The sequence below is a fragment of the Tachypleus tridentatus genome, chromosome 4 (genome assembly GCF_004210375.1).
Source record: "Tachypleus tridentatus isolate NWPU-2018 chromosome 4, ASM421037v1, whole genome shotgun sequence".
NCBI classification, from domain to species: domain Eukaryota; kingdom Metazoa; phylum Arthropoda; class Merostomata; order Xiphosura; family Limulidae; genus Tachypleus; species Tachypleus tridentatus.
The window spans coordinates 33947233-34091411 of NC_134828.1; the positions used below are offsets into that span (position 1 = coordinate 33947233).

Sequence of the window (144179 nt, forward strand, 5' to 3'; positions counted from 1 at the left end):
CAGTTGTTTCTACACATAAGAAACAGGTTGGCTGATTATGTTGAGAATCTAACATTAGGAAGGCCACATTCCAATTCCTACTGCACATGAGCAATAGGCTGATTGTATTTTGTTATTTGTAACTAACGTTGTTAAGGTCACATTACAGTTGCATTAGGTTGTATAAAGGTTTGTTATTAGGGGTCAGGTTGCAGTATCTACAGAAATATCTCAGCTGAATAATTTTGTAATTATTTTAATGTTAAGTGATACTATTCCCAAACGTTAGGTTAGTGAGTTGAAAATTAATAATGACACATCTACAACAATCTCCACAAGAGAATATAGATAAGTCTTAAGTATTTAACTAAAAATTCTTGTTTTCATACATTATTTACCTTCAGCAGTTTGCTAGAATTCTTCTGTAAACTAATTACAATCAGTTAAACCTACTGAAGCAATAACATATGTTTCACTGTTTAAATAGAATATTACGTATTCAACAAAGTGAAGTGTTTGTTTTACTACTTAAAACAGAATATTACGTATTCAACAAAGTGAAGTGTTTGTTTTACTACTTAAAACAGAATATTACGTATTCAACAAAGTGAAGTGTTTGTTTTACTACTTAAAACAGAATATTACGTATTCAACAAAGTGAAGTGTTTGTTTTACTACTTAAAACAGAATATTACGTATTCAACAAAGTGGATTGTATGTTTTACTATTTAAACAAAATATTACGTATTCAACAAAGTGGATTGTTTGTTTTACTATTTAAATAGAATATTACGTACTCAACAAATTGGATTGTTTGTTTTACAACTTAAATGATTAAAGTTTCCAGAAAAAGGAAACCATACAACGGCCTCTGAAGGTGGACGATCCAGAGGGAGTTTTATATTTTATTTTAATTGCTGCTGGTGGCTGAACTGGCTCGTAACAAAACTAAAAATAAATAGTGAATCACGAACAAATTGTAAAAATTATCCATCAGCACAAACAATATGTAAGACCAAATGAATGATAACACAGTTATGTTCAAATAAATTGAATAAACTATGAAACGTATAGTTGTTGCGAATGTGCTTTGTAGTCACTCCGAGAAAAACCTATATTTTAAATAGGTGAAATGAACAAAAAGTGTCATCGGCTACTATATGGTTCTTCACATTGCTTAATCTCGAAGTATTAGTGCAAGGGTTTGTTTGTTTGTTTTGAATTTCGCGCAAAGCTACTCGAAAGCTATCTGCGCTAGCCGTCCCTAATTTAGCAGTGTAAGATTAGAGGGAAGGCAGCTAGTCATCACCACCCACCGCCAACTCTTGGGCTACTATTTTACCAACGAATTGACCGTCACATTATAACGCCCCCACGGCTGAAAGGGCGAGCATGTTTGGTGGGACGGGATTAGGACCCGCGACCCTCGGATTAGGAATCGAACGCCTTAACACGCTTGGCCATGCCGGGCCATAGTGCAAGGGAGGTCCAGTTTAATGTACACCTTGGTTAATGTGTTTTATTGGGTTATACAAGTTTCGGAAAATTCCACTACTCATCAATAACCATTCAACAGTGTTCAGGTTTTCCTCATAGTGACTACAAAACACGTTCACGCGAACGGCATGTTTAATACTTTTTATTGCGATATAGGTGCATCGACTTTCTCACAATACTATACTTGTGATTCGACGAACATGAACTGGAAACAAGATCCACTTTTATGTCTTTGGTTCTCGGCGAGTCAGTAAATTAATCATATTTTTTTATTTGTCGGTGGGCAGATCCATAGCTTAATATTATGTTTTATCATAAAGTAGATCGTGGTGTATCTGTAATCTTAATCTAGTTACGAGATAATGATAGTCGTTGGATGTCACGTCACATTTGTGCTTGCACTGGTCTTCACCTGTATTTCTTTCCTAGACTTAGAAATACTGGACAAATTAAATAAATTAAAATCTAATATAACATGTATTAATCGAAATTACATAACCCGAAATGATGTATATATATATTTAATATTTAGTTCTGATCCATATGCAAGTGTAGCTTAATTTCAACAAAGTGTTAAACTAATAGCTCTCATGTGTTGTTTAAAACTCGCTTTGTTGACTCTGAATATTACACTTTTGTCGTACACGATTCTCACCCCACACCCCTGTGGCACAACGATATGTCTGCGGACTCACACTGCTAGAAATCGAGTTTCGATATCCGTGGTGAGCAAAGCACAGACTGTATGAGCTCTGTGCTTAATTCCAACCAAACGAAAACGTATTTCTCAAAGAAAAATGTTTAAGAACGATTATTCATTAAAATATTTTTCTTGGGCTGTTTTTTTTATTGCTAGCTCATGGAAATATTTATCTTCTTTGTCGTCTTCTTCGTTGTTTTAGCATTTCGGCAAAGTTCATGCAGATTCTCATGGCCCACAGGACTATTGATGTATTACACGTTTTTATTTACAAGTTTTTTATTAGTATTTTCTTACAATAATAATTTAATCATTTATTGTAATTTTAATGTATCATGGTTAATAGGCCTAAAGCTCAAAATACTAAAAACATTGACAGTTATGATAAACCATCACGAAGAACGAGGCCTTCGTCTCAATGATGAATAAACAAGTGTACTTAGTTCTACCGTTTCGATTCATCGAGTACTTAAGTAATTATCTCTGTCCATATGTCAGTTTTTCTATTACTACAACGAAACTGGGTCTGAACCTTGAGTAAGTACGTTCCAAGAGCGGTGTTATACTTGTGTAACTTACAGGTAAAACAACATTCTTTTTTTAATTATCAAATATTTATTAAGCCATTTCTATAATGTCCATGAACCTGTAATATACTTTCACGTTTCTGTAATGGCGGATAAATTTTAAACGAAAACAGGATTAGTAATTCAGGTCACAGCTAGTAAGAAATTTTCTGTAACACAAAACTATATATTTATCCTTCTAGGATTAGTGGATTAATACAAGATATATTTTTATATATAAAATCAATACTAGGAGCGTAAATAACAGTCATATATATTTTCAAGTGAATTACCTCATATTTAAATACTGTAAAATACTTTCTCAAATTCCCGAATGTATGAAATATCCATTTCTTTTTTTCTTTTAATATTGCAAGTTGAGTGAAAAGGTTAAAATCGGGCTTTCACGAGTTCATGACCTTGTCAATCCACGGTCTGAGTTTTGCCACGTGCGTGTAAAAACCGTACTGACCCCTATTCTTACAACCACGTCCCCAGCTGATAATTCCAACTTGAATCCAATAGTTCATGCCTGACTCGTCAAGTAGTGATTGCGCCAGTGGACCGCCACTGTCTCCTTGACAAGTGTCAGCAACACCTAACGAAAGAAGGAAAGTGATCGATGTTGATTGGATTATTTGAAAAAGTCAACTCCTTCCAACGTGTCTTCATATTATAATAGGCATATCCTAAACTAAAAGCACAGAATGACACACTTTTAGTTCATCATTCGAATTTACATTAAAATACAGAAATTGTTTAATACACGTCATAGTTACCTATACTCGATTTCTCTCGAGCTAAGATCGATCGAATTATTTATAAGTCCAAAATAACAAATTTCATGATATTATTAAAGTAAATTACCAAACTGTGCCTTCGAAAAGAACATTTGTACTGATTGATGGATTAATCTAGTATATCTGAAACAATATTTGGAAATTAAAATGTTAATTACCGATATAAAACAATCTCAGTAAAGTACCAGAAACATCACCCTACTGTCTGTGCTAGTAATTAATAATCGTAGAATTAGTACCCCATACATCACTGACAAAGAATGAACATTTACCAAAAAAAAATATTTCATCCTGGAAATACAAGGAAAAATGTCCGGATTGTGTTGTTTAGTCATACACAACTTACTGTATCAAAATGATTCAATGTACAAAGCTCAAACTTTTACTAATGTAAACTGTAACGGTTTTATATATTATAAGTGTTACTGTTTATTGAAAAAATAACAATTTTTTAAGAACTCCGGTTTCTCAGTTTTATATTTAAAATTACATCAGTCAAGATATAATCAAACCTAGTGAAAGTTGTGTTCGTCTCGTGAGGATGGTACTTTATTTAAAACTGTGTTCTGTTATAAAGAAGTGATTGTTGCACATACCACAGTTATTTTCTAATTGCCTGAATCTTGAATACCTAAAGTATGAATTTTTTTATGGATTTCTGTTTGTGGTGCCATTCAATAGATGGCACAGGTGTTTTGGTTGCATACATAGATACTGACGTACATGCTACATCCATTATAAAAATATTACCAAACTAAGCTTCATTTATTCGAAAGAGCCTAACGGACTGATAGATTAAAATGCTCTACAAGACAAATAATTCGGAATACGAAAATATTAATTACCTATCGTACAGAAAGTTATCAAAATAAGGAATTAGCTAATTACAGTATCCGATTAAAGTTATTTAACAAAAACTGCTCAAATTTGAGAAAAAATTTTGCTCACCCCTACGTGAGCTACCAGTCTAACATTTTTACTATAATTTTATTTAAAAGTAAAAGTTGACCGTTTTTACTTTTTATCATTTGGATTAAAGATGGGTGATGTATGGCACTAAAACAATAAGGTGAAAGGGCGTGCCGGTATATAAGTATTGGTTAGGCGAAGTAAACCAGATTAGCAGTTTCTGGCTTAAATTTTCAAAATAATCATATGAGTGGGCATTTGTGATTGATTATTCATTGCCAACCTTTTGGTGAAAGTTTACTAAGTTTTATAAAATTATCCTAATTAAAGATCTTAAGGAATTACCATAAATTATAATGCTTGATACGGTTGTAAGGACTGCACCAAGGTGGCGACATGAAACTGTTAATCTAAATTCCATGGCTTGACTATAAAGAAAACCATTATATTGTCATAGAGAAGAAAACTACCACCATATTTATTTTATAGAATCTGGTTGATTCTGTAAAGTAAAGATTTATTCTTAATCAGAGGGTTGTGATCCCAAAGCTAATGTTGGTTACTATCGAGTATCACTTTCTTACTTGTTGTAGTTTGTTGGCGTGCCTTGACAAACAGTTAAAAACATATATATACAATGAGAAATACCTACCATCATGCCCCAGGTTGAATGAAAACGTAGCCTGGCCAACTAATAAGTCAATATTTACTGTAAAATTTGTATAAATGTAAGTGTAGTTACCAGTATGGCCGACAATTTTGATAAGCTTTAATACGACAAATAAATGTTCAGCTGCTGATGTTCATCTCACAAACTGTAAAACTGGTCTATCTTAAAACCACATTATGTACTTTCTTAAACATGCAGATTAACATGACTTTGTAATTTACATTTTACCATCTCTTTCAGCAATAACAGATCGATAATTTGGATGAAATCCATGGCAGTGTGTGAAAAATGTTACAAGTATCATTGAACAGTGTCCACAACAGATAGTGTATGCAATGGTTACATTAACGTTCTGCTTAAAGCTAATTCTTTATGCTATTGAAACAATCTTATTGATTTTGTTTCTTGAAAATACCAAGTCTTCAGTGCTACAAACCTCGCCCGTCTCCAGCACATATCATAACGTCAGTCATTGGATCTTTAGTATTTTCTAAACTTTGCACGCATGTTTCCCGGCTCTGAATGGGCAAATGAATCTGTTTCAGCTGGTCTACACGTTTAAAAGGTACTATTTCATCTATTGCTACTCTTTGGTCATAGCCCCATCCGGTCGCGAAAGCACTCTGTCCTGGTTTGTATAGAATAGAATTCTCCGGGACATCTAATGGCAAAAATATAAAATAAGTACATGGTGTTAAGTATGCTTTGCATGAACTACGCTGTAATAATTCTCTATTAAAATGTTCTCTCTATTATGTAAATGTTTAAAGAGTACCACAAAATTTATATTTTGTTTACCAATATTTCAAATTTAAAATAGCCAAATAACAAAACAATAATTGTAACGGTATTACCTAAGATAAAGAAATTAAGTTACCTATTTTATGTAGAACACCATTTTACCTTCTGAGAATGTGTATTCAAAAATTGTCATCTTGATATTTAGGGGATTTTTGAAGTTACTAGTACGCTCAGGTGGTTAGGGCGCTTGGCTCGTAATCCAAGGGTTGCGAGTTCGAATCCCCGTCACACCTAATATACTCCCCCTCTGAGACATGACGGTCAACCCCACTATTCGTTGATAAAAGAGTATCCCAAAAATTGGTGGTGGGTGGTGATAATTACCTGTCTTACAATGCTAAATTAAAGTCGACTAGCGCACGTCGTTCTTGTGGAGCTTTATGCGAAATTCAAAAGAAACAAATAAATAAGTTGCTAATTTGGTATCACCTTACGCAATTCCATTTATTAGAGGTTGTTTTTTTTACCAATTAAACGTAAAATATCTCATGGAGATGAAATGATCTAATAATAATTTGAAAAACAATCTGAAGGCTGCTGCAGAGTCGTTTTAAAACATGTCACGAGAAATATAACTGTTGGTCTGATCCCTCACCTGCAGTTCAATCTATTCATATTACTAGCTGAAGTACCTGTTCTCTGGACTGAAGTTATGTAAGTTCATGATTAACGAAGGATTATCTTAGGTCATGAAAAAATTGCTTTATTTATATATAATTGTAAAAAACACACAAATACGCCCACAAAAACAGCAAAATAAAAATGTGGTACCGCAAATTTCCTGTATCTCCCCATAAACCCAATAAACCTTCCTGCCAAATTTGGTGAAGATCCATCAACAGGGGGCGAAGTAGTGGTTAAAAAAATCAAAGTTCCCATAAAAACCTCAATACAAATGTGCAAGTACACTATATTCTGGGAAAATCTATCCATAGAAGTTGAAGTAATGGCAATAATAACGCAAAACAAATTTTAAAATACCTATGTTTCCAACGATGGGCTTAATGAAGCTCCATGCTAGTTTTGTTGAACTCCAATTCACACCATATAAATCACATATTTGGATATAAAACAGACAACTATTACACTTTTATCGATGAACATAGCAAAGTCGTAAACTTTAAACTAATGAAGTTCGCAGAGATGTGGTCCGGCATGGCCAGGTGGGTTAAGGCGTTCGATTCATAATTCGGGGGTAGCGGGTTCGAATCCCCGTTGCACCAAACATGCTCGCCCTTTCAGCCGTAGGGGTGTTATAATGTTACGGTCAATCCCACTATTCGTTGGTAAAAGAGTAGCTCAACAGTTGGCGGTTGGTGGCGATGACTAGCTGCCTTCCCTCTTGTCTTACATTACTAAATTAGAGACGGCTAACGCAGAAAACCCTTGAGTAGCTTTGCGCGAAATTCAAAACAAATCTTAAGAATTTTATAGCAAAACGGCTGCGCGAAATTCAAAACAAATCTTAAGAATGTTTTTACTTCAAACTAATGGAGTGATAACAATATTTTTTTGCTCTGTCATTAATAATGAACACCATTTCCATTAATGTAGTTATTGTTGTTGCCAACATGAAAAAACTTTTTTTCCTATTAATCTGTCAAAGTTACGGTTTTAATCACTGATACCAATTAGTTTTATTGCATACAACAATAACAGATCCTATACTTTACTACTTTAAAGAACATACTTCGTACAGAACATAAATTGATATAATTACCAAGCAACTTAACTGTAGGATAAAGCATATTTAATATTATTTAAGTTACAACGTTGTATCTATCAGGTCTTTTATTAAGGATACATTTTTACCTCCTTCAGTCTTTTTTTTTTTTTTGACATCTTTTCTCATCATACCAGTTATATTCAACAATGTACAAAATGTAAAATAAATTCTCACTAAATGGCGGAAGACAAATAGGTCGAACGAAAGGTTTGTAGGTAACGGGACGATCCAACTTTAGTAGAGCAATATCATGGTCATAAGTAGTGAAGTTGTAGTTCTCGTTACGATGTATCTCTGCTACTTCGAACTCTTCCAGATCTGAACTGTTAAGTACGTTCAGTACACCTAGAGTAATACGCCACAGATATAAATACATTCAATCTTTAACTGCTAACATTCGCTCATTAGTGTTAAACAGTGGTGTGTATAAAGTAAGAAAAATAACGTTAAAATAACGTTTCTTTAAAAACTGAAACTTTAGTTATGTTTTATCTTGGAATATATAGACCGAATTTAAAACGAAACGCCTTACCTTTACAAGTTCAATCACTTGAATGAATAAATCCTGTTGATTGTTTTCAAGATAAAAGTTTCACTTTGTTCATAATAACATGGGCGATAAATGAAGAAAACGACTAGTTTCAAAAGGCTTTTATAAGGTACTTAATACACTCAACAGAACGATGTTACAGTAAGCCTAATTATATATTTCAAATTTAAGAAGATATAGAAACTAAAACCTAATAAACAGGAAATCATTCTTCCACGAGAACATCAGTTAATAACAGTTAACGTTTTATTTGACCCTTATTAGCTCAGTGTTTAGAAAAAATACACACACACATTAAAATTACGTTTTAACGTATTTAACTTGTACGAAACTGTCACGTATCTTAAAGAAAAATGGTAACCAATAATGCTTTGTGGTACATTAAGTCTCTGAAAAATGAAGTGTATATTAAGTGTTGAACCTTAAACATGATACTGTGTCCATATTGCAAAGAATCTAGCAGCAAGGAAAGAATAGAAGTGAACATAGATTAAACAAATTAAAGAAAAATAGCATAAAAGAATAAAAACCACAAGGAATTAAAGTCCAAAAGGATAACAGAAGATAAAAACAAGTTATTGTCGATGTTCAACTCGATGGTGGATGCCGTTCAATGACTTTTCCAAAAGAATGGACGCAGCCATCAGCTAGTTTTGAGAAAAGCCATTTTTCATTATTCCTATCTGTGTTGTTGTTTGTCTCGGACAGCAGTTTTAGGAAGGTTCAAGTTTTGCTGCTCTATCTCCACGCTGGGTAACCTCATGGAATTCCTTCAGTGTTTCATACAGGAATCAATCTGAATGATGTGTAGTTCGCAAAGAATCAGCATGGCAAAGAAAATAAGAAGGTACCAACACAGTGTGATATATATTAAAAAAGAATTAGCATATTCAACAACTATTTCAACAGCACAGAATAAGGGACAATTTATACACACTTTCAGTGTAGCTTGGGCCTTGTTTTCAAAATGCTGTTTTTGTAAAACAAGGATTTGTAATATACAGTAATCAACTATAAAAATGGCTGTGTATAATAAATTATTCCTTAAAAAAATTAAACTTTTTTAACATATGTACAAGTGCTATCTGTGTATCAGTGGTCACATTTGTTTAATGTGTGTGTATCTCTTTCTATTCTAACTTTGTCTCTACCAACATGGTCTCCAAAATAAGTTGTTTTCCTGTGAGATACTAATAATTAAGACTTATAAACATTTCGATTGCATCTGTCGTAGACATTACAATAACCAAACAATGAAACGTTGGCAATTAATTATTTCGCAAAATAGAATTATGCAGAACCTACCCAACTTCACGATGAATTATGCAGTACCTACCCAACTTCACGATAAATTATGCAGAACCAACCCAACTTCACGATGAATTATGCAGTACCTACCCAACTTCACGATGAATTATGCAGTACCTACCCAACTTCACGATAAATTATGCAGAACCAACCCAACTTCACGATGAATTATGCAGTACCTACCCAACTTCACGATAAATTATGCAGAACCAACCCAACTTCACGATGAATTATGCAGTACCTACCCAACTTCACGATGAATTATGCAGTACCTACCCAACTTCACGATGAATTATGCAGTACCTACCCAACTTCACGATGATATCAGCTGGTACGAGATTTTGATTTTTTTTCCTTTGTGGATCCTTGTTTTGTACACAGTGTGCAGCTGTAAGTATCCATTCTCTGTCTACTATCGATCCGCCACACCTGAACTAAAATGGAATAAACAACGGTACATCTTGTGTAGTTGCAGGTCCATCCAGGTCTTTACAGTTGAATTACTTGTAAAACAGAACTAATTTAGGAATACCTATTGTTCACTCTAACAGTAGACTTCATTTACAGTGATAAATGCGGAAGGTTGTACGAGTGAATAGGTCAGTTTACACGAATATTTCATAGTGCCATTTAAATACAGAAAGAATAAAAATTATTGTGAATAGATAATTCCTTATGTTATATAGATTTATAAAACCAGATCCCTTGCGAACCTGTAGGTTTGGTTAATGATATTTCACATGTTTAACTTCCTCTTCATTTGATACCAAGATGTCACTAATATATCTAATCACAATTAAGCAACCTGAATGCGTCCACTATCTCTAAAACTGTAATAAATAATTATAATAATTTTTACAACCAATGAAATTTATTTCTCTTGGTTACCTTAGCAAGATATGTAGTGAAAGTACCTAGGCATCAAAGGGTTCGTTCAATATTTTTTGGTTTAATAATAAATTTTAAAAAAGCTTAATTTCAATTTTTACACCATAACTCAGTTAAATATAGTTAGCACACCAACAAAAGAAAAAGGTTTTAAACTACACTCATATAATTATTGCAATATATCACTATTGTACTGTCAAAACTTACAAGTTACGTTGACAAAAAAGCTATAGTTGCGTGTTAAATGGTTCATTAACATTTTCAAATCATAAAAAAATACTAAAACTCAAAAACTAAAATTATTTCCTTCACAACCTTCCCTTAAACACGTTTTCATTTCCCATACATGAAGTTAGTGGGATTTCTCTGGGACGTTTCTAATATCACAAATAATATTATTGCATACAGTAGTTTTTAACTTTACATATTCACGTGAATTTGGAAGAAACTACAGGTTAATCTTATACTTAGATGAAATTTATGTAAGTAGTTTTATTTTTATGTTATGTCTGTTATTTAATAGGAATACTTTAACAAGAAACAATGATTTTCTTCCACTGTCCCATTGGTCTTTACCCTTTCGTTTTCTTTTAATCTATAATACACAGCAGCCATCCAAGGCCAAGGTTTTTCTGCCCTCGTTCCACCCGGTTTGTTTACTTCTTCTACCACTTCGTCCATGCCGTAACCACATATCGAATAGTCTAAACATCATAAAATATATTCTATTACATTTAGCATTCGTGTATCCCTAAAAATAATTAGTCAGTGAACACCAGATTTGGAACTAATATAAATTGTTTTCTATTTTAATTTTAATTTGTGTTAGTTATGTTTAGCAACTATAAATTTCAGGTGAATCAGCAGCAAGCTTTATGGCTTGTAATGATAAAATTCAGAGTTACATCCCTGCGATGGGCTAAGCATAAATAGGCCTCTGTACAGCTTTGTGTTTAAACAAAAAAAACACAGTGCATCACATTAATTACAACCACACTGGTAACGCTAAACGCAAAACAACATATAATTAAAATGTCAGAGGCTTATTAAGAGAATGATTAAAGCTAACCATAAACTGATGTGTCAGTATCGTGTTTCTGCTTGTGTTCTCCTTTCCCATTCAACCTAAAATAAACTGATAGTTGGCCTTTCAGATTATAAATTGTGAACTAATAATTGGCTGTTCAAATAACCAGTGGTATATGACAGCCAATTAGCCATTTGGACTGTCAACAATACACTCTGCAGTCAGTTTTGTGATGATTAATTATAGTCCACCATAATTTTCCGTTCTTGTCTGAATTTACATGATCTCTTGTAACTATTATTGCTGCAAATACAGATAAAGTTGTTCTTTTTTATATTCTAATGTACATTTAGACGCTATTTAAAACGCTTGTTACATGTTTTATTGCACCTTTGCACTCTCTTAATCTGTAACCACGTATTAATTTACCTACTCACACACACTGCCACACTAAACCTAATGATTAATCAGTAGTTTCCTTCTCCAATCTTACATTTAAAGACATGCCAGTTACTGGCCACTAACTTATATCGCTTTCCTTGAATTTATTTATTTCTGTCGCAAATATCATTATGTTTCATCCTTACAAAAGCTTTTAACCATTAAAATTTGCTACCTTCCTTTGGTGATCTACTTTATCCAATTCTTCACTCTTTGCATTCAAAGACATTAACAATAACCCTGTTCTCTTTTACACCATTAATCTTACTGCTCCAGTATAATGTATAACCTACAAACCAGTGATCTCATTGGCATATTGATCAGTTGAAAATCCATGACAGGATTACAGAAAAGGATTCAAGAAATACTAAACTGTTCGCAAATATATATGGTATGAGCATCTTAACCTGTTCAGTGCCGTAGACGAGATAGCTCGTCCAAGCCGATCGGTAACACGGTACCACGGACAAGTTAATACGTTCTCAATAATACCTAACTTCAACGCTAGATGTCAGCACCATACATCAATTTGACCTATATACAAATTGTTTCACTTTCGATCCAAAATGGTCGCACGAAAAAAGTTACAAAATGAAGAAGCATTATAGTTGTATTTTGATCTTGGTTCGGAGTTTGAAGATAGCAGTGGCGATTCAGAAGATTCGGATTTTGAAAATTCTTTGATAAATACGGAAATACAAGGCTCAGATGTTAGTGAAGATGACGATAACTGGCCATCAACCAGCACTGGTAAACGGGCGATAACACCAGGGAGTAAACGTAAAATTACAAGTCGTGGTAAGAACAGTTCCAAGAAAAAGTGCCCTCATGACAATGATTGGAATGCTGAATCCTTTGCTGTTCCAGTTATAAACCTTTTCTCAGGAAATCATGGTGTCCAGTACAACAATTTGAGCCAAGACTCAAAGCCCTTTCATTGTTTTCAAATGTTCTTCCCTCCCACAATTGTCAACTATATTGTAACAGAGACCAATAAATATGCAGAAACTTTTATAGCCCGCGCTGATTTGAAGGAACATTCTAGAGTAAAATCATGGAAGCCAACTAATGAGAAGGAAATTTATGAATTTATGGGTCTGATAATGCTAATGGGCATAGAAAGAAAACCAACTATTTCCATGTACTTCAGTACTGACCCTTTGCTTGCCACACCCATGTTTGATCAGTGCATGTCAAAAAAAACAGTTTCTTTTGCTGCTATCGATGCTACACTTTGCTGACAATACCCAGGAAAATATTGTTGACCAACGACAGCACAAGATACAGCCCATAATTGACCATTTACGGGAAAAATTCAGAACCTCATATGTACCAAACAAACATGTTTGTATTGACGAATCTTTGATACCATGGAAGGGTCGACTGGGATTTCGACAGTACATTCCATCTAAAAGAGCTAGGTTTGGAATCAAAAGTTATGAGCTATGTGAAAGTGTAACAGGCTATGTTTAGGATTTTTTCGTCTACACTGGTGCTACTACACAGTACAGCACTAAAGAGGGCGGACAGGGCGAACGTGTTGTACGCACATTGATGGAACCATTGTTTGGACAAAATTATAAGCTCTATTTGGATCGTTTTTTTTACAAGTCCCACTTTAGTGAAGTCATTGCTTGATCGTGACACCTATTTGTGTGGAACAGTAATGAAAAATCGAATTGGGATGCCGAAATGTTTGACAAATATCCAAAGGGGAGAAATGGAAGTGACACAAAAAGACAGTATTGGTGTTTTTCACTGAAAAGATAAGAGGGATATTTTCATGTTGAGTACAATACATGACAATACCATGCAAAACACTGGAAAGATCAACCGTGCTACTGGTGCAGCTATTGTAAAACCAAAATGTGTCATTGATTACAATCGTTATATGGGAGGGGTTGACTTATGTGACAGTGTGTTGAATGTTTATCCGAGTATACACAACGCTGTCAAGTGGTACAAAAAAGTATTTTTTTCACATGATGGATATAGCAGTGTACAATGCTTTGGTAGTTTACAAATCACTGGGAAACAACCTGTCATTCCTGGAGTTTAGACTCGGTGTCATCCGTACCCTGATTGAAGATTACCACACCCAGCGCCCAAAATCCACCGGAGGCCGGGCTTCCTTGGGAAACCCCCATCGCCTCACAGAACGTCACTTCCCAAACTTATTCCCCAAACAGAAAAAAAAAATACCCCACTAGAAAGTGCAAAGTGTACTCTGACAAATCCACGAGGAGGGAAAGCAGATATAAATGTACTAATTGCAAAGTGGCTCTTTGTGTTGACCCCTGCTTCAAAACATTTCACACGAAAGTGAATTACTAAATGTGTCATGTATTTCAATACCCAAAAATGACATTTTGTGCATTATTGTTTCATGTTTTGTACATATTTCTTCATTTTGTGTACTACTATAAGTTTGGCTTAGAGAAAAAATAGTATTTGTTGCTTATTTCCCTTGTTTTAAAAATTACTCAATTTTGCTGACAAAAAACCGGCATAGAAGCTGCCGTAGCAGCTGAAATACTTGGCAGTCAACAGGTTAATCTCTATGTTTGTCCCTTAAATGATGTTCAATCTGGTTATATTTTCAACTTAACTACGTCTGTACCTAATTGTAAAGGTATTTAAAGGGTAGCCCGGCATGGCCAGGTGGGTTAAGGCGTTCGACTCGTAATCCGAGGGTCGCAGGTTCGAATCCCCTTTACACCAAACATGCTCGCCATTTCAGCCGTGGGGGCGTTATAATGTGACGGTGAATCCCACTATTCGTTGGTGAAAGAATAGCCCGAGAGTTGGCGGTGGGTGGTGATGACTAGCTGCCTTCCCTCTAGTCTTACATTGCAAAATTAGGGACGGCTAGCGCAGATAGCCCTCGAATAGTTTTGCGCGAAATTCAATAAAAAATATAAAATAAATTTAAAGGGTATTTATGGCTCACTAAATCCTGCTTCTGCGATTTCTTCAATTGCACCCTCTATTAAAGTACATGGAATGTTTATATACTCATTTGTTTCCAGCAATTTTGAATAAATTAGGCCTAATATTATTAATATGCCTCGTTTTATAATTCCGGTAGTCTTTAAATGCTTTATTTTCTTTTATTGGGCAATTCCAATAATTTTTTTGAATTGATTTTATCCAATAAAAACTATGCCTCTCTTTCGTGACCTGAATATCCTGCACCTAATTTGTTGGTTTCCTATATTCACATTATTGCTTATGTTACCCAAACTCACGATAATTCTTATTTAATTTTAAAGGTTGTCTTTATCTACAACTTAAATATTTACTAACCTCTCTAGTTCTAAAAATACCTACCATTTTATAAATGTACCTATTTGCTTGATGTTAGCCAAGAATGCCCCAAAATATTTCTTCTATCTTGTATTGTGTGTTTTGTTCCTGAAGATGAAAATAACAGATGCAGTTTCAATGTTGTTGTATATCTTATGACAATACTAACCAGAGTGTATGCTAGACTCTGTATATAGGGATTACACGGACGCCAAAATTAAAGTAATGCATAAGTCATCGAGATTTTCTTCTCTACAAATCATCAACAGCTGTAAATGAAGAGATACCGGGTATAGTCGATACATCTTCAGTATATAGGCCGCTTTTCAGTTATCCAGAGCATCCGAAAGTTAAAAACCGGTGATATAGCAAATACACAGATTTATTATTTTCGCACATCATCACCTTTCTTCACAAGCTTAGCGCCTAACTAGTTAAACCAGTAACTATAATTTTATATATTTTAATATTACTGTACACAACTTAAAAATATAAAAATATCATAATTATAGTTTTAAAAAATGTTACAATTACCCCTTGAAGATAGCTTTCTTACAGAAACCCGATCTCCCTTTTAAAAAGCTTAATAGAGTGAAACAGAAATTACCAGCCAATAATACATGAACATTAAATTACCGTTACATACACTCAATGCTTCGTACACTATACAATGGGGTCTTTAGGAAGTCAACCCATATGTTATGTATAAAGTGAAGTGAAAAAGAAAGAAACATACAAGTGATCAGAAGCTAGATATGAAGAGCTACTACGTGACATAATCGCTCTATCTCCAGTGTGTGTGCCACTTTTCAGTTATCCAGAGCGTCCCAAAGTCGTAAACAGGTGAAGAGTCAAAATGGAGATTTATTATTTTCTTTCGTCATTATCTTTCTTCAACGAGCCTAATGCCCGCCTAGTCCTAGCAGTAACTATAGTTTTATCATAATTTCATAGAGCAAAACAGTCTTTACGATCTTTGACGACCTATTTTAATATTACTTTATGCAAAATTTATAAAGCTTTAGAATACACTCTACAACTCATGTACGCCATCCTGTATAAAATAAACAAACAAATATTAAGAAAAAAATAGATAAATAACAAGCTGTATAAGGTTGACTGCTAAATTTCAAAAAAAGGAACCACATAAGTGAGGGATGGAAGTGGACATATCACTTGATCCTTCTAAAGATCACATGACAGAGTCTAAGCCGTCTTGATTTTAACCAGCTTAAGTGATATGTCCACTTCTATCCTTACCTTGTTTGGTTCATTTTTTTTCACGTTCAATGACTAACCCTTTCTCATTTAACAATACTTTTTTCCTGATACTTGTGATAATAAAAGTAAGGGAAGAATAAGAGGTTCTCTCACTTGTTATTTTTAACTTGACTTGTGTGTCTTGGTTCTCAGCTTCATGTGGCTGAGTTCTTTTTATAATTTGTAGTTTCTCACAACAGCATATAAGGTACAAAACTGACATAAAACGATCCCTTTCGGAAATGGTGTGTATTACTGCTCTGACTCTGTATTTTAACTCTGTATATGTTAGAAGCATTTCATAGCTGTATATAAACATATGCAGATGACTACGACATCCTAATTTTATGTATCCTTTACAATGTTATATTACAGATGAAGTACAGTATTTACCTATAGTTCCATTTACGACGGCATTAACTAACCAATCAAGTGTTTCGTAGTCCTTCAGGATATACACGTGATCTTTCTTGGACGAAGCAACCTCTCTTAATTTATTGATATCATAGTCCCCTGTCAGTGCAATACTGTAAATTTCAGCTTTAACGTCTGCTTTCAATTCTTTTGCCACCTGCTTTGGATCACCTCTCATATTCGCCTTCCCTGAAATAAAAAGTATACGTTCAAAATTCCTCTTATTATAAAACTGGTGAAGGACTTTTTCCTTATTACAAAGATCACCATGTCATTCAATAGCCTACTGGTTAAAGTGTCGAATGCACATTCCAGACACACTAGCCACATACAACATAAGCCTAATTTGATTCACAAGAATAAGTAATTGTCACTGATTGTATAAGTTTACTCTGGACCAGTAGGCTTAAAATTTTTGTTCATGAATTGGATCAATATAATTTCAGGCTTCTTCTTAAAATCCTACGGTATATTGGGAAATACTGAGAACTTATTAATAATTGTTCGAATATTACAACTGATATTAACATTATGGTACAAACTAAAGAATTGAAGTAAAGTACACAGAAGGTGAAGAAAGATGGATTACCTGATAAAGACACAGAGTTATTTTCAACGTGATTTAAAGTTTGTTTTAAGATGAAGTATTTGCCACAACGTCAGGAGGGCCTGGCAATGCCAGGTGGTAAGGGCGATTTACTCATACTCTGACGGTCGCGGGTTCGAATCCCCTTCGAACCAAACAAGCTTGCACTTTTAGCCGTGGTAGCGTTATAATGTTACGATCAATCCCACTATTTGTTGGTAAAAGTGTACCTCAAGAGTTGGCGGTGATGACTAGCTGCCTTCCCTCTAGTTTTACACTGCTAAATTAGGGACGGCTAGTTCTGATAGCCCTCGTGCAGCTTTGCGCGAAATTCAAAACAAACAAACAAACAACATCAGAAAACTTATTTGTATATATGTAACTCGAAATGTTATGTAAAATGTTCCAATCAAGCGGATATAATTGAGACTAATCAATCTCTTAAATGTAATGATTAACTTCGTTTAATAAACATCTTTGAGTTTTGACAGTCTGAAAAGTTTTTCGTTTTTTTAAAATACATCATAAACGAATACGATGAAGTTGTGTGTGCGAAAATGAAGCCTGTGGAAGGTTTTAAAGTAATTACTGGGTTTAGCGTATATTTCAAGTCCTATACATATCAAACAAATAGAAATATTCAGTTCATTTTTAAACAAGTAAAGTAAAACTATTCTTATGAAAACCTACATTTACTTATACTGGCATTAATTTTGCTTTATTCATGTTTCAACAAGAAACTGTAGTTTGAGAATACAGTTGTAGAAAATTTTATTTACATTTTTTTGTCAAGATTGGCAACCAGTGAGAAAAAAAATGAGATATAAAATAAGGATACTTCCAGGAAATGAATTTTGTTTTAAAAAAGCTGTTCGTCAGTAAGCATGTCGGTGTATAACGCTTAAAACTGGGTTTCGATGTTCGTTGCAAGCACAGCACATATTCTCCATTGTGTAGCTCTGTGCTTAACAATAAAGCAAACAAAAAATTGTTCACTATTTCCAAGGGTATAAATAGCGTAAGTTTTTGTGACTCCTTCCCCTCCATGGAAACGACACATATATAAAATGGCGATGTTCTTTCTAAAGATTTGGTTTGAATTTCGCGCAAACTACACGAGGGCTATCTGTGCTAGCCGTCCCTAATTTAGTAGTGTAAGACTAGAGGGAAGGCAGCTAGTCATCACCACCCTCCGCCAACTCTCGGGGTACTCTTTTACCAACGAATAGTAGGATTGACCGTAACAGTATAACGCCCCCACGGCTGGGAGGGCGAGCATGTTTGGTTTGACGAGGATTCGAACCCGCGACCATCAGATTGCGAGTGCAGTGCCTTACCCATCTGGCTATGCCGGGCTTGCTTTTCGAAGAAATAACATCTAACAATATTGGTACACTTCTTTACTGATAGCACAAACGACCACCACCCACTCTGTGCATACACATGGTGTGAATATGTCAGATATGTTCAGGGCAGGACAAGTTTTTTTAATAGGATTGCGTTATTTCATTATAAACTGACGAAAGCGAAAGAAGAAATATGAGCCAAAAACTTTTCAAATTATAACTTCTGCTTGTGTTATTACATGATCAACAACCGTTTTAAGTATACTGGAGAAACAGAAATAATTATTATTATCTTTAAGTGGATGTAAGATTACAAAATATAGAACCAACTTACCATCTGTCAGAAGGAATATGATGGTTTTCATTGGTCGGTCAGCAAAGGTATGCTTCGAGAGCGGAATCATCTGAGTCTTAACAAAATCTAGAGCTGAGCTTATAGCTGTCCCGCCCTCTACAGGTAAAACAAAACATTTGTCATTCTTTAAAAAACTCAGGTTACTTGAATTAGGTAGATCATAGCTTATAACCCTGAATGTGTTGTTTATTCAATAATATGGTTAGTAATCAGATAATTTTTTAGATCTTTCACAATAACTCAGTGGAATTTTTTTCTCAGTAAAAGCTGTGAGTGTGTAACATAATACAAGTAATTATGAAAACATCAAGTGATACATATTAGAAATCACAAACAACCAGTAAAGGTAACTAGATGGTAAATTTGTTAATGGTAAAGACCATAGTCAAAGAAAATATAAAAGTGATTAAACTGTGCAATGTGCTAATGTTCTGTATGTGAGCTCTCTTTACACAGACCATTACGACGTACTTTCATGCTGCCGTTTCGTTTACAAACGTATTAATGAAAATATTGTTTCAAAGGTCCATTATTACACCCCACAATTTCTGCCTTTAACCCTCCCAGTTTTTAGGTACGTCCATACAGTTTCAACAGTATTCATATCGAAACTTTATGCATACCAAATCAGAGCTGTAAGCATTTCATTGGTCCTTTTACTGTGAAAACACTATTTCGCCCTGTTTGAAAATCACTGTGCTGCTAGAGGATGATTCCTCTAGAGGATGATAAGTTTCTCATAGAATTATATAACGGAATAGAATACGTCAGTGCTTTCAGTAGTCACGAGTACTATCAATTCACCAACACTTCTTGATTAAGTTTCAACCCTAAAATTGTACTGATCCTTCAACATACTTCGCTGTACATGTCGTATATTAACCACGATACCGTCCTGCTCTTTGCGAACAATCGGACAAACTGTCACTGACTGCTGTTAAATTATTTGAACTTGGATTCATCCTGCTTCTGTAGCTTTGGTTATTGCAATGTGTGTGGTCCTATACTCATTCCAAGGTATTATTTTGCCTACCTCTTCTCAGCGGCAGTTTTCGAGCATTTACACACTCACCGAGAACATTATATTAATGTGCAACTTAATATTCTCGGGATAAAAATTCACACCTACATTTATAGCAAGATAGTTGGTAAAATCTGCACTTGTCTCTCATCTACTTTTAAAGAACGTCACAAGATAACAAGCATCATATCCGGAGAATTTCCGTTTTCTTTCTCTATCACTTCTATTACTGAGGCATTTATGTTCAGGAAACCTTGATTAGTTCAAATTACCACTACTGGTATACCTACCTATACTTTTATTGACTTCATACTCGTGATAGAACACTTTCTAATTGGTTATATTACAACCAATCATAATGTATTCTATCATCAAAGAATTATTATCTACAGTAGTCACTTCTTATAGGGTAAAATATTAATAAACGATTACAATATTGCGCAGTTAAAGAGGTAGGATGCCCTTCATATCCCTTTTCCTTGCCGTAAATCACAGTAACGATACCATCAAGATACCACGAATATTTTTATTTTTTTTTGCGTTACATGAGACATTATGGAAGAAGTATGAATCAGTTGTACTCTTCACATCTCTGATCCCCGATTTGACGGCAATAATTCTACGGACTCAGGACGCTTACATCTGGAATTCGATTCTCCGCTGTAGACATACCAAACAGACCAATGTGGTTTTGCTCTAGAACAAACAAACAGCCTTTACGTTTACCTAAGTAACGACATGAAACTTTTATTAAAACAAAAAATGCTACACATTAGTTGAACTGAAAGTTCCAAAATGTCTTATCTGGAATACTTTTCTTTAAATACGATGACTAACAAAATCTATCAATCAGTGAATCGAATTAGAATATCTGTAATAAACTGTTATGATAAATATGGTAAAGGCATGTCGTGTGCCAAAATTCAGTATTTCTACAACTAGGGTTCTACAGACGTTGAAAAATTCAAATAGTCTTGTTTTATATAAATACACACAAAGGAAAGAGTTAGGAATATGTAAAAGGCATACCTTTAATAGTTAAACTGGTATTCTAATATACGCAAAATTAATACGTAAGTTGATACTAGGACCTGAACATGTTTAGAGTTTATATACCAATGACAGCGTTTCTTATTAGATAAACAAATATCCCTGTAACAGTAATTTTTACTTGATTAAATTAACCAAGGAAACGTAAAAACGTATTCTGTATATTCTTAATTTAAGAAAAAAACTGTTCTTTTACACGTTTATTTTCTCGACTTCGGTATTTTTCTCCATCAAACTGTTGACTTCAAATACCTCCTAAACTTGATTGATACGGCCTGGTTAAAACACCAAGTCGATTTCTCTGGCATTTCTCTCCTGAATATCTAAGTTTTCATTATTATAACTTTCGTAGCTCTTGTCCACCATATATTCCTTGCTTCACTAAGGTATTTTAATAGATTCTGGTGAGACACCGAAGCTTTCTAATCAATTTTCAATACATGTTTTTCAAAGTGTTCTTTGACAAATGATAACGTTCTCCTAACGGTAAGAAAACAAAATATGACAAATATTGTACCATCTTTTTTATCAATTATGTTTACTGATTAAAATATGCGCATAAACTATGCATTCCATATAAACAAAAGTCAAGAAGTGAATAGGTTATCGTCAAAACCATTATTTAACACGTACACCTTAACCCACAAACGGTAGGGTGGAGTCAGGATGACCCAGGTCGATTAAGTTTCAACCCATATATTCCTTGTTCTTCACCCGGTACTTTCTGTACCACATCCTCAATAAGTTTTTCAGTCAATTATTAGGTGTTGAGAGGAACAGATGCGCTGTCTCATTTCTCTTTTTCACTGGTATAATCATTTGTTTTTCGTCTGAAGTTAATTTATACACGGGTCATTCTGGCCCATCCTATCACTTATATCACTTATCAATTCAAGGTTAACTACGTGCTGTTTTAGAATTAGTATGTTCAGCAAAACTTCATAATTTTCTATACTTCCCAATTACAATAGGTTTTGTAAGCGATGGGTGACAACAAGCATGCTTTAACAATAAAACGAAACCCATGGTAGGCTTCTAAAACGTTATGATATAAATACTGTACAATTAGCCATAGATACAACTCCAAAATAACCAAACTCCTGTAATAGGATTTTGTAATGATAAAGATTTAGTGCGCAAGACAAGTGATGCTACTGGATTGTAAAGCTGGGGACGTGAGTGCATTATAAAAGTAACAGTTAATTTTCACTACTCGTTTGACAAAAATTAGAGGTGCGTCCTGTTGATTGGCTTCCTTCTAGATTGTCACTACAAAATTAACATGGGCTGGTGCCGATAACCCTCGTGTAGCTTCACGCAAAGTCCAAACAAATAAAACATACCATAATGATAATGTACAATATACGTATAAGAGTTTAAACCTGGTGTTATCGGAGTTTTTCTTCGTGCTATAACTTTCACCAACAAACCATAACGATAATGTATAGTATACGTATAATAGTTTAAACCTGGTGTTATCGGAGTTTTTCTTCCTGCTATAAGTTTTCACCTACCCGTAAATCAAACTGATCCAAAGCATTCAGCACTTCTTCCTCAGTGGTGTAATCTTGTGGAAGAAAAGATGCTGACACGGTTGAACTAAAGCTAACTGCTCCAAATCTTGTTCCAAACTCCTTGACACCCATCTACCAAAAAATATTTGTTCATTTTTTTATTATTATTATTCATTACTGACCAAAGTACGGAATATAAGACCTGAAGTACTTATTATATTGTACTGATTAAAGTACGAGATAAAATAAGACAGGTGGCAGCACTGTGTAGGTAGGAATGGCTCGGATTGGTCAACTAAATGACATTTTAAATATACTTCTCAATAGGTCATCAGGACTTTATAGTATTATAATATTATTTCCTTTTACAACGATGTCTATGTAACGACTGAAGAACAAGTTCTGGTTATATCTGTAAATATCACAGTTTGAATTTATTGAAGTTAGTTTCCTCACATCAATTTAGTGTTCCTTCAAAAAGCTCAAGTAGAGTGAAACGGGAATTAACAAGCAATAACAGATACAATAATACATATTACAATTAGAACCTCATTCTATTTATCAATACAACCTTTCTATCTCTGTTGAAATGCTGCATTAAAAAACAAGCAAAGAAGATAAATTTTGCAAAAAAATAGTACACATAAGGATGGCTAATATCAATGCAAATGAGGTATTAGGGATGGCAAGAATTAACATACAGTAATATATATGTATATCTTCCATCACAATCGAGTTCAATTTATCCTGCTTCTGTCTGTTAACGTTCTACTATACAGTGTGCCTGTAAGTACGAATGGTGCCAATACCGTCCCTACTACCTCGTTTGTATTGTCTTTGAAGGATTGATACCAGCCGTCCTTACATCTACTCTCTTTTTTAAAAGTTTTCTTCACTTATACCTGAAGCACTTGTTAGATTGCTTTACGAAAGTATTACACCTAAGATGCTAGATAGCGCTAACGGATAATACGAGATATTATCACACCTACGGTGCTAGATGGCGCTAACGGATAATATGATATTATAATACCTAAAGTACTCGCGAGGTTGTACTGACAAAAATACGGGATATTACAATAACCAAGGCACATACTAGACGGTGCTGACGATAATACGAGATATTACAATACCCAAGGTAATTACTAGACGGTGCTAACGATAATACGAGATATTATAACACCTCAGGTACTTGCCACATGATACTGATAGCATGTGATATTATAACGCCTAAGGTACTTGTACATGGTACTGATGATAGTATATGATATTACAGCACCTAAGGTACTTGCCAGATAGTATTAACGAAAGTTCGGGATATAACACCTAAGGTATTTGTTGAATCGCATCGAAAGTAAAGGATATTAGCCTAGAACACAAGCTGGACTATTATTGTTTAAAACAAAATAATTGGTGACGAAAGATCGAAGTTTACATAAGTTGTAAATTTCATGAAATTATTCAATAAGTTATGTATGGAAGAGAAGGTTAACTCTAATTTTAAGCCTAAGTAGGCCTAGGCAATCGAAATGAGGATTATAAAAAAAACAACACTAAAAACAAAAACATCTGAATAAGGAACGAATGTCAAACTAAACTACTTTCTGCATCGCTTTGTAAAACCATTTACATCCTCTAACTGAAAAACAAACGTACAGTAAATACGTTCGGTAATTTTACGCTACATACAAAGTTGTTTCCAAAGTACACTTATTTGATTCCCCATCGTAAAATTACTTAGCAGCTAAAGCTCCGTCAAATGGCGATTACTTATATAATGAATAAACACAATATGTGAAAAAAAAGGGCTTTTCAAAATTGTCCTATAACGCAAGAAAATACATCGCAATAAGTGAGTGCTTCAGATACTTAAAATAATTATATGCCACGAATCTGGAAGATTATAACCTGTATTTTATGTATTTAATGCAATAAATATAAACAGCTAGAGACAATTATCTTTTCTGCTAACAGATTGCTTTTTTCTAAGTTTTAAATTCAATAAAACAAACTCACACACTGGTAAATAATATATGACTAAGTGCATATATAATATGTAATAACATAATACATAAAATATAATAATATAATATATAAAATATAATAACATGTGAAATATATAAAATACTATAATATCGTATGTAAACTTTAGAAAAAAAACTTACACGTGTTACTAGGCCCTTCGCAAACTTTATAGCTGAGTTAAAGTACTTCCTTCCAATACTTCCGGAAGCATCAAAGACGAAATAAATTACCAAACGTCCAGGAAAGTTCAGATCAATTCTTCGTCTTCTAGGTTCTATTCGGGGCGACATCTGGAAGATCCTTCTGCTTGACATTTCGAATGCCTTGTTGGCCAACATTTTGGATACCTTATTGGTCGACATTCCAAAATTATTGTTGGATGACGTTTTGAAGATATGCCAAAGTGAGATTTTGGATATCGGCTTTTGTTCGCTTTCTTTTTCGTCCAACACGTTATTCAAACGAGTAAGGGCATCTGTAGGACTGTCACTGTAGTAAGGCTCTGTAAAATCACAACAAATACCATTAAATGAAAAAATCCACTTGTGCATTTGAAAAGTACATTATAATCACAAAAATCGTCACATTCAATCAAAATGTGAACAAAGCAATATGACGTAACATTGGACATTAGTATTAGACCTATCTTCCAATAACACATCGTATATATAGTCCCTTAGAAATTTCCAAGAGTAAAAAGAATGTATAATAATAATGTTCGCCATTTCCACTGCGAACGATGAGTTTCGCTCAATCCAGAGCTAATTACACCGAACAGGCGCTACAAACAAAGCAGTGGTCGGAAAACTATTCATTTACGCTATATGTTACAACAACAACGGTAACGATGTGAACACTATTTTGTTTAAACTGGTAACACATGGTTATAATTAAGTTTCCAGTAAAGCGTGTGTATGCATATATATTTATATGTTTGTATAAATAAAATACCCATTCTCGTCAACACTACTCTCCAAATACCAATGGATTCCATGACTCTAGCAATCACCACAACTATTTTTTTTCAAAGCACCAAAGTTCCTTGAATCTATTGATCAGTATGTATGTGGTATCAAAATTAATAAAATTAAACACGAGATTATGCTAATCATTCAGAAATATTTAATACAACAATCAAATTTTATAAAAAAATTATTAAAAGCGTGAATAAATCATACGAAACGATGCAAAATCAAAACTGATAAAGCGAAACATAAAAACTAATCAAAACTACACAAAAAACAACAACTGGGGGAAAAATCAAAACGAAAGCAAACATAACGTTTGAAATTATCAGTACCTAGGTCAAATCCACCACCCACCGCCAACTTTTAGGATCGATTGTTACATTATAACGACCTCTAGGCTGAAAATGTGAGCATGTTTGGTGGGCGGGGAGGGGAGGCGGCCCCGAAACCCTCAAATTGCGAATCGAGGGCCCTAAACACCTGACCATGCCAACTTATAAAGAATGAAGATATTTTTGTGGCAACTATCAACTACCGAAACGTTTGGCTTTCCGGTTTAAAATTTGTAATTTATTATTAGAATATCCCAGAATTTACAAATGATATATTTGAAACATAATTATATTAAGTTAAAGACTGATGTTTAAAACCATCGTTGACTGATAAAATATCTTGTGTTAAAACTTATCTGTAATAATTAATAGAGCGTTTCTCAAATTGAGGACTAAAGGGCACTCCAGGGAGTATGCCAGTAACATTCGAAATTTTCTAACGATTTTTTAATATAACACGATTTACAGAATAAAAAATATTTTCATAAAATTAAATTTACATGAATAAAACATTAAATTTTGGAATACACCTTTCACTTACAAGGGACCTTTTTTCAAAACAAAAAAAAAACAATCGATAGCTTCGGAAGGTTCGCGAAAAAATATTAAATTGAAAGGGGTACTTGTTTTTTAGGTTTTTAATACTTGAATAAAATATAATATAAAGCAATTATTTAAATACGAATTATACATCAGGTAAGACAACATATGTCAGGATACCTGGTAGGTCCAGGCATGGCCATTAGTTAGGGTGTTCGACTCGTAACCTAAATGTCGCGAGTTCGAATCCCTGTAACACTAGACACGCTCGCCCTTTCAGCAGTGGAGGATGGTAGTGACTAGCTGTCTTACACTGCTAAAGTAGAAACGGCTAGTGCAGTTAGCCCTCGTATAACTTTACGCGAAATTCAACAAACAAGCAAACCAATATATGTTGTTCCACAGCATAGCATCACGTTTATGATTTATCTTAAATGATAAATAAAAGTCCTATTTTCATAATACACGAGATTTTGCTTTTTCACTAAAATGAGCTGTAAAGGCATCTGAGTAAACAAAACGTGTGAACCACCTAGAAATATTCTATAGCTTTCACCACCTTGGGAAAACACATAACATAAGAGAACGCAATAACAGGATTTATTACATCCCTAAACCGCATTTACAAACACGTGACTTAAAGGGAAAAAAGATCTCCGTTAATTAAAAATTGCTACAGAAACATAAATGTTACAACTCATGAAAAAATAGTTTAAGCATTCAAAAATAGTCATTGCATCTTCAGACACTGAGAAATATTAATGTTTTCAACCACATTTGGATCGCGTTGCCTGCTGTACACTGAAAGGTACACTAAAGGTTGCGAATTCGAATCATCGTAACACTAAACACGCTCGCATTTTCAGCAGTGGCGGCGTTATAACGTAACGCTCAATCCTACTCTTTTGGTAACCAGAGTATCTAAATAGTTGGCGGAGGATGGCAGTGGCTAGCTATCTTACAATGCTAAAGTAAAAACGGCTAGCTTATGCATACTTACATAATCAGTTTTGGGTACGTTCTGTTTAAGTTATCGCGTTATAAGGATAAAATATCACGCTACTGCTTATAAAATGCTGGATTTTCATATGCAAATTTGAAACTCGATTTTTAGTGGCTAAGACAGAAAAATTATCGTAAATTTGTCAAAATAATATGGTATATTGTCTGGTTCATTTCAAACAAGACGTGTTTGTTCCTCATTCTTCACTCTCAACAAAAAGGTCCCTTTTCTCCATAGAACTGTCACCTTTAACGAAAAATGGATTCTTTTCGACAATCGACGACGATCACACAGTGAGTTGACTATGAAGAAGCAGAAAAATATATGCCAAAATTAGCTGTTCACCCCAAGAAGTTCATTGTCAGTGTTTGTAGGTCATCAGTAGGTGTGATCCATTATTCATTCTTAAACCCAAAATAAACAATCACAGCAGAGCAATATTGTTGTGAACTTGAAATTATGCCAAAAACGTTGTCATGAAAACAGTCAGCAATAGTCAATCTCAGTGGACCTATACTGCTTCAAGACAATGCTCGACCTCATGTCTCACATGTCACTGCCCAAAAACTGAACGAGCCTCAGTATGAAACTTTACTTCATCCAACATATTCACCAAATCTTTCTCCCACAAATTATCACTTTTTTAAATATTTGACATTTTAAAAAAAAAAAACGTTTGCAAATGAAAGGTCAATTGAAAGTGCATTATTGTACTTGTTTCGCATTTTCCTTTAAAAATCCAAGATTTCATATGCAACAGCCTGGTATAAAAAACAAACAGCCTTACCTAAACAAAACACCTGTTCTCCTGACCACGTGTGGTTCATCTGACAAGTTCTGTTTGCTGATCCAATAAAGCTATAACCCGGCTTACAGAAGAAGTGAACAGTGTCTCTTAAGTCATATGAACTTCCTGATTTTATTCCACCGACGGGGACACCAGGGTCGGGACAGTAGTAGTCTTGAAGAAAAAAAAAAAAAGAATTAAGTTAAAGATATATTGATATAACGAATGAAAGAGTGAAACAATATCAGAACCATAACACCAACTGTTATAACAGTATATTAAATAAATTACAATTCAAAGTTTCTGTTACTGTTTGCTGTTAAGTACGAAAGCTATTTGTTCCGACCACGAGTATCGAAACCCGGATTCTGGCGTTATCAGTCTTCAGATTAGGGATTGGCAAATTTCGAAGAAGACTTACAAGACAAATACAATATAATGTCAAAAACATTACACTATTTCAAACATGATTATAACGCCTTTTCCCAAGTAAATAAGTAGTAGACTTAAGACATTTATAACGCTGAAATTAGGGATTCGACCACTACTGCGACCATAGCGCGGATAACCAATTCTGAAGCTTTACTTCCAAACAAACAAATAGTTAGATAGGTCATGTATGTACAGATTCCTACTTGTATTTATAAAAATTTAATTTTTTTTATTATACATGTTTATTTCCTTTAAATTAGCTATATTTTTGTGCGCCACCAATACCAATCTTGGGTATACCCAATTCAATTATATTACTCATCAGGATCTCTACTAATCTACTCTCAAATCTAATTATGTAGCGCATAGTCAGTTCCATACATTTGTGTGTGTTTGTATATATGTATATATACTAGTATCCTTTTCCGTATAAAAAAAAAATCATTTGGACCCTAAACGAAAGAGTCCTATGAAAGAATTACAGCTATAATATTCATCGTTTTTCCTCTAAGATCGTCCGGAAGAGATCCTTATTTACAGTGGCTTATTTAGGTAGAGGCTAGAGGGAGCTCAGTCCCAGGGCTCATGGGCTAAATGGAGGGGTCCATTGATAATTTTATTCTATGTAAAATTACATTGAACGCAGGGTCCACCAAAGTTATTAGCCCTTGGGCCCACACAACCTGAAATTCGCCACTGCTTATTTACTTACTTAGATGAAAATTCATCGACATACTGAAATTTTGATTAACTCCCTTAAAAGATATATAGCAATTTAGGCGGCTTCATAAATTCAGTAAGCTTTAATTTTGTTCAGCCAATTCTGTGAAATAGTCGTTGTTAATATTCAGATGTTTTAAACATGGTTTTAAATGAACGACTTTTATAGCCGGCATTTTGTGTCATCTCGATACCTAATATTAAATACTACCGTTCTTAATGATAAAAAGGCACGACTTATAGTAAATGAGTTAAATCCATGTAAAGTGTTGCGAACTCTATATGGGTTAAATTTTGCCACATTAATTTAAACATTTTAAATCGTCATACCAAGCCTTGGGTGGTTACAACTGGTAAACATTCCTCTCCAAATGGGCCCGGAATGGCCAAGCATGTTAAGGCATTCGACTCGTAATCCGAGGGTCGCAGGTTCGAATCCCGGTCACACCAAACATACTCGCCCTCCCAGCCGTAGGGGCGTTATAATGTGGCAACCAATCCCACTATTCGTTAGTAAAGAGTAGCCCAAGAGTTGGCGTTGGGTGGTGATGACTAGTTGCCTTCCCTCTAGTCTTGCACTGCTAAATTATGGATGGCTAGCGCAGATAGCCCTCGAATAGCTTTGAGCGAAATTCAAAAAACAAACAAACAAACATCCTTTCCAAACTTACTTGGGTGGTTACAACTGGAAAGCAACCCACTCCATCTTCCATTGCCTAAACATATTCTTTCTTCTGATCCGATTATTTTATACTGTGGGAAGCAGGAAAATATCACTCTGTCGCCAATGTTGAATGGCCCAGCGCCTTTTCTTAATCCATTTTCTGGGACTCCTGGATCGGGACAGGTAATGACTGGAAGAAAGAAACAGAAACTTAGCTATTTTTAAATTTTCTTGGTGATGCTTGTTTCAAATATCCTTGCTTCAGTACGAAAGCGCTAAACTTTAAGAATGTTGTTATTATTGTGTATCATAATATCTCATATATCATTATTTCATCTTCTTTTTAAAGAATATATGTTGCAACCTAAGTTTATAGAAAATTAAACAGGGCCCAATATCAGTATTCAATATATTGTTTGCAATAAAGAAATCGCCTTTTTTATACGAACTGATCTCCCCATGGCTCACAAGTAGGTGTAAGGGCTTATGGTACTAAAAGATATCGTTTCGATACATGGGAGGGAGTGCACAATACACTTAGCTCATTAAATAACTTTGTGCTTATCAACAAACAACCTGCATGAATTGGATAATGTGATGCTGTCACATTAACTTTATACTAACAATCGTTACATTTCTCTTTACAGTACGTATATTCTATTTTAGTTGGGGTTTTTATTCTTTTGTTTTCTACTACTAAAAATCTTTCCATGTATATTAAAGTACCATAAATACATGCTAAACTGACAAACCGCTGGATTGGCTTGGCTTGGTAGTTTGTACATTCGATTCGTAACCCATGAGAATGTTTACCTTTCCAGCCGAACTACGACCAGTAGTTTGTTTATGAATTTCGCACTATGTTACACAACGACTAACTGTGTTAGCCGTCCCTAATTTTGAAGTGATAAATTGGACAGAAGGCAGCTAGTCAATACTACCAAATTTTGGGTTATTCTTTTAACAACGAATAGCAGAACTGACCGTCACATCTACTTTTAGAGAAGCCAATAATTTTAAAATCAGAATCAAAAACCCCACTCCCCGGTGGGTCGGCGATAAGAGTATGGACGTAAAAAGCAAAATTCCGGGGTTCTAATTCTCGCGGTGTACACAGCAGATAACCTGCTGTAACTTTCCTCGGAAACAAAACTAGAACCAAAAGGCTGATTTACTGGTCCGTCAGTTCTGAATGATAAGAAATCACTATTGATAATAAACAATATGGTGTCAAAATTAATAATAAACAATATGGTGTCTTGTTTGTTTTGGAATTTCGCACAAAGCTACTCGAGGGCTATCTGTGCTAGCTGTCCCTAATTTAGCAGCGTAAGACTAAAGGGAAGGCAGCTAGTCATCACCACCCACCGCCAACTCTTGGGCTACTCTTTTACCAACGAATAGTAGGATTGACCGCCACATTATACACCCCCACGGCTGGGAGGGCGAGTATGTTTAGCGCGACGCGGGCGCGAACACGCGACCCTCGGATTACGAGTCGCACGCCTTATGCGCTCGGCCATACCGGGCCCAATATGGTGTCAAAATTAATAATATTAATAGTAAACATAATGGTGTCAAAATTAATAATATTAATAATAAACAGCGTAGTGTCAAGAATTATTAGTGTTAATAACAAACAATATGATGTTAAAATTGATAATATTAATTCAAAATAATAAACTTAATTCGGATGTGTACTAACATAATTGATAAAAATTATAGTTGACCATCTTAATTTGGTTAAAGTGAAACAGTTGTTCTGACAAAAAAAAAAGGTTCATTATCTTATTTGATACTTTTTGGACCTGAAATCTGAAAAACAAAAAACAATTCTCAATATTAGAGTCAAGTTATTAATTTCTACCAATCGGCGTCTTCTCGAACACAATACTTCAAAATTCGATGCGACGCCTAGAATGGTCTATTTTTCGTAGATGATTTATGAGTTATATAAAAATATATGTATAATGTTTTCTTCTTTCTAATATTAAAAACTTCACAAGACAAACAGGTCATACAGGACAAAACTGACCCTTCTTTTTAGTGTGTTTTTTTTTCAGATACTTTCTTGAAATTAGTTATCACAAGTCTGTCTTTTGTTTTTCTATACTGACTCGGCATGGCCAAGTGGTTGAGGTACTCAACTCGTAATGTGAGGGGTCCCAGGTTCGAAACCCCGTCACATCAAACATAATCGCCTTTTTGTCCGTGAGACGTCATAGTGATACAGTCCAACCCATTATGCGTTGGTAAAAGAGTAGCCCAAAAGGTGGGGGCGGGTGGTGATGACTAGTTGCCTTCCCTTTCGTTTTACACTGCTAAATTAGGGACGGCTACCGCAGATAGCCCTCGTGTAGTTTTAGGCGAAATTCAAAAACAAACAATCTCTCTAAACTTCTCTGCCATTGATATCTAAGAAAAACCTACAAGTTTTGATTAATGCTGCCCTCTATGATCGAACTAACATTTTATCATAATTTCGCTATTGTGGATTATAAGTACATATGTTTTAAACTATCTCGATTAAATTCATCTACGGTTATAAAAGCAGGACCGTCTAATGAGCTCTGACTTGTAATGGCTCTCTTATTATAAAGAGTAAAAAATTTTATTCTTGACTAACTCACGACTTTAGTATTACCAAAATATTTACAATGGCGTGTGTGTTTTCTTACAGCAAACCCCTATCGGACTATCTGCTGAGCCCACCGAGGGGAATCGAATCCCTGATTTTAGCGTTGTAAATTTGGAGACATACCGCTGTACTAGCGGGGAGCTTCACAATGGTACTGGTTTGTAAATTTTAAAACTATGCGATGAATGACATGTGGTTAACAGGACATTTATTATTGGAAATATAAATGAAAATAAAAAATTTTAACGCCATAAATAATTAACACTACGAGTATAACATTCATATCTTACATTTAAATGGAAAACTGTGCTACAACTGTAAAAAGAAGGCATAACGAAGGTGTAGAAAATAATATTACTAGTATGGTAAAGCTGCGTTGAACATTAAGAACTATAACAAGAAAATTTAAAGACATTATGATACAAAAACATGAGCTTTTAGGCCAACCGAAACAAGCGTTTCATTGTGTTTACTTTATCTAGATATTACTGACAGATAGAGTAGCAGAACTAAATCAAGTATTTGATTGGTTACAACGTCGATGAATCGGTCCTTTAGTGTTCAATACTCTCATTACACAGCGACGTTATGCTGGAAACATTAATAATCAAAACACAAGATATAACGGTAGGTCATAAGACATTTATGTACATGTAGTATTTGGAAATAATACTTAAAGTGGATATAAAATGTAAATGTTCATTATCTGGCAACCCTTTATTGTGTGGAGCCTCCCTCCAGTGGCACGGCGGTATGTCTGTGGACTTATAACACTAGAAACCGGGTTTCGATATCTGTGATGGACAAAGCACAGATAAATATTTGTGTAGTTTGTGTTTAACTGCACATAAACAAATTTACTGTTTGGAAATAAATTACATCAGAGTACATTCACGTGCTCATAGTTTGTACTATGATTGGCAGTCATCCAACGAATCAGAGAGTGACACACTAGACAGTAGGGGTAGTCATATCCTTCTAAGCAGTAGTGTAGTTAATGCACTGGTGGCTTCTAAAACAAACATGCCGCATGACAAACATATAGATATAAAAGTTTTGACTGATAAAAGGTATTCCATGCGACACGTTGAGGCAAAATTTGCTGTTTTTTTCAGTAAAAGCTGTATAGAAACTCTGAAAAAGATATCTACTATTGATAATAAAAGTCGTCAAGGTATAATGCCCAATCATACCAAAAGTGACGTTAAATAATTCGGAGTATACTCTTTACTTCAAACACAATAATCCAGAAAAGACCTTGCCAAAATATAACCTAACAGAAAGGACACTGAAAATGCACATTACCAGACTTGCTAAACTTTTACTACTGAAGAATTGTTGCTCACAAGAGACAATCAAACCAAAAGACTAAAATAGCTAATTAGCATTAAATCAAATATTGGATGATTAAATAGGGAATAAGGTGCTCTTACAGATGATTATAAATTCAAACTGTGTATGAACAGAAGTGGAGACTGCACCTGAGGTACCACTACAAGTGTGAACCGTATCTTGGGAACCAACATACGTGATGGACAGCGTCTGGAATACCAACATACGTGTGGACTGTATTTTAATTAATTATGATTGAGATCTATAACTTCACTGAGGACAGGTACAAACAAATCATTTTCCACTCTCTTTGTAACAAAAGTTGTTGGGCAGAGATTCATCTTCCAGTAAGAGAATGATCTGATCCCATACGCATTTAGTAAAGAAGTAAAAGGTCAATGGAGCCCTTATTACCAAGGGTTAACTTTACCAAATTCCCAATATAAATATTAAGGCTTTATGAGTTTATATGGGAAATAAAAGGTTAAATGGCAATAAAAAACTTGGCTTAATTATGAATAGTAAGTACTGTAGGAGATTCGGAATAATATTTCACAATCGTCAACTGATAACCACATGGTAACATAAAAATGACATACTCTGTTTAAAGCCAATACAAAATACACTGTACAAGTTTTGTTTTCCTTTGTATTTTCTCTAATAACATTATGCAGTACTGATGAACTGACCGTTTAACTGCAATTCCTCAATGTTTACGACTCCATTATGTAAATCACTTCCGGTTTTCGTAATTATTTGTTGTAGTTCCTCATCGTCCCCGATCGTGGAAGTTTATTTATTTGTTCCTGGGAATTTTCCTGTATTTTAATTTGGCTTGTTTGAGACAATGAAGTGAAGTGGGGCAGTTTGAAAATGTGGGGGGAGAAAGCAGAGCGAGACAAAGGCAGCAAAAGGGAAATGGACAAGTCTGGAGCCTGCCGGCAGGAAAGAAGCAAGCCGCGGACCAACTCCACATCAATCAGTGAAACGTCCCGCGATCAGGGCCACGGAGTGGCTGGGATCTATAAATCCAAGTACCTCAGATTTTTTTGTGGGGAAAACGAGAATGCCCGAGAAAACCCACTTTCACAGGACAGGAAAACATAAGTAAAGGCATTGAAAACCTTTTTAAAACGTAGAAAAACCACAGTAACCAGGTTATGTTAATTACTTCATCTCACCCGTTGACTCAACAGTGAGTCTGAGAGTCTATAATGCTAAACGTAGGGCTTCAATAACAAAGGTGAGAATAGCAAAGATAGTCAATTCATTGTATAGCTTTGTGCGAAACAAAAAACATGAAATAAAAACATTCCATCAAAACAGAGTATTTCCTTAAAGATTATCTTGACTTTTAGTATAACAAATCTGCAAATTTATTTTGTTTGTTTGTAATTAAGCACAAAGCTACACAATGAACTATCTCTGCTCTACCCATCACGGGTATTGAAACCTGAATTCTAGCGTTTTAAGTCCGCAGACATACCGCTGTGCCAATTTCACATGAAATTTCCCCCAAACCATATCAAAAGAATATTTAAAAACATTGCAGTCATATACATTTCTGAAACAAACAAGTTATATTTTCCCAACCTTAAAAAAATATTTTTCTAGAAATAAAGATAATGTAGCACATCTGTCTGACTTACGCTGGCATGTTGGTAAAGCACTGGACCATCCTAAGTAAGTGCACTTGATCCATGAGCTCCCAATAAGTCGATAGTTTTGATTGCAGATGAAGTTTAGTTCAAAATTTTCAGGGACCAACGTCAGATTAGTATCCTGTCGTTCACTGATTTTTCCATTTTCTAGGCCTTCTGGTACTTTACATTCAGTTACTATAGAAAGATAACAATTTGTATGTAAAATACTGATAATGTATGAAACTCGAAGCCACTGTTGACAAAATTCATGTTGCCTTTAAAAATCATAAACCGTTTCAAATTCGTACTTTTTATCAAGTGGAAAAAAACAACAACAATCGACAACATTTCCTTTGGATCGTTACTTTCTCGTGTCGCATCTAGGAATTACTCTTATCCATCTAACAAGGAATTTTAATAAATAACCACCATAGCCCCTCCTGTTACAGCATTCACCCTAAAAATTGACTTTTACAAATCTCTGTATCATACTTACCTCCACACACAGGAAACTGTGAATCCCATTCTCCGTTTTCTTCACAGTATAAATACTCGGAACCAGATAACAGACGGTAACTGGTTTCACAGTACATCTCGACTTCATCACCAGGTAAATAGTAATCCCCCGATTTCCACGCAGTCTTAGTGACTTTGGGTATTTCCGGTGGAAATGGGCATATTATGGCGTTCTTTGCTGACAAACATTCAAATAAAGTAATAGATGAAATTGATGTTTTAAATTATTTAACATACAGATTTACAAATTAAGGTAAAGCAATTTTCAAGTTCATCTGATACCTTAAGTAAGTAGTTAGTTACTCTAGAAGTATAAGGATTCACAACATTTATATTAAGTATTCCGGCCTTTCGTGGTCTGGTGGTTAGCGCTCTCCAATCTGCGGGTTGCGAATTCGAAACCTGTTACCAAACATACTGATCCTTTCAGCCGCGGAGGAAGGGGGGGGGTGATATAAAATTACGGTCAATTCCGCTTTCAGTTAGGAAAAAAGTAGCCCACAGTTACCGAAAGGTGTTGTTGGTTAACTATCTATCAGGAACGGCAAGCGAAGATAATCTAGCCTAGCTTTCAAGAAATTCCTAAAACAAACAAACATTAAACACTATCATTATACCTAAAGAAGTCCAACTTAATAATTGGAATGATGTTAATTTGTAGCCATTGAACAATAATTTAATCAAAGTGTAATTACTTATATTACATTCAATACACTTAAATAAACAACGTTATGAAAGCTTCATTCCAAAACCGTATAACTCTAAATGACATATCTGCATACGTTACACAAAGTAGTGCACACCTTGGTAGTTCCTTAAAGGAAATTAAGGTTAGAGTTGATAGCTTAGTATCAAACTTGTTGGCGAATTACTCCGATCAACTAAATATTCATCAATGTTTAAAGTTATACGCTTAATACATATACTGTGGATGGATAGCCAAATGGATAAATAGTTTTTTATCTGAAATGGTAGCGTACGTATTTTCTTATAGCAAAACTACATCGGGCTATCTGTTGAATTCACCAAGGGGAATCGAACGCCTAATTTTAGCGTTGTAAATCCATAGACTTACCGCTGTGCCAGCACGGGACTGAAATGACAGTAAATAGCCTTAATAGCCTTACGATGCCTGTGTACAATATATTGATGTATTTTGTATTTCATTGCTTTACTGTCATTTTAGTCCCACACTAGTACAGCGGTCAATGAAATACAAAATACATCAATATCTCGTACACAGGCATCGTAAGGTTATTAAAATGTTGTTAATATGTGTATCACAATAACAACAACAACTACATTTCGGTTCTATTAATAAATATATATATTATTTATAAATATGACGTTGCAACATACACACATGAAAAAAAAAATATTAATGTATTTCATTGGCAGTTCTAGTAAACTAACTAGTGATTAGTCGAATACTAGAATATGGCTCATTACAATTCCTGTATGAATTCGCATTTAAGACTTTTTTCCTCTCTCTCTTAGTTTCGACGAGGCAATTTCAGGCCGTTCATTAAAATTTATCATAACTTTTTATACTTTTCGATTGGTTGTAGTTATATAATTTAATCTCCTTTCACAACCCATATCTCAAACTAATATTTTATGGATTATCTAAAAACAAAACATAAAGCTTTATTGTTGCTTGGCGGTTAGGGCGCTGGACTCGTTTAGTTGGTAAAATAGTAGTTCAATGGTTGGCGGTGAGTGGTGTTGAGTAGTTGCCCTCCCTCTAGTTTATCACGTCTAAATTAAGAGCAGCTAGCGCAGATAGCCCTCGAATAGTTACGAACCACCAAACATAAAGAAATAAACCTTCTTATATTTAAAGCTTACGTTTACATAATGGACGAGGACTAGTCCAGACTCCACTAGGAAGACATTGGAGAAGAGGATTACCCACAAGATCAAAGCCTTTCTTACAGGAGAATATTAACTTATTTCCTGTAAAACAACAATGTCCCTTTCTTTCACCGTCAGGGGATACTCCTGGATCTTTGCATTTCTTTGTAACTAAAAAAAAACACGTTTTAAGGTGAATAATGTGGAAAAATACAAACAAAATTTCAAAGTGTGATATTCTAGGTAAAAGGAAAATTCGCTCTGAAATAAGTTAAACATATAATAAAAAGCGTTAATTACGAATAATAAAATATCATTTTTAAACAAAATCTTTGTAAATACATACTTCCCAGGAAATAAAAATAGAAAGTTTTTGAATAATTTAAACATATATAGTATTAAATCATTACATATATATTAAGTAGGATCTATTATTGACATATATGAAAAAAATTATTATTTAAATATATTAGCCAAGATACTTTAGGTAATTAACAAAATGATACTAGACATACAGTAAAAACTGCTAACGTTCCTTGTATTCAATAACATACTGGGAAAAGAAGAATCTCCCACTAATTAACCATTTGATAATAGCGTTTAAAGTGGTCATTCGTTCATGATATACATTACATTACAGTAAATTCACTCGTTGAAGAAAACGGGAAGATAAACTTGAATTATTTTAACTTGATATCGAAACTGTTATCAAGTCTTTTTAAATGTCACTTTTTAGGTTATGTTCAAATTAGTACTTTTTAGCTCATTTCAAATAAAAAAAATGTATTCAACACAAATTATACAATGTAAGAAAAATTTTACTTTTTTCTTGTTCCTGGGCAGAAAGTGTTATTTTCCAATTGCTTATGCCTAAAATAAATGGAAAAGACCTATTTTCCTCTTCAAACTTTGCTTTTGTAACCTGGGAGAGTATAACGAAAACACGATGGGAGACTATATTTTGGGGCTGATACGTGAAAGTGGATTTACATTACAGTCGCAAATCTCGAAAAACTAGTCACTTCTAAACATTTTTGTATAACTTCAGTATAAATACATGTAAATCTTGATTCATAAGTTGTTTTATTCAGACCTCATGTAAATGAAAATGTGCAAATTTGCCCATTTTTACATAGAAAAATAGGTTAATTTCTAAATTTCATTATCCAGGTGACAAAAGCAAAGTTTGAAGAAAATAATGGCCATTTTCTGTACTTTTACAGCATAAGCAATTAAGAAATAACACACACTATCCAGGAACAAAATTTGTGTTACATAGTGTTATCAGATATGGTAATGTCAGCGACACATTTGTTGACTAATTTACAGATTATGTAAGCAGTTTATTAGTTAGACATGATTTAAACGGAAATGAAATAATAAAATTATTTATAAGCAGATGTATACTTTCACGATCCTTGATTTTCTGTTACAAATTGCAGTCATTCTAGATCGAAGGAAAGATCATTTAGTCGATTAATACATTATCATTTCAACAGTAGTAACAGTCGATTAATACATTAATATTTTAACATTAGTAGAGCCGATTAACACATTATTATTTAACTACTATTAAGGGCCAATTAGTGTTTAAATACTCGTTGCACATCGTTAAAATACCATCATTTCGTGTTTAAAGCTGAGTGTCATGTATTGTTGTGATGCTATACTGTACACACTGCCCCATTGCACAGCCTTGAGTTTAGCAAAAGTAATTTTTTGAGTATTCTTAACTTTGAGCGTTCTGCCTGGAACGTCGGGCTAATAAAAAAATTGTTTCCAAGTGATACTGATATTACATTTTGTCATTTATTCTAAACCATTTTCAACCACACCATTCTCTCAAGTTTCATCTTGTTATAAAACACACCTATAAACGGGTTTCCAGCATATTAAAAATATGTATTTTACTCACAAGATTTAAATTCCGCTTTGACTTTTCCAAGTTGTTTTAAAACTGTCTAATGAAAATTTTAAAGCCAAGTCAGTGTACTTGACTCAGATCGTTACTTAAGGATAAAACGATGAGAACTCTTTTTATTATTCTGATATATAACTTTTAACAAAAAAGAATGTTTATAGCACAATGTTTAAGGCTTAACACGCTAAAAGTCAGGGTTTAATCCCCTGGATAAGCAGAGCACAGAAAGTCAATTGTGTAACTTGTGCTTATAAACAACCAAACAGACTTTACAACATAATACCAAATTTAGACATTTTAATCTAAAGGGAGAACCTGACGTAAATATACGTTTGTACCTATATTTAACACTGAAAAATACCTATAATAATTTTTAAGAAAATTAACACTATGAATATCACTGTCTTCCTACTAAAGTTGCCCTTTAATTGATGGAAGGCCCCATCAGATGACCTTACCAAACGAACGGATATACTATTGTCAACCCTGTCGGAAAAACCTTTACTATGAGATTACGTTGTTTCCAGCACCGCTTAGTTTATTCCATCCTGCATGACATCCACACGTTATTCTTGTTTTCGAAATTTTCCTGTTGGTTGAATTATTCATTGGAAGCAGAAACGCCTATAAGGGTGTGGGGGGGAGTAACGGACGAATTACGCCCGGGCCAGAGGGATATCAGGGGGCCCGAAAAAAATTTCGCTAAATGTAGAGTGCAGTAAAAACTTTGCAGTGCAAAAGACTCGAAACGTTGCATTTTACAGTTAACTGATATTATGAAGACCGATATGTACAAGATTAACCTCAGGCCCCTAATAACTTTTGGCAGTCGTGATAGTTAGGGATTTTTAGAATTTGTTAAAAGTTGTAATTATCCCCACAATATTCGAAGAGGGACGTTTCTCTGTTTCACTAGCCAATCAAATAACCATGTACGGGTGTACGACAAGCCAACGGGGCCATAACGCTTTGGTTTTGTTTGGTTTGAATTTCTGGACTTGTAATCTGATGGGCGTGAGTTTGAATACCCTTTACACCAAACATGCTCACCATTTTGGACATGGTGGGCGTTATAAATGTGACGGTCAATTCCACTATTTGTTGGTAAATAACAGCCCAAGAGTTGGCGATGGCTAGTCGTTTTCCCTCTAGACTTACATTACTAAATTAGGGACGGCTAGCGTAAAAGGCACTGGTGTAGCTCTGTGCGAAAATATCTCCTAAAACGATGTACACTCTTGCTCAAAAAGTTTGTTACATGTGATATTGTTTGTCCCTCATTTGTTATTTTTCTTGTGTTTATAATGTGTGCAATGTCTTTCCTTTGGTAATTATTGGTAAGTATGTTTATAACATAAACATTCATGTGATATTTCATGATTATGTCTTTTTTAAGGAAATGTCTGTGAAACTCAAGATCTGTTACCACCAGAAATGGACGTTTTCTCCACTTCTAAGTCAAAACAAATAAGACCATCATTGTGTGAAAATATTTATTATCAATCTGAAACTTTCAGTAAATGTGCAACAGTTACATTCACATCAGAATATTTAACTCAATAACGTGTGTGGCCCCCACGTGCTGCCATAATGTCCGCTAGGCGGCGTGGCATACTCTCGGGTAACGTTCCGAGTCTTTGATTTGGAATTATGTTCCACTCTTCAGTCAGTGCTTGGCGTAACTGATGTAGGATTGTAGGGGGATCATTCCTATTCCTAACTGCATGGCCAAGTTCATCCCTGAGATGCTTTATCGAATTAGTATCTAGGCTTACAGGAGATTGCTCAAAAATCAACAAACCACGCTGTTGCAAGAAATCTTGCACATTGCGAGAATTATGAGCCGGTGCATTGTCCTGCTGCAGCCGGAGATTGTCCTGGAAAATACCCTGGGCAAATGGCAGTAACTGACGATCCATGATATCCTGATACACAGCACAAGTGACGTTATGATCCAGAATGACCAAATGGCTGACAGCTGCAGAACAAAATGTACCCAGACGTGCACTGAACCTCCGCCACCTGCGACGTTGGATTAAACATTTTCAGCTGTTCTCCAGGAAGCCTGCGCACTCGTACACGTCCATCAGTGGGGTAGAGCAGAAATTTCAATTCGTCAGCAAAACCTACACGATCCCAGTGTGCGATCGTCAGATTACGGTATCGCTGAACCAACTGCAGCCTGTTGTTGCGATGTCTAGCTGTCATTTTAGGTTTCTTGGCCAGCCGTCTTGCTTTGTATCTAGCTTGCACCAACCGTCGATGAACCATCTGGCGAGAAATCCGGATCAGTTGTTGCGCACGTAACACAGAAGCAGTCGACCTGGATGACATCGTAAGGTTTCGACGAGCATTGGTGAGAATCCGGCGACCATCGCGTGCTACAGTGGCACGTGGACGACCTGTGGGTCTGCTGAGTCTCACACTTCCGGTTGCAGCTCTTCTTCTGAGAACTCTGTTGACGATCTTCCTGGATACACCAAATCGTCTTGCAATATCGCCTTGTTTCAACCCAGCGTTGTCGTAGACAACCATTTCATTTCTCAAACCTACGTTGGTAGGACCTGGCATAATGTCTATATTATTTACGGATTTAAAAACGCGTCGCCAACAGGTGGGGTACAAAAGTAGTACCAAAATCCCTGGCTTTTATACCTCACTCACCCCAGACACTGCGTTTGGAACAAGTCTCAGAACACTCCCATGTTCAAGAGACTAAACCGAGTCAAAATGAACTCAGGTAATACAGGTAAATAGAAAAATAAAACACGAATGTTTAATGGCAATACCCAAAGTGAATTTAGTTTTAAAATGATATAAATGACCAAAAATCACATTTTTCAACCCGTAACGACTTTTTTGAGCAAAAGTGTATATGCAGTAAAATATTTTAAAGTTACGCTTAAACATCGAAATATGCGAAACATTAAAAACAACCAACCTAACAACTGATAAACATAACATTACACATGTGAAAAAATTCTAGAGTTTACGCGATTTTTTTGGTTTTTCCAAATTGCTGTCTTTTATATAACGCACTGTACGAATTTTAAATACAGTTCTACTGATTACGTTAAACGTATGTTTCACCATATTTTCTTCTTTGCTAATTTCCATCAACTCACTCACACTGTATTGTTTGTTTGTTTCTGAATTTCGCGCAAAGCTACACAAGGGCTATCTACGCTAGTCGTCCCTAATTTAACAGTGTAAGGCTAGAGGGAAGGCAGCAAGTCATCACCACTCACCACCCATCGCCAACTCTTGGGCTACTCTTTTACCAACGAATAATGAGATTAACCGTCACATTATAAAGCCCCCACGGCTGAAAGGGCGAGCATGTTTTGTGTGACGGGATTCGAACCCGCGATCCTCGGATTACGAGTCGAACGCCTTAACTCACCTGGCCATGCCGGGCCCTCACATTGCAGCTATCAAAAATAAAATTTTAGTTTAATATATTATATGTTTCAAATTAAAAGTTGATTTTTGAATTGGTAATCAAATGGAAACACCCAAAAAATAGTGCAAGAAAATACCGAGATAATATATAGTAAAGATATCTATTAGATCACCTTAGTAAACGAACTATGACATAAACCGTTACGTCAAAACGTCTCTCAGGAGCCAATTAACATCTGTGTACTACAGTTTATCGTACTTTTAAAGTATATTCAACTCAGAATTTTCCAAAGAGGGTGGTTTTGCACGTATCTTTAGATGTAGCACCCTCAAGTCTCTATACTAGCTTGTACTAAAGTCTACCTCTTGGAGTAATTTCAGTATATATCAATAAACCCACGTTCTCAGAATCATTAATTAAGCAACTGCTAACCTTTAATGCTTCTCTTATTATTTTTTTATGTTTAGCTTTAAACTAAGATACGAACAATTTCACCTGTGATTCGGTAAGGAAGATCCAAGTATCACGATAGCCAGCAGTAGGATAAACAGACAGGGACATTTTGAAAGCAGCTACAGGCATGATATTGTACTTGGCTTGCTGTAGTTCTAAATGGTTCTTGAAGTGTCATATGGAGACTTCCATGCTTCTTGTATTTGACCATTAACAATTCAAATCACTTTTTGCAGCGCCAGTAGTGCTGGAAATGCCTTCTTTTTTAGCCAATGGAAATGTGCAAAAATATTTAGTTTAAATTAAGAAAAAAACGGATTGGGTAGGGGTTGTTCTTTCCCCAACAAAAATGTCATCCAATGAATTGTGAGGGGCTTGTATGTTTATCTTAATGTATTTGATTTTCTTGTAGAATAAAGAATACTAAGCAACTTACCTTCAGCACTTTGAACCAAATCTATGAAGGATCCAACCACCACCAATATGAAGATAGTATATAAACAGTATATTAGCGTCATATTGTTTTTCATTCCTGGATTCCTAGAAGTTGAAAAGAGCTTAGAAGAACATACGGTTGTATTCGACAAACTGATTAAACATGTGTAATTTAATCTCCCCAAGTAAACAACACTTTACAACACATAACACCAAAATTATTAAATCAAAATATAACCAGTAGAAGAACTTTAACCATCGCTTTGACTTGTTTTTCTAACCAATGCAAAACACAATCTACTTAAACCACACTTTCTAGTTTACTTTTCATCATGATTCCTTTATTGATGTGCAATGTTTTAGTGAAACTTCAGCGAGTGCGTTACAATTATAAACTCATATTTACAATAACTTACATGCGTTGTTTTTCCAGAAATTCAATTACACCACTCAGTTTATGTTCGTAAGTTATACACAAATGTTACTATGAACGTAATTATATAACACCTCACGGTGGTTTACTGGTAAGCTTAAGAACTTATAACGCTAATGTTCATAGTTCGATCCCTAAAGTAGTTTAAACACCGACAACTAATTATGTTAGCTTTACCCTAAACAGCAAGCAAATAATTATGTAGCAATCATTTCCTCACTCTATAGGATATTTTGAAAATTTGGTATCTCGGGTTTAGCCCCATAAGATAAACATGTTCTCTTCACGGCGGCCTGGCATAGGCCAGGTAGTTTAGGCACTCGTCTCCTAATCTAAGGATGTACCCCAAGGCTCTGTTCTATCTCCCCTATTATACATAATCTTTGTGAACAACATACCTTTCCCAGACCTGACTTACACATATTTTTCACAATACGCTGACGACATAGCTGTCTGGGTGTATCGCGAAATCCAATAATTGCAAGCAATAGAATACAAGGAACACTTAATGCTATAATCAATTGGTGTAATGACTGGAAAGTCCTGCTACATCCACACAAAACCACTGCTATTGCATTTCGACACAGCCTCAATAAGTATCATAAAAACTTAAAAAAATAAATCTAGAATTAGGAAACAATAAAATTAAATTAAGCTCATGTGCCAACTTTTTAGGAATAACATTTGACACGCGACTCTCCTGGACACAACATTTGACACACGACTCTCCTGGACACAGCATTTGACACACGACTCTTCTGGACACAACATTTCAAAATGGTCAACAAATCTGTTAGTAATGGAATATAATCATTCAAAACTCATAACAGGAAGCGACAAAGGATGTACACCTAACACAATCATTAAATTTTACAAAGCCTACATTCGTCCTCTAATTGAGTACGGAGCCCAAATCATATACAACTTGCAAAAATCCACAGCCAGATCACTTCAACAGAACAGAGTACTAAGAATGGCATTTAGATTACCCAAATGCACTCCTATAAAATACATGCACGAAATTTGCAATATACCTCTTCTCACAGATCGTCTTACGACATTAGCATACAAATACTGTAAAAACGCAGAGACATGTAACTCCTTAACCACCAAATTACATATCATAACAAGCGCCCCACACAAAATAATATCTCCATACAACGCATATCTTGCCTCCAAGACATCATAAAGTAACACTGAACACAATATATTGATTGATTGACTAATCATGATTTGATGTTTTATTGTATATTCTAGCACTGGGCACAATGCAGGTAGAATATTCGGCGCGTGTCTTGTGAAAGTGAGTATTCTCGGGGTACTCCCGTTTACCCCCACAGCAAACTCTGAGGCATTTAGATTTATAGATCTCGCATTTGGATTTATAGATCTCAGCTACCGCGTGGCCCTGATCATGGGACGTTTAATGTATTGTTCACCTGATTCTCTTCTTTTCGTTATTCTACATTCAAGCTGGATTATCTCCTCTCCGCCGCCTTGAACCGACTGGACTTTTTCCGTTGCTTTTCTCTGAAACTGCTGCCTTCACTAGGTCAATCTACACAATCAAAATTCTATCGCGAGCGGGGCGAAGAGGGATATAAATATCCCTGAACATCCCAGTTGGGAAGTTCATCTTCCTTTAAAATAAAATACTTGCCACGGATTTTTCGTTTTCTAATCTGAGAGTGGCGGGTTCGAATCCCGTCACACCAAACATGTTTGCCTTTTCAGCCGTGAGGGCGTTATAATGTGCAGTTAATTCCACTATTCGTTGGTAAAATAGTAACCCAAATGTTGGCGGTTAATGGTGATGAGTAGCTGCCTTCCCTCTAGTCTTGCACTGTTAAATTAGGGACGGGTAGCGCAGATAGCCCTCTTATAGCTCTGTGAGAAATTCAAACCAAACAATTCTTTCCACCTCAATATATTTTGTGATTGATTTTTGTCCTTCCCAATATTTATTTGTGTTTTTATATTTTTATACTAAAAGTATTTTTGTTTTCTTTTTTACTTCATCCCTTTAAAAAAAATCACAAACGTTTTCACCCCTTTACATGGGTCCCCCAGTGAGTCAGCTGTAATTTTATAGACTTACAATGATATATTGGGTTGAGGAATAATTCGTGAGCGTTTTTTCAAGTTAAAAAAATATATTCATAAATGAAACGCTTTCGCAAAATATTTCATGTCATTTGGTAGATAATTTTTTTGCTCTAATAGATGGTGTGTTTGATTTTCATATGTCTTTTTTGCTTTCATTTTCAGCTCATTAAATGGAATGTCAAGTGGACAAAATCGAGCATTTTCGACACCATCTGCTTTTCGCATTTAATTTCTTGCAATTTCGTTTAAAACAATGCATACTATATACCTAGGTATTACATGAAATAAAGTATCATAATAAATGTTTTGGGTGTAATGTGTTCATGCATTGAAGTATTGTATAGTCTTGCATGTAATGCTTGAATGAAATTATTTAAAAACGCTCACGAATTATTCCTCAACCTAATAATTCGGGTTCAGTGACGAACAGAGCAAAATTACTCCATTATAGAGATATGCTAAAACAAACACAATTCTTTACGTAACATATAACCGTCATTATAACTGTTTTTGAATTTTGAGTAAAGCTGCACGAGGGCTATCTGCGCTAATCGTCATTACCCATCGCCAACTCTTGGTTTACTCTTTTACCAATAAATAGTGGGATTGATCGTCGCATTGTAACACCCTCACAACTGAAAGGATGAGCATATTTAGTGACGGGAATTCGAATCTGCGACCCTCAGATTACGACTCGAGCTCCTTAACCACCTGGCCATGCCGGTGCTCATCACTATGAAAACAGTCTATAGTCATTTTGAAACTTTGTTCACATTTTACATAATATATACCCTACTAAGACCTATTTATCAAATCAAACAGTATATACATTCTTATAAGGTAATTGTTTTTCGTAATCTCTTCCTTTCGGTTTCTAACTTCCTTTATCACTATAATAACTTCTTTAGAACGCTTTATCAATTATATGTTAATAAGTTAAAACATTGTTGTAAAACTGGTTGGTATGAATAAAATATATTTCTCTGTTTGTTGATCACATATTAATTAAGGTTCATTCATTTATACATGGATTACTTTTACTTGTAATGATTAATTCTTTTTGTTTCAATTCTTAATGTCATTTGATCAGACCAGAATGAAAATTGTTAAACTGCCATACTATAAGAAGTCTATTTCTAAATAAAAACGTTTACTATCTAAAAAATAAAATTATTTGAACAGTTGAATTCATAAGTTTTGTTGTTGCTTTTGTTTGTTGTTGTTTGTTGTTTTTTTAATGTATTAACACATACGTGACTGTTTTTTAACACACTGGTCGCAGTTAAAAGAACTGTTAATTTCGTCCTTTCATAATCTTTATTCAGATATATTTATATTATTTTTATTTTACTTTATAAGTTTCACGTATTCTGCACACATATTTAAGGTAAACCAAATGTATAGGAATTATTAACTTTCACTAACACTCCACCTCAAGTAAAGGTTACATATTTCAACAATTACTCTATACAGCTTGTACTTGTTTGGCCCTCTTTCTGTATGGCCCACTGAAATAAAGTTTTGCTCATTTCAGGCGACAGTACAGATTTGGACAAGTTATTATCAATCTAGAATTTATCTTTCTGATATGTTGGTTTTAAAATGGTTGTTAACGTAGATATTCTAAGGACTAAGGGATTGTACACTGCGTTTAACATAAAAGTGGGAGTATCTCCATGATTCTGAGTTTCACTTTTGATTCTTATTTTTGTCTTGTGGAAATCTCAGCTCTCCACTCCAACAGCAAGTTCAATTACTGAATTAAAAACTAGAAAAAATTGCAATTTCACTATTAATAAGTATACCGTTTATTTTTCTCTAAATCTTATATCATTTTTTTTTTCCTTTGCTATCAGTGTTTGAAATTATTCTCACCATAAAATATTCAGAACCTACATTTTGCGGATACTTCTAACATGCTAACAGATGTCATTACGTCTTAATAACACACATACCTAAAATAATCAGTTGTAGGTCATTGCAAATAACCTTTACTTTACAAACATATTTCCGAAATTATCCAAATATTACTGCATTCAAAATATTTTGTAAAATGATAGTTACCTACACGATTAATGGAGATAAAGGTTGTACTTGTTGTCTATTCGTAAGAGTTTACTGTTTCTATGTGATTGTTAACCACCAACTGGCATACCGCTAAGACACATAATTCAATTCTATCTACTTATACTGTTTATTAACTTACAACTGTAGAAGTATATAATACGTAGATTCTCGGTTCTAATCGACTGTATAAACTTTCATACGTCAATTTTTTTTTCGTTTTGTACTTTGTATTATCAAACAATAACCTATATGTTCTATATTACATAAAACATTCAACAGAAACTAAATAATTATGTTACACAGGCAATTTCGGACACACTTGAGTGTTTAACTTGTCCACCGATAGGTTTGTTTGTTTTTAAAATTCGCGCAAAGCTACACGAGGGGTATCTGCGCTAGCCGTCCCTAATTTAGCAGTGTAAAGCTACTCTTGAGCTACTCTTTTGCCAACGAATAGTGGGCTTGACCGTCACATTATAACGCCCCTACGGCTGAAATGGCGAGCATGTTTGGTGTGATGGGAATTCGAACCTGCCATCCTCGGATTACGAATCGTGTGCCTTAACCACCGGACCATGCCGGGCCGTCACCGACAGGTTAGCGGTACGTTTACAGACTTACGACGTTAAAATCCTAGGTTGAAAGCCCCACGGTGGACAGGATACAGACAGTCCAATGTGCTAAACAAATCAAAAGATTAAATTTGTTAATATACTTTAAAAATTAAACTATCATATCTTTATGAGCAAAGTAAATTACGTTTTTTTGTTATTCTATTACTCCTTCCAGGCCCAGCATGGCTAGGTGGTTAGGACAATCACCTCGTAATCTGAAGAGCGTGGGATCAAATTCCCCTTATACCAAACATGTTCGACCTTTCGGCTGTGGAGGCGTTATAATGTTACGGTCAATACCACTATTCGCCAGTAAAAGAGTATCCCAAGAGTTGGCGGTGAGTGATGATAACTAGCTGCATTCCCTCTAGTCTTATACTGTTAGATTAGGGACGGCTATCACAGATAGCCCTCGTGTAGCTTCGCGTGGAATTCAAAAACAAACAAAATATTCCTATCAAAATTCTGAAAATGCTTTACTACCTTGTTTACTTTACATTTTCGTAACCAGTGAACATTGTTTACATTTTATTTTCCAATCAGTGTTCAAAAACTCTCGTTTACATCAAGTTTCTATAACAAGTATATAAAAAAAGATTACTTTTCCACAAACTCAGTATAATCTTATTCCACACACAAAGCTGCAAAGTAAAATTTATTTGTTTTGCTAACTTAATTTAACGGAAAGCTACACAATGAATTACTCGCCCTCTGCGCACCGTAGGAATCTAGGAGTTTGACTTTCAAAGTCCGTACACTTAACACTGACTCACAGGGGACTATCAAATAAAAATTTAATATTGCTTTAGTATACGATTGTGAACTAGACCCATAATTTCATACATACAGTACATAGAAGAGATGATGGAATTTATAAAGCCTAAGTCGATTTTTAGGAAAGTAGCACATTATTGTTCTTTTACACTGAAACTATGTTGGTTTATAATGCAAGAAACCTGGTTTCAATACCTGTGGTGAGAAGAACACAAAGAGCTCAATAGAAACATACGCTGAAACACATAATCTAACTATTCAAGTCTATTTATGTGTTGTTTCGTAAAAGGAAACTTAACACTGTCAAGAAAGTCCTTTCTGTTAAGTGTGGTATAGACTGTTTAACTGCCACTGGCATCTAAACCAAAAAAATTAAATCTCGACACACGGTAAGTCTGAGGATCCATTGTTTCCGCATCACACATGCCCCTTTATGTTAAATAAAGTAGTTTAATTCACATCAAAATTTTAAATGTGTTTATTCTTCCTTGGATATACAAGGTAATAAGTGAACAGAAAAAAAAAAAAAGATTAAATAAACACTGAAAATTCCTTTGATTAATCACACGTTATGTAAAATTATAAATTTCATAATGCATACAAAAATTATTTGAAATATACTCGAGAAGGAGAAAAGAAAAATCAAACAGTCGATGCAATACGGAGCAGTCAACTGTTATCTATTTGATGATCTTTCCGTTTAATACCTATTTTATGTTCTCCTATATTTATTAACATAGGTGGACTGGACTATAAACCTTTATTAACTGTGGTATCGCTGAAACTAGTCAGGCCTAACATTAATTCATCGTTTTACTTGTTCTAACATTCATTTGTCACATTAAATACTTGTGTTACCGATACTGAATTGCTATTGTTTTTTAATATTTCATCCTTATCATAATAGCAGAATCGATAAACAACAAAATAAAACTGTCAAAGAAAGGAAGCGGAAGAAGTTTACAAGATTAGTGGACTGAAAAATATGGTGTTATTAATACGAACGACAAAGCTCTGTGCATCCTGTGTACTACAACAGTTGTAAGAGGAACTTGGAATGTGAAAAGGCATTCCGAAACTAACCACCAGTGGCTTCTAGAAAAAAAAACTGAGAACGTGAATAATTTATATATATATTACAAATAAAAAAAATAAACAGTCTCAGTCAGACAACTAACTTAAATTTGTAAGTGGGCCTTCAAATTTAGTGTCTGTAAGCTTCTGTATTTCACATACTATTGTCCAGCATGGAAACTCACTTAGTGATGGAGTCTTCAATAAGAAAACTTTTGTGAAATGTGCACCATTTGTATTTGATGACTTTCAAAATAATAGTTGCTTTATATACTATTAAAAAACAGAGTGATGAAGATAAAATATGATATAGAAAATTAATTGATTTATTTTCTATTTGTCTCGGTGACACTACCGATGCTACGTCATTGGCTCAATTAGCTATTATTGCTAGATATCCCAGTGGCAATGCAATATATGAGGAATTACTTAAATTAAAAAATTTGCTTCTGAATACAACAGGAGCAGATATAAGTGAGGTTGTTGTTAGAATGCTTCGTGATAAACAGATATATGTGTCTAAAATAGTGTCAGTTACGACAGATGTTGCCTCAAATATGATTGGACGAAATGTTGGATTTGTGAAGAAACTGTTGGTCATCTGCTTGTATGCTTTCACTGTATTATACATCAAAAGATATTGTGTGCAAATGTAGGTTTAAAATAAGTCAATGATGTAATGGCAGTTGTGACAAAAATAGTCACTTTGATAGATTCATTGGCTGTGCCCGAAATTATGTCACTGTCAAATGAAGTTAATTCAGTTTATAATTAATTACTTATGTACAATAAATAATGTGCGATGGTTAAGTCGCGGTAAAGTACTTGAACGTTGAGTGGAATGCTTAAGTGAAATCGGGTTATTTTTTTTATTTGAAAAATACAAAACAGTTTCCTTACTTTAACTGATGTGGCTGGGCTTAGAAGACTTACGTTTTTCACTGATCTGTCATTACATCTGAATGAACTCAATATTAAATTACAAGGTTTTGGAAAAAACAGTTGATGTAATGTTTGGCTTGATCAAAGGCTTTGAAAGCAAGCTCAACATTTTTAAACGTGACTTGGAAAGTAGAAATTATAAGTAATATCATAGGTTAAAAAACATTTTGATGAAATGAAGTGTCAAGACAGAGATGACTTGGAACAAGCTCGAAAACAATTTGTTGAAATTTTAACGCTATAATTGAGCAGTTTTCAACAAGATTTGTGCAGTTCAGAGAGTTATAAGGAACAATACATTTTATAACATCTCCTGATAAAGCTGTTTTTACAAATCTGAAATTAGATTTGTTTGAATGATTAGATTTAAACGACTCTGAAATGCAGTTAGCAGAGTTCCAATTCAGCTTCCAATCTGGAAGCAAAAATTTATTGATATCAGATCTGAGTTAGAAACACTCGAACGAGACCGCTTGTGAATAATAATTCTGATAATGAAGCTCTGAAAGTGTGGAACTGCATCCTGGAAAGTTTTGACACTCTTAAAAGACTTACCAAAGCTATAGTGACAATTGTTTCATGAGCTTACTCTTGCGAAACTTTGTTCTCAACTTTGAATAACATCAAAACGAACAAGAGAAACAGATTGGTTGATGATGTCAGTGCTGCTTCTGTAGCATTATTATGTACAATTACACTCCTGCTATAAAGAGCTTTCTTCAGGAGTACAGCAACAAATAAGTCACTAAATAACAGGCTCAACATAGCCAGATGGTTAAGGCACTCGACTGGTAATCCGAATGTCGCGGGTTCGAATCCCCGTCACACTCAACATGCTCGCCTTTTCAGCTGTGAGGGCGTTATAATGTTACGGTCAATCCCCCTATTCGTTGGTAAAAGAATAGCACAATATTTGGCGGTGGGTGGTGATGACCAACCACCTTCCCTCTAGTCTTACACTGCTAAATTGGGGACGTCTAGTACATATAGCTTTGCGTGAAATTCAAAACAAACCAAACTAAATAACAAGCAAAATGGTAATTTTAAAACATTTTATTATCATTTTTATTTTTCCTGTATTGTTCAAATGAACTAGAATATAGTTTTATTATTAAAATTGCTATGTTCTTTTGATAACAGTGACACTTTATGTATGATACACGCCACTTAATTATGATCATGAAAATATTTAATTTTTGACACCCAGGGTTAGAAAGGATCGCTATCACTAATCTAGTGCATGAAAACGATCGTTTCTCATAGCTTATTTCAACACTCTAATAGTACAGGTATCTATCGGTAGAGTTTTTTAAAAATATAATGAGCATTGTAAATGCTCTTGCACTATGTTTAGATTTTATTGACATATTAAACTTATAATATTTTTATTCACGAAAAATATATATTTAAAATTTATAAACCAATTAGAATGGTTAAAACTGTTAGCCAATAACTGATTCCAGTAATCTAATTGTTACTGTTAGCTACAATTGGTTTAGAACTATTCTAAATACTAATCTATCATGAGATAGAGCAAACTTTGTTTTCTCTTAATCTAACTTCTAACTTACAAATTCTTCGCTTAAATAAAACGTAGCCCTATAGCTTTTCGCATGTGCAGTTGATAATTAAACTCCGTTTCACAGGAATTTGAACTGAATTCAAAGTTTTGAGGTTCTGTTCATACTGAATGTACTGGCGCATGCAATAACTTAAACTTGGTAATTCATCATTACAGTAATATTGATAACCAAAATTATTTGGTTTAGTAATGATATAAACTTACTACAACGATTAAATGAAAAGATGGCAACTCATATAAAATAAACAAAATATAAATATACTATTCCTTTTGCAGAATTATGTTTTAGAAACAAATATTGTTTTACATTACAGAAATAACTTTTAAGTTAAAAATAAGTTTTTTGTGGACAAAACAAGTAATATGGTTTTAACATTTTATTTTGGTTTTAAAAATCTTTTCTTTCCATTAGGTTTCTCTTAGTATGGTTTTAATGTTTTTATTTTGGTTTAAAAACACATTACTTCTCGCTAGGTTGTTTGTTTGGAATTTTGCTGGAATTTAAGATTGGTTAAAAGACTACCCTATACTAAAGCGAAGTATCTAAGATGTATCTCATGAAAACTATCTCACAATAACATTTTTCTCGTATTTGTCCAATCAGTATTATTTAATATTAAGAAAGCTTGACATGCACTTCTATGCTACAACATCGAATACACCGAATAAATTTACCTGTCACTCATAATTAAGACTAATCATTAACAATAGTAATTTTTATCCACTCTTCTAGTAAAACGTATTACATAAACATTATGAGTAAAGAAGATACTACTGTATTATGCTCGCGATTTTATCATTTTAAAATTACAATAATTCTTGTTATTTACGAAATATATATACTTATTTAACATTTTTAAACCAATAAGAATACTTATCACTGTTGAGCCAAATACTAAAGCAAGTAGGCCAAATAAAGTCATTAGAATTATGGAAAAAATCTCCTTTAAAACTATGGTGATATTTATTTAGCAACGTTACTATCAGCCTGTCATCAATGTGTGCACATCGTATTATTTCTAGTCTAGACCAAACTATAAAAATTCTACATTTAAACAAACCAAGGCATATAACGTTTTCACTGCCATTCAATAGATAAATATTTATAATTCTCCCATGTGTAGTTAAGTTGATAATTAAACTCTTACTTACGGGGATTTTCAACACTTTAAATCTTTGTGTCACTGTTCCTATTGCATGCACTCGAGCATGCAATTACTTTAAACTTGGTAATTAGTTGTTAATGATACTCATAACCTAAATTATTTGGTTTGCCGTTTGGTAATAGATAATAATGTCAGTGTCATCACCACAAAACAACTCCAATTCACCATAGCGTAGGCCTAACTTATAATTCACATGTATTTATATATAAAACGGAAAAATGCAAGACATATAAGAATATATATATAAATTAAAATATCAAACCTACCATTAAATCATTTAAGAATATTCTTCCTTCCAAGTATATCGAATATATACTTTCTAATATTACACATGTACGTTCTAATTCTACGTGATACACCACTACTGTTGCTTACTATCAGGAATATTAGTTTTAACACTGGGTGGTGGTGTTGAAAGGACTTTGTGACGCTTAGTCACGTGATCCAAGACTGATTTGCTCGTTCAGAACACTTCCGAAGAATCTCACACCCAGTTTATGTCATAATAAAATTACTGAATCTGATCCAACCAACATTACAATTAATACATATAGTTTATTAATCATATTCTTGAGGTACGTGTACTTTCATATGCAATGAAATAAACTGCATAGAGCAAAACAAAACAAATTGTTTGTTGCTAAGCATAATAAATAAAACAGAAAAATAAATATTAATTTAGTTATGCAGGTGAAATTTTAACATCACTACAAAATAATTAAAAAGGAATATATATACCTTATCTTAGATGATTTTGTGGGAACAAGATAATTATCTTGTACGAACGACACAGACATTTAAGTCATACAAACTACTAATATCGTTCTCACGATGTAGATTTTTTCGTCCTCAGGATGACTGATCCCGTACGAACAATATAACTGTGATAAGTCGTAAGAACATGATAATTATCTCGTGACAATGGTTTAGTAACTCGCGAGCAATGATCGTTTCTCCGTGTTACATGAATTTGGTATTCCTTATTTTAATTTAATATTGTAATGGTAGCTTAAATACTTTTTATTGTATTCGTTTTTGTTATAATTCTACAATTACACATAACAACTGTAAAAACCTGTGATCAGCTCGAAAACGAAACTTTAAATAAACTTACGGTATACAACATTTTTAATCAAAATGCTGGTTACGCATATACAAAAATTTAACTTTAAGTCATCTAAATGAAATGAATGTATTTTATCTCATTAACTTATTGGCCTTCATAATCAGACATATGCATTGTATCTTATGCCGTCAAAACGAAATTGTTAATAATATTCTTTCTTTCTCTGTCTAATTCCTAGAATAAAACATTTAATTTGTAAATTACAAGTGCGTTACGCAAAATTAGTTGAAAAGGAACAAATTAGTGACCCTGAAGTCGCTCCTCAAACTTGGTAAAAACGTTTACCGAATTTCAATGGCATTAACACCTTTAAACATTTGCAGGCATTTTAAAATTATAAGATGGATAAAGAGCTATTACCGTGATCTTTATAATCCAAATGATGAGATCCATTCCCACAAACAAGTCTGATTCAAAGTTCCATCCCTGATTCGAATGAAGTTCCACAAACACACTAAATTTTGCGACAAAGGCGTTGAAGAATTTCTGCTTCCTGGTTGAGAACAGTATATGTTTTGCTGATTTGGTAAAATATTCGGTCTAAATTGTGATGTCTCTGTGCGTAATATTAATCTGATGAACTGGTCAGTTATTTGTTTGTTTGGTTGGTTGGTTTTGAATTTCGAGGGCTATCTGTGCTAGCCGTCCCTAATTTAGCAGTGTAAGACTAGAGGGAAGGCGGCTGGTCATCACCACCCACCGCCAAATATTGTGCTACTCTTTTACCAACGAATAGGGAATTGACCGTCACATTATAACGCCCCACGGCTGAAAGGGCGAGCATGTTTGGCGCGACGGGGATGCGAATCCACTACCCTCAGATTACGAGTCGTACGCCTTAACACGCTTGGCCATGCCGGGCCGGTCAGTTATCTTCTGGAACGTGATTCAATAGTGCCATAACTGGATTAATCCAGGCTAATGAAGTATCTTCCTGGATTACTCCAGCCCAGGTGGCTTAGAAATAGCGATAATAAGTGTAAACCAAATACAATTTCCTAATCCATGTTGTGTAAGCAATGACATTCCAGGTTAGGAGTATTTCAACAAGCTAAAAAGAGATGTATGTGATTTAATATTTGTATTCTACCATTTCATTGCTGAAACGAAAATATGCTCTCTGATTTACTCTGCAGGTTGGAAATAAGTGTATTTTCTTTACCATTTCTCAACTATCTTTATTGGTTACTTTACTGAACCTTATATATTATCTGCCCCCGAATTTACTATACACTCTGGCGTCAAATCTTTTAGACTTTTGTGTGCATTCTAGGTTTGTTTGTTTGTTTGTTTAACTATAAGCACGAAGTTACACAATGGGCTATCTCTGTTCTGCCCACCATGGGTATCGAAACCCCGTTTTTAGCGGTGTGAGTCCGCAAACATGCCGCTGTGCCAATGGGGGCGCCATTTTAGATAGTGTTATTCAAATTCTCGATCTTACCTTCATTAGTATGATCCGTAGCTCCCTCTAGCTAACATATAATTCCCAACCTTAATAAATATAGCTTAATTAGAATTGTATTTTAAATAAAGGAATACTTTTAGCAGCGCTATTTCACATTAAAATACTAAAATATTTAATGCAAGTTGTAAAGCTTGAAAATATCACAGAAACAAAACACTTATACAAAAAAAATTTCGAAGGTTGGACTCAGTAAATTTTTAAGTCCAAAATTCACAATCAAATATTCAGCATGTAATTATGAATAAACGTTTCATCCATCTCTTTACGTTTGTTAACCCCTGATCACTAGAAGTATATAACATACATGAAATATAAAAAGATTGGTTGGTTTACAAATTATTGGATACAATAGATACAATATAGCATGTCACATGTGATTAGTAGGTGATAGAGAACTATCATTGCATAAATAACATATTCTCAAATAATATTCATGGAAAATATTTCATTTATCTCATGAGAATGGAAACGCAATAATCTTTATTGGCACTAATTGCTTAAATACTAGTCACTATGTTTTGGACTGCTTAAACATCAGTTAATCAACACAAACTTACAGGAAAATATGTTCTGGCCATGAATGCATATAGACTAGAAAACTTAAAAAATGATATTATCCTTTATTATACGACAAGATAATTTGATCTATCTATTTTTAGTATATTCATACAATGTAAAACTAACATATGTGCTAAATGCTTCTTATATTTTATAATTTTAACATAACATATATGATAACATTAAAGAATAACAAGGGACCTTGTGGTCCATTTAAACTGTCCCGTCCACTGAATCAAACTAACTCCTAAAAAGATATCGCGAAGTCATCGTTTATTATTCAAATCTTTATTCAATTAACTGCATCCACAACATCCGCAGGAAAACTGTTCCAAAGGCCAACCACCCTATTAGAATAATAAAGCTGTCTTTGTCGTTTATATTTGTGTTCTTTTTGTAAATCAATAGCATTCTCCTCAAAGCCAGCATCATCCAAAACCTTAATATAATCAGCAGATTTACTGGCCAGTTCCTTATCTATGTCAATGATGTAACTCACAAAAAGTAAAGGTACTGACAATGAGCCCTGAGGTACCACAATTGTGGCTTTAATACGGTTTGACTGAACTTCATTTGTAATAACCTTCTGCTTTCTTCCATCCAGCCACTCTCCTATCCAATTTGCTAACTCTTCTCTTCCTCACACCTAGAAAGATTGTTTTTACAAGTCTTTTAAGTGGCATCTTATCAAATGCTTTCTGAAAATCTAGAAATATTATATCTATACTCTCACCTACATAAGCAATAACATTTTCAAAAAATAACAAAAGTTTAGTAAGGCAAGGTTTTCTCCTGATGAAACCGTATTGATTATCCATAAAAATTTAAAACTTTGTCAAGCGCTTTTTATCAAACTTCTAAAAACTTTCTCCACCACTGACAAAAGACTATCAGGTCTATAACTGCTAAGACAATTTTTACCTCCTCCTTTGAAAAGAGGAGTAACATTAACCAACTTTCAATCTTCTGGCACCTCTCCACTATTCAAGAACTTTGAAAAAAATAATAGCAAGTAGTTCACCTATCCAATTCTTAACCATTTGCAATATTTGTTGAAGATATTATCTATTCTACGTGTCTTATCGTTCTTTAAACTTCCCAATTTTTTTAACAAGCTCGAATTAATGTGATAATCTTGTTCAGCGTTGTTTTTGTCTGGTAACTGTTCAGATTGAAAAATATTGCTTAGGTTTTTATTATTAAAAACGAAAAAACTGCATATAATAACCTGGCCATCTGAAAATAATTAAATATTAGCCTTTTGGTATCACTTCTCGAAGGTCGTATCTGCATTCTGATATTTTATCATCAATGTACTTGAATAAGTCATTACTATTTATTTTTATATTTTCAGCCAACCTTTTTTTAACTGTTTTCTATTTCTTAATTTCCCGTTCGACCGACTCTCTTGATATCCTATAGTTCTCCTAATTTCCCATCATTAGAGTAAAGTTAAACTTCTCAGATGTATAACGAATTTCCCTGATTTATATCCTTTATCATTTATATCCTTCGTAAATTGGCCCGGCATGGGCAAGCGCGTTAAGGCGTGCGACTCGTATTCTGAGGGTCGCGGGTTCGTATCCCCGTCGCGCCAAACATGCTCGCCCTTTCAGCCGTGGGGGCGTTATAATGTAACAGTCAATCCCACTATTCGTTGGTAAAAAAAAGAGTAGCCCAAGAGTTGGCGGTGGGTGGTGATGATTAGCTGCCTTCCCTCTAGTCTTACACTGTTAGATTAGGGACGGCTATCACAGATAGCCCTCGTGTAGCTTCGCGTGGAATTCAAAAACAAACAAAATATTCCTATCAAAATTCTGAAAATGCTTTACTACCTTGTTTACTTTACATTTTCGTAACCAGTGAACATTGTTTACATTTTATTTTCCAATCAGTGTTCAAAAACTCTCGTTTACATCAAGTTTCTATAACAAGTATATAAAAAAAGATTACTTTTCCACAAACTCAGTATAATCTTATTCCACACACAAAGCTGCAAAGTAAAATTTATTTGTTTTGCTAACTTAATTTAACGGAAAGCTACACAATGAATTACTCGCCCTCTGTAGGAGTTTGACTTTCAAAGTCCGTACACTTAACACTGACTCACAGGGGGACTATCAAATAAAAAATTTAATATTGCTTTAGTATACGATTGTGAACTAGACCCATAATTTCATACATACAGTACATAGAAGAGATGATGGAATTTATAAAGCCTAAGTCGATTTTTAGGAAAGTAGCACATTATTGTTCTTTTACACTGAAACTATGTTGGTTTATAATGCAAGAAACCTGGTTTCAATACCTGTGGTGAGAAGAACACAAAGAGCTCAATAGAAACATACGCTGAAACACATAATCTAACTATTCAAGTCTATTTATGTGTTGTTTCGTAAAAGGAAACTTAACACTGTCAAGAAAGTCCTTTCTGTTAAGTGTGGTATAGACTGTTTAACTGCCACTGGCATCTAAACCAAAAAAATTAAATCTCGACACACGGTATGTCTGAGGATCCATTGTTTCCACATCACACATGCCCCTTTATGTTAAATAAAGTAGTTTAATTCACATCAAAATTTTAAATGTGTTTATTCTTCCTTGGATATACAAGGTAATAAGTGAACAGAAAAAAAAAAGATTAAATAAACACTGAAAATTCCTTTGATTAATCACACGTTATGTAAAATTATAAATTTCATAATGCATACAAAAATTATTTGAAATATACTCGAGAAGGAGAAAAGAAAAATCAAACAGTCGATGCAATACGGAGCAGTCAACTGTTATCTATTTGATGATCTTTCCGTTTAATACCTATTTTATGTTCTCCTATATTTATTAACATAGGTGGACTGGACTATAAACCTTTATTAACTGTGGTATCGCTGAAACTAGTCAGGCCTAACATTAATTCATCGTTTTACTTGTTCTAACATTCATTTGTCACATTAAATACTTGTGTTACCGATACTGAATTGCTATTGTTTTTTAATATTTCATCCTTATCATAATAGCAGAATCGATAAACAACAAAATAAAACTGTCAAAGAAAGGAAGCGGAAGAAGTTTACAAGATTAGTGGACTGAAAAATATGGTGTTATTAATACGAACGACAAAGCTCTGTGCATCCTGTGTACTACAACAGTTGTAAGAGGAACTTGGAATGTGAAAAGGCATTCCGAAACTAACCACCAGTGGCTTCTAGAAAAAAAACTGAGAACGTGAATAATTTATATATATATTACAAATAAAAAAATAAACAGTCTCAGTCAGACAACTAACTTAAATTTGTAAGTGGGCCTTCAAATTTAGTGTCTGTAAGCTTCTGTATTTCACATACTATTGTCCAGCATGGAAACTCACTTAGTGATGGAGTCTTCAATAAGAAAACTTTTGTGAAATGTGCACCATTTGTATTTGATGACTTTCAAAATAATAGTTGCTTTATATACTATTAAAAACAGAGTGATGAAGATAAAATATGATATAGAAAATTAATTGATTTATTTTCTATTTGTCTCGGTGACACTACCGATGCTACGTCATTGGCTCAATTAGCTATTATTGCTAGATATCCCAGTGGCAATGCAATATATGAGGAATTACTTAAATTAAAAATTTGCTTCTGAATACAACAGGAGCAGATATAAGTGAGGTTGTTGTTAGAATGCTTCGTGATAAACAGATATATGTGTCTAAAATAGTGTCAGTTACGACAGATGTTGCCTCAAATATGATTGGACGAAATGTTGGATTTGTGAAGAAACTGTTGGTCATCTGCTTGTATGCTTTCACTGTATTATACATCAAAAGATATTGTGTGCAAATGTAGGTTTAAAATAAGTCAATGATGTAATGGCAGTTGTGACAAAAATAGTCACTTTGATAGATTCATTGGCTGTGCCCGAAATTATGTCACTGTCAAATGAAGTTAATTCAGTTTATAATTAATTACTTATGTACAATAAATAATGTGCGATGGTTAAGTCGCGGTAAAGTACTTGAACGTTGAGTGGAATGCTTAAGTGAAATCGGGTTATTTTTTTTATATGAAAAATACAAAACAGTTTCCTTACTTTAACTGATGTGGCTGGGCTTAGAAGACTTACGTTTTTCACTGATCTGTCATTACATCTGAATGAACTCAATATTAAATTACAAGGTTTTGGAAAAAACAGTTGATGTAATGTTTGGCTTGATCAAAGGCTTTGAAAGCAAGCTCAACATTTTTAAACGTGACTTGGAAAGTAGAAATTATAAGTAATATCATAGGTTAAAAAACATTTTGATGAAATGAAGTGTCAAGACAGAGATGACTTGGAACAAGCTCGAAAACAATTTGTTGAAATTTTAACGCTATAATTGAGCAGTTTTCAACAAGATTTGTGCAGTTCAGAGAGTTATAAGGAACAATACATTTTATAACATCTCCTGATAAAGCTGTTTTTACAAATCTGAAATTAGATTTGTTTGAATGATTAGATTTAAACGACTCTGAAATGCAGTTAGCAGAGTTCCAATTCAGCTTCCAATCTGGAAGCAAAAATTTATTGATATCAGATCTGAGTTAGAAACACTCGAACGAGACCGCTTGTGAATAATAATTCTGATAATGAAGCTCTGAAAGTGTGGAACTGCATCCTGGAAAGTTTTGACACTCTTAAAAGACTTACCAAAGCTATAGTGACAATTGTTTCATGAGCTTACTCTTGCGAAACTTTGTTCTCAACTTTGAATAACATCAAAACGAACAAGAGAAACAGATTGGTTGATGATGTCAGTGCTGCTTCTGTAGCATTATTATGTACGAATTACACTCCTGCTATAAAGAGCTTTCTTCAGGAGTACAGCAACAAATAAGTCACTAAATAACAGGCTCAACATAGCCAGATGGTTAAGGCACTCGACTGGTAATCCGAATGTCGCGGGTTCGAATCCCCGTCACACTCAACATGCTCGCCTTTTCAGCTGTGAGGGCGTTATAATGTTACGGTCAATCCCCCTATTCGTTGGTAAAAGAATAGCACAATATTTGGCGGTGGGTGGTGATGACCAACCACCTTCCCTCTAGTCTTACACTGCTAAATTGGGGACGTCTAGTACATATAGCTTTGCGTGAAATTCAAAACAAACCAAACTAAATAACAAGCAAAATGGTAATTTTAAAACATTTTATTATCATTTTTATTTTTCCTGTATTGTTCAAATGAACTAGAATATAGTTTTATTATTAAAATTGCTATGTTCTTTTGATAACAGTGACACTTTATGTATGATACACGCCACTTAATTATGATCATGAAAATATTTAATTTTTGACACCCAGGGTTAGAAAGGATCGCTATCACTAATCTAGTGCATGAAAACGATCGTTTCTCATAGCTTATATCAACACTCTAATAGTACAGGTATCTATCGGTAGAGTTTTTTAAAAATATAATGAGCATTGTAAATGCTCTTGCACTATGTTTAGATTTTATTGACATATTAAACTTATAATATTTTTATTCACGAAAAATATATATTTAAAATTTATAAACCAATTAGAATGGTTAAAACTGTTAGCCAATAACTGATTCCAGTAATCTAATTGTTACTGTTAGCTACAATTGGTTTAGAACTATTCTAAATACTAATCTATCATGAGATAGAGCAAACTTTGTTTTCTCTTAATCTAACTTCTAACTTACAAATTCTTCGCTTAAATAAAACGTAGCCCTATAGCTTTTCGCATGTGCAGTTGATAATTAAACTCCGTTTCACAGGAATTTGAACTGAATTCAAAGTTTTGAGGTTCTGTTCATACTGAATGTACTGGCGCATGCAATTACTTAAACTTGGTAATTCATCATTACAGTAATATTGATAACCAAAATTATTTGGTTTAGTAATGATATAAACTTACTACAACGATTAAATGAAAAGATGGCAACTCATATAAAATAAACAAAATATAAATATACTATTCCTTTTGCAGAATTATGTTTTAGAAACAAATATTGTTTTACATTACAGAAATAACTTTTAAGTTAAAAATAAGTTTTTTGTGGACAAAACAAGTAATATGGTTTTAACATTTTTATTTTGGTTTTAAAAATCCTTTCTTTCCATTAGGTTTCTCTTAGTATGGTTTTAATGTTTTTATTTTGGTTTAAAAACACATTACTTCTCGCTAGGTTGTTTGTTTGGAATTTTGCTGGAATTTAAGATTGGTTAAAAGACTACCCTATACTAAAGCGAAGTATCTAAGATGTATCTCATGAAAACTATCTCACAATAACATTTTTCTCGTATTTGTCCAATCAGTATTATTTAATATTAAGAAAGCTTGACATGCACTTCTATGCTACAACATCGAATACACCGAATAAATTTACCTGTCACTCATAATTAAGACTAATCATTAACAATAGTAATTTTTATCCACTCTTCTAGTAAAACGTATTACATAAACATTATGAGTAAAGAAGATACTACTGTATTATGCTCGCGATTTTATCATTTTAAAATTACAATAATTCTTGTTATTTACGAAATATATATACTTATTTAACATTTTTAAACCAATAAGAATACTTATCACTGTTGAGCCAAATACTAAAGCAAGTAGGCCAAATAAAGTCATTAGAATTATGGAAAAAAATCTCCTTTAAAAACTATGGTGATATTTATTTAGCAACGTTACTATCAGCCTGTCATCAATGTGTGCACATCGTATTATTTCTAGTCTAGACCAAACTATAAAAATTCTACATTTAAACAAACCAAGGCATATAACGTTTTCACTGCCATTCAATAGATAAATATTTATAATTCTCCCATGTGTAGTTAAGTTGATAATTAAACTCTTACTTACGGGGATTTTCAACACTTTAAATCTTTGTGTCACTGTTCCTATTGCATGCACTCGAGCATGCAATTACTTTAAACTTGGTAATTAGTTGTTAATGATACTCATAACCTAAATTATTTGGTTTGCCGTTTGGTAATAGATAATAATGTCAGTGTCATCACCACAAAACAACTCCAATTCACCATAGCGTAGGCCTAACTTATAATTCACATGTATTTATATATAAAACGGAAAAATGCAAGACATATAAGAATATATATATAAATTAAAATATCAAACCTACCATTAAATCATTTAAGAATATTCTTCCTTCCAAGTATATCGAATATATACTTTCTAATATTACACATGTACGTTCTAATTCTACGTGATACACCACTACTGTTGCTTACTATCAGGAATATTAGTTTTAACACTGGGTGGTGGTGTTGAAAGGACTTTGTGACGCTTAGTCACGTGATCCAAGACTGATTTGCTCGTTCAGAACACTTCCGAAGAATCTCACACCCAGTTTATGTCATAATAAAATTACTGAATCTGATCCAACCAACATTACAATTAATACATATAGTTTATTAATCATATTCTTGAGGTACGTGTACTTTCATATGCAATGAAATAAACTGCATAGAGCAAAACAAAACAAATTGTTTGTTGCTAAGCATAATAAATAAAACAGAAAAATAAATATTAATTTAGTTATGCAGGTGAAATTTTAACATCACTACAAAATAATTAAAAAGGAATATATATACCTTATCTTAGATGATTTTGTGGGAACAAGATAATTATCTTGTACGAACGACACAGACATTTAAGTCATACAAACTACTAATATCGTTCTCACGATGTAGATTTTTCGTCCTCAGGATGACTGATCCCGTACGAACAATATAACTGTGATAAGTCGTAAGAACATGATAATTATCTCGTGACAATGGTTTAGTAACTCGCGAGCAATGATCGTTTCTCCGTGTTACATGAATTTGGTATTCCTTATTTTAATTTAATATTGTAATGGTAGCTTAAATACTTTTTATTGTATTCGTTTTTGTTATAATTCTACAATTACACATAACAACTGTAAAAACCTGTGATCAGCTCGAAAACGAAACTTTAAATAAACTTACGGTATACAACATTTTTAATCAAAATGCTGGTTACGCATATACAAAAATTTAACTTTAAGTCATCTAAATGAAATGAATGTATTTTATCTCATTAACTTATTGGCCTTCATAATCAGACATATGCATTGTATCTTATGCCGTCAAAACGAAATTGTTAATAATATTCTTTCTTTCTCTGTCTAATTCCTAGAATAAAACATTTAATTTGTAAATTACAAGTGCGTTACGCAAAATTAGTTGAAAAGGAACAAATTAGTGACCCTGAAGTCGCTCCTCAAACTTGGTAAAAAACGTTTACCGAATTTCAATGGCATTAACACCTTTAAACATTTGCAGGCATTTTAAAATTATAAGATGGATAAAGAGCTATTACCGTGATCTTTATAATCCAAATGATGAGATCCATTCCCACAAACAAGTCTGATTCAAAGTTCCATCCCTGATTCGAATGAAGTTCCACAAACACACTAAATTTTGCGACAAAGGCGTTGAAGAATTTCTGCTTCCTGGTTGAGAACAGTATATGTTTTTGCTGATTTGGTAAAATATTCGGTCTAAATTGTGATGTCTCTGTGCGTAATATTAATCTGATGAACTGGTCAGTTATTTGTTTGTTTGGTTGGTTGGTTTTTTGAATTTCGAGGGCTATCTGTGCTAGCCGTCCCTAATTTAGCAGTGTAAGACTAGAGGGAAGGCGGCTGGTCATCACCACCCACCGCCAAATATTGTGCTACTCTTTTACCAACGAATAGGGGAATTGACCGTCACATTATAACGCCCCACGGCTGAAAGGGCGAGCATGTTTGGCGCGACGGGGATGCGAATCCACTACCCTCAGATTACGAGTCGTACGCCTTAACACGCTTGGCCATGCCGGGCCGGTCAGTTATCTTCTGGAACGTGATTCAATAGTGCCATAACTGGATTAATCCAGGCTAATGAAGTATCTTCCTGGATTACTCCAGCCCAGGTGGCTTAGAAATAGCGATAATAAGTGTAAACCAAATACAATTTCCTAATCCATGTTGTGTAAGCAATGACATTCCAGGTTAGGAGTATTTCAACAAGCTAAAAAGAGGTGTATGTGATTTAATATTTGTATTCTACCATTTCATTGCTGAAACGAAAATATGCTCTCTGATTTACTCTGCAGGTTGGAAATAAGTGTATTTTCTTTACCATTTCTCAACTATCTTTATTGGTTACTTTACTGAACCTTATATATTATCTGCCCCCTAATTTACTATACACTTTGGCGTCAAATCTTTTAGACTTTTGTGTGCATTCTAGGTTTGTTTGTTTGTTTGTTTAACTATAAGCACGAAGTTACACAATGGGCTATCTCTGTTCTGCCCACCATGGGTATCGAAACCCCGTTTTTAGCGGTGTGAGTCCGCAAACATGCCGCTGTGCCAATGGGGGCGCCATTTTAGATAGTGTTATTCAAATTCTCGATCTTACCTTCATTAGTATGATCCGTAGCTCCCTCTAGCTAACATATAATTCCCAACCTTAATAAATATAGCTTAATTAGAATTGTATTTTAAATAAAGGAATACTTTTAGCAGCGCTATTTCACATTAAAATACTAAAATATTTAATGCAAGTTGTAAAGCTTGAAAATATCACAGAAACAAAACACTTATACAAAAAAAATTTCGAAGGTTGGACTCAGTAAATTTTTAAGTCCAAAATTCACAATCAAATATTCAGCATGTAATTATGAATAAACGTTTCATCCATCTCTTTACGTTTGTTAACCCCTGATCACTAGAAGTATATAACATACATGAAATATAAAAAGATTGGTTGGTTTACAAATTATTAGATACAATAGATACAATATAGCATGTCACATGTGATTAGTAGGTGATAGAGAACTATCATTGCATAAATAACATATTCTCAAATAATATTCATGGAAAATATTTCATTTATCTCATGAGAATGGAAACGCAATAATCTTTATTGGCACTAATTGCTTAAATACTAGTCACTATGTTTTGGACTGCTTAAACATCAGTTAATCAACACAAACTTACAGGAAAATATGTTCTGGCCATGAATGCATATAGACTAGAAAACTTAAAAAATGATATTATCCTTTATTATACGACAAGATAATTTGATCTATCTATTTTTAGTATATTCATACAATGTAAAACTAACATATGTGCTAAATGCTTCTTATATTTTATAATTTTAACATAACATATATGATAACATTAAAGAATAACAAGGGACCTTGTGGTCCATTTAAACTGTCCCGTCCACTGAATCAAACTAACTCCTAAAAAGATATCTCGAAGTCATCGTTTATTATTCAAATCTTTATTCAATTAACTGCATCCACAACATCCGCAGGAAAACTGTTCCAAAGGCCAACCACCCTATTAGAAAAATAAAGCTGTCTTTGTCGTTTATATTTGTGTTCTTTTTGTAAATCAATAGCATTCTCCTCAAAGCCAGCATCATCCAAAACCTTAATATAATCAGCAGATTTACTGGCCAGTTCCTTATCTATGTCAATGATGTAACTCACAAAAAGTAAAGGTACTGACAATGAGCCCTGAGGTACCACAATTGTGGCTTTAATACGGTTTGACTGAACTTCATTTGTAATAACCTTCTGCTTTCTTCCATCCAGCCACTCTCCTATCAATTTGCTAACTCTTCTCTTCCTCACACCTAGAAAGATTGTTTTTACAAGTCTTTTAAGTGGCATCTTATCAAATGCTTTCTGAAAATCTAGAAATATTATATCTATACTCTCACCTACATAAGCAATAACATTTTCAAAAAATAACAAAAGTTTAGTAAGGCAAGGTTTTCTCCTGATGAAACCGTATTTATTATCCATAAAAAATTTAAAACTTTGTCAAGCGCTTTTTATCAAACTTCTAAAAACTTTCTCCACCACTGACAAAAGACTATCAGGTCTATAACTGCTAAGACAATTTTTACCTCCTCCTTTGAAAAGAGGAGTAACATTAACCAACTTTCAATCTTCTGGCACCTCTCCACTATTCAAGAACTTTGAAAAAAATAATAGCAAGTAGTTCATCTATCCAATTCTTAACCATTTGCAATATTTGTTGAAGATATTATCTACTCTACGTGTCTTATCGTTCTTTAAACTTCCCAATTTTTTTAACAAGCTCGAATTAATGTGATAATCTTGTTCAGCGTTGTTTTTGTCTGGTAACTGTTCAGATTGAAAAATATTGCTTAGGTTTTTATTATTAAAAAACGAAAAAACTGCATATAATAACCTGGCCATCTGAAAATCATTAAATATTAGCCTTTTGGTATCACTTCTCGAAGGTCGTATCTGCATTCTGATATTTTATCATCAATGTACTTGAATAAGTCATTACTATTTATTTTTATATTTTCAGCCAAACTTTTTTTAACTGTTTTCTATTTCTTAATTTCCCGTTCGACCGACTCTCTTGATATCCTATAGTTCTCCTAATTTCCCATCATTAGAGTAAAGTTAAACTTCTCAGATGTATAACGAATTTCCCTGATTTATATCCTTTATCATTTATATCCTTCGTAAATTGGCCCGGCATGGGCAAGCGCGTTAAGGCGTGCGACTCGTATTCTGAGGGTCGCGGGTTCGTATCCCCGTCGCGCCAAACATGCTCGCCCTTTCAGCCGTGGGGGCGTTATAATGTAACAGTCAATCCCACTATTCGTTGGTAAAAAAAAAGAGTAGCCCAAGAGTTGGCGGTGGGTGGTGATGATTAGCTGCCTTCCCTCTAGTCTTACACTGCTAAATTAGGGACGGCTAGCACAGATAGCTCTCAAGTAGCTTTGTGCGAAATTCAAAAACAAACAAACAAACCTTCGTAAATCAACCTAGTTTGTTACCTACAACCACTCTGTCTATAAGAAACATGACCAATTCAAATTTTTAATTTTTTAATGTTTCCACATTTTATTAGCATCTGAAACTAATTAAGCTACCCAAACTAAATCAACAATATGTGTCTTTTCATTTTAAAAAACATTTTTGAAACTAGAAACCAAAATTTCATTATTCCCTATTTACATATGCAGCAAAACATCGATTTTTCTAACCACTTGTACCATTATACAGCAGTCTGTTGTTTGTCACTCAGTCGGTAGACACTAAAATGGCGTCACATAAGTGACGCTTAACTCATTTTATACCATTGTAACATCAGTAAAACATGCGCATGCCGTGAATCACAAGAACAATTACCCAATATGTAGTTTATAACACAGCATGACGTATGAATTTCAAAAGAAGAAATAAAAATATTTGTTGCTCTTAATTTTAGTTTTATATACTCTTGAAACATAACACTTCCAGAACTCTCCTAAAGTACATCTAATTGACAGTTCAATCATTTTCTTTATATAGTGGCCGTCGTTAATTTCATCAGTTTCTTCTGGTGATGTGCAATAAATTACAATTATAAGCTTTTCCCTCTTATTACCGTCAACAGAAACTCAGATATATTCAGTTTCATTGTTAATATCTTTGTTATCCTCAACTTTAACAGAAAGTAAATCATATTTTACACAAATTCATTCTTCCGCTTCTTTTTCAGTACTCTATCTTTATTAAATAACTTATAAACTTGTATTTTCAAAGAAATTATTTTCATCATAAATATCTTCAGTTAGCCAGGTTTCAGCTGTTTTCATTATATCACAGTCCACTGTTCCAACCAGTGTTTTAATGTCATCGGTAGTAATTTTTATACTTCTAGCGCTACAATACTAACCACCTGGCCATGCCGGAGCCTACCTCCTTTGAAATTGGAAGACTAGGCCTATTCATTGAAAAACTACATACAATAAGCAATTAACGAACACGAAACTATTCGATTCTGCATTCAAAGTCATGTTAACACTTAGCCTTAACATTGTACTAAATAACTCTACCCTTAGAATGTACAACATTTTATTATGGTCTTTACAGGCTTCTGTATGTAGCGTCTGACTTAGCTAAATATCCTTACCTTTTCTCGGTGACACTCTTGTTTATTGATAATTATCACTTAAGTAATGTTGCTCCCACAGCTTTAAACTGCTTATAACTTATATTTTGCTTTCATTCGTGTGCTCTAAATATTTATAAGTTATACACTATTTTCAAATTTTACATGATTACTCATAGATACTTCACTACTGAGTTGGATTTGACTCTTGTAGCTAACCTGCCGAACAATGATACACAATTCACGTCTTGTAGCATGTAATTATATTATAAAAGTGACTGTCAAATCCCACAAACCGAACAGTAGTCTAAGAATAAATGGTCAGCGACGTTGATTGTCTTTTTTCTAGTTTGTCAGCTGAAAATTAGGGACAAGCGGTTCAGATAATCCTCATGTGGGTTTGCTCGGATATCCGAAATAAACAAACTTTGCTTCTACCACATAAGTAATGACTTCAACATTAACCACAGTTGACAACACATTGAAACCACTTTGTTTCTGCAACTCTGTTGAGCCGAGTTACGTTGAAAAACACCTTTCGTCTTGTTCATGAGTTCCATACCTTTCGTCTTATTCATGAGTTCCAAATCTTTTATCTTATTCATGAGTTCCTCCATAAATCTTGCTACACCTAGTGCTATAAGTTAGTGTCGAAGTCTCAAGTAATTTTATTTAACTTGTAAATTCATTTCTGCCATATCAATTAGTTACACGAGGTATTTCAACTGAGAAATTTGCTTATGTTAACGTCCAAAAGAAATGTTTTTTTTTGTTTTTGTATTTCGTACAAAGTTGTTAAATGCTATTTACGCTAGGTATTCCAAACTTAAGTGATAAACTGAGAAAAAGCAGCTAACCAACATCATCCACCGCTAATTCTTGGGCTCTGTTTTACAAACGAAAAGTGAAATTTGCCATCACATCATAACGCATCTATGATTCAAAAAACTAACATGTGCCATGAAATAATTTGAATACACAACAGTCAAGTTGTGAGTCGATCGCCTTAACTACCAGGCCACGCCTCACAAGAAATGCAACTTTGTGGATTATTTAGCTGTACTCGATTTCAAACGTGCTGTGTATACGTCACAACCTATTTACATTTCTTTCATGTCAAAATTTTTTACTCTACTTCTATGACAGCTTTTGTTTTCTTTATGAAGTTTTAATAAAATATGAAGGAAAGGAATTGAAGGCGAATGACAACAGGTTCGTGGCCAGGGGAGGAGGGAAGAGAAGACTTATTATATCCTTCAGGATAAACACATATTTATTATTTTTAACCTTACTCAACAACAGTTTTTTTAAATATCCAGATTATGACGACATTGTTGCTTCATGATCGCGAAACTAATATTTATATACGAATACTTCATTTTATTGATATGTTACAGTTTTTGACTTATAGCATAGTCGTAGAATGGTCCAAATGAATAAACATCTATATATATATATATATAGAGAGAGAGAGAGAGAGAGAGAGAGAGAGAGAAAGAGTTTGTTTGTTTGTTTTTTTGAATTTCGCACAAAGCTACTCGAGGGTTATCTGTGCTAGTCGTCCTTAATTTAGCAGTGTAAGACTAGAGGGAAGGTAGCTAGTCATCACCACCCCCGCCAACTCTTGGGCTATTCTTTTACCAACGGATAGTGAGATTGACTGTCACATTATAACGACCCCACGGCTGAAAGAGCGAGCATGTTTGGTGCAACCGGGATTCAAACCCACGACCCTCAGATTATAAATCCAACGCCTTAACCAACCTGGCCATGCCGGGCCCCTGTTTGGTGTAATGGGCTAAAATATAGCTCGTTGTTGTATCCCAAATAAACATCATAAGGTCCAAAATATTTTATTTATTTATCAAGTGTCTTAAGAGACGAATGTTAGAAACTAATTAACTGAAATGTGTAAGTATCAACAAATATATTTAAAAAGATATAAAAGTTTAGAAAATAAGAATGATTGCGTACTTAACGATTATGAACGGAGAATATCTAACAGAACCAAAAGTTTTAAAAAGGAAGTAAACATACAAAAGTTTATAATTTAAATATTAGATAAAATTTTTAAAAATCTATCAACTATAAAAGCTTTTATGCTTCACTGAAAGCTTAAACACTAAATTTAATATCATGTAAACTATGGTAATCTATCAATGTTTTATTAAAATTTAATAGTGGAATTGGATGCAACAATTTTTGTTGTTTTTTACCTATTCACTCCGTTTTATGGTACTTCTTGTTATAAAATATTTCGTTTTCAATCTGTTGAAGACTAATCTAGAAATTCTTTCTGTTACTCATATGCTAACAAGCAATATTATCAAACTTCTAACACGCCCCTCACTAGTACAGCGGTGTGTCTCTGGATTTACAACGCTAAAGTCAGGGGTTCGATTCCCCTCGGTGGGCTGAGCAGATAACCCTTTGTGGCTTTTCTATACGGAAAACATACACACACAAAATTAACCAGTTAATATTCATGTTAAAAAATAATAACGTACACGACTTAAGTGCTGTTTCATAACAGCTTGGCCCGGCATAGCCAGGTAGTTAAGACACTCGACTCCTAATCCTGAGGGTGGCGAGTTCAAACCCGTGACCATCACACCAAACATGGTCGCCGTTTGGTTGAAAGGACGTTATAATGTGCGGTCAATCCTGCTATTCGTTAATAACAGAGGTGGCGGTGGGTGGTAATGACGAGCTGCATTTCCTGTAATCTTATACTGCTAAGCTAGGGACGGCTAGCGCAGATAGCCCTCTTCTAGCTTTGCGCGAAATTCAAAAACAAACTGCACCTTTAACTGGGTCCATAAATTGGTAAAACAAGCATTTTTCACTCGAAATGTATTTTCACTAATCAATTCGCTCTAGATCCGGAAAACGAAAGTTTATGTTATAAATGTTTTTATATCTTATTTAATGAAAAATATCAATTTTTCCTCTGGCAACTAACATACTAAGTGAGGTGTTGTTCTCATTCAAATATAAGGAAAACTGTAGCCTCAAGATACCATTTGTCCTCTCACTGGAGGACATTGGCTGTTGACATTCTTGCATAATGTAGCATTATAGTCGTATATTGTTAATCAAGCAAAATAGGTCTAACCCTAGTAGCATGACGACAAAAAACAAAAGCATATAGAATAAAATCAAATTGGCAACTTTCTCGGCCATCTGTTATGAAAAAAACAAAACTGCAAATGCTAAAATAAACGAAAATTTAAGAAAAGTCGATTTAAAATGAAGAAAAGTGAACGCATGAAAGATTTCGTACAACCAGAATATAACCATTATCACTTCTGAAATATATAGGTCACCCACTAGGAATTATACATGAAAACGAAAAGCAAACACTTAATCCATTCCTTATTGACTATCCTTTATTCACAGGCTTAATACTAGCGACAATAATTTGCAATATGGTACCAATTTCAAAACAGTGAGTTTGTATCATTTTTAAAATTCAAGCTAATTTAACATTGTTTGTTACATTCGTTACGTGTTACAATTTAAAATCTAAAACTGAGTTAAATTATAATTTAAATTTAAAAGTTAATTAAATGTCGATATGTGTCAAATTTATGATATTTGCCAACAAGATTGATACACATAGTTTTCTTTCTTAAATGTATTCTATTATATAAACAATGGTTCAATTTATAATAACGATTTATATACAAAAGGTTTTACAAACTTACAAACAATATTAGGTATTTTATCTGATCCGGAATTTCATTGATATTCTTTCGAGGCTTAACGATCAGTAACGTGGAGCTAATTTGCTCTTTACTAATCACACGTGAGTTTTTCACAGCTCAAACTATATATTCTTAAAAATACAAATATCTTATGTTGATACACTGTCGTTGACGGTTTGTAATGTTCGAAATTTACAAATGTTACTTGTCAAATATATGAAGTTCCCGATTAATAAACGTTAATAAGTTATACCCACAGTTATATCTTCCGAGGTTTAAGGTATACCAGCTATAGCAAACCAGTAATTTATATTGTCTCTTAGTGCGTTGTGTTGGCTAATCGTATGTGCTTGAGGCGAATTTCTACAAATTTCAGCTGGCCTAACAATACTAACGATACTGTTGAATCTTACACTCAAGAATCGTCTACAAGCTTAGTGAATAGGCGAGAATTTCGCAATACACATTTACCAGTATAAGTGAAATGCATTTCTAAACATATATTTAACTAAAACAAATATCGACATTAAAAGTATATAATAGCAAATTAGTCACATATACAACTTAAGTTTGAGACTCACAATAATTATTACATAGATTGTTTTGTTTACAAATAGAAAAAAACACTCCTTTTTATTAATATAATATACTATTACAGTAACAATTACATTTTTCTTTTGACATAGTTTGGTAACTTATGTGATATTTAAAATGTTTTGAAATTTATGATTTAGTGCCAAGTACTACCCCTAAAATAGCTCATGAAAGTCTTCCAGTAACACAGTGGTAAGCTTCAAAGTTTATAAAACTAAAATTCTGTTTGTCTGTTTTCAACTTTGCGCACAGTTATACGAGTGTTTTCTGCACTATCCGTCCATAATTTAGCAGAGTGAGACTAGAAAAAGGCAGTTAGTCATCACTACTCACAGTCAATTCTTGGGCTACTCATTTACCGACTTGTTTGACCACTTTGTTGGTTAATTGGTTAAAGAAAATTTAAGAAACTACAGTCGGTGAACAACACTTTTTATCAGAATGTGTAACTAAAATCACGAAAATTTTAGGTATTTACGAAATCCAGTGTTAAAATAAGGATTTGAGATAATATTTGAACAGATGTCATCGAATACGTTTTAAAAAACATACATCTTTACAGATTTTTCTGTTATATAATAAAATATATAACAAATTAGAAGCATTTTCATTCTCTTTTTATCTACCCCCTGCATATAAATATGGATTTTTTTTTCCAACTGAATGCTTGGACCCATTCTTACAAACTTTTCTGTGTATTTGTTATTTTAAAAGGAAGTTTGGAATTTCGCACAAAGCTACTCGAGGGCTATCTGTGCTAGCCGTCCCTAATTTAGCAGTGTAAGACTAGAGGGAAGGCGGCTGGTCATCACCACCCACCGCCAACTCTTGGGCTACTCTTTTACCAACGAATAGTGGGATTGACCGTCACATTATAACGCCCCCACAGCTGGGAGGGCGAGCAGGTTTGGCGCGACGCGGGCGCAAACCCGCGACCCTCGGATTACGAGTCGCACGCCTTACGTGCTAGGCCATGCCAGGCCCTGTTCTTTTAAAAAGCGTTGAAATTTGTAAATCCGAAAATATCAAAATACTATACAATTACTATAGCATCTTTAAAATATTTCACGATTTTATTTTATATAAGTATCGAAAAATAGCAATGAAAAAACACGATAAGCTTTAACCAATAGTAGTTTTTTATATTTTACTCGAACCCATCTTTTTTTTCAATTTTACTTTATTTCAATTTTTTTTTTACACAATATTCAAAGTATTCTTTCGTATGCAGTTAATTGTTATACACCACACATATGAATTAAGAAATTTCATATATCACAGCTGTTGTTGTTGTTGTTTTTGGAATTTCGCACAAAGCTACTCGAGGGCTATCTGTGCTAGCCGTCCCTAATTTAGCAGTGTAAGACTAGAGGGAAGGCAGCTAGTCATCACCACCCACCGCCAACTCTTTGGCTACTCTTTTACCAACGAATAGTGGGATTGACCGTCACATTATAACGCCCCCACGGCTGGGAGGGCGAGCATGTTTGGCGCGACTCGGGCGTGAACCCGCGACCCTCAGATTACGAAGCGCACGCCTTAACGCGCTAGATATATCACAGCTATTTTGATTTTGAGAGTAAGTAAATTTAAATATCCTGTTTATTTTTATTTTTTTCATAATGGGAAAACGTTTCTGTTTTTTGATGTTTTAAAACTTAACCTAGGGATTTACAATCCGTAATGAATCATTTTTGTTTTCTAATTTTGAGCGATTTTACTGCCGTCTGTCCGCTCTTTTTGAAAAAAATATTGCTTTTTTTGCCTTTTATTTTTGATAAAAGATAAATGCAATATTCAACAAAAATAAAGTGTATTCAGTAATAATAGTTAATATCCTATGATGAATAAAAAACAGTAATTGATTAGTATAAAAATTTAAGATATATTATGTCACGTGATTATTGTAAGTTTTGGAGACAGGGTGAGAGGATGAAGGCTTGTGTGGTGGAATGTAGCTAACAATTAATAATATTGTGGACAATTAAATTTATTTGTGGGTGTAGTACGTTTGTAGATGCCGTAGTGATGAATAACATCGTACATTTTTAAGTAAAGTACTTCTTATGAAAATAACATTTGCATTTTATTAGTTTATATGATTATGAATGAAATTGCTCACGAAAGTATCTAGCTAAAGCCTAAGGCCTTAATTTTAAATTGAAGAATGATTAACTACTAGGCCTAAACAAGAAAGTGACTAACGTTAAGGATTTTGCTACTTTTTCGGGATTAAGTTGTAAAGAACCGTAAATCGAAGTTTAAAAGTATATTTATGTAAGGAAGTTAACATTTAAGTTACTGTCGAAAGTAATAACCGTCTTAGAGTTAGACTAAATTCATTCAGAGTTGTGCAGCCCACCTTGCTTTGGTGACACTGTCATTGCCAGTGTCACTTAGCTGTAGTCTTGATCGTATTCATAATAACTACCGTGTTGGCAGTGTAAAAGACTGAAAGTGTACATACATATCTATTACTGAAAGATCACGTTTTACCACCACCATTTCTGTTAGCCTGCAGTTTTTACCAGGATTTATAACTTCAGAGAAGTGTAATTTATAAACGGTAAGTTAATTAATATTCTAATTTTCTTGTCTAGAATATTTTGTTTCATGCTTTACAGAAAACAGAAATGTGGACCAACTAACAATGCAATGAATATGCTAAAATTAAAAACATTTAATAGAAAAAACTTAACATAGATTTTGGAGCTGGTTGTTATTGTATTCTTGCTGTGCCAGTTTCAGTATTTATTATTGAAATACAAAGGCCCCATACAGCCTGCTTTTTATTTAAACATTTTGAGATTAGTTTTAGTTTTCTGAAGTTTATGCTTAAGATTTCAACATTCATACACCTGATGAAACTATTTTTGTTAGAAAATGTGTTTGTCAGTGGTGTTGATTTATAACATTAACTTAGTAATGCTGTTTCTTCTATTTGTTATTCCAGACAGCTTCAGTTTGTTCTGGTTTATATTACCTCTAATCAGATATAGTTTGCCTATAATGAGGAAAATATAGTATTAAATGTTCTGCAATATTGTTCAGTATTTGATCACTTAAAATATTTAATGTGTGAAACAACTTGCATAATGATTGTATCATCTGGCAACAGTGTATAAAATAATAGTTTACTACGGAAATCAACTAGCAAGAGTAAAAATGAGAGATTTTTCATAGCATAAAACTACTTAAGCACATTGCTTTGAATAGAAAATAGAGTAGAATTTCAAAGTGTTTTTTGTTTTTTTTTATGGTAAAGCAAAGTATAATATTCTGAAAGTTAGTAGATTTTCATAAAATAGTTTATTCTCTCAGTAATAGAAACCATAGCAAAGTATCGAATGTGGCAATAAAGGTATGCAAATGTTTCCTTTGGTGTATACAAGGCTTGCAGTTTTATGAAGTTTACTGTTAAATTGATTGTGTGCGAGTTTTTATGGTACATTATGTAATGACATTAAAAACAATGAACTTAAGCTCTTCCAACATGTGACTGAAATTTAAATAATGTAGAAAAAATATTTTTTCCAAGACAACAGAAGATTTTTACTAGTTAAAAAATTCAAGTTTAATAGTTAATGTAGAAATGCTGCAATTACTTGATGCTGTGTACTGTACATGTTATGACTGTTTAAACAAATCTGAAATGGAAAAGGATGTAAGTTATGTACTTCTTTACATTACACCATTAATTTACAACAATTTAGCTTCTTTGCTAAGTTTGAATGATTGACTGTACCCAATATAATTGTACAACTTACCAATTAACCCAGGTTTTTCTCCAAATATCTTAAATAGAGATAGTGATACCTAAGAGTTTTATGTTGTCAACATATTTAATGATTTATAAATTATGCCTAGTGCTGGGTTATTAACTTAATTAAGCAATATAATTGATTCTTAATTAATGCCATGCAAAATAATATAGTAGTAGAAATTGCATTTAAGTCGGTATCATTAAAATAAACTAATTGAAATTAAGTGTTTCTGATTTTTATTAATATAGCTACCCATGTAATTTAATTATTATTCTAATTTGTCATTTTTTTTTGGCTATTATATGTAACATAATGTTTAAGGACAAAAGAGGGACCTATTGGACCACCTAGGTTGTTCTATTGTCTAAACTAAAACTTAAGTAGTAATAATAATAATAAAACCTTCAAAGCCACCCTTTATTGTTCATATTGTTATTAATCTTTCTCTTAAATTTACTGTCTCCACAACATCTAAAGGCTAACCATGCTTTTAGAAAAATTTCTCAGTTGAATGTGACTCCTACTCTGCCAAAATTTAAATTTTGTCCCCTAGTTCTACTATTCTCACTGTTAAATATGAAAAAAAATGCATCATCACTATTAGTGTTAAACATCTCAATCATATCTCTTTTAATATTCCTTTTTTCAAGAGAAAACAATTTCATAGATCTTAGTTTCTCTTTTTGTGACAATCTTTCCATCCCTGGCCCCATTTTTGTAGACCTCCTCTTAACTTTTTCTTAAAAATCAGTATCCTTAAATTAAGGAGCCCAAGACTGAACACAGTACTCAAAATGTGGCTTAATCAGTGACTGGTACAATGAATTTATGAACCTTTTAGAATTGTATTTAGTATTTCTGTAAGTACAACTTGAAATCCTATTTGTCCTACTATTAGGAAAATAGCACACTGCTTGGATGTCTTTAGGGACTGATCAGTTCTTGCACCAAGATCCGTTTATTTACTGACATTGTTAAGGTTATTCCATCCAAATTATGCTTGCAATTCAAATTATGACAAGATAATTAAAAATTGTTAATTTAAAAAGAGGATAGGAATTGCTAAGAAAGTGCAGAAACAAACTGTCAAAATGCAAAGAAAATACTTTCAAGCCTACAACTAGGGACTCTTTAAAAAAAAAAAAAAAACAGACTAGGCTGGAAATTATTACTTTATCTTCTAAAGCTACAAATCCTTTGTAGCTCTATAACTACATTATGGATAAGTTTAATAGAATCAAAATAGGGATTTGTAGTTTGCGAAAATATCTTAGATAAGGCTTTGACAAATCTTGGATGCCAGCTCTCCATGGTGTCTAGAAATTTCACTATGGGGTCTTGTATTTTTTCCCATTTTGTGTGTGTGTATGTGGAGGGGGGCTGTGCTAAACAAACTCAAATCCAGAACCAGTTCTGAACCTTTGGAATTCTGGAATTATTTTTTTCATTCTTTGAATCCTAAATTAAACTTTGTTTCTGGCACTTTAATGGAGAATTCTGCACAACACATTACTAATTTCATACAATTTTTTTCCTTCTTTCTCTCAATTCAACCAATCAGTGCACATATTTAGACTTGGGCAGGACCAAAGGAGTTAGTCCAGGCAATGCCATCAAGTGGTTATTGATATTGTGTGATCGTTAGCATGTACTTTTTGCTGTGAGAGTAAATAAATATACAAGCAATCAATTCCTAGTATACATTGTAGTGAAGATATGTTAGGCTCTCCTGGCTTCTAGATCTGAAAATATTTGTTGAGACCTGATTTTGATGCTAGTTTGTTTACTTTTTTGGTCTAGTTGTATGCTTGAAGATACAATCTTTGCATTTTGATTCAACTTACTTGTATATATTTTTTTACTATCCCTATTCACCTTGTTAAATTAACAAATTTTAATTATTTTAATCTTCTCTTAAACCTCATATGTGCATTCGTTTAAATGTTACATTTCATAACAGGTTACTGCTCCATTGGGGTTTTTCCACCCAACTATTATTTACTATTTATGGTTTTGTGCCTGAGATTTCATGGATACATGTTTTTAACAAGTGTTGTATAAAAAGAAAGTCACTGACAGTAATATTGCATATATTATGTATTTATAGCCATATAATCAACTGTCAATAAAAATATTTTTAAAATAGGCTAAATACATTTGCAGAAATTCATATATATATCTAGGTTTGGGTAAAAAAACACCTATTTGATTTTGCTGTGGACTTGTGAAACAAAAATACAAATAATAATGAAGTAATATTAAAATATGAATTCACAATTTCAATAAAGTCCAAATATTAGTAGAATAAACCACCACTCATAAGAATAGAGAAATCTGATATAGTAATTGTCTACTATTAGAAAACTCACTGAAATAATTGCAGAAAACCATGTAGAGACAAATTACAACAGCCAACTTAAAAAGTAATGAATCTTCAATATAGCAGATTCAATTTAATATGCTTTAAGTTGAATGGTTTTGAAGAGAAACATGGACAGCAGTGATGGAAAAAAGTGATAAAATTTCTTCTCTTTCAAGATTCAACATAAAAGTAGTCCTATAGCCTGTGCAGGAGTTTGAATGGTTTTGAAGAGAAACATGGACAGCAGTGATGGAAAAAAGTGATAAAATTTCTTCTCCTTCAAGATTCAACATAAAAGTAGTCCTATAGCCTGTGCAGGAGTTTTTTTAGTATGTTAGCTCAGATTTGTGCCCCCTAGCGGCTCAGTGGTGTGCTTGCAGACTTACAACGCTAAAAACCGGGTTTCGATACTTGTGGTGGGCAGAGCATAGATAGCCCATTGTGTAGCTTTGTGCTTAATTCAAAACAAAAACAGCTCAGATTTGAATAAAATATCCATATTTGCTTTTTCTACAGGCTTGTGAAAGAGGAAAGATAGTAATATGAAGAACAAATGAATGAATTTTGTCTAACAGTTGGAAACTCAACTTTTTTGCTATTATCAATATTTTGTTAGCTTCAACCATTTAAATAGAAAGTCGTAGGTGTTATTTCAAGAGTTAGTGTGCTTTTTAAGATGTTTTTCTTTATGTTCCAGTATGATTTTTGCAAAATTCATTGGTGATCCCTATTATAAACCATTTTCATGGTGTATGATAACCAAAATGTATTATCTTGTGTTTATTGTAATTAAAATGTCATTTCTTTTCCCAACTCACTCAGTACACCAAGTAACGTTTTTCTATAAAGAGTAATCACATTCAAAAGTTCTTTCAGTTAGAGTAATTTTTAATTCTTTACAAAGAGAAGCACCAACAATTTGTGGCAAAAAGTAAATTAACTAGTTATGAATTAATTTAGTTGTCAAAAGGTGAAATTGGCACATGATTAATTAAGAAAAATTAAAGCACTAGATGATATAGTGATAATAAATACATTTTTTTTTTCACAAAACTGAATCATTCAAAAGTGCATCAAAAAAAGCACTTATTAGTATGAACTATGCAGAACTTCAGAACTACACGAATGCATCCATTAATTACTGTACTACTGCTAATACAGCAAGAAGTACATTAATTTTACTGTAGCAATAAAACAATTTAATATTTTTAAAGGCTTTAAATGGATGATTTCTTATTAGGAATTATGCTGATATGTACCATATCTGAAGCATTGTAAAGCACCTTCCTCCTCACAGCCGGTAGCATCCAGGACCTTAATATCAGTATATTTAAGTGAATTATTGTCAATTCCTTCATCTATGTCATTGATCTTAGTTGAAAAAGTCCTAATATGGAAACCTGAGGCAGTAGTGGTATTAGTTCTTTCAGCATGAGCTTGGTCTCTGGGACCAACCTCAAAACCTTTTAGTGCTTGTTTTAGTTTTCATTCTATAACTTTTATATTAGTAAGTATACGTTCACAAAATGTGGTAAATTATCAGTAAACATTACAAGGCTTTCAAGTGCAAAATATTTTTTTAATTAAGTCATAATGACTGTTAAGCATTGTTTTTTCATGCCATTTTTTTTCTTTTCATGTGTTGACTATGCAACAGGCAAATAATTTTTATTTTAAGATCAAAAATACTTTTATGCATCAGAAACTTTACAAATTTCTTGTGCAAAATTTTTATAATATCCAGATTATTATCAGATATTTCTAAGAAAAATTATATATTTTCAATAATATATTTCTGTATAGGTTAGGCCGAGTTGATTAATCTTGTAATCACCCTAAAAAGTTAGGAAATAAATATATGTTATGCCATTTTCTTTGTTCTGGAACAGGGGTTCCCAACCGGTGGGTCGCGACCCCTAGGGTCGCAAAGCCTTGGCAGGGGATTAGCGTAACCTTGTTAGAAGTAGCTTTGGATAACATTAATTTTATTTCATCAATTACATTTTCATGCTCTTACATTTTTTTTTGTTTCGTTGCAAAGCAAAACATGTGCTACGTTAGTTCAATGTCATTGGGTGATATTATGGGTGTATGTATGCGTGCCTGTGAGTGAATGTGCCTGTGTGAATGTGTATGTGTCTGCAACTGTATGTTTGTGTGTACCAGTGAGTAGCGAGTATGTGAGTGCATGTATGTATGCTTATGTGTCTGTTTAACTGTGATTAAGTGTGTGTGTGCTCGCTGTCAACACGTGAGTCACATGTTCGTTGCTGATTGGTGGATGATGAATCGCGTGACTGGCCACGCTCCCTTCCCTCCCAATACTTACCCCATCATTACTGTACCTGCACCCCCAACAAGTCGTCAGTGTAAGATTTACAGTTGCCAAAGCGTTCATTATTCAACATTTTTATTTTATTTTAACAAGGAGATAAGTAAGCAGTAGAGGTGAGTTGTGTCCATGCCTAAATGGCACAGATACTCAGAATGCTACCTCAACATTGGCTTCACCACTGTGCTCGCCAGAGACGGCATCGAGAAACCACAGTGTGTTTTGTGCCATGCTGTCTTGAGTGCAGAGTCAATGAAATCATCAAAACTCAAGCATCATCTTGAGACGAAACATCCAGAACACCCAAAGAAGGGTTTGGATTTCTTCAAACGGCATGAACAGTGTCTTAAAAGCCAAAGAATCGATAGAAGTGGGTCATTTCAGCAGCAGAGTGCAGCCATGGTGGAAGCTTCATATGAGATTGCATTCGAAATTGCTAAACAAAAAAAGCCTCATACGATTGGAGAAACACTTCTTAAACCCTGCATGATGAAAGCAGTAAATCTTATTCTTGGAGAAGCCAGTGCAAAGAAGATGCAGCAAGTATCCCTGTCAAATAATACTATACAGAGGCGCATTTCTAAAATGTCTATGGATGTGAAGGAACAGGTTTTGACTGAAATCAAGGATTCCCCTTTGTTCTCCTTTCAGCTCGACGAGTCAAAAGATGTACGTTCATGTTCTCAGTTGCTTGTCTTCATGAGATACATTAATTCAGGTGACATCAAAGACGAATTCTTATTCTGCAGTGCACTTGAAACCACAACAAAAGCCGATGATGTCATGGAAAAAGTTTCAACTTTTTTTCAAGACGAAGATCTTCAATGGGAAAACGTGTGGGGTTTGTATGGATGGGGCAACAGCTATGCTGGGATCGAAATCAGGATTCCAGTCGAGAGTGAAGAAGCTAGCACCTCAAGCAAGAAATATATGTTCTTTTTGTGAATTCAGGTTGGACCAATGTGATTTAATTTGCTAATAAATAATTACAGAATTTTTAAATATTTTTTTTAGATGTTTCTTTCTCTCTCCTTCACAGAAAATAAAATAAAAATTAAGCTGCTGATAGGAAGCCCTAAGTAGGGGTTCACATGGGTTTCAAACTTTTAGGTAAGGGGTCGCGAGTGCTAAAAGGTTGGGAATCCCTGTTCTAGAAAGACTACAGATCATAACATGAAAACATAAATGTCTAGACTAAATAGCTTCAATCTCATAACATTATATATTTATGTATATTATTTTCATTGTATTGAACTTTCAGCTAAATACAACATTGACATGGATGCAGCACGTGCTCTCGTGTTACTGTATCCAATAATATAAAAGTGATGTTTATGAAGTGACCTGTCTTGGCTGTGTTTTAATGGGCTAGTATTTTGTAAACAAAAGTCACATTACACAGGTTTATAAATTATTACTATTTATAAAAAAGTTATTAAACTTGTTTTACTTAAAATAAGAACTGTAAATAAAGAATTATAGCAAACAGCTATATCTTGTAGTTGACCTTTGTACTCTTGCTGCTTGTTGTACCTTGATGTACCTGAATTTTGCTTGTGGAAGATGTGAAATGAAACATTTCTTTAGGTTTTGTATATCTATTTGAAATAACCCAAAATCATAAAATACTATATTGAACCATAGATTCCATTATTATTTATCAAGTTTAATAACTAAGCTGTAATTGGGTCTTAAAACAATATGAAATATCAAACACAGTAAAGACTCAACTACAGCATGAGCATTTGTATTGAAAGAAACACATTACACCATTATATTTCAAAATTGCTCAGAAAGCCACTAGGGGACTTTCTGAGCTTTTGGATTGGTTATTCACATATCATATGTAGAAGTAAGTGAATATGAGGGACTGTTTGCAAAAAATGGAAAGAGGTGATCAGGGCTGTTGTGTTTGATTTGATACATAAGTGATATCTTGACAAATAGAAACAATACGAGGTTCTTATTTGATAATCTAACTTGTCAGTAAAGGTAATTTTTATGATTAATATGAAACTATAGACTTAGTATTTTAACACCACAAACATCTAATTTTAACCAGTGCTACATTCAACATACCATGTGACACAAAAATTTATTTTTAGATGTTTGCTGTAGTATTTTCTTTTAAATTAAGGAATTAAATGTGTAATACAGTAAAACCTCTCTAAGGCAGAATCGCACTGGACCAGCTTAGACAGTGAACATGTATTTCCTCATTTATATATAATTTTTGAGTTGATTGTTATACTTACTTGTAGTAAGAGAAGTTAGACGTTTGTGAGTAAAGTTATTTTACTGTTTATGATATTTATTAGAATAAAAACAAAAATAGACATACAAAATATACACAAGTACACAAAATCTTAATTTATTTGAAGAAAGTGTTCAGTTTCAACTATTTCATTTCTTAATGGGCTTTGTCATGCAGTTAAAACAGAATGCCAATTCTATGGCATATGAAGTTCATTCTCCCCTTTTTTTGCATACAATTTGATAGCATTAATATAACACTTGCAATGAAGTAGGAATTTCTATTTCTTTACTATCTTTTAAAATTATGGAAGATAGGAATGTATTTTTGTGAGAATTATTTAAAGAGTAGAATTTTTCACTTAAGACATATATATTTCTACAAATCATGAATCTAATTTAACTGCAAAAATAATGAGGGCAAAAAAAAAGAACAGAATATATTTAACCAATACTTACTGCAACAAAATATCTGAGGATTTATTAATATTTAAAGAAGTTGTTAATTAAACAAGAAATTAATATTAAATCAAAATTTTTTTTTCTGCTTTACTTGGGTTTTAATCCTATTTGTGTGATAGACAAGGTAGGTGAAAGATAGTTTTCCGTCCACATTACACAGATTCTGCCATATAGAGTGCCTTTTATAAGAGAAATCTTGGGATAACATTGCAAAGTTTTGATAATTTCAGCTTGTACAGGTTTTACTGTATAAACCTTTTGTTTATAATTTACTGTTTGATATCAAACTTAATGACATAAGTACATAAACTAGCAGTTTGCAATTCTTTGAATGCAAGTAAACTAACACGTTGAAAATGGCCTTTGACCCATGGCTCGTCTCAAAAGGATTAAACTTATTTGACTGAGCTGTATTTATGACAACCCTATGCTTTCATCCATTAAGTTAATATTCTATTGAGATACTGAGTTACTTTTCAACAAGCCTTTCAACCCTGTTCTCACAGGTCAAATATCAGGTTGTTTCATTTGTTGACAAATTTTATGAACTACTATTTTATGAATTTATATGAAAAAGTTTGATATTAAACTATAAATTATAATCCAAATGTTAGTATTATACATTATTTAATTTCTTAATTTAAAAGTAAATATTACAAAAAAAATGCACCTAAATATCCATTTTTGTGTCACATGTTATGTTGAATGCAGCATTACATAAAATTAGATGTTTGTAACGTCCAGATAAAAAATACAGTTTCTTGTGAATTAGAAGCTCAAATTACCAATATTTACAAGTTATAAGATCAAATAAGAACCTCCTATCTTGTCTATTTTCTAAAATTCTGCTACTTTTACTGAATCAAACACAGTGGCCCTTTCAATTTTTGGAAACATATGCTCACATACACTTACTTCTGAGGCCCAGCATGACCAGGTTGTAAAAGCACTCGACTCATAATCTGAGGGTCACAGGTTTGACTCCCCATTATACCAAACATGCTTGCCCTTTCAGCCGTGGGGGCATTATACTGTGTGGTCAATCCCATCATTCATTGTAAAAGAGTAGCCCAAAAGTTGTCAATGGGTGGTGATGACTAGCTGCCTTCCCTCCAGTCATACACTGCTAAATTAGGAATGGCTAGTGCAGATAGCCCTTGTTTAGCTTTACCTGAAATTCAAAAAACAAACTTTTGTCTCTAACTGTGAATAACAAGTTGAAAACTTAATGTCCTCCTGGCAGCCTTCTCAGCTTAATGGAGTTATTCAGGCAACAAACCTGTCATTTTAAAGCTTAGATTCAAGAATGTAAGGTGAATCTTTAGTCTGCTTGAAATACAACTTAGTTACTACATTTGATAAATTGTAGTGGAATTCTGTTGAATTGAAATAGCAATTTATTTTTGGTTATTTTAAAATGTATATCTAAAACCTAACAAAATTATTTCATTTTACATCCTCCATGTGTGAAATTTAATAAGACTAGCAACCTATGGTAGCAAAAGAATATAAAGTGTGTAACTAGAAGAGAAGATACAGTTGTTTGCTGTATTTCTTTATTTACTGTTCTATGTTTCAAGAAAAATGAGTTTAAGAACCTATTTGTAAATAGTAATGATGTATTATAACTGAAATGTGAAAGTATTTTACAAAATATTTCACTAAAACACAGCTAAGACAGATCACATTGAAAAGGTAATTTTATTTTCTTGGATACAGTGACACGAGTGCAATGCACACATGCTGTGTCAGTCTAACTTCTGTAACGTTAGGCAGGCACAGCTAAAAGGTCAATATAATAAAATAAATATATATATATATATATATAAATGAATAATGTTGTAAGATTTAAGCTATTTATATCAAATATTTGTGTTTTTGTGTTATAATTTGTACTCATTCTCAAATTGAAGGAGTATAATTTATATTCATTTCCATTTTTTTTATGGTGGTTATGAGATTAGTCATATCTACTGAAACCAAACAAGATTCAGTAGTGAAAATGACAGATAAAATAGTGTTTTTTCCTTAATAAACATTTGATAACTTTCTGGAAATTATAAATCTTCTGATACCTAGTTATTTTTAAGTATAAAATCAAAATTTCTTTGCATGTTGATTAGAAAATCATTACTTAAAAATGATTAAAACTTTATAAAAAAAAATCTGATATTTTGTATACAAAAGCTTTGTAATGTTTAATGATAATGTGCTAAATTACATGAATGTACGTTTATTGCTTTAAACGTTATGGCATGAAAACTATAATGAGTGGAAAATGGTTATGAGGTTGGTTGCAGGGACCTGGCCTGTGTTGAAAGAGTTTTGTGGTTCATCATCAAATGCTTTCCAACAATCCAGAAACACTACATCTACACCTGCTCCTTCATCTGCATAGAAGTAACCTCCTCAAATACTGTCAAAAGACAAGATTATCTCCTAGTGAAACCATATTGACTACCAATCAAATCTATCTGGCAACTGTTCAAGATGAAAAGTGTTGCTTAAATCTTCATTCTAGTTTATTAAACTTAATCTGTTAGTGTCACAACTTACAAAAATAATGTTGTTGGTTTCAACTATTACAACTATCCAAGTAATAGAAAATTCTCATTATGACTTGCAGTTGCTGTATTTTCCACTTAAAGTTTGTTTAGGTATGGTCCATAATGGCATGATAATTAGGAAGGTGATTCATAATTCAGGATTTTCAGGTTTCCACCAAATGCCCCTCGGTGTGGATTCCTGTACGTGGTGAGGGGACCTCCCAGGGAAGGTTCTGTTATATCTGGTTACCTTCTCTGGGATCTAAACATCCACCCACATGTTTGCCGTGCGTGGCGACCCGTGAAGAGGAGGAGAGTATCCTGGTGGTTGAGGGGTCCAACCCTAAAACACCACTTTGGCCTCGAATTCCTGTAGACGGGTGGCCTTTGGGTGGCCCCCCTTGGGTCAATCGGCTGGTCCACTTGGGCTAGAGTCAACCAAGTACCAGTGTTGGAAGTTCTCAACGGGTGTTGTGGACATTGTGCCTGATGCTGGTGTTTGGGTATAGTGCTCACGAAACCCTGGTGTTGCTGCATTGTCCTTGCGTGACTTTGTAGTGCGTCCCCTTGTAGGGCTCCATGGTGGGTGGGGTCAGTGGGTACCGAAATTTTTTCTTTTTCCTATGGATCCTCTAAAAAATTTAAATAAAATTGTAAAGAAACAGTCAATGGGTAAGTGACCATGTCTTGAATACTCAGAACAGCAATCTTCAACATCAGGTTACACCTCATGCTACCTTGAATTCTTCACGAGGAGTTATTGTTGAAAGGGATTTGAAGAACGTTCCCTAGTCAGAGATTCTCGCTGGTCTCTCCACTCAAGGAGTTTCTGCAGTGAGGCGCATCTCCACTCCGCAAAGATGGAGTTACACTGCCAACAAATACCCTATTTTTAACATTTACTTCACCACGTGCACCTACCACCATCAAGGCAGGTTATCTCATTTGCAGGGTTCGGCCATACATACCAAACCCTCTTCGATGTTTCCAGTGTCAGAGATTCGGCCACTCAAAGACATCTTGTCGTGGTTCCCTGACATGTGCTCGTTGTGGAGGCAAGGACCACGATGCCTATGACTGTGACATGAACCCACATTGTGTAAACTGCAATGGTTCTCACCCCTCTTACTTTCATTCTTGCCCAAAATGGTTGGAGGAAAAAGAGGTGCAGCATTTGAAAATGACACATAACATTAGTTATCCTGAGGCTCGGAAATTGCTGTCCACAACTCCATCTCGGACATATGCTGCTGCACTTCATTCCACAACTACAGTGGGAGTGCAGACAGATCTCTCTGTGCCTCCAAGAGAATCGTTTTCAAAACAACTGAAAAGCCTTTTGACCTCCGTGGTTAAAAAAGGTTGATGAATCGACTTCCACACCCGTCTCTGTTCCTCCCATACCTTCCAACAAACCTCAAGATCCACGTCCTTCAGTTTCAAATACAGGCATTTCTTTTGATACATCTTTTTCTCCCACCACAAGAGACAAAACAATTATTCGTTCGCATCCTCAGTCACTGGATTCCCCTTCCAATAACAAAAACCTGCCCACCCGACCCAGAGCAGGATCCATGGAGGTTGATAGACCTCCTTCGACTAAACACAGTAAAGAAAAAAGACGTGGTCGTAAACCGAAGGGTTCTCCAGCCACTTCACCTACCTGTTCTTAAAAATGGCCACCTTGATACAATGGAACTGTCGAGGTTTACGTTCTAATCTGGATGATATCAAAAACGCTGATTGCTTCCTACCATCCTGTTTGTCTTTCTTTACAAGAAACGTTTCTCAAAACTGCTGATACTGTCTCCATTTGGCAATTTTCTCTGTACAGAAATGACAGGTTGTGTGATAGTCGAGTACATGGAGGGGTGGCACTGTTGGTTGATCAACACGTGCCCACCCTGTCTTTGTCACTCAACACACCCTTGGAGACTGTAGCCATCCGTGTTTCCTTGGGTCATACCATCACTGTTTGTTCTCCCCTGGAGAGACATATGATCAATCAGATCTTGATGCTCTCGTTGAACAATTGCCATCTCCATTTCTAATCCTAGGGGGATTTTAATGGACATCATCCCCTCTGGGGAAGTGCTATTATTGATGGGAGGGGCCGATCTGTAGAGCGGATGCTCTCTGATCACAATCTTTCTCTTTTCAATACTGGTTCTTCCACTTACTTTCATGCACCTAGTCAGTCCTTTACTGCTATTGATCTCTGTTTGCTCCCCTTCATTATTCTCCCATTTTTCATTTTTGACAGTAATCCACTAGGCAGTGATCATTTTCCGATCCTTTTGAAAGAGACTGGCCACGGTCGATGCCACCCTGCCTTCGTGCCCCGGTGGAAGCTGGATCAGGCAGACTGGTCCACTTTCACTGCTCTCACAGAATTTGATCCTGCCATCCTAAACCAGCCATCAATAGACGACTGTGTAGCAGCGGTAACTGACTGTATTACACATGCAGCTGCTCAGTGTATTTCTAAAACCTCGACACGTTTTCCACGATATCCTCGTCCGTGGTGGAATCCTGCTTGCCACTTAGCACGGAAGGCTCAAAAGTGGGCCTGGGATACTTTTCGTAGATATCCCACACTTTCAAACTGGGTTGCTTTCCAACGGGCCCGTGCACATGCTAGGTGGGTAAGACGTCAAAGCCAGAAGGAATCTTGGATTAAGTTCACAACCAGCATATCTTCTACCACCAGTTCCAAGATCATATGGGACAGGATTCGAAAGGTTAATGGGCACTACAATTCTGTCCCCCCTCTCGATCTTACTCTCTGATGGTCAGGAGGTGACTGATGTTCGGAACATCGCTAACACTCTAGGTGAAAGCTTTTGCTGGGTATCTAGCACTTCTGCTTGTTCCTCAACCTTCCTGGCCATCAAGACTCGGGCAGAGTGATCACCTCTTTCCTTTCGAACTGACTGTTTCTTTGACTATAATTGTCTCTTTTTCCCTGGTGGAACTAAAAATGGCCCTTCATCGGTCTGCCAGTACGTCTGTTGGACCTGATGATATTTATTATGACATGCTGCACCATCTATCTCCTGCTTCTCTTGATGTCCTTCTGATTGTTTTCAACCGGATCTGGCAGGAGAATGTTTTTCCTGATGCCTGGTGCCAGGCTATTATTTTACCTTTCTCTAAGCCAGGGAAAGATCCCAAGATTCCTTCAAACTACCGTCCAATTGCTTTGACGAGCTGTGTCTGTAAGACATTAGAAAGGATGGTTAATGCTCGTCTTGTTTTGTTCCTTGAATCAAACAACCTCCTCTTGCCCACCCAGTGTGGGTTCCGTCGACAGCACTCCACCACAGACCACCTAATTCCTCTTGAAACATCTATCAGAGAAGCCTTTCTCAACTGCCAACATCTTGTATCAATATTCTTTGACATAGAGAAGGCTTACGACACAACATGGAGGTATGGCATTTTGTGAGACCTCCATACATATGGGTTACGTGGCCATCTACCCATGTTTATTAAAAAATTTTTAATGGACAGGAGATTCCAAGTTCGTGTGGGTTCGACACTTTCCGTTCTTTTGTACAGGAACTTGAGTCCCTCAAGGCTGTGTATTGAGTGTTACACTCTTCAGTATAAAGATAAATGCCATCACTGAACAACTCCCTCTCACTGTTGCGAATGGGCTGTATGTCGACAACTTTCACATCTCATGTCAGTCGTCAAACATGAGATATATTGAGCAGCAACTACAAACCGCCCTCAATTGTGTAATGGAAGTGGACTCTGGCTGAACGGCTTTAATTTCTCTCTCTCCAAAACTGTATGCATGCACTTTTGCCGTCGACGGGTATTCACCCTGATCCTGAACTTCATATCGGTGAAGTTTTGCTGCCAGTGGTCCCAGAGACCAAGTTCTTGGGGCTTATCTTTGATCGTAAACTGACCTTTATACCACACTTAAAGCAGCTTCGGGTCAAATGCACAAGAACACTGAACTGGCTCTGCCAGACCCTCGGCCTTAAAGATGCTGGACTCCATTCATCACCAAGGACTTCGACTCTGCACCTGGGCTTTCCGTACCTCTCCAGTTCAAAGTATATACATTGAATCTCATGAACCTTCTCTACACCTTCGCCGTTTGCAACTATCTTTACAATATACTTCGAAACTTCATTCCTTATCAAAGCATCCCACCTGGAAATGTGTTTTCCTTCCTCGGTGGGCAGTACTTTTTCAGAACAGATGATCTGTCATTGCTCCGTTTGGCCTTCGCATCTGGGCGCAATTGGATGAATTGGGTCTGTCCTTGGATAACATTGCAGATTCCACAGGTTGGCCCATCCCACCATGGCTTATTACAGCCCCCAAATGGGACATTTCTTTCAGTCACCTAAAAAAGGCAGATACTCCCAATTGGAAGTACTGTCTTTTATTCAATGAATATCTTTCAAACAATCATTCAGTTCCCATTTATACAGATGGTTCCAAATCAGGTAATTCAGTGGGCTCTGCTATGGTTTGCTATGGGTCAGTAGTTGCGTACAGAATCCCTTCTACAGCTTCTGTGTTCACTGCTGAACTGTATGCCATATCTCTTGCCCTGGATCATATTGCAGCTGAGCAGTACTCCAACTGCACTATTTATACTGACTCGCTTAGTTCTATACTGGCCTTGGAATCGCTACACATTAGCTCACATCCTATTCTCGCTAATATTCGAAACCGACTGGCCCATTTCTCTTTAGCAGCTACTTCAATCCAGTTTTTCTGGATACCAGGCCATGTTGGTATTCGCGGGAACAAGCTTGCAGACATGGCAACTAAATATGTCTGCTTCAGCACCATCACTCCTATGCCTATTCCGTACATGGACTATGGTGTTGTCTTCAAGGCTCGGCTCCGTGCCAGCTGGCAGTCCACTTGGAGTGAGCAAGGTGACAACAAACTTTTTCAAATCAAACCCACAATTGGACTTTGGCCATCTAGCTTCCGTAAAGTTCAGAAGGAGGAAGTTGTTCTCACTAGGCTACGCATTGGTCACAGTTTTTTAACTCATCATTTTCTTTTATCTGGAACTGATGCACCAATGTGTAGTTTGTGTAACACTCAAATCACTATCAGCCACGTTTTACTTTCTTGCCATTGCTACAATTCTCAACGACGGCAAAATTTATAACATATTTTTTCCCAGGGTCAGTCTGTAACATTGGACAGAGTTATTGGTGATGGTGACTCTGTCCACCTTGATAATGTTTTTAATTTTTTAATGGCCATTAATCTTTTTAATTTCATTTAAGTGTTGCATATTTATTCATTACACCTTTTTAATTGTGGTTCCTTTTTTACAGTTTTAATCTCTCTCCTTCAATTTGACATTGGACAATGGCCAGAACATTAAATAACTCGACACCAGGACTGGAAAGGCCAACTTCAGGTGACTAACACTACTGTTTGAACTACTCGTTAGTCGTCCTAGCGAGTTGTCATTATACTTTTGCTGCATATCATTTCACACTTTTACTACTTAACTTTTTAGTACTGGCCATATTGACTCATAACCCAGAACCAGGACTGGAAAGACCAACTTCAGGTGACTGACGGTGGTTTTTATACTTACCTGTTAAGTCTTCCTGGCGGTTTATGATCATTACCATTCTGCTACAGGTAGTTCTTTACAACTTTGTTGACTGGATGTCAACATTGGTTTTTATGCCATTTTCTGTTTTAATTGCCGTTTTGCTTTTATCTTCAATTACTTTTACAAATTTTACTCCATTTACTTGACTTTATCTTTTTACTGGACATTTGGCTACTCTTTGTTACAATTTTGCTATGTATCTTTTAAAACTTCTATTCTTTTATATTTTGATACTGGTTGCTATGACACATAACCTGAAACCAGGACTGGAAAGGCCAACTTCAGGTGATTGACGGTGGTTCTTGAACTTACCTGTTAGTCTTCCTGGCGGGTTATGATCATTACCATTTTGCTAGAGTAAATATTTTACAACTTTGAAGACTGGATGCCACCATTGGTTTTTACACCATTTACTGTTATAATTGCTGTTTTGTTTTTTTACCTTCATTTACTTTTACAAATTTCACTCCATTTACTTGACTTTTTCTTTTTACTGGACATTTGGCTACTCATTGTTACAATTTTGCTATGTATCTTTTAAAACTTCTATTCTTTTACATTTTGATACTAGTTGCTATGATACATAACCTGGAACCAGGACTGGAAAGACCAACTTGAGGTGACTGACGATGGTTCTTGAACTTACCTGTTAGTCTTCCTGGCGGGTTATGATCATTACCTTTTTGCTAGAGTAAATACCTTACAACTTCTTATACTCTGCCTTCTATCTTAACATTGTAGACTAGGTGTCAACATTGGTTTTATACTTTTTTGTTTTACCTTCATTTCCATTTATGTCTATTACTACATTTATTTATTTTTATTTTTTTTGCATTTTTACCGAATGTCTAGTGCAGATAGCCTCGCTGCTTTGTGCTATGAAACACTAAATCAATCAATCAATCAAACTTTTATCTGGAACTAATACACCAATGTGTAGTCTGTGTAACACTCAGGTCACAATAAGCCACATTTTACTTTCTTGCTGTCGTTATGACTCTCAACGATGGCACCATTTTAAACATGCTCTTTTCTTAGGTTTGTCCATAATAAAACAGTTTTATTGGTGATGGTGACACTGTCCACCTTGGATATGTTTTTAGTTTTTTAAAGGCCATTAATCTTTTTAATGCCATTGAGGTTTTGTAATTTATACATTAGACATTTTATAATATGATGCCCTTTTAAGAATCACAGTTCATCTACATCGATGTGAAATTAGAAAATGGCCATAATGTCAAAATACTCGAAACCAAGACTGGAAAGGCCAACTTTAGGATGCTAACACTGCTGTTTGAACTACCAGTTAGTCATCCTGGCAAGTTGTATTGAAATTTAGCTTCAAGTCTTTTAAAACTTTTATTACATTTTGAAAATGGCCAAAATGTCAAGTCGGAATCAGGACTGAAAGGCCAACTTCAGGTGACGAGCAGTGGTTTTTGTACTAAACCTGTTAGTCTTCCTGGCCGGTTATGATAATTACAATTATGCTCCAGAAAGTCCTTTACAACTTCTATTACTGTAGTTTTTCTCTTAACATTGTAAATTAGATGTAAACATTGGTTTTATGCTATTTGTGCTTTTTTTAAACTTTGTTTTGTTTTACTTTAATTTTGTTTTATGAATTTTACTCAATTTACTTTAAATTTAACTTTTTACTGGATGTTTATCGCAGATAGCCTAGCTGCTTTGTGCCATAAAATACCAAATCAACCAACCAACCAGTTGTTTGAGTGGACCACAGCAAACAGTTTTCTCTTTTTTTATTCTCCCAAGCCATTTGAACAGTATTAGAAATTTTGATTAATGGTGATGTTTCATTGGCATTTTTTATTGTCAGGGAAAATAATTCAACATTCAATTCACTTGATAAGATGAAATTAGTTTTTCCCCTCCAGTAAATGTTTCTACACACTTAAACTGCTTTTAAATTGTCATAAATTGTTTAGGGCACATGTTCACAAATGACTTCATACCTCTAATAAAACTAATAGGTCTAAAGTGCAATCAGTACTCAGCTGTATAAAGCAACAAAGTAACCCTTTTGTAACAAACCTTTAACTCTCAACTAACTCAGAGCTTCACAGAGCATCATGTTTATAGTCCATCCTTGTTCCAGTTATTTCTAAGGCTGACATAAACTTAACACCATCTCATCAAGAACCTGCAACTCTCAACAGCTGACATGCAATAAATGCAATACTACACTAACTTATCCATTCATCAAGTCTATTTTTTTTTTGGTGAATTCTCCTTCCAAGTCTCTTGGTATGTGGATGAGATAGCTTCTTGTCCCCTATAGTTATTAGAAGTGTTCTTTGCAGGTATGTGACCAGGTGAATCCATTGATGGATTATCCTTGATTATTCTCTGGAAGTAATCCTGACAGGAATTCTGGTCTCTTCATCAGGTTGAGGTTGTTTTGACAAATTCTTCTTGGAATTACTGTACTTTTGGAGGTGATCACATCAGACTACCTTTTAAGATTGTTCTCTTTTCTGATGACAGTTGTTCACCTTGATGATATCAAATTTTATTACATTTGTATCATGATCTTTCATTTTATCAGAAACTGATTCAAGTTTTCCTTTGGCAAAATTGTATTTGACATATTTATTATTCAAATTCTTGAGTCTTCCAACCACTAATTTCTGAGGACAGCAAAAGTATTTAGTTCTACTACACCCCAGTCACTAGATAGAAAATTGTTAATAACTTCTTGTGTGAGTATTTCATCTTTTAGTGGGGTAATGACAATCATCTATGTTTCCACTGGAAGTTCAACCTATGAAGAAAAAATATCCATATACTACATCAGGAATTCATGGTCATTAACCATGAAACTATCAGATTCTAGCCCTAATCTCTGTACATGAAGTTAGTTCCCAAGATGCTTTCTTCTTCACTGGTAATTATGCACAATTTCTTGAACTTTGTCCATCTGCTATAAGCATTAATCCTTTTTTTTCCCCATCTCTGGAGGCAACTTTCCACTTTCCATTAACAAATTGAGTTGAACCCGTGGAAACAGTATCAGTCAATAGATGGGTTTCCATCAATAAAAATATTGACCCATGGATGATTTTTACCAAACAATGAACTTCTTTTCTTACTTGCAACATCTGGAATATTCACATCCACTGATTCCTTACAGCATGAGCTGTATTAACAGTACTTTCCACTGTTATGATGTTTTAAGTAATGATTTGCTTTCACTCTGACCTTTTGGTCCCCATCTTCACAATCAAAGTTTAGCAAGAGTTCTAATTTACTTTCATCATATAATTTCATTTCTGACATCAAATGCTAAAGCATTGCATAGTTTTCAGGTTTATTCTAATAGTCAAGTGAAAATAATTCTATGTTTAGTCTACATAATGAGACAAATTTAATTTATTCTTTGTTTTAAACTACTTTGAAAATATTCCAAATTGATTAGGCTTACATTTACAAATGATATTATCTCTCTCTTAAAAACAAGACTAGAACTAATGTGCAATGAGTTCACTTGCTTACATAGTAGCATGATAACTTTTTTTATGTCAACTAACTTTCATTTAAACTCCCAATTAACTCAACACTTCACTTAACTTTTTTGTAATCAACTCTTGTTCTAGATATTGCTAGGGCTAATATGAGAGTTTCTCATAGCAAGAATAAAGGTGGACATTCCATAATATAGGGGAAACCTTGATGTAATGTATATGAAAGCACCCATCTACAACTTTGGTGGTTAGAATATACCAAGCAGTAGGAGTATGGAGAAACCAGGCAGAAAAGGGACTAACGAGGCATTTGTAGTCATCAAAAAGAGCTCAAGAAAAAAAGCAAACAAGACTTCAAGCCCATACAAGTCTTGAAAGATGATATTCGTGAATGTAGGTCTGTGGGAATGGAAGGAAAGATAGAAGACCCTTCTCTTAAAAGCACTGAAATAGTGCCTTGAGGCTATGGTATAAAGGAATGCATCTCAGAATGGCTGGTATGGGTATTAACACTTTTACTAGTAAAGCAGAGAACAACATTTTGACCTTCCTAGGTCATCTTCAGTTAGCAAATTTTGCTTTGTTAACCTGAAGATGAAGTAGGAAGGTTGAAACATTGTTCTCTGCTTTATTAATAAAAATGTTAATACCCATACCAGACATTTTGAGTTACATTTTTATTTCAAGTGGGTTTCTTGTCTTCAAGATATAGATGAATTTATTTACAACTTAAGTTTGGAAACATACCCAGCAAAAGAAGTTTGAGGACCAAAACAGAAAAGAGACTGATGAGGCATCTGCAGTCATCACAAAAGCTCAAAAAGAGAAAAGCTCCTGCAAATCTTAAGAGGTAACATCTTGAATTTAGGGCTATGGGGGCTGAAGAAAACACGATTAAAATCCCTTCACTACAGAAACTTTGTGGAATGGTGCCTGTGAGAAAATCAAGCAAGATAAAAAGGAAAAAGATTTGAACAGTGAATCAAAAGGGAGTGCTGTACCAGATCTGTCAAAGCATTTCTGCTGGAGAATTAAAACAGATTATAGTGCCAACAAAGTACTGGACTCAAGTAATGAAGTTGGCTCATGATTTGAAGGTGAAGCAAAGAAGATGACAGACAGAATCACCAGCAACTTTCATTGGCTTGGGGTAATTGGAGATGTCACCAGTTTATTTAGGTCATGTGACATTTGCCAAAGAACTGTACCTGGAAGGAAGGTAGCAAAGGTGCCAATGAGTGAGATGCCTCTTGTACAAGATCTATTCAGCAGAGTAGCTGTGGACTTGCTCAGACCATTAGCACCTGTATTTGACAAGGACAACCAATAAGTGCCAACAGATGTTAACTATGAAACATGCTACCCAGAAGTTGCAGCATTGCTGAAGACAGGTGGAGAGAGTAACTAAAACCCTCCTGGAAGTTTTCTGGAGAGTAGGCTTTCTAAAATAAGTTTTGAGTGACAGAAGAACCAAGTTTATCTCAGGACTGATGCAAAAGGTGTGCAGATTGATGAATCAGCATTAGGCAACTCTTTACCACCTCATACAACCCCAGATTTAATGGACTTTATGAAAGAGTCTGTAGAGTCTCAAAGAGTATTTTGAAGAAACTGTGGTGTAGAGACTGTGTGACCTGGACGGGTATCTGCAGGCAATATTATTTGCTGATTAAGAGGTCCCACAAGTGAGTACTGGATTTTCACCTTTCAAGTTATTGTGCAGTACATGGCCCAATACAAATATTGAAAGAACTGGATAGGAGAAAGAGCTAGAAGTGAGAAATGCATAACAGCACATGGAAGACCTCAGAAACTGATTGGCAGAAACCTGTTATCTCACATGAGAACATTAGTATGCATCTCAAGGCAGTCAGAAGCTCTTCTGACAAGAAGACTAAGGATTGATGTTTCAAAGTTGGACAGAAAGTTTTGATTCTGCTTCTCAAAGACAGTAAAATATTCACTCTGCTGTAGAAAGACGTTTTGAAGTGCAAGAAATAGTCAACAAAAGTGGACAGGAAGATCAAGATCTATTGCACCAATCTGTCAAGAGAGAAAATCTTATGGGTGCAGCTATGGAGGCTACCAAGGAGACTGCAAATGTTGATATAGTCTGTATTAGACTTTGAAGATAAACTGAAAACAGTCTGTGTATGTAATATAAAAAATAATGTAGATATTTATCATGAAGTGGGGCTTATTGTTAGATGCAAATAACTGTTTCAGTATAATGAAAAACTTATAATTTAGATAGCTTATATAGTGCAAGTGTTAAATTTATTTTTCTTTAGAAATAATAATTCAATTCAGGTTTGTGTATGCAAATGTTTATAAATCTTATGATGTGTAGTTCAGTAGTCATGAATTGGTAACTGTTGTTATTGAATCATGTCATTAGAACCTTCTGAGTTTTTCTCATTGTTTTAATTGAGTATTACTGCATCATAATATCTAGTAGTGTGTGGAACATTCTAAACATCTCTCAGGGTATTAATATGAGTCAAAACTTAGTTTGAAAAATATATCTAGACTGCATGATTGTGTCTTTAGCCAAAAATTTGGTATAATGACAGTTTTTAAAGTGAAATTATCACAGACTGTATTGCAATAATAGAGCAGAGAAAAAGAATTCATCTTGTTAGTTGTGTTTTAAAGTAATTGAACCAGGATAGATTAAATTTGACAAAGAAAAAGTTGTATAAAGCTCTGGATACAAGTATAACTGAGTTTTAAAATATTATTTAAAGAAAAAAAGAGTTAACTGTGTGCTATTTATTTATTGTATTTATTATTTAAAGAAAAAAAGAGTTAACTGTGTGCTATTTATTTATTGTTGAAATTTATCACCAACCAGTGATAGACACCTACTTTAAAAAAATCTAGTCCATGAAAAAGAAGAAAAAAAAGGCATCAGACTGAAGCTAAAAACAATAGCTTTGGGTTATCTTGTTGCTTTATACACTACTGCATCACAGGTTTAAGTAAAGTAGGATAGTGGTCTACCAAACAGTTAATAGGGAAAATTAGTTGAAGGTAGAATTTTTAAATTGTGCAATTACTATTTTATCATAATTGGTCAGATATGATTTTTAAGGTAACTTAAATGCCATTGTTTAATAAAGCAGACAATCTGTAATCAACATGCTCAAACAACTGTGATATCGCCAGTTAACAGACATATATGCTAGTAGGTCAGAATAATTTTATGTTTATAGAAAGAAAAAATGGAATGTTAACTAAACGTTTTTCCTTACACTTTTATTAACTGGAGCAAAACGTATAATGTGTTGAACGTAATAAAACTTGTGCAAATTAAATAAAAAGGTTTCACTTGTTTTATTTTCATTATGAAAGCAAGGTGCCACAAGTATCTGATATGTAGAAATTTTGTGTATCATTATGTTGCACCTCTACATATGAGGAGATAATTCTCACATAATGAAGCAAAAATATAGAAATAAGTAAACATAATATTAGAAGCAGTGAAAGTAGCACTAAATGAAATTTTTAATCAAGCATGAAAGTCAGACATAAAAGTTCAGTACAGTTATGTTGTAGTTAACAGTAAAAGTACTTGTAGGGAATTCTGAAACTTAACAAAAGTAGATACTTCACACAGCATGCATAAAATCATATATATTATTAAATGATGCATCTGAAAGTCATAAAATAGTATTGTTATTTATGTATTCTCTTATTTGAATGTACCAGTATTCACTTTACCACAGAATAGCAAAGAGCATTAAATGGCTTTTTAAAGTTGTAATGTTGAGACTAGAAATGACCAATTTTTATTCATTCTGAACTTTTAAATATATTTTCATGGATTATTGTAGAGCAAAAGTAATTTGCATATTATGGTGACAGTTTTATAATATCAACATAAAATATGCTGTACAAAATATTCAAACTTGGAAGAAAGCTGTATTTTGCTACAGAAATCACAAAATACTAAACATGTTTATTGTAGCATTTTTTGCAAAAAATAGTTTTATCTTGTTTTAACAACAGTGGTGTTTTCTTTCAGCATTGTACTCATCATTGTTGTTTCTCATATATTTGTTGTAAATTTGCTGTGATAATTTTAATCAAAAATGGATTTCGTAGTGTTGTACAATGACATAATATAAACGTTAAATTATTTTATTAAATAACTTGAGTCTCAAGAAAAATTTAATAATAAATCTTACATGCATATGATCAAAACTTTTTAGCTAATGTATTAAATTATTTAGATACTAAAATTATTAGGTTTGAATAGCCAGCTAAAGTACTTACTTAATGGAACTGATAGTAATAAAAAAGAAACAAAAAAATTCAAAGGTAGCCATTATCATTTCAAATATTTATCAAGCATTCCATCATAAACAATAGCCACCCTACTAGAAAAATAAAACACTTAGCTGAAGATGACTTCTGCCATGCCCAAATTTATACTCATCTCTTCTAGCCTTGTCATTCTCATCATTTAGTATAAAAATAGATAGAACTACACTACCAGTTCCCTTTATGATCTTAAATAACTCAGTCAGATATTCTATACTTTTAGTTTTTAAGAAAAAAAGTTTGAGATCTTAACCTATCCTCATATGATAACCTTTTTCAAGTATCAACCTAGTAGACTTTTTCTGAAACCTTTTGAGCATTTCAGTGACTTTGAAGTAAGTAACCCATGTCTGAATAGAATACACCGACCCAGTGGCTTATATAATCAAATTATTATCTCTCTAGGTTTACTTGTATTCAGTAATTTTAGTGTAGTCTGTTGGAATTGACCCTATAAGCATAGGTCTAGAATATGCTTTTATTTTTATTTTTATCAACTATTGCAAAATTTAGTATAAAGACTTAGCAGCATTCATTGACAAAAACAAGAAATTATATGAAATTTGCTATGAGATACAGAATTTCTTAATCTGGCCCTGAAAGAAACACAAGATGGGTGATACATGTAACCAAATGTACAGCCAGAGAAGGACAGTTTAACTTTGTAACTTTTCTTTCTAAAAACTGAGCAGAAACACTTTTGAGAAAAAGGTATTGTTTTTATGTCATGTGACTAATATTTCTGTTATAAAACAAAAACATATTTGAAAGCTTAAACTCATTTGTTATACTTTCATGCGTTATAGTAGAAGTTTTTTAAAAAGTCTGGGTTTCCGAAAGCGATTCAAATAACTGTTCTTCAATAGTTTTTTATACTGAATAAGTTTTGTAAATGTAAAAAGTATTAAGACTTGCAGTCTAGCAGAAATGACTAAATAGATAAAACTCTTTAATTTGGTGAGATTCAGGATTTCTAATATTGGATTAAGCACCTTAAAATGGTTATGGAATCTGTTATAATATTCTCTAATTAAATTGTTTGTTTTTACCATTCATTAAAATAAACCACATTGTAACATAGTGTGACAAGAAGTTATAATTGACCAGAGGGTTCTCCATAGTTCTGACTAGGATACACTGTTTACATTAATAGATTGTATCTAAACTCTTTGTTGATAAAAAGATTTTCATAGCTAATGCTGAGAATAATGTTTAATTTAGGAATATATGAATAGGTTATTGAGAGGTTATATTTAAATGGATGCTGTAATATTGAGAAGTGGAAGGCATTTGCACTTGTGGAATGAAAATGTGTAAAAAAGTGGCAAATAATTACAAAAAACATCAGAAATTAAGAAAGTATTGGGTCATCCATTAAGTAATGTCTGATTTTAGGGTTAGAAAAGGAGAAAGGATTTCAAACACTTTTAATGTTATTTAATCAATAATGTGTGTTCCATTATTATTAATTACTTCCTGCCAATGATTCACAGGCTTCTGAATGTCACTTCTATAAAATTCTTGGAGTTTGGAGGAAAAGAATGTAGAGAGGGTAGTTTTGACATTTTCATGTGTTCCAAGCTCTTTCCCATTAAGATAGTTCTCCAAACTATGGAATAAATATAATCAGATGGTGAAAGGTCTGGAGAATAAGGAAAATGTGGAAGTTTTTCACAGTCCAGCTCTTCAGTCTTTGCAGATGTGATCATTACTGTATGGGGCCGTGCATTATCCTGATGTAACACAACACCTTTACGATTGATCAAAGCAGGCCTGTTTTCTTTCAGTGCAACATTTGAGCACTAATTGTTGACAATAGAAATCTTATGTAATTATTATGTTGAGTGGCAGCAACTCAAAGTGGATCACACGAACAATATCCCCACCAAATGATTAACAAGGCTTTCCTAGGGTGGAGGTCCATTTTGAGCTGTGTTTTAGCCAGTTTTACCTGCACTGAGCCATTGTTTGCAGCACTAACCATTTTTACATATTCATTTTACATTACCAGTCATTAACCTGTTTGGAGAAAAAGGTGAGTTATGTTCATGAGAGTGCAGAGAAGTGCAAATGTCCACCTTTGCTCTAAGGTTGGCTTCTGCCAAATCATGGGGGATCCATTTTCCAAGTTTTGACACCTTTCCAAGCTATTGCAGATGACAGTGAACTGTTGTATGGGTTGAATTAAGCTACTGTGCAAGTTCTTCAACTGTTACAACACAATCTTCTTCAAGTGCAGCCACCAGCAAGTCATCATTAAACTCAGCAGGACGACATGAACATCACTTAAGCTGTAGTCACCTGATCTGAACTTCTGAAACTACTTTTGACATTTTTTTGCATTGAGAGACTCTGCACCATAAACACCTTGTATGTTTCGTGTAGTTTCTGCTGCACTACTGCCTTTTTTAAACTCATAAAGCATTATATGCCTAATGTGCTCCTCAGACACATCCATCTTTATTTGAGTTTATTTGATTAATGATCTAAAAAAATGGAGTTGGGTTAGTTTCTTTTATTTGTCTGAACAGTTTTTATACACATCCTACTACATATTTCAGTCATTAAAGCCTTCTATAAAGACAGAAATGATGATGCACTTTCTGTATTAAATTTTCAGACATTACTGATATATCAGTGTGCTTATTTTTAAGCCCTTGAAAGACATCTATTGGATGGATAATTGTAGCATGGTAAAACAACAAAAAAGCTAAGAGAGTGCTTTAATGTATTTATAGCCCTTTTGATTCTAAGAATATAGAATTTGATCTAACAATTGGTAAAGTAGAATCTTCAATCACTTTAAAACATTTTTTTATTATGTATAGTTTCTTGTATTGGAAATATATTCATGTAATAATAGGAATAATAATTATACATACAACTCTTTTTATAAAGTGGGATTGTCATAATGGTGCTTGTTGTGGTTATGTAATTGAGAAAACTCGGGAAGGTTAACCACGTATTTTTTTCCAGTCAGGTAGTCTAAAGCCTGTGTTAAATACCATATATAACCACATACTAGCAGAGGTTTCTTGACTGATATTTAGTCCTCAATTTCTCCCTTCTCTTTATGGTCAAGTTTTAGGATTACAACTCTACTGATGGGCTTTAAAATGACCATGTTTTCTGTCGAAAGAATAAAAATATTGGTTGTCACAGCTTAATACTTTTTTACAAATTTTGTAAATTATTATTATTTTATATAAGTTTAATACATTTAGTGCTATTCACCTACTTACTAACTTCTTTATAGGCAAGTTATTTTATACTATGCTGTATTGTAGTATTCTTCAATTTTATGTATCCCACAGTTGTCATTGTAATTTTTAAGTTTCTGCATGCTGTAACTTCATATGAATGGCATATTATTATAAAAAAGATTATTTGGTATAATGGCCAGTAATTTTATTTATTTACATTACATAATGTCAAAATGGTGGTGATGTATGAGGCAGTGGCTTTGTTGTTATTAAAAGGCTAACAATGAATGACAAACTAGTTTTTATAACCCATCTAATGTATAAGTTTCTCCGTACCTTTTTAAACAATATAGTATTAATATACTCAACTCAAGGTAAATATTAAAAGAACATTAATATTAATTTTTGTGAGCCATATGGTACATTGAATGCAGCACTTGTTCATATTAGATGTTTGTGATGTTAAAATAGTAAGTCTGTAGTTTTGTACAAATAAGGAGCTCAAATTGCAAATATTGACAATCTAGAATATAAAATTAGAACCTCATATTTTTTTTTTATTTTGCTGAGATATGGCTTATGTATTGAATCATACACAGTGACCCTGTTCACCTCTTTCCATTTTTGGAAACAATCCCTTATATACTTGCTTCAATATATGACATATAAATAACCAATAGCTTAGAATGTTTTCCAAGTAGTTTTCTCAGCCATTTTAATCTGTTAAAAGGCTTCCACATTCTTTCAAACCAAAATTTCAAGGAGACAGGTTGTATTTTTAGTCTGCTTGAACTTCATCTTTTTTCTTTTTTTTTATCTAAGTATGGCTCAGTTGTGAAGTTTGAAATATTAGTGTAATTCTCTGGTATCAGTATAGTAATCTATGATTTTTTGGTTATTGAACTGTATATTTAGCACCTAAAGAAATATTTTTGCACATAACTTCCACATGCAAAATTTTAAAAGGCCAAGCAACTAAATTCAAATGTAGCTAGAAGAGGTAACTGTTTGCTTTTGTTATTTATTGTTCTATATTTTGAAAAATACAAGTTTAATAACAATAGCTTATTTCTAAATAGTAGTTATCTATATGCATAGTAATTATAATGTAACTATATATTACAAAATACTAGTTCACTAAAACAGAGCCAAGACAAGGTTACTTTGGAAAAGCTAATGGTCAGTTTTGTGTTATTGGATACAGTAGCATGAGTACATACATGTGCATCACATGAATGAAAGTTATGTTAACCAAGCATGTGTGGAAGGTCAGTATAATAAAAAAAATAATAAATGTGTAATATTATGAGACTTAAGCTACTTCGACTAAATATTTATATCTTTATGTTATAGTTTGTTGTCATTCTAGCATGAAGAAAAGCATAATTTTTGTTGTTTTTTTTATAATTTTTACCAGAATGGTCAACTTGACCCCTCCTCCTTAGTTAGGGTAGGGAAAATAACAGACAAAACATAGTCTTCTGAAAACAAATGTTTGAAATGTATTTAGGTTTTAAAGATTACACAGATATTTGAGGTTTTAAAGAGGATATTTTTTGTAATCATAACATGAGATAATTTTGCACTCTAGATTTGTAACAAAACAGACTTAATATGTGCACAAATAAATCTTTAGTAAAAATACTTTATTAAAATATATGATTTGTTATGTACAAAAATTGTAATCTTTATTTAAAAATCTCCCAAAAGTTTTCGTATAAAAATTTGTCCAAATGCATGTAAGAACTCGTAAATATTATACCAAACCTGTGGCAAAAGGGCTAATGCCATTATTAAAACTTCAGTATGTGTTTAATTTGTTTATAATGACAAATTATTTTAAATCATTTTGTTTTGCCTGTTACATAAAAATTAATTTCTTAAAAAGTAAAGTTCCTCATTTTTTTATTTTTCCAAGTTTGATCAGTAATCTAGTTTAATGTTGATTATTACTTCAGACCATGAGATGTACTTCAAAAAAAAAGATAATTCATTATTGTTGGTTTACATTCATACATAACAGGGCAAAATAATAAAAAAAGCAAGTACTGGGTACCATTTGTTCACGACTTCAAAATTTCACCAAGAAATGATATTCTGTTTCCGTATTCTTTATTATGAATTTTAATATGGTACCTCCCTCTACTCAAAAATAGCTATTCCTAGTTGCTACTACTCTCTGTATGTGTATGTTTTTATTATGCATGTCATAAGCCTTCTGCACCCCCTGTTAGAATCAAATGATTCCAGCATGTCTTATGCAAATCATCATGCATCACTTCACCAATAGGAGCATAGTACATTCAGTAATGCATGTGACTCTTTCTGTGCACCTTTACCAAACTATTACTTCTTGTTTGGCAACAATTGCACTTGGATGTCTTTCTTTTTTTTGTTTTGGTTAGGGTTTTAGATTTAGTTTATTCTTGAAATGGTGTAATTTAACAAATTCAGTTTTTTTTAATCTGTTACCTATATTATAGTCACATTTTATTTATTTCTTCAAGCAACATGAATTACAAAGCTAGCATCACCATTTTGGTTGTCTCACATTAGACAGGCACTTTACCACAAGCTTCAGGTTTTGGCAACCTGTCAGGAGATTTATTTGCAGGAAAATTGAAAGTTGTATGGATCAACCATTATCTCCAGACATTGTCTCACTTTCTCCTTAACATGTGGAACCTGTGCAGTATGACAAGGACTTTGATCACCTGTTTTCACCTCCTGAATTTGCCATGCCTTTCTATACCCTTCCTAAGAATTTTGTTTAATCTTCTACTGTCTTCTGAATGTTATTTCTCAAGTATATGATGTTTTATTTTTACTCCTGTACTTTATGATACAAGTCCATTCTTCAATGAATGTACTTCCCAATTATCTTGTTTAGTTTTCTGCTGTTCCCTAATGTTTGGGTTCATGCTGAACAATTTGCCTCTTAGTTGGGCAATGTTGTTAGTATGTCTTATCCCTTACAGGCTTCAGATCAGTCTGTTCTTTCATATCATTGGGCTGACTGTCCATATCTCAACCAACAACTGTTGGGTTTGGTTTTACCCATTAAGAAGGTATGGCTTCAAATTTCCTATTAGTCTCACTCATGCCAAATTTCCCCACCTCTGTCTTACTCTCATGAGTCTTTTGTGGTACTTTTCCACAATTCATCCCCTGTCTGAGGCTCTTCACTGCAATCCTGAGGGATTTTCTGCAGTCATCCTCTCCCTCCTTACCTCTGTGTTTGCTTGTTTATCATCTCTGGCTTTGGCTTTGCAAATGTGATTTATCTGTTGTAGGGACCATTTAGGTTGTGATGCTGTCTTATTTTGAACCTGTTTATCTGCTTCTTATTTTTGGGATTTGCATATGGCTCTGTTTTTAAGACATTACATCTTTGATACAGTCATGGAGCCCTTTCACATGTGGTTGTCCATTTATTATGGTCAGAGCTTGAGTATTCCATGATTCTGGTTTCCCATCCTTCAATTTCCTTCTCTCTACTAGTGTTTGGGTTTTTCAGGTTTTGTCAGAGGTACTCAAGAATTACATTTCTTACCCTACCACTCTTGTCCCAGCTACCTGTTTCCTTCCCTTCTTCTCAGGATCCCTTAACTTGCCACCAGCTAGCAGAGGTAGTACAAGACCTCCTCACCCAACAAATTATTGAACCTATTTCACATTTTTCACTGGTATTTTGCTGTCATCTGTTAGTGGTTCCCAAAAATATCAGGGACTTCAGGTCTTCCATCAGTCTGTCCTGCCTCAATTGTTTTGTCAATCTTCAATGGTTCACCATGGAGTCTTACCTCACACTTCGGATGGCAATTTCTCTGGGTTTATGGAAGACCAAGATGGACATCTTCTATGCTTATCCTCATATTCTCACCTTTGTATGATCTCGTCCTTATATTCGGTCCATCCATCAAGGGTAGTGTACCAGTTTCACACCCTGCCTTTCAGCTCCTTATATTTTTTGTCAATTGGTAAGAGCTTGGCTCTTCATCTTCATGCCCTATGGCTGCATTTCCACTTTACCTGGAGGACCAGCTACTTCTGGCTCATTCTGGGCAGGAGTTGGCCAGTTGTATTTGTCAGTTCCTACTTGAAGCTATTTTGGTAGGTTGGTTGCTGAAATTGGAGATTTCCTTCCTACATACTTGTGCATTTAGGTGTCTTTTCAACACTCACCTCAGTTGGGCCCAACCTTATTCTCTGTTACTCCATTCTATGGAATTGTCAATTTTCTATGCCTTGTTTGCTCCCTCACATTCTTTATGTTTGGTTATATTGCTTTCGGAGATGTGGTCTTCTATGACATTGTTAATCCCCATCAGGTGTGCATATGTGTGCTCCCTTCAGTGGGCTCTGGTGCAATCAATTGAACCTTACTCAGGATTCCTGGGATGCTCCCATTATCATTCCATCTTCCCTTGTAGACAATCTTTTATGATAATTGGACAAGACTTGCACATCAGCAGATGTAGCGCTTCCTCATCATCATCCAGATTTACATCTCTTTGTGAAGTAATTGCTTAATTCAGGCTGGGACATATAGATTGATCACCAGTAGTCTTTAGATCATTGATCTGTTGATAAACAGTCTTTGCATATCAATGTCCTAGAACTCTGCTATTTGTCAAGTTTTGGATCACTTTCTTCCCACTGCCAAGTATTATCTGGTAATGATCCATTTTTAGAGTGGGGGGAAGCTTATATCAATCACCTAAGATGAACATGGTCACAATCCCTCATGTATTGGGACCGTGTGTAACACATTTGTTTTATTGCTGGTCACATCCCTGGTGTTTTCAACCTTGTGGCAGATCATCTTTTTCACCTTGAATGATTTTCCTCATGGAGTGGCCCCTTCATCCTCATTAAAATTGATCATAAGTTGTCTCTTAGTAGTATTTTCTTTAGTTTTCAGTAAGTCGTAATTAAAAAAAAAACATTGCAAATTAGTTATTTGTTAGGAATATTTTCATATTTGTATATATTTTAACTCTCAAGGAAAAATTTTATAACAGAATTTATGGCTTACACTTTGTACACATATATCTTATTAATATTGACTTTTAATTTGTACAGTAGTTTTTACCTGGTAAGTGCATCTTAGTTTTGTTACAGAAAGTAAACAATTCTAAGCCTTTAATTACCTAACATAGTTCATTTTAGCTGTGTTTTGTAACTTTTAATCAATGGAAATACCTGTCATAACTGTGTTTAATTTTTTGTCACAAACATAAAATTTTCTTGGAACAAGGTTGATAAACAAGAATACAATAAAAATATAAAAGTAATCTATCCATTAATATTAAATGAGTGTTTGGTAATTTGGCTTTTAACAACCAATCTTCAGTTATTTCGATTGTCATACTACTCCCAGGTCCATATTGTATATTGTTGTAATAGCCCTTTTCTGCACCTTTTACAGAATAATAATATTCTTCCTTAAGAACTAAGCCAAAATCGAACATTGTATTTTAAGTAAAGTGTCAGAAATCTTGTACGAAAAGGAAGTAATCATCTTACTTATTTAAAACTTAAAATTTATTCAGACACAATTATCTAAAACCCTGTTAGTTTTTGTCAGTACAGTTTTTTGATATATTAGGTACTTTTGAAAATAGCTATGCTAAATCTCAATGTTTTAATATTAATTATGCACAACTGTAAATTTATGATGACTTAACATATTTATGATTTTTTATTTACTTCAAATGTAATATTACTTTGAATATTGCCAGTTTTAGAAAATCAAATAACATAATAAAAATTAAAAACTGGAATACATGTGTAATTTCACATATTATGGAGCTGAAATTGTGTTATATCTACCTAATTGGTTTCAAATTACATAATATATTTAGCACTTGTAAACCTTTTACTACACATATGTAGATTTCCTGTTCCCTGCTGCTACAGTGGTAAGTCTACAGATTTTTAACACAAATCAGTTTGATTCCCCTCGGTGAACTAGGCAGATAGCCTGATGTGGCTTTGCTATAAGAAAAAACACACATAGATTTCCACAGCTTTTATTTGTTCCCGATGATAAATTCTTACTAGTATTTTGTTTTGCTTTGAATTTTTGGAACTTGTGTGAGTATTCAATTATGGCAACTAGTGCAATAAATTTTAAAATTAAAACTAAAATCAGTGTTTAAAATGCACAGTAAACTTTTTATTTGACTTTATAAAATTACCCACTTGTCATGTAGGTTTTCACTCCTCATGATGATAACATAAAGCAACCAAAACATGTCTTTTTAATTTTGACTATCAGCCAGATAAAAATTTTGTTATGCATTTTAAACATTGATGTAGTCTTTGTTAGGCTATTAAACTTTTTCTGCCTTTTATTTGTTTTTTTTAAAGCAAGTATTGTATCCAGGTCTCTAGTGATGTTACAGCTGTCACATGATATTGTAGGTTTTATATTTAAGTTAATTCAAGTTTAGAGTAGAAACAGTAATTATATCTAATGTTATTTTCTTATTAGTTTCATGCAAACTATAAATTTGATTACCTAATGTAGTTATCCTTTTTATTTGTACAAGCATGTATTTGCATATTACTTATAACATTTGGTGACTTGCTTTTGTATAATTTATTATTATTATTACAAAAATATAATCAAGGAATATCTACCCATATGGTTTTTGCTCTGTGAATTCAAGAATCTACATGTATAGAAGATTCACTGAGTGTGATACATTCTTGAATAACTTTAGTTAATTATTGTTTTTTTTTAATATCAGTACCTCAGACTTGTACTAAAAGAATTGTTTTAAAAGCATTATTTTTTTATACAGATGTCAAAGAAAATTATTACTGACTAACGTAAATGCAACAGAGCCTATGAATTATTTATGAAAGTGTTTTGTAATAAGTAGATTAAGTTTACATGCACAAAAACAAAAAATAATTGCACATTATATACACAATTACATGTCTGTATAATGCAATATCTATGGTTGACACAAGCCTTCATTTAATACTGTCTGTGGTTTTCCATTTCATAAAAATGGACTTCTAGAATTAACTTACTTAACCAGTGTGAGAGTGCATGAAGATTAAACTATTACAACCATCCCATAATATGCAACTGAATGTGTTTAACAGTGATATTACATTAAAAGATACACAATTTTTTCTAAAGATGAACTGATTGATTTGAATTATAATTAAAAACTACAGTTCAATTTCTTATATTGTGAAATTAATATATTTGGATAGGTTTTTTTTTAAAAGAAATTAATCAACTTTCTGGTGGTTTTGCTTGTTTGTTAGCAAGCATTGAGAATAACTTTGGAAATTTTCTCTCAGTTGTCTAATTTTCAGTCACAATTTTTTTCTTTTATCCTATGGGTATCAGGAGATCAGTGTGTGCATCTGAATGTTTTTACAGAGTTACACTGAAAATTTTATTAAATTACTTTGTTAGTATTTGATGATAAACTTGGTACCAAAACATAGTTTATAAATCACATATTTTATATTTGATAAATTCTAATTTTATCAGTTAACAGAACATATTTAAATATCTACACATCTGAATCACTGGCAATGTAGCACTGTAACTTCTTATCTGTTTTTTCTCTATGGTTATAAGAGCTACAGATTTCAATTATGAAAAATATATACTACAGATACTGACAACCTCTTCATATTTTGCTGAGATAGCATTATATTTTTCAACCCATGTTGACATGCTCATTTCATGTCCTCAATACTTTCAGGAATGTATATTTCTCTCTCACATTGCTGTTGGACATTGTTTATAACCAACCAAGAGATCAAATTAAACCAGTGATTGAGCTCTGTTTAGTCGATGAAACCTTGTAATTCATTGGCAGAGCTTAAATGTGTTTAGACTTAGGGTATTACTTCAAACTGTAGTAGAATTTTAATCCAATTATTAGTTAGAAGAGACACCCTGGTAAATTATAGTAGCTTTAGCCCATTTATTTCTAGTGTTTGATGTAGCTTTGTGTCCTAACATGCATACTTGAAAACTACATCAGTATATTTGTATAACTAACATAGTGGAAAAAAATAGGCTTGTTTACCTGTAGCTGGGTGATTTTTTTGTGATAGTTAGGCACTTTAAAGAGCAATAAAACAATATAATTAACTGAAAACAGATATGGAACTGTTAGGAGCTAGAGGCTAGTTAAGATAAATAATTGTATCTGTTACATTCTGCAGTCATTCTGGAAAAAAAAATTAAACTTTCTCAGTAGATGATATTACTACAGTTAGTGTTATGGTAGAGAAAGTAACCGATAAAATATAAAATTTTACTGGGAAAAAAGTAATATTTATTAGTTTCTAAAGGTTATTATGCAAATAAAATTTGAAATCTTTAAGATGAAGAAAATTTTTATTTTTAACATGAAAAATCATCTTGTATACAGATTGAGCCAGTAAAATGTTTTAAACTCATAGGTGAATCTATCTTTGGTAGAAATACTGTAATAAACCTTTTTTGTGTGTGCAGCTTACTTTTAATGTTTACTGAAACACCAAATTTTGCACAAAGATGCACTTAACACATTCAAAGTTATAGTTTGTAGAGTTTTGTGGTTACAAAGTAATTAGAAGGTCATTCAAATTTATTCTGTATAGGGTTAAATGATAACTGTATATATTAAGATTAGAAGGTTGTATGCACCAATGAATTATCATAGAACAGATAAGGCTTTTACTGATTCTGTAACAATGTTAACTGTGTATAACAATAGTCTGACAAACCTGTTTTTTCAAACAATGTGCAAAATTTAAAGAATATAAATGTATAAATTTAAGTTTAGAAAACAAAACCAGATTTTAAAAATACCAGCATTTGGTTTATTAAGAAAATGTCTTGTTTTAAATGTATGTTCTTTATACTTAAATTTATAAAACGTAGTATGTAACTGTTAGTTATTTCTACTGGCACAGAATTGTCTTTCAAGTGTACCACACTTTCTCCAACTCAACAAGAAATATGTATGTATTATTTTTGCATATTGTAAAGAATATTTGGAAAAAATCAGCAACATACAGTATATCACTTTGATTTTTTCTCGAGATCAGATTAAAGACAGCTGCGCATGAAACTGAATTAATATTTTAATTTATCTTATTTATCACATTAAAACCTTGTTGCTTCTTTTTGTTTTTTCAGAGAAAAAAAACAATGAATAAGAACCAGCTGAATTATAACATCCTAGCCAGCAAGTATGGTTTTCAACAAGATTTATGTGATGTAAACCTTCAGCAACAGTTGGAGGTATTAAAGAAGCAGTTAAAGGAAGAAATTAGGAAAGAGTTAAAAATTAAAGAAGGAGCAGAAAATCTCCGCCGAGTGACTACTGATAAGAAAAGTTTATCAAATGTTAACAGTATTGTAAAGAAAGCAAACAGTAAACTACATGAATTACAGCAGGATCTCCAAGAACTTAATGCTCATATACTTGTCACCAGGGATCATGGTGCTCCAGCTTTGTCAGGTAAATTGTCTACAGTAATTTAGAGCATTTTAAGAGGTACATACAATCTGGTTTAATGTGACTTTGAAACTTTGCTGTTATACAGGGTGTTCAGAAAGTCACTGTGCACTTATATATGTATATGATTACAAACTGCACAATGACTTTCTGAGCACTCTGTACTTACTAGAAATAAGTGGAAATTGTTTATTGGCAACAGTCTATAATATTGTTAAAGTGATCCAATAAGCAAGCATTTTAGAGAAGCACAGTACATTAAAGTGAGATTTTTTTGTGTGCCCAATTTGTATGGATTTAACAACAGTAACATTTTGATTTTCTTTTGTAGAATGTTACAATTCATATTTATATTGTCTGAAATTAAAATCTCTTGGCCCATTTTGGACTTTAGTCTGTGGTATAGTTATAAATTTACAGTAACAGCATGCTAATGTTGTGACTTTAATAACAAAATTATAAATAGAACTTGATATATTCAGCTGGTTTATGAGACATTTTGGTCCTAGTACATTAAAGTGAGATTTTTTTGTGTGCCCAATTTGTATGGATTTATCAATAGTAACATTTTGATTTTCTTTTGTAGAATGTTACAATTTATATTTATATTGTCTGAAATTAAAATCTCTTGGCCCATTTTGGACTTTAGTCTGTGGTATAGTTATAAATTTACAGTAACAGCATGCTAATGTTGTGACTTTAATAACAAAATTATAAATAGAACTTGATATATTCAGCTGGTTTATGAGACATTTTGGTCCTATTTTTACTGTGGATCTTTGTTTTTTGAAAATAAAATTGCTGGATATTAACATACCCAAGAAGAGCATTTAAGTAAATTAGTATGAATTAAAAATCTGTTAATTATTTTGTTTAAGTTACATTCAGTTGAAGTAAAAAAACAAATGTTAATGGGATTTTTAAATTTTATTTTGGTTAGGTAAATTTATGATTCTAGACTATACACTAAAACTATAACCATATCATATTCTGCATAAATCTAAAGTGTTTATCTTGTATAATTATAAAAATTTAAATAAACATTCATGTTCTGCAATGTAACAAGTTCTTGTTTTATGAATCAGAATCATTCACACATGTGGTTAGAAAACAGTTCACTGGTGCACTGCAAAGCTATAAAGTATGTACTATACACTCCACAAAACACATTGTGGACATGTCTAAAACCCTGTTGTGGTTGTTAAAGCAATTGTTTGGATATCAGACTATTTGTTATAATGAATACTACAATTATCTTGTTTTGTTATAACTGTATAGTGTATAATGCAAGCAAGTCACATGTTATCTTTCAAAATTCATAGAGCATACTGGAGGGATTTACACATTTTGACAATAAAAGTTAGAAAAAAACTACCATTACACTTCAGTAAACTGTAACAGAACATTTATTTTAACTGGCATTGTACTTCTGCAGCATCTTCTGGAGATAAGACATTAAAACTGTTTCATGTAATAACCCAAGAGAAGCCCCAGAGACAAAACATGAAATAAGTTCTCTTATAATTACCTGGAGTGTAAATAACATTTCTAACTATTATAAAAAAGTTGGATGCTAAACATTTTAATGATGAAATTGTTGGTTATATTCTTAATAAAATAGAACAATAATGAAATTTGAGACAAGTCTTTCATGAACATAGCTTTTGTAACTTGAAAGTCCTTTAATTTTGGATCACGTACTTAAGATAAAAGTTTTTTTTAATTTAAATGCTTGAACTCAAACACTCATTTTGTACATGCATTTCTTTGAGTACTGTGTCTTAAGCTTCCAAGAAAATGTCAGGCATTGATACGTAATTCAAAAACCATATCTTCATAAAAACAGTTTCAGGGTTATCTTAATTGCTGCAAATCATGTAAATACTGTTATATAGATGTAATGCATATTCCTTCCAAGCTGTGATAATGAACTTGTAGTAATGCCATTTTTTAATATGTAATATTACCAAAAACAAAACACAATGATCAATGGTCACAATGAATATGCTTTATTCTGTTCATCATTTCTAAGGATCTTTCAGATAAGTTAGTCTTTTGTGATAATATTGTGCAGTGTATTAACATCATGTATAAGTGAAAATGACATTTAAGCTTTTAAATTTAGTAAGGATTAACTTTGGAACATTTTTGGGTATTAGTTTCTGAAGCTGTTATCAAATCCAGCCATATGAAGTGAACTTCTTGTTATAATTCTAAATGTATTTAGCAGCAGACCAAGCTGTAATGTCCCCTGAACAAGATGAAGGAGAAAAAACAGAACTACCTTTGTCAGCAGCAAGTCAGCGGCTTTTGTCTTTAGAAAAACAGCTTAAGATTGAACAGAAGGTATGTTACACAGTTGAAAACCAAATAGATATTTTGTTTTATAAGAATTATTGAGAAAGTGCTAAAAATGGATAAGTTATAAATTAAAATGTATTATTTTCAAAATCCCTTAAATTGATTCATTTTATTTTAATACATATTTATTTGGAATGAAGAAAACTATTTTCCAATTAACAAAGGGTTCTACAATCCAAGCAAGGAATATATTTTTTAAAAATAATCTGCCTATTTGACTTCGCTTTTAATGGTATTTACAATAAATCAGTGCTCCTACTTTACATTTTTTTAAAGTATTATAAGCATGGATAGTCATAAAACCCATTGCTGACATATGAGAAAAATTGCTTTATATTTAAGGTCAAGCAAGGGGCAGAGAACATGATACACATGTATAGCTCTGGGTCATCCAAAGATAGGAAGCTCCTGGCAGAAGCTCAACAGATGCTGGCTGATTCTAAAGCCAAGATTGAGTACATTCGCTTGATGATGATGAAAGTAAAACAAATGGAAGATGAAGCACAGGAGTGTGACTCATCTAACACTGACCCAGGAGGTAATGCTCTTCTATTTTGGTTGCAACAGGAATATAAAAAAATGTTCTTTATAATTGGTGTTTTAGAGTTGAGGAAGTGTAACGAAATATTTGTAAAATAAAATTTTTAACTGTTTTAAACGAGGGATGACTAATGTATATTTATATGTAAGTACATGAGATATTTTAAAGATTATTTGGAAAATTCTTAATAATTTTATGCTAGCCAACCAAAATTTTAATTTTTTCTAACAATTATTATATCATAGTACTGCCATTTTCTTGATTCAGAGTGAATATTGAAGTTTAAAATATCTGAGATATTTAAATAATTTTGCTTTCACCTACCATGAGATACTGTTGGTCAACTAATTGCAAAAAATGTACATTTTAATATGATATAATGTGCACTATGCTACTCCACTTTAACAGTATTGGTTTCCACATGCATAAATGTATATGAGTGTGTATGTGACTACATAATTCAAGAAACACATCTTTATAAAAATAATTTCAGGGCTGTCTTAAAATTGCTTCACAGCATATAAATACTGTTATATAGATGTTTCATCCATATTGTGATAATAAGCTTATAATGCCATGCTTGAATCCGATCAAGTGAGAATTGTGAAAGGAATAGTAAAGTGTTTTGGAGAGGGAGTTATGTTATTCATATTGTAACCATATGGATTAAAATTTGAGTAAACACATGTTTTATAAAGCTGTTGTATTCCTTTTGTCACCTTTTTTAAAACCACTGCCAGATTCACCGAAGTACCACATAATGATAGAGTAAATTTTTGTAAAGTAAGCAGTGAGGAAACTGTAGTAGGGAGAATTTTCAAGTACCAGAAGTTTAAATCATCTATTGAGTTTTGGGACTTTTTATTTATAGAAGAAAATGCAGATTGAATTAAAACTTCAAAAACATTATACTTCTCAAGGCATTAATATGTTGATATATTGGTATTCAGCATTTGTTTAGTTTTATTTTACACCTGTCAGATGTATTAGTAAATATTTTATGTTAATGTTTTCACTGACAAAATACACATTTTGGACTTAAATTTACTCCTGGCTTTAGTAAAGCTATATTTATGGTAATTATACTTTATAATGATGATGATCTGGATGTCTTGTGATATTCCAAGAACTATTTTCTCCATTGTCTGTTATGCTCAGTGTGAAGACCATTATTATTATGCACTCTTGTTTACCATACCCATTTCTATTGTAACAAGCTGTTAAAGGACAGCAAGGTTGGACCACACCTTTCTCTCTACGTGAACATTAGATTCTAAAGCTGTTTAGGAAGACCAGTGACCCAAAAGTACACTAGCTATTCATTACCTGGGGTGTAGTTTTTGGAGTGCACTATTTTCATAAACACAGTATACATTTTTCTTCTACCATAGAAAACACTGAAGCATCCTTCAAAATTCCTTATACGTTCATCTGAAAGAATTCTCCATGCCAGGATTCTACCATGATAACTTTACAATGTCAGGCAGTTGCTAATTGACTGAGAGCCAAATGTATAAATGCAAATGAATGTTAACTTGGCTGTGACACCGTGGATAACTTTTGCAGTAATACACCATTTCATTACTGTGTACAGTTTGTTTGCATAAAGAACAGAAAATCTTTTGTAATAATCTGAATCATATAAAAGATCTCCATGAACCAAATGTGTAAATGCTAAGTTTGTCATTATGGCACTGTGGCTTACATCTCTAGTGGTATGTCATTGTATTAACATCCACACACTATTTATATAAAGTGTGAGAAGTTTTACAGTTTTTCTTTGCAAAGTTAGAAAACCAGAAAATTTTGTGAGAGTTATAGGACATTGTCTTTTTTTACATGTTATTTTTTATTCTTTGGTGCATTATATAATTAAATAAAAGTCTATTTAGTGCAGTAGCACCATTAGTATAAAAAGGTTTGGTTAAATTTCATAGCAAAGAAAGAATACCCAGCTAAGTATCATGTTTCTTGTGTCTCGTGTGTATTCTAAAGCTAATGGAAGAAACTTAAAATTATTATCCAGTTGGTTGAAGGTTACTTCTGGATACAAAACAAAATTAATAATGACATTAGTTTTCCTGTCAGTGAAATAATCTACCTTTTGTAATATATGACATCAAGTGTGGCTATTGTTTCGGTAGGAAAATTACCAGAGGTCATGTCTCCCTTGGAGCTACGCACTGAAGAATTGCGCCATCGTTTGAAGGTAGAATGTGCAGTTGTTGAAGGAGCAAAGAATGTAATACGACTTCTTCAGGGCTCCAAACAAATAGACAGGAAAGCTCTTCAAGAGGTATATTTGTACAAAATCATCTTCTATAATAATACATTTATACAATTATTTGCAGAACTGAATGACATACCTTCATTTTGATTGTTAAAGTTGCTCATTAGTTTATTTTTACTTTTTCACAATTTGTTATATCTGTAAAGCATTTTTAGATAAGCATATCAAGAATAAATACAAAATTTAATATCCTTAATATTAATCATTTAAAATAAAATGATTTCACAACATTAATTCTGGAAGTATAGGTAATAGAAACATTGATTCACAATTAAGCTATTAACAGTGAGCTGATTATAGGTTTTACTTAATGTTAATTAAATATGTAACTGAAATTATATGTTAAATAAGAAAAAGAAATATGAATTACTTTTTAAAGTCATTTGATTTAGAATTTATAGAAATGGTTTGAAATATCCACTTGTTTTGATTAGGTTTATTTAAAAGAATTATAAAAATGCATAATATAGTTATTAAAATAAAACTGAAGTATTTGTGACTCTTCCGAAATGTTAAGTAAAAGCTGAGAAACAGCTATAAGGTATACATTATTTTTAATGAATTAGTAGCTGTTCATCATCAGGTAAGAGGGACTTGCAACAAACTTGACTGTGTAAAGTACATTCTAACATTTAATTATTTCTGTTTTGATATTTTAACATGCAGGAGAGAAATATCTTGTGTTATTTTTAACCCTTTATGTTACCACAATCATTTATAAAATAAAACTTCTTTTTATGTAGTTGGTTTTAATGTGATATAAAGAAAGTATTTTGGATATCGTGTATGCAAGTTAGCTTATGATTTCAGTGTCAGATCTACAACTTCTTATCAAGAATTAATACATTTATTGAAATATTGTACTTTCTAAGAAATTTCAAGTAATACCGTAGGTGCTTCAATGGCTAAATCACCACTGGTTTTATGATAAATACTGCAGTATGTGGTATGAAATATCATGATGTTGGTTTTTGCTTCATTTTAAAGAATGCTGATAAATTTATCTAGAATAACCATACTTTGTAAAAAAAAACAAAAAAAAACGGGATCAACAATTAAAAGAAACATGGTACATATTAACCTTGTTAATATGGGTAGATAAAGATTTTCATGTCATAAGTTTGTACAGAGTGACATTATGAATTTGATTAAACTACAATATCAGTGTACTGAAACACATGGCATCAGGCATCAAAATGTGGCTGAGTTAGATTTTGATATTATACAGGTTTTAATATCTTACTTTCAAAAGGAAATATTAAAGTAAACTGTGGATCTTCCCTTTTATGTGCATTATGACATTTGTTTACTCTGATTTGCACATAGTCCTTTTGTTGTTTAATTACCCATTTCTGACATTGAGTTTAATGTAGATTGCTTATTAAATAATAGATATTATTAAGACAGTATAATTTTTATAACCTTCAATCTTTGTTTATGGAAAAATATGAACAAGAAGATTTGACCCATTCACCACATTCTCTCTTTCACAAATAGCCAATAAATCTTTCTAACATTTGCTATTACATCATTTATAATTAATAAAAAACAGTTTTCATTTACACAGGGTTGTATAATACTATATTTTGTTCACAGTAAAAAATGTTAGTTGTTTTTCGAAACATTTAAAGCTACTATCGGCAAATTCAAGTCAAGCAACTAAAGAAAGTACTTAAATGTACTTATACCATAGTTAGAAAGCCAGATAACTTTTTCCATAAGGGCTTCCTTTTCTGCACATATTACAAGAGTTTACTAAGTTACATTCCAACTTTAAAGTACTGTATTACTGTGGTATATAAATAGATTTGGCATAAAAAAATAGCTGAAAATCCAAATTTTAATATAAGTTTTAAATTGATAACTTATAAGGTAATATTAAAAGGTAATCCTAATTTCTCCTAGTATAAAAATTGTGACATTTGCTCTCTAAGTGTCTCCTTTAATTTATTTACTAACCCTCTGAAAAGTATGAAATTTAACACAAGTTATTCATTATAGTAATTTCATTACTCAAGCAAATTATAATTTTATAGACTCCAATTTTACTTGGTTACAGAACCATAAACTATAAATTCAGACCTATCATGTCGCATCTTTTCTTTCACAGGTTGCCAACAGCTCTCCCTAACAATTATTACAATATTATTTATAACTAATAGAAAGCCCAAATTTTAATCTGTCTGTCTGTACAGAAAATTGTCTCTCTCTACCAGTTCAAACTGTATTCCAACAAGAAACATATATTTTGAGCTTAGCTGAATTTCTAAAAGTTCTGGTGACATAGTTAGAAACCAAAAAATTTGTGATAATTACAAGATAAAAAACTCACTATCAATAAATCCACCAATACTTTATTTATAAAGAACTCACGAACAATAAACCCAGTAATACTTTATTTATAAAGAACTCACAATCAATAAACCCAAAAATGTTTTATTTATAAAGAACTCACCATCAATAAACTAAAAGTTCTGGTGACATAGTTAGAAACCAAAAAATTTGTGATAATTACAAGATGTTATCTGCTTCTTATATCTTATTATTCTATGTTTTTTGATGCTTTATTTAATGAAATAAATAATTTAGTGCAGCAGTACTATTAGTATTTTTAAGAAAAGTAGGGTTAAGTTTCATCAACAGTCAACAGCAAAAAACAAGAAGAACTAGATAAATACTGTTTCTTGTTTTTCATGCGTATTCATTATATATTTTTATAAAAGTAACTTATATGTAAAAATCAGAATCTTTTAAGTTAGATGAGGTAAAAATAAAGAAAAATAATTTTTCATGAGGTATGCTCAAGAACAACTTGCAGTTAGTCTGTGCGTAACAAACTTTCAATATAAACAAATGTATACTGTTACAATTTAAAGTCATTTTAAAAAGAAAAAAATGTAGTTTACATCTGTAGGGTATTTTTTTCTAGTGGTTATGAAGTCATACAATTTAACTAACCTAATATAAAATTAGGATAACAAAATAGTACATTTTACTGAACAGATTTTGATATTTATTTAGGAGGCTTTAGAAATTACACAAAATTTGGGGATTTGAGAGGAAAAGTATTTTTAATCTTATGTAAAAATTACTTTGTATTCAGAGCAGTCATCACTCTGATTCCTTATATTTACAAGACACATTTTTAGTGAAAATACTTCATAAAAATTCTTTTTCTTTACAAAGGGCTTTTTAATACTTATTGAAAGCTTGCAAAATTTTGTGAAGATACACGAAACATTAGAAGTTGTTGTACAGAAACTATAAAGGCCAGTTTGAGGTTATGAACTTGGCCTATTTAACCAAGCCCATAAAACAAATGTTAGTTCGTAACTTGGAGATAGTTTGCATTATGTAATAATTCTAGTTAGCTGGTTTTTCAAAATTTATCACTATATGCCAGAGTCTTCACAGTATCTCATAATCCCTCTAAAATAATACAAAAGTTATCATTACACCTATAATAATAACCATCTTGGTGATATTTTTTACCAGTCTTTACTGGTTTGTGGCATCCACTCATTTTAAACTTACAGAAATTGTAAAATTTTATTGCTTCTTTAAAAATAAACATTTGTGAGCTCAGTGCAGGCTGTAAGAGAATTATTGAGCTAAAGTTGTTTTTCTCTGTATGTCGTATAAAACGTCAATAGTGTGTGCAAGCATAAAAATAAGTTATGTAATTCCTGTTACTGTCAGGGTGATCTGTACTGGCTTTTCAGCCATTTTCATTTCTTAATATGTTTTGTGTAAAAAGTTGTAGACATTTTGTATAACAATCAATAAAATCTAAAAAACTTTTAAAATTATTTTAATCTTGCTCTGCAGACATCTTGTAAATGTATTGTGATGCAATATATTGTAGTGTTATGTAGGTGCATTGCATTTGAAGACATTTGTACTGTTCTATTTTCAATTTTATCTTAAGCAGCATACTACAATATATAAAAATTGTTTCATAATTTGTGCTGAGAGAACTTTTAAGATGTTATTGATTTTTTATTACCAACACATCATTTTATTTTTTAAAGTTTTGAAATTGGTTAACTCAGTTCCAAATTTGAAAACCTTTAACTGACTGTTATTTATAGCTATGAAAATTCCTACAGATTTTACCTTTGTTGTGGTTTTTCAAAATAGAGTGGAGTTAATAAACCAAAATGGAAGGAGAATATTAAATGACATTGTCATGTATACAGTTTTTACTTCTTTAAGAGGTACCTGGCCTGGCATGGCTAGGTGGTTAAGGCACTTGACTCATAATATGAGAGTCGCAGATTTGAATCCCTGTCACACCAAACATACTTGGCTTTTCAGCCATGGGGGTATTATAACATTATGATCAATCCCACTATTCATTGGTAAAAGAGTAGCCCAAGAGATGGCAGTGGATGGTGATGACTAGCTGCCTTCCCTCTAATCTTACACTGCAAAATTAGGGACAGCTAGCACAGATCAGATAGCCTTTGTGTAGCTTTGCAGAAAATTCAACATAATCTTTCTTAATCTTAATAGGTACCTACAGCTAATTCGTGTAAGACTACATTCATATCACTTCATTGCATTAAGCTTATCATCTCTGAACTCATGCTATAATGTGTACCTCCTTATTAGAATTTATTAATTGAATACCCTTGTAGAGAACTCGTATAGATAAGGAATCTGAGGTTGTGATACAAGAACATTAGGTGCCTCTGCATTTTGTGAAAGTAACTAGTGTCTCTTTACCTTATAAATATTGCAAGATTCTAGAAACGGTTGCTAACTTGTATAGTCAAAGACTAAATATGATAGATCCATGTTGAAATAGTATAGGGAATGTGTTTATTTCCATTTTTCAGTTCCATCACAATATTTAGTAGGAATGTAGCTTTAAAAGTGATAGACATCAATAGAAATTTGTTTTGCTGGGGACTATAATTTCTTTGTTATGAAGTGTTGAATCAATATTGTTAATGTCATAGGTGCCTACAGATATTTTACTAATTATCCTTATATAAAACCTGTGTCTTGTGTCATAAACTGTTAACACCTGGTGTTGCTAATTAGTCATCTCTTGTTCTTTATAACTTTTTATTGGGAAATTGTATCAGTGCTGTCTTCATCAAATTGTTATTTCACTTTATGGTTCTGATGCTCTTTGAAGAATGCTACTTTCAAGCAGGTATCCAGCAGCATAAGGTGAAATCTGAATACTTCATTTTCCAATTAGCCTAGCTTCAAGCTACTCTCCCTCTCAAAGATAATTTCATCCTACTCTAAAGTGGCTTGTATTATCTTTCATCAGATAAAGAAAAATTATAGAGTTCACAAAATTAATATAGGTTGTTCTTTTTCAACTGGTTGTATTGGTTGTAAATAAGCCTCCATTAAGGACAATTGATGATGGTTGAGGTTGGTGATATTATTGTAAGCAGCCTAGAGACATTGCTATATTTTATTTCAAAACCTCTAAAGGAGATGGTAATATTCTAAACTTTTGTATTCAAACCTTGTACAAGTTTATTTGGGAGAATATTAAAATCATTTTCTGTAACCACTGATTTTGATTATGCTAGAGATAAGTGGTTGAAATATGTAACAACCTTTCCAACAAATTCTGTAAATCAGTTACAGCTAACTGAAATTTGAGATTGTTCGTTAGCACAAGTTGTGTAAATGAAACGTTATTCACATGACAGTGCAGAATGATCAGAATCTTTCATAGTATCTGATTCATTGTTTCTTAATAAAAGGTGAATATTTTTCTTTTCAATTTCTATGTTCACTAGCTTCTCCAACATTTTATCTATTGCATCACCAGAGTAACTTCCAGATAGAAATTACTCAATATTAAGAGCACTGTGTTGTAAATCCTTGTTTTGTGACTCAGTGTCATTTTAAACTAATGAATCTGGATATTATTGAGTGTAATCAGGTATGTTAGAAAACTGTTATTCATCTTTGAAATCTAACAGTTGCAGCCTTCCACTTTTCCTATGTATCTAAAACATTTTTTTGTTTAGAAAGATATGTTTTTACTTTATAATTCTTAGTATTTTATAAAACTCCTGAACATGTTTGTTAAACATCTGAATTTTTAAACCACATGGTTTCACCTTCAGTATTAGATTCAGTACACTACAAACCTTAGTATAAGTTATCATAGCCTTGAGCAAGCTTATTTTGCTTGTGATTCTGCATTGTGATAGATGCTGCCATTTTTCTTTTTTGTCACCACAGGAAATTAATATATTACACAGTTTGCACTCCATTTTAAAGTCACAGTGGTTATTACTAAATCACTTCACCAACTGATTGATTTGTAGCTGACATGTTATAGAGTGAGAATTATAAAAGACTGGAATGTACTTGTGTAGAAATGTACTATCAGAAGTTTTGAACACTATAATGAACTACATGGATGAGTATTCATTAAAATTACTTCCTATCTTTTCCATTTTTGTTGTATTCTCAGTGTATTCTATTCAGTCTATACTTTATTCTTCCCCTCCCCCAACTATGAAAACCATATATATAAATATTTCAACTATTCAGTGGCTGAATATTCATTATCTTGCAGGAATACTGTCTGTTACATTTTTATTTTCAACTTTTCTCTCATGTTACACCAGTTAAAACAACTATGAAACATTGATCAAATACCCTTGTATTTGTCCTTCAATAGAATAATTAACATCCTTTATTAAGATAATATTTATCCACATGTATGTTTGTTATTTATGTAATAATTTTAAGTAATAGCTTACACCATGGTTTCCCAGTCTGCTTTTGAGTTGTAGACCCGTGGACAAACTTATAAAAGTTGTCATCAGACCCCAAGTTCTAAGAATATAAATTATTAATGCAGCTTCATAGCCAAAAAACATAAATATGTAATTAAGCTTTATTCATCACAATACTTTCATCAATAAACATAAAATGTAATGATATAGGTGTGCCTGATGGGCTTTAGCAAGAATATAAATATTGAGCTGTAAGTTTGTAAGTTTAAGTCTCAAGTCCCTGCATTTTTTGACATTGAGCCTGTTTTTGTTTTTTTCTTTGCTCAGAAGACCATCACATAGCTAAATTCAGCTTCAGTCATGTATGAATTGGAGAAGCATAAGGCAACTAGTTGCGTAAGCCAACCTTACCGTAGGGGCCATTTTATAACCCCTTATCAACCATTAAGTCTTTGTTCACCCCTTGTACAATCTTATCAGATTGTACAAAAAAATCCCATATAATTTATGGTTCTTGTAATACATGTTAAATAAATATAAATTAAGTATTTATTAAACTGTGGCCATAGACTAGGGAACTACATTTAGATAAAACTGTGATATTTGATGAGATACAGTTGACACCATTATTGTTTTAAGTTAAAATATTCCTTGTATTTCTGGAAATAGGCTTAAATCTTAAAACAATTTCACTGTAGGCACAAACAAACCTGTTAGAGTCCAGCCACAAACTAGATCTGATAAGGAGATCCTTGGATCAGTGTCGCCAGGAGTGGCCACCTGGCTCTCCTAAGTCTGATATCCTGAAAGAAGAGCTGGAAAGCAGTCAATCAGCAAGTCCAACCTTGTACACTTCTTCTATACATCCATATGGTATAAAAGAACCAACACTGCATAGTGTGACCTATTCTCTTTCCAAACCTGCTGCAGTTACAGGCAAATTGGAAGTCAGGTAAGTTATAAATATAATGTAACCAAGTATGCAAAATTTCTTACACAAGTTTAAAGCTGAAATTTAAGTCATTGATTGTCATGTAAGAAGATCCTCTCTGACGTTTGCTAAAATACATTGTTTTATCATTTAATAAAAGAATGCAGTAATTACTATTATAAGTGTAAAATCTAGATATGATAATTGCTACCATGGATTAACAACACCCAGCAGTAAACAGTAAAAACCATCACTACCATTTGTAATTTTATGGCTACCTTAAATGATGTATTGGGAAACATTTCTGTCTTTCAAGATTCTTGACTCCAAACAGTCATAAAGCTAGAATAAAGTCATCTATAAATTGTCATATATTTATCAAGGATTGTTCATTCTAATAATATATACATCCTGTGTAACTAATAATTCATGTTATTTCTGTGTTTTGTGGTATATGTGATTTCTTAGAAACCTTAAAAATATTCAAATTTATGGCTTAGAAAAACCACACACTTCTATTTTATAGGTTTCAAGCCCTCATTAACTCCTGAAGTACTGGTGTAGAACATGGCTGGGAGAATGTAATGTTTCTTCCAAAACATACTTATCTGCTGACACTATAGCTATATCTCTGCCTCCAGGGGTGTGTACTTCTTTACCCATCTAAGCATTGACCACACTTGCCCCAGTCTTTTTCACCCTTCTTAAGTATCCCTGGCAAAATCTAACTTGCAAAATTCTCCACCAGCTTCAGTATGCCTTCTTCCTAGTTACTGTATATAAGTACATCATTTAGGTAACATAATCACTTTTTCTCAACAAAGCATTTGTCATGGGTTTCTGTACAGGAGTGTTGTAGTTATTGACATTTTGATGTGCAACTTTAGATGTTTGCATTTATACAGTTATATTGACTTGGGGGGACCAACCAGATCACAACATTTTCTAAACATATGGAGTTATTTTGCCATCAATCCATGGGCATTCAGAGTTGGTCATCTCCATTATCTTCATAATCTATTCTTTTTTTTCATCTCAAACAGATCTATGGCAAGTGGAGCTTCATTCTCAGGCTATCATAAAAAAAAGCTGTTAACAAAAAGGGCAATGGAGAAGGTCAAACTCATTCTTCTGGGATTTTATTCCCATTTATTTATTTTACCCAAGAAGACAGAAGATTGGCTTCCCATCATTGTTATTTTTTTGGCTCAATCAATTTTTAGATCCTTCTCCCTTTACAGTGGAATTTTTTCTCCACTTGTGATGGAACTTTGCACCAGTGTTTTAGATAAACAAGTTCAATATTACCGACGCTTATCTCCACATTCCCATAGTGTAATCCTCCCACATATGTCTATGATTTTTGCACAAAGGTCAGATACTGCAGTTCAAGACTTTATCTTTTGGCCTTGCATCAGCATCTTAAGTCTTGTGTAGATTTGTTCAAGCTTTTCCTTATCATCTATATTCCTTCGGCTTGTGCATAATCATTATATGAATGACTGGCTCCCTCTAGCACCATCAGGGCAATGGATCAAGGTTTGTTTCTCTTGAAGGTATAATTATCATGAGACATTCTCACAATTCCATGGTGGTATTTCATTTTTTCGTTAAAGGTGCACACGTTTTCAAGATCTTTGGTTTTACACTGTAGATCTTCTCTACTGGACTCTCTCCCATTGTATCAGTCTCTTAACATTCTGTATTCCAGGAGTGATGAATTCAACTGAAGATCATTTGTCTTGACTCAACCAGATTCTTTTAACAGAATAGATGCTACATTACAATGTTTTTCAGTGGATTTTTTTTTTCCAAGTTCAGGTCCACAGTGGTTGATTCTTTTGTGGCTCATTGAAATTCTCAACTGCAGTTGTTTTGGTCTCCTGTACCTCATCCTGAAACATTAGCAGTAAATGAATTCAGTCAGAACTGGAAAGGTTTACATCTGTTTGCTTTCCCCCCAGTTCATCTATTTATTTCATTCAGTACAATTTTAACCTCTTCTACTTTTCCTATAAACTTGAAAAACACAGCTAAAGTTGAGGTGGTTTTTCACTCTCTTTGGTGAAAACAACATACCTCATAAAGATTTTTAAAATTATTCATTGTTGTGTACTTTCAACATTAAATTTCTGCTTGAAAATTTGTTTTATGCAAACTTAGAAAGATACTTTGAAAAAATAAGGATCAAAAACTGGTACAGAAAAGCAAAATTATAATCTTTTGATGGAATGGAAAGTCAAATCTGACAAACTGTTGAGTTTACTTTTGATCTAAACTATAATAATTTATCCCCACTATGGCTGCTTTTAGTAGTGCATATCATTTTTAAAGTTTGAGTTATAAATTTGAAAGTTTGTACAGTTGCTCTTTGTAACTGAGCCAAGTCACCTCTTAATATTTGATTAAGATCAGAAAAGTTCAAGTGGGAAACATCAATTGAATTGACCATAAAACAACCCTATTTATTAACATAGGAGATAAATTATAACCTCCATACAGATATCAGAAGAAAAGTTATCAAACTGGTTCATAACATGGAATGTAATGATAAAATGTACATTAAAATCTATTCACTGTAAATTAAAATCTGTTCAGTAAGAAAAAAAAGTGAGGAACTGTGATGACATTCCTTCTTATAAAAGTGCAACACCAGCTAAAGATATCTTGTGAGAAAACAAATTAGATAGTTCAGATTTATTTTACTGTTTAGCTATTAACTTTTCTTTTTATCTAAATGTGTACTTGTAATTTAAAAATTGAACCTACTATGACACAGTAATGAGTTTCCACAGACACTTCCTGCTTAAAAATTAATGAAAAAAGTTATGTTAATATAACTATCTTATGATATACTTGAAGTTTATAATTGTGGTGTATGCAAACATTTTATATATATTGTAAGATCTTTATAAAATAATAGCAAAGTAGTTACATGAGGTATATTTAATATGCTGTGTGATTATATTATTTAGTGCCAATCCTATATACGATGGTTTTTCTTATTCTGTTTTTACAAATAGTTTTAACTGAAGTAGGGAAAAATAGATAAATGGATATAGTTATCTTATTGTTTCTTAATACTTTCATTATAATATGTATGTTGTTGTTGAACTTAATTATTTTCCTAAAAACATCGGTGTTTCTTGTACAGTATTAATGCTTGCTGTATTATTTGAGAACTTTGTAGAAATTCATAGAGATATAAAATTCTTTCTTGCAGACTGATGGGTTGTCAAGATTTACTTGAAGATGTACCTGGACGTCTACCTCGTAGGGATCATAGCTCTCATGGGATATCAAGCCCAGGAGATATTCGCAGCTTGGTTCGAGCCACAGGAAAAGGTCTTACTGGCCGAAGTTCTTCCAGGTCATATAGTATCAAGGAAGAAACTTCAAGTATGCTTACTGTTAATTGGCTAACTAATTCCTCTACAAACTTGTTTGCTAAAAGGTTTAAGAAAATATTTTTCTTTTTTTAATCAGATGGATTATTTATTTAATCCTTTTTTCTCTGCAGTTATTATCTTTAAAACTAGACTTTAAAAATATCACTGATCTTCAGTTTTAAACAGATGTTACACCTTAATTTAAAGCTCAAACTGAAATTACCTTTGACTTTTGGTACCACCAGCTGTAATTATATATTCACATTCTCTGCATTCTTTTGCTTTTATTCACTTGTAATTTCACCCACAAAGAAGACTAGATATGTTTTATAGTAAGGATTTTTTTGTTGTTGTTTTCTTTCCATTGTTCGTTATTTTTTCCATTTTATATAATTGTTACTATGATGCTCTAAAACGTTTTTGAGCAATTTTTGCTTTTTTTTTTTTTTGTTTTATCCTGGATATTTCAAGTAAGTCCTCTCCTGTTAGTGTATTTTTAGCTTGCCCAATTAAAGAGAGACCACCATTAGTGGTTTGCAACAGTTGACATATATCTGTTAATGTATAAACCACTTATAAAATAGTTTAGTACATAATATTGTGTCATTGGAATCAAGTGGATTAACCTTTAACCATTCAGTTGTTACGTAGATAGCTGTAAACCAAATCACAGTACTTTAAACTTCTGTTGATGCAATGTTAAGATAAAAACTTCTCAATGGTATATGCTTCCACTACTGATAACAAACTATTTGTTGCTTGTTATTGGCAGTTGTATCTGGTTAAAAAAAGAAAAAAAAAATTTTGAAAACTATTCAGCCTGAATATTTATTTGTTGAACATATTTCTACATACATTGTAGTTGCTATGATAAACATTAAATACAAAACAAGTACTTGTTACTGTGATTTTTTGATCATCTTTCTTCATATGTTTAATATTACAGAAATATTTGCTTCTTTATTTTTTGAGTGAATAATAGTAACTGCTCATTGATTTATAAAATGTTCTTTAGAGTAAATAAAGGTTTTGACTTCAGTCTTTACTGTTAAACCATAAAGTGAGCTCCAATATTGATTTTCACACCTGGCTGCTCACATTTGGCCCATGAGGCAGCTCCAACCAGTTAACCAAACCGTTAGACAAGAACTGAAAATAAAGAAACCTAAGACAGAACTTGTGTTTAAAGCCTTTGAAGTTTATTTGCTTAATGTTTATATAATTTATTACTGTAATTAGATTTTGAATATAATACCATGATACAAATAAGATAAAACATTTCATTTAAACAACATTTTGTTATTTTTGAAAGAAACTTGCTCAAAACGTGCTTTTCTCCCTTTTTTTTTTTTTAGATGAAATAATGGCTGTTTTAAAGTTGGATAACGTTACAGTTGGTCAGACAGCATGGAAACTTTGTAGTCAGCAAGCATGGGATCAAAGATTTAGCATTGAATTGGATAGGGTATGTTGTATTCAATATATTCATTGTATTAATGGCTGGTGTTACGTGTTTTAGTCATCTTGTGACTGCAAAAAAATATATTGTACACATACATACACATGGACCTTTCCCTCCTGGCTTTTGTTGCATATTTTTAGTTGATCCTTGACCTGAATTATTTTGTGAAAAGTCACTAAAAATAATTTTTGCTTCATGTAAACTGTATTTTTAATTATTTGGAAGTTCCTTGTTGTTGTTAGAAATAAAATAAAAACTTCCAGTGAAACACTTGTTCACCCTGCTCTCTATAAGTGAAAATTCAGGCTATGGCTCTGCTGTAGAAAAATGCTTTCATAGTTTTTATTTCAATCTTTTAAATATATGTGCATGTTTTAATTTCAGTTTTTCTTTTTGTAATGAAATTTAATTTTTGGTAATAAAATGTGTTAACTGAAAATGGGAAGGTCACCTTTTCAAAAAAAGTGTCATGTTCGTAATGTTAAAGCATTGACCTGTGAGGTTGTGCTTACTCAAAATAGATTTAGGATCCTTTTAAATACAAAAGTGAAACATGAAAATTAAAATACAACTACAGAAATTTCCAGCAATTAAATAAAAGGTACCAGTAGACTTCAACACTTTTCAAAGCTCTACAGCCATAAACTAGAGATGTGTAAGCTGACAGATAAGGTTTACATATGATAACATAGATGAATGAAATTAACATCAACGTATCACCATTTATATAGTTTTAAGGACTATTTATGCTCAAATATTTGACTGCTATCTCAACGTTTTCTAATTATTGCACTTTTAAGTGATAAGACATTAGTGGTTAACTTCCATTTTGCTTGCTGCAGCCATGTTAACATATGTTATCTATTCCTTTAACTGGACACTAACTTTTATACTTGATGTGTTTACTTAAATGTATGTGCAACAAAAAAAGGAAAAGGTTTATTTTTCCTCATAAATCCACTGGCTTCTTATTAATTAATTTAGAAGGGTAACAATTTTCTGCAATGATTAAATTTTTTTAACAGTAAATATTGCCTTTGCAATAAATATTATACTAAATACCATTATATTGAAGAAAGCAATTAACATACTGAACAGAATGGATAATTTGACTGATGCTACAAATCTAGCTACCAGTAAATAAAATATTAGTTTATTCAGTGATTTTCTCTTACACTGTTTAATGCCAGATTTAATATCAACTATAATAGAGCAATCATGAAGTACTATATTGTTTTTAAATTACAACTTAAAACATTAATCATGTTAGTATGGTAATTTTTTAAAGTGACTTTGAGTTTCCAAGATATATTTACTGTTATTCACTGTTAAATGAGATTAATATTGTTATAAGTAAAAACGTTATTCAATCCTCCAAGAATAATGTAATAAATTACATGAAAATAATAAATATTAAAGTGTCTTAAGCCATGCCTTTTACTAAATGTTTATATATGTTTGTAAACCATAATGTTGTGTAAAAAATTTCACTTTATCCTTTGTTACAAGTATTTTTAATGTGTAGAAACTATGTTCTAGTTGTAGTATGGATATCTGATTCTTAAAATGATATCTTGACATATTACTTGTGAAAACATAAAATAGATGAGTATCTTTTTGGGTCAGTTGGACAGATGGGTGAAAACAAATGGCTGATAGTTGCTTGATCACTTTATATGTTGAAAGACCCAAATTAGAGCTCACAAACTTATAATATATGGAAATTCTGTCTTCTTTCAGTTTTGTTGCAGTCATATAAAAATAATTCCTTCATTTATATCGAAGGATTTTTTGTAATAAAAAAGTTACAAACTTGTCACATTTTTGTTTATAAACCATTTTTTGAAGCAATTAGTTATTTATTTTTATACTGCTTGTTAGTCAAGAGAGCTGGAAATCCAGGTGTACTGGAAGGACTGGCGATCCATGTGTGCTATAAAGTTTCTCCGGTTGGAAGATTTCGTAGATGACAATCGAAGCGGGATGGCCCTGCACCTTGAACCAAAGGGTTTGCTTTTTGCAGAGGTAGTTTTTGTAACTTATAATTTTTAAATTTATTTTATAAATCAGATACACTGCACAAAAATGAACTCGAAATTAAACCCAATATATATTTATAAATCTTAATAAGTCAGTGAGCTATTTTACCCTATTTTGACATGAAGTTGTACATTTCAGGTTATCTTGATGGATGTGATATACTAGATTTTAAACATGTGTAGAATATAATACATTTAAAACTGTTTTATTAGGTTTATATACTGTTTTCCAATTCACATATTTTGCATATAAAACAGCATAACTGACTTGTTTTCCCAGTATAAGCCATTTCTACATCATGCAGTTTTATAATTTAACTGAAACAAATTTTAATTGTTTTTAGTTTAATACAAGGACTGATGGAAGCAAATACCAGTTATTGTTTTTACAAGATATGTTAAAAGGTTAAATAGAACTTTTCATTAGGTAGGGTCAAAATATGCAACTAACAACCTTTTACAGTATTACTTTCAACATTTAATTAAAAAGTGTGTTGTCAGTGGATTTAAATAAGCTTGGCATAAAAACTTACTTAATAAATCAAGTTTTCTTATCCATGATGATGAGAAAACCTACTTGTAGAGAAAATTATATATTTAGAAATGGCTGGTGTGGGTAGAGAAAGCACTAATAGAGGAGCGAACAACATTTCGACCTTCTTTGGTCATCGTTAGGTTCACAAAGAAAGAAAGGGTTACTGACCGGTAGCTGACCACATGTTTGAAGACTGTTGTGTAATTGAGTGTAGGAAGGTAGAGGGCATGCTTAGATGTTGGATGTATTTATAAATATAGGTATAAAGGTGTTCCTTTGTATTGGTTTATTTTGGGCTTGTGTTGTGTAAGTAAGGCTTTAATTTTGCATTTGTTTGTTTGTTTATTTAGTATTTGGGTGTTTTCAATGGTTATGTTGTGTTTATTTGATTTGTAGTGTTTGTAAACGTGTGAAGATGAATTTTTGTGTTATTTGAATCTGGTTTCCATTTTTCTACTTGTTTCTTCAATGTAGAAGTTGTGGCAGTTATCACATTGTTTTTTGAATAAATTTGGTATTAACTGGGGTGTCATTTTGTTGCTAGTTTTTACCAAATGTTGGTTATTTTTCTGCTGATGTCGGTAATATATTGTTTCATGATTTTTTAAATCATGGGGTATATTTACTTTTGTTAATTTATTTTGCTTTTTGTCTAGGTGTGTGCGTTTCATGTTTTCTACAGTGTGGAGAAAATGCTGATGTTCATAAAGTATTTTATTTTGTATAATTCATCATTAATTTTATCTGGTGAGCATAGTTTTATGGCTGTGTTTATTTGATTTCTTAGTATTTTGAGTTTTTGTTTTGTTTCATCTGCTGAGTACCAAGGAATGTATAGTGCAGTATGGGTGATTTTTGGGTGGATTCCTGTTTTAAATTGTGTATCGGTTCTTGTAATTTTGAGGTTAAGAAATGATATTTGATTGCTTTCTTCCTGTTCACATGAGAAGTTAATGTTGGGATGTATAGAGTTAATGTGATTGAAAAAATTGTGTTCTGTAGATGTGAATCCTGCAATCATGTTGTCTTCATATCTGTACCTATATAATAGGTCGAAACATTGTTCGCTCCTCTGTTAGTGCTTTCTCTACCTATATCAGCCATTTTTAAATATATCATGAAGTTTTCTTATTTTTTATTTTTTTATTTTAAAAGGAAATATTTAACTAAATTTTTAATCTTCACATCTGTATCATATCACTTTTTCATTCCAAATTGCCCATCTTAAATGTTCATACTATGCCAATATACATCCTGAGTTTTACATAAATTATATGTTTATAGTATATATATTGTTAAGAAATAATCTTACCTTATAGCCCCCAGTATTACTTTACTGAAATATAAACTAGAAAATCAAAATCATGTGAGAGGCTGTTCTGTAATGTGTTTTCTTTCTGACATTTGCTTTTGGGTAATTTATAATCAATAGAAAGATAAGATGTTAATTTAGTTTTCTTTTTACAAGACTTACCATCTCTTGAACTAGTTGAGATCTAATTATAGCTGTTGGGAACTCCCTGTTCTTTTCTTGTCCAGTGCTAATTCATTATTGGGTTGTTACTGATAAGACTTTATCGTTATACCTGTTCAACATTTAAGCAGTCTCAGTAACCAAAACTGTAAATCTGTTGAAGTACTGTAAATATAAATTATGCTGGTATTATTAAATAAGGAAAAATACAAAGCATATATTTTTTGTAATTTTCTTCTTCTCCATAACATAGAAGTTATCTAGAAATTAAGACTACATATGAAAAAATCAATCCATTATCTCAAACTTTAAAACTAAATATTTTACATTTCAGTGTTATATAGCTTAGTGTGACACACACACTAAATACAATTTATCTTCTCATAACATAAAATGTGAAAGTTAAAACTGAATATACACACAAAGCAAGTCTCTATTTGCAGACTTAAAACTATAATAGTAACTATCTGAATCTAAGTGTTTAGACTTCCAGTTTGGTATCTAACATATTCTAAATCCATTTTCTGTTAAATACTGAATAGGTTTTTCCTGTAGTCACAGACAAGATAAATATTATCTTCTTGAGATATCAGACTGTGGAGCCAAATTTAGCAAATTCAGTTTTCAGTTCTTGAAAGATATATGAAGTTCTTTTTTTTCATGCTTTGCCATAAGCTTGTGATTTTGATTGTACTATGACTGATCTTATTCTGTAAGCCGAATAGTTTTTCATATGAAATGGAACAAATGCAACTCATCATGCTTGGTAGTGCAGCAGCTACTTTGTAATGAAGCAAAAATTGGTTAAATATTTGCCTGTTTAGGTTTTGCTGAAATTAATACTTGTTTCTCATCTTCTCTATCAAAACTGTCTTCATAACAGTGTCAGTAAACTAGTTGCAACAGTAGTAATGGTAGAATGCTATATAGTGTAATATCTATGTAATTTGAGTTAAACGTAATGTAAAACTGGAAAGGGAATTGTTCCTGTTGCAGTGTTCTATAGTTAGTGTAACTGAGTGATTGTATTTTTCTATTCTGTATGCCTTGTTTTTTTATTTTCATACAAACTGTTATTGAAATAATCACCAAAAACCTTTAGTTACAAAACTAATACCAGACCTAACTTACACATACTTTACTCAAGCAAATTTAAGAAATTAAGCCACCTTACTGGTGGTCATTACCGTCCTAGTGTTCCAAAGAGTCATGGAGTTTTGGTATTTACTTCATATTAAATAAGCTACTTGCCAGGTACAGTTTGGTTTCCTTTTTGATTTGGATAATTTGCATCTTTGTAAATTATTTAACTATCAGTTTATTCTGTTATAGTATCCATGACTATTATAATTTTATTAAATTAATTATGACAACTAGTTAGAAGTATATATTAACTTTGTTATTTATAGGTGAAGTTTCTGAACCCAATGATTTCAAGAAAACCCAAACTTCAACGTCAACGAAAACTGTTCAAGCATAAAGGTAAGACTTTACCGAAAAAAAAATTCTTGTCTTATTAATTATATAAAACAGTATTTTTATAAATGTTAATTTATTAACTATGAATTATGACAAGTAAATGTTTATAGAATTAGGATTTTTAGTATCATCATTCAAAAAATATTCATAAGTATTATTATCTTCTCATCATTCAGTATTAAAGCACAATATTGAGTTAATTTTTATGTACTTTTATCAGACATGATAGCTAACCAAACCCTTTAATTTATTTCAGGAAAGAACTTCCTTCGGCCTGGACAGATGAATATTAATGTTGCAACTTGGGGAAGATTGATGAAACGAGCCATGCCACAAGCATGCTCAGAACAGTCTTCCACTGTCAGCCCACCCACTAATAATACAGTACCCTCTGGTATAGTTTGCTTTAATTAACTTTAGGTATAAAATTTAGGTGAACAAAGCTGAAGTTAGTAACTCAGTAAAATCTGCTTTGTGGTTTATTAGTTCTTTCTGTGCACTGAATCTGTTATTAATTTAATGATGCTATTGTGTGTGTAGTATTACAGATTAAATCTAATTTTGTGCTTACTGAAAAGATTTATAACAAAAATTATGTAACAAAGAAATACTTCCCATTGTTTGTAACACATTCACATAAATCTGTGTAAGATATTTTATGTAAAGCAAAAATTTCAAAGTACTTGAAGTTTTTAATTTTATATAATAGTTAAATAGTTAAATTTGATAAATACAAAATTTTCAGTAATCTCTTAAACTTGTACTTTCTAATAATCTAGAAGAACATCCTTTTTTAATCTGTAAAGTATGTTTAGAAAACAATTTCTATTCTTACATTATTTTAAAGTATTTTCAACTTCTAACAAATTTTAAGGAAGCATATGAAAAGGTGAAGAGAAATGCATCTGTATTTTCTTGTGATTTTGAAACTGTAATAATAGTTTGAAAGAGAATGCTTTAAAGCTTTATCAGAAAAATACAATATTTTTATTATTATTATTGTTATCAAAACCTGCAGCTGTTATTAAACTGATGTTTTGTATACTTTTCACTTCCTGGTAATTTCAAAATATTTTTTAATAGCCCTGACAATGTCTCCAACTCCTGGTGATGGAGCAGCGAGGAAATTAGACTTTAACTACAGACCAGAAGAGGACGGCACTGACAAAGTGGATTACAAATTGTCATCAGCACCTCAGACACCTCATTTAAACATGTCACTCGAGACGGAAGTCAAGGTATGAATTTGTTATGCAACGGGTGTCTTTGGATCTTTGGAGATGGGTAAAAATAATATATTGGTACTCCAGCACTTTTATTCTGAGTTGAGATGAAAGGATTTGTGTTAAAATGACTCAAGTGATTGAGGTAAAGATCAGTTGTGCAGTTTAATTCTGTGGCTTATCATAAGAAGTGTAAGGCTTTTGAGGCTGTGTCAGTACATTTCTTTGTTTGTGTTTGATTTTGCATTTTATTAAAAATATTAGAAATATTTGTCTTTATTAATAAGTGAAATAAGTCAAAAATAATCATGTGCAAAAACATACATTTATTATTTTGATTAGCTATTGAGCTGTTAATGAAGAGATGGAAAATAATGGAATTTGTAATATAAATGCCCAATTGCAATTTTATTGAACAGGCTGCTTTAGGTCAGTTTGATTTCTTGAGAAATGAAATATCTTCAGCTACCTCAAAAGATTTGGAAGTTATAGGTTCAAAGGAAGTACAAGAGCCAGAAGCACATGTCATCAGGCACTCTCCCACCCCAGAACCTGTTATTGAACTAGCTGATGATGACTATGAATCAGCTAATCAACTTTCTTTTCAAAAAATTCATGTACCCAGTGAAAGGTAACACTTAGTGATCTTCTCTCAGTTGATAAACCATTTATATTGTAGTTTTATTATTTTGATTTTTAAAATTGAATATTCTTATAAAAAGCAGTGTTTGGTTGATCAGGGAAAAGTGGATTCTTATCAAGAATTACTACCAGAGCAGAATGTATTTAATCTTCAAATGTACAGATTCTAGTATGAGCAGTGTACAATAACATACCTTAAGAATGTGTACTATAATTTGGACAGTATTTTTGTTTATTCAAATAAAAAAAAATAAACTGCTTTAAAAAAAGTGGTAAAGAAACTTATAAATACTGGTATTTACAAATAACAAACATTTAGAATTCTTGTAGCTCAAGTAAAGAAAATTTGAAAGATCTGATGTTTATGTTTAGTTAGGTGTTTAAGCTTTGTTTGATAAGTTTTTCCATGATCTTTCTGAAGATTGCTCTGTGATCACATGTTCATGATGAGTATCTTTACTCTGAATTTTTTGTTAATATTGAATATCATTGCCCTGTCTTCATCAAGATCCATTTTCTTGGAAATATTTTTACTATTAGTTGTTTTTTTTCATCTTTAGTAAAATGCTATTAAAACTGGATAATTTTATTTTGCTACACTGCTTATGCTTACTGTTGGAATGGTTTCATTGCAGTAAAATGGAACTGTTTGTCTACCTGTCTTATTAGCACAGCAAAACATAGCTTAGTTTTCTAGTAGATATTTTGAATAGGTTATATACATAAAAAAATGTTTTAAAAGTGCCTTGTTTATGGTTGCTTGAATCATTTCATGATTTTAAGATAATGCATCTTCTTAAATTAGTAAAATAATTTTATTTAACTTGTATGTAAGATAGGAATCAGTAGTTATAATGTTCATTTTTCATTCATGTACTTGTCCTACCATTACTTTCCATTCTAAAGTTTCATAATTTGTTGTGTTTTTTGAATAACTGTACTTTTAACAACATTCTTACAAAGACTAAAATGTTTCTGGTGTTTTAATGCAATGATGTTGAAAAGATATTAAATATTAACATTTGCACTTGTACTTTAGTTTCATGTAATTTTACAGTTTGTGGAAATTTCTGGTCAATCAGAATGATATTGGTGCTACAAGTAATAGTGATGTATCAAAACTGGTAATGAATTTACACAAGTACATTTCTTTGTGTACAGTGTTCAAGCATCTTCAGGTTTTTCACTAAGCAATTTTGAGTTGATCAGTGTCTTAGGAAGAGGCCATTTTGGTAAGGTAAGTGATTTATGGCCATCTGTGAAATCTTGCTCCTGTAAGATAAATCAAATATTAAAAGCATTTATTATTTTTAATTTTATTACTAATCTTAAACTTAATTTCTGAATTTTGTCTACAAAATTAAAATACAAGAATTGTTGAATTTTTAAATGTGATTGGGTTGAAAAACACTTTACCATCTAAAGACTGTTTATGAGAAACCTTGCTTTTCTTAACCATAAAGTTCTAATCAATTATCTGCAAGATATATGTACTTTATAAAATAAAAATGTATGGATTTCAATGAAATTAAACCCTTTGTGTGTATATAGAAGGAGGGGGTAATAATGATACGAGTATTAACAACATGAGAGTGGGGTTGGAATCCTGTTGCACCAAGAGCATACTCCATAGTTTGGGATTGCAGGTGTACAATAAGAGTAATAATTAATTCTACCAGCACAGGCTGAGTGGAATACACCCAGCTTGTAACCATAAAAGTATCCATGAGAATAATTATATCATTATTTTTGATAATGTATGTGTTATAGAAACGATCTTGAAAAGTTGAGCTTTATAGATTTCTGAAATTTATTTGATATTTATATTAAACTTTGTCGTAACTTTAATTAAATTACACAAGAATTACTAGATACTAAAATATTGGTAAATAAAAGTAAAACAAAGTTTTAACTTAAAGTTTAATAGTGTAAACTTTACTAAAATTTTAAAATATGCTTTGTACATGTAATAGTACTTTAACCTGTTGACTGCCAAGTATTTCAGCTGCTACTATACAACTCTAATGCTTCTTCATTTTGTAACTTTTTTTGTGACACCATTTTGGATCAAAAGTGAAACAATTTGTAAATAGGTCAAATGCATGAATGGTGCTGACATCTAGCATTTAAGTTAGGTATTATTGAGAACAAATTAACTCGTCCATGACACTGTGTTACCAATCGGCTTAGACGAGTTATCTTGTTTACGGCACTGAACAGGTTAAACTTAGGTGTATTTAAACTTACTGGTAAATCAAAAGCCTAGTTTATTGTCACTTCATGGTTTAAGGTTTAGCTTGTTTACTTGAAATTAGATCCATTAATTTAAATTAGCCTGTAGTTAAGGCAGATCATAATAAAAATCAGGGTAAGTGCATTGTATTATTAACATTACATGTACATCAAAGATTAGTTATCTTCTAATAAAGTTTTGCATAATTAAACTTTATTACTTTAGTGTGAAGACATACTAGTGGTAAAAAAAAATTACTGTAATTTGTTCTTAAACATTAGGTTTAATAGTAACAGTGTTGAAAAGAGACTACTGGTATTTGATATTAAATATTTATTTTCAGAATATAAATACAGTAAAGTAGGAATTAATCATTCACAGCATGTTAGGTGTAATGGAAGGGTTTTATTTGTGAATATGTGACTGGCATGTACATTCAATTAAACTAGTAATGAAGATGGAAATGTGTGATTTGAATATAGTGTTTGTAGGTTGTAGAAAAAAGTTGAAGGCTGGTATAATCAGAATAGAAGCAATAAATAAAAAGTGTAGACTAAGAAAATAGCAACATAATTTGTAGAGGAGCTTAAGCAGTTATGTGTTCAACTATGACTTTCATGAAGTTGAGAGTACTATATGAGTAAAAAGTAGCAAGTTTAATTATAATGTTAAGCAACAAATTTCAGTCTTTGTTTTCTGTAAACGAGAAGGAAAACAAAAAGGGTTATGGAATAATGTGGACAAGGAGGTTATAGCTATAGCTGCTTCCTTGACAAAACATAAATAGTTTTTAGGTAAATAGTGAGAAAAAAGACATTATGCTACTCAGGGGCACAGGTGGAGGACATAATTGTCAGAACAGGAGGTATAATAAAGGGGACTAACAGACCTGCAGTTTTTGTGGTACATGTCGGGGATGATGATGTAGGGGGAAGTAGATGAGAGAAACTAATTAATAAATACAAGGGTTTGAAATAGGCCATAGTTTTGTGAAGGATACTGCCCGGAATTAACAGTGTTAATGAAGTTAAAAGTAGATCACTAGGGCTAAAATGCTAGGCTTAGGTATGTATGTATAAGCAGAATAGCTGGTTGGACTTGTGAGGTCAGTTCAGTGGAAGAAGGAGCTTTTTGGAATGGGAAGTTCTAAACTAGCACAAGACAGTGAGAGCCAATATAAACTAAATGCAAAAAGGATAAGAATCACTTTAGGATGGTCGGAACGGAGGATTTTAATATAATGGGAATAACTGAAACATGGTTAAATGTTTATTATTGTGATGAGAAAAACTTCTTTGAAATGCAGGGTTATAGGTTATTTAATAGGGATAGAGGATTGGCTTTGTATGTAAAATGTGAGGTACATCCTGTTAAAATTAAATACATCAAAGATAATATCAAGGTGATTGAATCCATTTGGGTTTATATTCATGGATATAAAGAGGAATAGACTGTTAGTAGGA

General features: G+C 33.1%; 2 protein-coding genes across 3 annotated transcripts in view; one reads left to right on the plus strand and one right to left on the minus strand.

Moving 5' to 3' along the window:
• Positions 1-2771: 2771 nt before the first annotated feature.
• On the minus strand, positions 2772-65559 carry LOC143248813 (complement factor B-like). Its single transcript, XM_076497586.1, has 17 exons — positions 65431-65559; positions 58790-58936; positions 44382-44485; positions 38163-38339; positions 36295-36492; positions 35805-35993; positions 30193-30375; positions 28370-28543; positions 24880-25241; positions 22711-22846; positions 19109-19225; positions 16822-17031; positions 10971-11098; positions 9814-9940; positions 7823-7993; positions 5558-5782; positions 2772-3340 (listed from the first exon to the last, which is right to left on the minus strand). Exons 2-17 carry the CDS (start codon positions 58888-58890, stop codon positions 3147-3149), a joined length of 2796 nt encoding a protein of 931 aa, XP_076353701.1. The 5' UTR covers positions 58891-58936; positions 65431-65559; the 3' UTR covers positions 2772-3146.
• Positions 65560-77462: 11903 nt separating this feature from the next.
• Pkn (serine/threonine-protein kinase N) overlaps positions 77463-144179 on the plus strand; it is an 86190-nt gene continuing 19473 nt past the window's right edge. Inside the window, exons 1-14 of one of the 2 annotated variants that reach the window (XM_076497587.1) lie at positions 77463-78120; positions 115071-115395; positions 117620-117738; positions 118096-118291; positions 120439-120590; positions 128008-128261; positions 131464-131639; positions 132985-133094; positions 134973-135116; positions 138549-138621; positions 138875-139012; positions 139702-139856; positions 140261-140472; positions 141645-141720. In XM_076497587.1, the coding sequence (XP_076353702.1) occupies positions 115083-115395; positions 117620-117738; positions 118096-118291; positions 120439-120590; positions 128008-128261; positions 131464-131639; positions 132985-133094; positions 134973-135116; positions 138549-138621; positions 138875-139012; positions 139702-139856; positions 140261-140472; positions 141645-141720 (2118 nt within the window). In that variant the 5' untranslated portion in view covers positions 77463-78120; positions 115071-115082. The remainder of the gene's footprint in view (positions 78121-115070; positions 115396-117619; positions 117739-118095; positions 118292-120438; positions 120591-128007; positions 128262-131463; positions 131640-132984; positions 133095-134972; positions 135117-138548; positions 138622-138874; positions 139013-139701; positions 139857-140260; positions 140473-141644; positions 141721-144179) is intronic. The other variant, XM_076497588.1, reaches the window with a different exon arrangement.

Bases quoted from the DNA above. Each gene is read 5' to 3' on its own strand.
- LOC143248813 (XM_076497586.1), bottom strand. From the start codon at position 58,890: ATGGAAGAAAGCAGAAGGTTATTACAAATGAAGTTCAGTCAAACCGTA. The intron at 35,994-36,294 runs GTAAGTATGATA...ATCTTTCTATAG, and splicing joins ACAGTTTCCTGTGTGTGGAG to TAACTGAATGTAAAGTACCA. The intron at 3,341-5,557 runs GTTTGTAGCACT...TTCTTTCGTTAG, and splicing joins ATGTGCTGGAGACGGGCGAG to GTGTTGCTGACACTTGTCAA.